The sequence below is a fragment of the Coffea arabica genome, chromosome 6c (assembly GCF_036785885.1).
Source record: "Coffea arabica cultivar ET-39 chromosome 6c, Coffea Arabica ET-39 HiFi, whole genome shotgun sequence".
NCBI lineage: Eukaryota > Viridiplantae > Streptophyta > Magnoliopsida > Gentianales > Rubiaceae > Coffea > Coffea arabica.
The window spans coordinates 11,061,391-11,199,751 of record NC_092320.1 but is presented as its reverse complement, the minus strand read 5'-3'; the positions used below and the strand labels follow the sequence as shown (position 1 = coordinate 11,199,751).

The window sequence follows — 138,361 nt, the reverse complement described above, 5'->3', positions numbered from 1 at the left end:
ACAAATTGGAGTGGAATTAATTATAATAGACGCGAAAATCCTGCATCCATTACTGCTTGAGCATCTTCCATAATTAGGATAATGTGACTTTGAAAAAAATCGAGTCAGTCAACTTTGGTTGTGTACTGATCAAGTTTAACTCCACATATTTTGTCAAACATCGAGAATATTAGATATTCAACTAGTCTGGGTTGGAACTTAACTCTAATTCTTTTTTAGATATTACAGTCAAATTCGAGCTCAAACTTGATCCAGCTTGAATTTGAGCTTAATTCAACTCTGCAACATAAATTAACATACTTATATCTCTGTGCAAGAGATACAATACATACCTGATCAACAATTAAGCTCCTATGAGTTTTCAAATCTCACTCATATATGCTCCAACTTGAGTTTGAAAGTTATTTGAGCGTCTCAAAATTGAGAAACTAGGGGTTTCAGGGCATGCAAGGTGGAGATTTTCGTTCGATTGTATAATTATTGTAGTAAATTTTGGTTAACAATAACATTACTTTTATTACATATGTGAATTTTTTTACATACACCAATTCGATCAATATGTGCTCTAATTTTTTGAAAGAAGTACAATAATCGCAGCAATTATGCCTATTCCAATCCTAGAAACTAGACAACAAAACCTGTCTAGAGTACACCACGAGATGCTAGATTTGTGTACAACCCTCGCTGCCAATGAATGGGAGTTAATCCTCCGATCATTGGTGTTTGGACTCTTTGAGAAGAACATCAAATAGTGCTCACGTGGTGAAGGGACAAAATGACATTTAGAACAATCACAAAATATAAGAGCGAGTCTGAATCATTATGAGAAATACAACAATTATCATTTATGAATTTAAAAATTTTGAATTCAAATTGTCATTCTTCCATTATCTTTCTCCTGCTGGAGAGAGAGATTCTTGAACCTTTGCACGTGGAGAATGACATCTAGAAAGGCTCTTTTTTTTTTTTTTTTGGGAAGGAGACAACTAGAAAGACTGAAACTAAGAAGCGATTGTTAACGATAACGCGCGCGACACCGCTACTCAAAGGCTAGTGTTTTGCTTACCTCACCCGGATATGAAGAGAGTTCCCGACAAAAGGTCAGTGGGTAGATTTCGGACGAGCAATCCTAATGAGTGAAAATGGCTGGCGGGGCCCATGTGAAGTTGGACTGAAGCACTTGGGATTTTCCCAAAATGGACCTTAAATGGATTACCGTCCCTTCCTTATCTAACACCGGCTAAAAGACAACACTTAGCTGAAATTATGGCCGCCAGCTGGTTCTGGTTGTCCCTAATTTTAGATTAATATTTAGCGGCTTTCAAGTGTGGACAATTGGACCCAAAGAAAAAAAAATTACTATTAGCGGCTGGATTCGTCAAAAACAGGTTTTCTTAGAGAATATGGACATAAAAGGGTATCTAACACAGTAGTGAGTGTCGGTAATTTATGTTCATGATAGAGCAGCAGCAAATGCTGACAATGGTTTTGGAAATCTCGAGTTTGGTCAATTGTACCTGCAAAATAAATATCACAGTAATTAGGAATATAAAAAAAATGGATTGAAAAATGTGTTTATGATACAAGCGACAATTTTTTTAGAAAAATTTGCCATCCAAGCATAGCCATATGTACAGTTTCTGATTATTTTGCATTCTCAGAGAATAAAAGGCACAACATGAAACAATACTGTATGTATCCGTGAGTAAGTCGGAGGAGAACGATTTTGGTGTTAACTCTTTGTAGGTTTCTAACTTACCTTTTCACTCTTGCAACAAAATAAAGGTAAAGTGGTAGTTGTTTTCCATGACTATTGATAGGTAGCAAATAATTACTTTTGCAGAAAATGTTGGAGATTAGATGCATAAATTTTTGGGATAATTTTAGATACCTCCCCTGAGGTTTCTGACAGCCTCACTCTCCTCCCTTGTAGTTTCAAAAATATCACAAACCTTCCCTGTCAGAATTTAGGTCCCATTTTTTATATCATCATGGCCAAAAAGACTTAAATACCCTCACGAGTTAGCTAATATTTCGTGATTGTCATGACAAATACATTCCAACTCACGTAATTATTTTTTTCTACGCAATATCTAATTTCCTTTTAACATAATCAAATAACTAACACCTAACATGATGTACATTTTTTTTACACCTAACCATTCCAATTTTATGCGTACCATTACACTACCTTTTATAGGTATACACAGTCAAGTAACTAATATCTAACATAATGTATATATTTGTAAACTGGTTGTACCTCATAGATCACCCTGTGTAAGGTGTTTATAGGCAAATTAATATTAGTCATATAGATAAAATTATATACCCACTGCAGCTTGTAAGGAGATGCACAAGTGAATCAAAGCACCAATAACCATTCCAAATGTATACATATCATTGCGCTTTGCATATTGCTGTGACGACTAATTGCAATATGCATATAAACAAATAACTGTATGTTCAACAATTTCTATGCATGTCGATAACACAGTGTACATTATTTCAACCAGATTGTACATTCACTAAGTATTTATATACAAGCTACTTATTGAAGTAAACTACCTCTCTACTAAATATTTAATGCACTCTCATAAGCACTAATGGTTGATTTAATATGCAATTGGAACAAATAACTATCTAGTAAAAGCTTTTAATATAATATTATTGATGAATAACATATTGTATCTGAAATTATCCCTTTTTTCTAATTTATTTTTGGTTTTTATTAGTTTTCATTATTTCACTAATATAACTTGTACACATACCTTAGGGGCATTTATGGAAACAAAATTCTCTCTCTTTTCTGAAAATACTTTTTTATGTTCACTTTTGACATCATGGGCTGATTTTGTTACAAAATCCTAAATCTCAAGGGAGGTTTGTGATATTTTTGAAACCATAGGGGACGAGAGTGAGACTGTCAGAAACCTCAGGGTACGTTTCTAAAATTATCCCTAAATTTTTTGTAGTAACAATGATGTAACACTCTTGATGAGACAAAAAGGTAGCTAAAAAAAATAAAGAGGCAATTAAAAAAACGTGTTAACCATACAATCTTTTTTTTTTTTTTACTCTAGAGGAGGGACGAGTTGAGTGATACTAAGCGACGTCTCTGAATCCAAAACCTCCCACTTAAACAATTTTTTTTAAAATTTTTGGCAAATAATAGCTTAGCCAAACAAATCTAATTTTATTTCAACAAAAATTCTCTACAAATTAAATTATAGAGAGTAAAATTTTGTAAAAAAAATTTAATGCACGCTAAAACAGCAGTCAAGGCTGAAATAAGATATTTTATTTCATGAACCAGTGGAAATAGTTCTTTATTATAGCTGCAAGTTCTATTAGATGCATACACATAGAGTATGCTTTAATCACTTGTAATAGTAATAATAATTATAGGGAGCAGCTAAGTTGGAACCCTAACGTCCAAAATTAACACCTTCCTTTCAATAATGACTTGCAGTACTCGCGTCAACAGTTGCTGTAAGCCCGAATTCTTTCACGGTGAAAGAGTGTAGATTTAGCGTTTGTTGAAAAAAAAAAAAAGAAAGAGTGTAGATTTAGCATTTGAAATGGCAAATTCAGAAAAATAGAAAGAGGCCCGAACTAGGCCCATACCCCAATTGAAATGATGGGCCGAACTCCAAAACGGCTAAACGTGTCAAGTTTCCAACTGACATGGTAGCATACTCAACAGCCGAAAGGTGTCAAATTTTCTGACCCCCCAAAAAAAAAAAAGTGTCAAATTTTAATCAAAGCCTAAAATTTAAAAAACAGATGACTAAAAATGAAAAAACCTCGTAACTGGTTGCATTGTCCTGAACTTGGAGATACCAGACACGAGATTACATCACCTGATGAAGATTGTAATCTGATGACACATTCTCAAGCATAATTGCTGCAAGGAAAATTAACGGGAAAAGTTACAGAGGTCAGATTTTTGATAGATCGGTCAAATTGCATGCATTCATTTGTTGTACTGGCAATCTTTATTCTAGTAATGCCCTGTATGCTTATTTTTTATGATCTAGTTCTTCTCTTTTCTTTCTTTTTCCCTCCCCAATTTTGTGGTGTGTGTTGTTAACAATTTCTTTTCATTGACCACAGTGAATATGAGGAGTCCATCTGTGGGGAAAGTTGAATGAATGGATGATCATAAAACGTTTCTCATTTTCTGCAGTAGTTGGAAGTCGCCTAAAATCTTGATAGTAAAATTTTGAGAACCCGGATAGATGGCAGATGCATGCATAGCTTTGTTGTTGGATTAGGACCTAGTCAGTGGTCAGGGATGCTCATAGTCATTGGTACTTCTGATAATTTCATGTCATCATGCAATTAACATTTCTCACTGTGTTTTCCGTTTGTGGATTTTTTTTAAAATTCTACATGTATGGCGGATTTCAAAATGAATCCAGGCCTCAAAACAAGTTTTAGAAAGTTGACAGCAAAGAGATACATTTGGCAGAGTTGTAGTGTACATGTCACTCTCTCAAAGCTCATTCAGTTATCTCCACCATCCAGCCACCATGATGCTTTGGTTTGCTGGCTGTAGTGCTCTCCATTCTCTTGATTCTCCAACATCTTAGATCTTATACCAATCCAGCGGTTAGTTCTCCGAGAAGTTGGCTCATGCTTCTATAACAACTAGTACTACTACTTATGCAGCATTTTCCACGGAATGCTTTGATTCACATCCTGTTATTTGTCTGACTGTTTCTCTTCCACCTCTTATTATAGTCAAGAATATCCACAGGACTAATGCCTTGTTGGCTAAAGAGCAAAGAGAGTGCAATCTGAGTGAAGAAAAGACTAGAATTGATGTTCCGGAGTAGCCATTGTCCTCGTAAAATCTATATTTTCTTTTTCCTTGTAGGAGCAAAAGTGGATTGTAGCTGTTTTATTCATGGTTCCTGTTTATGCAACAGAGTCAGTAAGGATCTCTCTACCTTGGAGCGTTGCTTCTGTTCTGCACTTGTTACTTAGTCAGATCTTTGTTCAAATTTTAAGCCATATAGCCTTTTTAGTGACATTTTGCTGCTCTTGATCTATCCAAGTCCAAAGTTAAAGAATCACTTTACTACCTTCCATTTGCTTGGTGAAGTGTCACCTATTATAACTGAAAATCATGACATAACGGGGCTTATGTTGAGAAGTAAATTTCATTTTATTGTCCAGTTTATGAATTTATTCTCTCCTATCTTTTCTAGATTTTATCACTGTGGAATCCAAGTTTCTCCCTGGCATGTGACATCCTAAGAAACTGCTATGAAGCATTTGCACTTTATTCTTTTGGGAGTTACTTGATTGCATGCCTTGGTAAGAGAAATTTTTAGCTTTTTCAAAATTAAGCATGAAGAATGGTGCAGATGATTGCATTCTGTCTTTCTAGCTTCCTGATCTAGACATCAAGAATTTAGTCTTATGGTATGAAGACTTTCTTTTTTTTTTTTTTTTTATCTATTTTGGAATTGCCAAGATAAAATCCCACATTAATTTTCTGTGCAGTCAAGAAATATGTCAACATATTAAGTTTCTCTAATACTCAGCTTTCTATATTATGCACCTTTTGTGAAGTTTTTGACAATGTACGCACTAAAAAGATTCATCTTCTCTAAAGTTTATCTCTGAAAAGCCACTCTGACAAATTACTTTCTCTATAACCTCTGGCAGGTGGTGAACGGAAAGTCATAGAACTGCTGGAAGATGAATCAAGACAAATGAAAGAGCCATTACTAGAAGGCGAGGAGAATCCTGAGTCAAAAGGAAGAAGAATTTGCAATATCATCTTCCAGCCTTGTGTGCTTGGGAAGGACCTTCTTATAACAGAAAAATTTGGTCTAGTGGTCTAGTACAATATGTAAGTCAAAAAGAATAAATCTCCTGACTGTGTTGATTCTTGTCATTGTAAATCTAACATCCTCGCATAGTTTGCAGATGATTTTGAAGACTGTTTGTGCATTTTTAGCTCTTATCCTTGAGCTCTTTGGAGTGTACGGTGACGGGGAGTTTAAGTGGTACTATGGGTACGTATCGTTTAATGGTGAGAATTTTCATTTGCATAACAGAAAGTTCGCCCATCTCTATTTTATATTGTTTTATTAAGTTCTAGAGCACAAAAAAATGTGATTCCTGGACCTGAAACATCATTACTTGCTATATTGTCAGAATCTTCAAAAACTTCTGCTGACAGTATCCTTAATATCAGTATTTTTAGTGCTTTCTTCAAGTTTAGGTTGCTTAAGAGAATGGTGATTCATTAGCTCAATAGTTTATGCAGTGAGTTCAGATAGTCACTTCAATGCAGTGGTTTTGGGATAGTCACTCAATGCTTCTGCAGGTACCCATATTTTGCAGTGGTTTTTAACTTCAGTCAGATGTGGGCATTGTATTGCCTTGTTCAGTTCTATAATGTAACTCATCAAGGACTTTAGGCAATAAAACCCCTTGCAAAATTCATTAGCTTCAAGGCAATTGTTTTTGCTACATGGTGGCAAGGAGTAGGTATTGCATTGTTGTGCTCTTTCGGTTTTCTGCCAAGGGAGGGAAAGTTTCAGACTGGGCTGCAAGATTTTTTGATCTGCATAGAAGTAAGTAAGTCGTCGCTTCACTTTGTATAAAAGCAATTTTCTTCTAGGAACCAATTGCAATTGCAACTGTATAAAAGCAAGTTAAGCAATTGCAACTTCTCTTTTGATATTTGTTATTTCTGAACGTTTGGGAAAACACCTAAAATGTCTGAAGACCTATAGCAGACTCCAGAAAGCGATATTTGTGTATGGATGCTATGGAATGAGATAGCAGATTGGTAGAAAACATACCATTCATATGTTGTGTCGAAATGATGTTTGGCCACACTGCATGCTCAATAATGTCAGGTGCATACGCTATTAAAGAAGAAAGGGTGAAGTTTGTGGTACTAAGCATTGCTGCACCTGCTCTGTCACATAGATATGGCCATTGTCTTCTAAGTACTCCTGGAATATTTGTCAGGGAAAGCGAATTTATATCTTTGATCCGACTTTTAATTTAGTTTTATGATATTTTCCTAAATATAGGTATTGATTGGACTTTCTAGTGTTTCTAACTATAAGTGTTTGAAAGCAAGTGGAGTCAACATTTATTATTTATTTGGCCATTTTTGTAACATATACCTAGAGAAACCTCATTGTCTTGGGTTACAGAAGATTGGCATATTTTTAGCTGTCAGATTTTTTAAACTTCTTCCTTTTATTCGTTTTTCCCATCTGGGTTTTTTTTTTTTTCATTTATTAACATGCTAAGTGAAAGTTTATCAATCATATAAAACTTGTCAGCTCTTTTTCATTCTGTCCCTGTATAAATACGCAAAAAGACTTTCTCTGTTGCTTTCTTTATTGACATTCTTGATTTCTCATTTTAGCAGATGGCAATTGCAGCTGTCTCTCACATGTTCGTTTTCTCAGCCAAGCCTTATCATTTTATTCCGGCTTCTGAGCACGGGAAAATTACCTCCCAGAAAACAGAAGCAGTGGTGAAGATAGAAGAAGACAGTGAAGTAAAACCAACTATTCTTGAAAAGACAGAAACCGAGGTAGAGGCTACTGGAAGAAGTGTAAAAGAAGGTGTCCAGGATATTGTTGTTGAAGGAGGTCAAAAGGCGAGAATCTTTACACTTGTCCATTTCCAATTCTAAACAAATCATGCAACAACCATTTCTTTCTCTGTTAAAATCTTGATTCTATTTTCACTCTACAAGCAGGTTGTCAAGGATGTCGTCTTGACCATAAACCAGGCAATCGAACCTGTAGAAAGGGGTGTGATTAAAATTCAGGAAACCTTCCAGGCTTCCACCACACATCAGTTTCATCCAATGACAACAAAGAAGAGCGAAAGTAAAGGTTGAAGAACATGAGCAGAATGGCATAAGAGGCGGATAAGTATAAATTTATAGTTCAGAACTGCACTAACTAGGTATCCACCTTTTTATTTGTAAGTATTCGACGTTCCAAAGTTCTTTTGTACAAAGCAGGGTGCCGAACGCTATTTTAAAAAAAATATTCAGGAAATCTGTAAGATCAAAATTGTTGAAGTTTGCCTTTCTTTCTTCAGAGGGTTCCCATTTTTCCCACAGACTGCGGAATTCAAAGATGTTTGTGTGCTGCAAAAACTCTCCAACGACTCTCCCTTGATTTTAAGCCTGCTTTCTGGAAAAATGCAACTAATTTGCCTTCCTGTTCAATGAACAAACCTTACCTGGCCGTGCGTGAGCGAAAGATGCTTAATGAAAATAGGAGTGGCAGTTCAATTCAAGGTATATGCTTGCTCGGGTTGTATCTGCATTTGCATTTTATGATGACAGTTCTGCTGCCCCTTTAGTACTGTCATTCCCTATTTATGATACTACATTTTACAAAGACTGTAGCCGCCTGGGAGTGATGACGGAGGATATGGTGCAGGTGCCATCAAGTGCCTCCCGTGCTTTTCAGATAAAGTGCTGGTCCTGGAAGATGTCAGGCAGGTTGACATCATCAGTGTGCGGCCGAGGTGGATGTGCCGAGGTCACCTACACGGTGGACTAGGGATGAAGCCGGGCTCTGGGGTTGTGCTCAAGACAGGGATGGGCTCCGATGAGGGACGAGGTGACTTCACCTCGGACACGCGGGGTGGCCGAGGTGAGCACCCTCAATAAGCCCCCCAAGCCTCGGGGCTTCGGGCCAGGGAGGTACCGAGGCTTCTTTGTGCCGAAGTCGTGAAGAGTCGGGGTCCCAAAACTACTCCGGGAGATGCGGGGACGTGACACGTGGGCGAATCAGTTGATAGGACGTGGTCACTGATAACCGTCGCGTCGTGAAGTAGTGGGACGTTTCGTGCAGAAGGTGTCAGTCGAAAGGACGGGGCATTAATGAGGAGAGAGAGAGGCGTGGCGTTTCGAATTCGATCGTGGTCGTCTTTTCGTATTCTTGCCGCCTCTTCGGATTCTGGCCATCCCCTATAAATAGGTGGTCCCTTTCACCGCATGGCCCATCACTTTCTTTCTTCGCTTGTGACTTGCAAAATTTGCGAGTGTTGCCGAGGTCAGTTTTTCCAGCCGAGATCATAGCCGAAGTCATCCACTTCGTCCAGTTCCGTAAACGATAGTAAGTATCCCTTTTCTTTCTTATCTCGTCTTTCACTCATGGCCAAGACGGCTAAAACCCATAAATAAACCGTGACCCCGAGCTACCAGACCGAGGTGAGGGCGGATCCTGAGGAAGAAGCAACGACGTCCAGCTCGGAGGGGTCGGCACAGAGTTCTGAGGAAGGATCGACCGAGGTGAGAGCCGGAGAGATAGCCTCGGAACTGGAATCGTCCGAGATCAGCGAGGGCGGCTCCGAGGTGGAGTATAATACCGAGCTCGGGACCGAGATACCCCATGACGAGGGTGTACCGGAGCCAGTTGCTCCAGTGGACGTAGCCGACATCGACTTCGGCCAGATGCCGAAGTTTAGGAGTCGCGTAGGAAGAGATAGGGCTATGAGGGTGGTAGACAAGTACCCCTTCCGGCCGTGGTACGAAGTATTGCCGCCCGAGGCGGATGACACAGCCGCGGAGCCCCCCTTTGGCATGGTGGCCGTCTACGTTCAACAGCTGGAGGCCGGGCTGAGGATGCCTACGTCGAGGTTCCTCCGAGATTTACTTCGTCACTTCCGGGTGAGAATCACCCATCTCACCCCGAATGCGATCCGCATCATTGTGGGGTTCGAGATGCTGTGCCGACATCAGGAGGTGACTCCCTCCGTCGATCTCTTCCGCCGATGCTACACCCTCAAGGCGCACGCGTCGGACAAGGGATGGTTTTATGTTGGCAACAGGAACAATGCCATCCCGAAGTTGGTGATCGGTGCTCCCAGCTCGATCAAGAACTGGAAGCGCGACTACTTCTTCGTGTCCGGAGTGGACTTCCCGAGGGGCTTTTGGTGGAGGCCAATTAAGGCGAAGGCCGACCCCTCTGCCGGGGATGCCGAAGAGGAGTCCTTCCAGAAGCTGATGAAGTCGGGACTTCGGCTGTTCAGCCATGACTACCCCGAGGCCGTGCTCGTAGATGGAGGGATAAGTCGAGCCGTGATCAACACTACCAAGACTCCCTTCTTTTCCATTAAACTTGAGAAACCTTGTAATTTTCTTTCATGGCTTTTCTTTTCATTTCGGCTAAGGCATATGATAATATTTATTCCTTGTGCAGTGACTAAACTGTCTGACCTCGTCGTCTCCGGCTCGTCCGAAGTGGCCAAGAGGCAGAAGAGGAAAAGTTCGGACGAGACGTCGGCGCCTCCGCCAAAGAAGAAGTCACAAGGACCAGCCGCTAAGACTTCAGCGCCCAAAGGCACTTCCACCAAGGCTGGCCAGAGCAGCTCGGCCACTACGGCTACTGGGTCCACCTCGTCTGCGCCAGAGGGAGTTCCCCTTGGAGTTGTTAAAATAGTCACACCTCCTTCTGGCCGAGGCAAGCAGCTGAAGCCTCCGGTTAATCCGGTGTCGGGGACCTCGCTATGGAATCGTTTCCATAGCCCCCCAGTGTTTTCCGGAGACGAGAAGACGCACTCCGGCAATCATTGGTGTCCGAACTGGAAGATTTCGGTCAACGACAGGTGCCAACACCCTCGGGTCGCTCAAGAGCTAATAATGCACTCCATTCTGCCAAGGGATTTGGAGTTCATGAAGAAGCTGAGCCCGGCCGAGCTGGTTCAAAGTCTGATGGTGACCACGGCTTCCACCTCAGCCTTCGCGGCCGAGATGGCACACCGATATTGTGCTCTGGTCGATGAGCAGGACACCGGCAAGCTACAGAATCAGATCTCCAAGTTGGAGAAACAACTGGCGGTGTCCGAGTCTGAGAAGGCCGAGCTTGAAAGGCGGCTTAAGGAGGCCGAGGTGAAGGATGAGGAGGCCGTGGCTACTGTCAACAGTCTCAGATCGGCTCTCGAAGAAGAGCAGAAGAGGGGGGACGAGGCGAAGAAGTCCCACCAGCAAGCCCTTGACAGTGCTGGAGCCTCGGCGGTGGACGAATTCCGGAGGTCTGAGGCCTTCACCAGGGATCTCGGCCAACTGCTCACGCCGAACTTCATGTTTGGCTTCACATCAGCCATAGACGAGGCTGCAGCTCATCTCGCTCCCGAAGCCTTGGAGTCTCTGAAAAATCATACCAGTTACAACGAGGACTCCAAGGAGTTGTGCGACCGGATGGCTGAGGGCCTCCAGGCTGGAAGGGACCTGGCCGAGGTCCAGGCCGAGTTCAACAAATGGCTGTCCGAAATCGACGAAGTGTTCGAGGGGGTTGAAGAGGAAGAAACTGGAGAGGATGCCGGGGGAGACGAAGCCGGAGGGGACGTCGGCAAAGAGCCTGGAGATGAAGTTCACCCCGGCGGAAAGGAGGCCGAAGAGATGGATGCCCAGGAGGGAGCCAAGACCGGGGATGCAGCCGATACGGGGGTTTAGGCTTGTAGGCTTCAAGGGGGTGGCCGAGGTGAAGTGTTTAGTAGCACTCCGACCTCGGCCTTGTAATTTTTGTAATACTTCTGTTAAATGAAAGTCTGTTTCCTCTTATCTCAGCGCTTTTTGTTTCTTGCTTTGACTTCATCCCTTGTTTGTCCCCCTTATTTTTTAATAAAAGATGCTGGGCATCATATCGTTGAAAAATAACTAAATAGCTGAAGTCATAACTTGACAAGATAATTGGATGAAACAACTGAATGAAGTCACAACTTCAAGCATAATACAACCTAAGGTTCTCGGCGTGCCAAGACCTCGGCACTAATGAGCCATCTCGGTAACTCAGTTTACAATACCCCTTAGGGTCAGATTCCACAACTCGGTAGGGGCCTTCCCATTTTGGGCACAGTTTTCCTTGAGGCTCAGCTCGGCTGACTGAGTTTTTCCTGAGAACCAAGTCTCCAGGGCGGAATCTACGATGTCTGACCCGGGCATTGTAATAGTGTGCCAGTGTGTTCTTATAAGAAGCTATCCGGGCGGAGGCGAGGTCCCTTCGTTCTTCGACGAGGTCGAGGTCCAGCAGCCTCTCTTCGTCGTTCACCTCGGCGGCATAGGCTGCCAGCCGAGGGCTGGGGGTAAGGATCTCAGCCGGGATGACAGCCTCGGCTCCGTAGGTCAGGGAGAATGGGGTCTCTTGAGTCGCTGACCTCGGCGTGGTCCGATACGACCACAAGACACTGGGGAGTTCCTCCACCCAAGATGACCCAACTCGGTGTAGTCGGGTCTTGAGGCCATGCAGGAGAGTCCGGTTGAAGTTTTCTGCTTGACCATTGGCCTGGGGGTGGCCTACCGAAGTGAAGTGTTGTTTGATGCCGAGGTTCTCGCACCAGGTCTTGAATGGGTTCTCGGCAAATTGTCTCCCATTGTCCGAGATGATGATCTGAGGTATGCCGAAGCGGCAGACAATGCATTTCCAAAAGAATTTCTGAATGGCCAGCCCCGAGATGGTGCGAAGTGGCTCGGCCTCGACCCACTTAGTGAAGTAGTCCACAGCCGTCACCAGGAAGGTATAGCCCCCGACCGCTTTAGGGAAAGGACCTATGATATCTGTCCCCCATTGCTCGAATGGCCAAGGTGAAGTGATGGGGACCATGAAATTTGAGGGCTGGTGATGCTCGGGTGCGTGGACTTGGCAGGAAGGACAGCCGAGAACGAGGTCCTGGGCGTCTTGCCGAAGTGATGGCCAGAAGTATCCAAGGAGCATAGTCTTCTTGGCTAACATCCTGTGGCCGACATGAGCTCCGCACAGGCCTTCGTGGATCTCGTGGAGGATATGACGTCCGGCCTCGGGAGTGACACACCTCAGCCAGGGGCCGAGGTAAGAGCGTTTGTACAATTCTCCATCGCGGAGAGCGTGTCGAGCAGCCTTGCGTTGTATCTTCCTTGCCTCGGCTCGGTCTTCGGGAAGGGTTCCCTGACTCAGGAAGAGGATGATCGGGGTCATCCAATTATCTTCGGAGTGGACGGGGCAGGCCACCTCTTCCACATATCCTGGTTCATTCAGAACTTCCACTAAGACCGTCTTGTTGAGGTCCGAGAATGAAGTGGAGGCCAGCCGGGATAGGGCGTCGGCTCGCTTATTCTGGGACCGGGGGATTCTTTGGATTTCGAATGACTTGAAGTATGCGGTGAGTTGGTGAACTTTGGAGAGGTACCTTTGCATGGTCTCATCCTTAGCCTCGTATTCACCAAGAACTTGGCGCACAACAAGTTGGGAGTCACTGCGGACGTGGACTTGCTGGGCGCCGAGCCTTCGGGCCAACTGGAGTCCAGCAATTAAGGCCTCGTACTCGGCTTCATTATTGGTGGCTGGGAAGCCAAAGCGGAGGGCGTAGGAGCACACCTCTCCCTGAGGTCCTTCCAGGAGAAGTCCGGCTCCGCTGCCTTCTCCGTTGGAGGATCCATCGACATACAATGTCCACTGGGGTGAGGAGGACACCTCGGCTAAGGCTGAGGTGGACTCCGGACCTTCCGTGAAGGTGAGCTCGGCAAGGAAGTCAGCCAAAGCTTGAGCTTTTATGGCGGTGCGTGGCTCGTAGGACAAGTCATATTCTCCCAATTCGACAGCCCACTTGGTGAGGCGACCAGAAGCTTCGGGTCGCACCAATATTTGCCGAACGGGCTGGTCAGTCCTGACCGAGATAGGATGGGCTAAGAAATAGGGCTTCAACCGCCGAGCGGCATGGACTAGTCCCAGCACCAGTTTCTCCACCTGAGTGTATCGAGTCTCCGGCCCGCGAAGAGCGCGGCTGACGTAGTAGATCGGCACTTGGGTGCCCTCATCTCGGATGAGCACAGCGCTGACAGCCTCGTCGGCTGCAGAGAGGTAGAGGTAGAGCTTCTCCTCGGGCCGAGGTGAAGCGAGAGTGGGCAGGTGGTGCAAGTACTGCTTCAGCTGGTCGAAGGCAGACTGACACTCCTCAGTCCAGGCGAACTGATCAGACTTCTTCAGCACTTTAAAGAAGGGCAGGGCCTTCTCAGCAGATTGAGACAAAAAGCGGTTCAGTGCGGCCAGGCGTCCATTCAGTCTTTGGACTTCTCGGAGGTTCCGAGGTGGGGACATATCTTGGATGGCCTTGACTTTGTCGGGGTTGGCCTCGATCCCCCGATGGGAAACCAGATACCCCAAGAATTTTCCCGAGGTGACGCCGAAGACGCACTTCTTGGGATTCAGCTTCATCCTCGAGTCTCGCAGGACCCCGAAGACTTCCCTCAAGTCTAACAGGAAGGATGAAGTGGCGAGACTTTTGACGAGGATGTCATCCACGTAAGCCTCCACATTACGGCCGATCTGATTCTTGAAGAGCCGGTTGATCAGCCTTTGGTAGGTCGCCCCGGCGTTCTTCAGCCCAAACGGCATGGTGGTGTAGCAATAAACACCTCGATCGGTGTAGAACGCCGTCTTCTCTTGGTCCTCTTCACTCATTCCTATTTGATGATACCCTTTGAAGGCATCTAGGAAGCACAGGATCTCGTACCCCATCGCCGAGTCGACGAGGGTGTCTATCCTCGGGAGGGGATAGCAGTCTTTGGGACAGGCCTTGTTGAGGTCGGTGTAGTCTACACACATTCTCCATCCGCCGGTGTCCTTTCTGACCATGACTGGGTTGGACAACCAAGTCGGATATTGGACTTCGTGGATCATCTTGGCCGGCAAGAGCTTGTCGACCTCGTCCGATATGGCCTTGCTGCGTTCGGGGCCGAAGTGTCTTCGCTTCTGCCGCACAGGTCGGGCCTGTGGGTTAACGTTAAGTTGGTGAGTCATAAGCTCGGGTGGCACTCCGACCACTTCATCTGCGGACCACGCAAAGATGTCTCGGTGGTCCTTGATCAGGGAGATCACTTCTTCTTTCAGGGGTGAAGGGAGTCCGGCCCCTACTTGGACCACTCGGTCAGGCTTGGCTTCATCCAAGACCACTTGTTCCACTTCATCCCCTGGCTCAAGCCTGCTGGGCTCTCCTGCCTTGTGAGGGTCGATGCAGTCTATGGAGAGGACAGCCGGCCTCTTTTCTTCTGACCTCGGCGGGGGCTGAGGTCCGACTGCGGCTTGGATGGTGGCGAGGTAGCATTCTCGGGCGGCGCCCACGTCACTGCTCACCTCAGCCACCCCCTCTGGTGTTGGAAATTTGAAGCTTAGGTGGTAGGTAGAATATACGGCTCTCAAGGCATTGAGCGTGGGCCGGCCTATCAGCATGTTGTAAGGAGAGTCCGCTTTGACCACCGCAAAGCTGACAGGCACAGTTCGGCAACGGGGATGACGCCCGATAGTCACCATTAAATTCACCATGCCTTCCGGGTGGACGACGTGTCCCCCGAAGCCGACAAGGGGAGTTCTGACCGGAGTGAGTTGTTCCCGGGTTAGCTTCAAACTCTCGAAAGTTCGGTAGTACAGGACGTCTACCGAGCTTCCGGGGTCAACGTAGACCTTCTTGACTATATAATTGTTTGTGAGGACCTCAATCACGAGGGCCTCGTGATTGCTGGAGGCAGCGGGGACAGGGTCGCGGGGACCATAAGTTATGACCTCGGACAGCCTCGAGCTCGGCTCGGCCACATCCATGCCGGCTTGGCGGTAGGTCCGCTTTCGGGAGCTCTGGCTGTCTCCTCCCGTGGGACCACCTGAGATGGTGTTGATCACCCCGGCAATGTTTGGACCATAGCCTGGTGACCCGTCGCGTGGAGGCCTTTGGTCCCCTTTCTGGTCCTCAGGACCTCGGCAGTTGAACTTGGTGTCCCGCCTGTCTTCTCGGCGAGGACCTCGGCTCTCCCGGTGGGAGGCACTTCGTCCGAAGCTTCCATCTTTGCGGACAAATTGTTTCAAGTGTCCTTGCCGAATTAGATTTTCGATCTCTCGTTTCAGATCGTTGCAGTCTTCGGTCTCGTGCCCAACATCTCGATGGTAGGCACAGTAGAGGCTGGAGTTCCTCCTATCTCTTCTTCCAGGGATCTCAGGAGGTGTTCGGCCGAGGTGGTTCTGCCTCATCACAGCCAAGACATGAGATCGGCTGGAATTGAGCGGTGTTAGCTCAGCGTCCGAGGTGGAAGATCTTCCTTTCACGATCCGGTCAAAGACACTCCGGCGGTCCCGTGGTGGGTTTGAAGTGCCACTTGGGCCGGGTTCACCTCGGCCGATGTCTTTCCTTCTCCGGGCATCTTGTCCCGTACGAGAGGCTTGGGCTTCTCGCTTCATGCGATTCACATCTTCACTTCGGATTCCCTGGTCCACTCTTTCCCAGAGTTCGTGAAGTGTACGAGGGTAATCCCGATGGATTTCGGTGTTGAAGAGTCCGGCCACCAACCCGTTGGTAAAGGCCGCGAGAGTTACCTGCTCGTTCTGATCAGGTATTTGCACATTCTCCTCGTTGAACCTCTGAGCATACGAGCGAAGAGACTCGCCCTGACCCTGTTGAAGGTTCAAGAGATAAGCTGAAGTCTTCGTGATTGGTCGAGACGACACGAAGCGGTGGATGAACCGGTCTATCAGCTCATCCAGGGAGGAAATGCTCCCTGGTTCCAAACTCCAGAACCACTTCCGGGCAGTCCCATGTAGGAAAATGGGGAAAGCCCGACAAATCACGGCGTCGGGGACGCAGTAGAGTCGGAATGCGGAGATGAAGGCGCGGAGGTGATCCTCGGGGTCACCTCGGCCGTCATAGGTGTGCAAGTTTGGAAGCTTGAAGTTCGGGGGCACCCTTTCCCCATTGATGTCATCCGTAAAGGGCGGGGCCCTCATGTAGTCCGAAGCTAGGCCCCCGGGGCGCCGAGGTGGGTCCTCGGCCCGTTTCCCTAGGAGTCCTCGAGAAAACGCTCGGGAGATGGAGGCAATTTTAGAGGTCGCCTTGGAGGAGGCACGCCTGGAGGTACTCCGAGAGAGACGCCCCTCATCGGAGTCTTCATCTGAAGGTGCCTCAGGGGACTTCGTCGGCCTCCTCTTGGAAGATTCGGCCTTTTCTTTCCCCTGTCTTTTGAGGTACCTTCCTAGCTCCTCAAAAATGGTAGGGTTGTGTGGGCGATGGCCTCCTCGTTGTCAGGCTGGGTCCTCGGGGACCCTTGCTCTTCAGAGATGCGATCTTGCTGGGCTCCCGAGGTCTGCCCAGCCCCAGTTGAGGGAACTCGACCACTTCTGGAGCGCGTGGATCTCATTTTAGTAACAGTAGTCTCGTTCCCACAGACGGCGCCAATTGAGGAGGTGATTTTTGGTTGGTAACTAGACCGACCTGGATCAGTCCTCTCTGAGATGAAGTGAGGTGAACTCCTGTGTCCGAAGTGAACCTCCTCGTCCGAAGTGAGTGGCGGGGCTTCTCCCCTGGTATCACTCCGACGATCAAGTTAGTATGAGAACGAGAATAATGAGAATGAGTTAATGAACAGTGTCCGCTTACTTGGTGGAAGTGTGAGGGAGGTATTTATAGAAGAGTAGAGGCGAGACTCTGGACTTATGTTAGTGGGACCCACTCTGACATTACGGCTCTGTCTCCTGTCGGGGAGTCTGACTCTGACACTGTAGCCGCCTGGGAGTGATGACGGAGGATATGGTGCAGGTGCCATCAAGTGCCTCCCGTGCTTTTCAGATAAAGTGCTGGTCCTGGAAGATGTCAGGCAGGTTGACATCATCAGTGTGCGGCCGAGGTGGATGTGCCGAGGTCACCTACACGGTGGATTAGGGATGAAGCCGGGCTCTGGGGTTGTGCTCAAGACAGGGATGGGCTCCGATGAGGGACGAGGTGACTTCACCTCGGACACGCGGGGTGGCCGAGGTGAGCACCCTCAGTGCCCTCCATTTCTGTGCCTTTTGTGCCTCGGTTGCTTGCAAATCTATTTTTTTTGCTTGAAGCTTTTTTGGGGTTATTTAAAAATATGGGATGTTCAGTCAGAAATTATTTCTCATTTTTCAACCAACCTTACAGAAAAAATGTATTGTTACTGGATTCAAAAGGGTCGGTTCATTACCACAAAACTCTTCCTTCTCCATTTTTATTTTACTACTGTTTGTTATTACTCGTAGCAAGACAACAAGAATTCCCTCCCATTTAAGGGAATGAAGGAAAGTGTGAGAGAATGTAAAAGTTAATCTGGCCTTTATCAAGTTGAATGCTATAAGCCTTAATAATATGGGAACTTTTTAATAAAATGTCAGAGAAAGTGTGGTTGCTGCTTAAATCGTTGGAATTTATGTCACTAAACCATTCGCATAGTAAGTAGATTGTCTGTCTCGTTGAGCTCACAAATTCAAACTATTGGCTTCTTATTCCTAGTATGAAGAGATGATCTTGAAGGGTTAAAGTTAAGATGAAAGTTAAGGTGAAATGAAACACAGCATTTGAAAACAAACTTTAAGTAAAAGAGCTTTCTCAATTGAGAGTAGGTTATACTTAATGCGCATCGTAAACAACACGATGATGATTGAAAATATGCACAGTAAACAACACGATGATGATTTAAAATATACATGATGTAAGGTGTGAATTAAAAATCCTAACCCCCTAACTTCAACTCATTAAATAATATAATGAAATATCCTAATGAAATAAAAAGAAAAAAAAATCATTCTCAACCATCAGCTAGACTATAGTCTACTTTAGGCTAATCTACGTTTAAAAAAAAAAAAAAGTTTAGGCTAATGTACCATATAGTAGTTTTATCAAACTCTAATACTTGATTATTCCACTCACGAGAATAAGCTCAAAATCAAGCTAATTTTTTTAATGGTACTACAGGATATGTTTTTAATATCATCTAATAAAGTTAGAGTATTATTGTGTGGTGTAAACACACAGAGTTACCTTTTAAATATTCAAATTTATCCTAAATGACAAGGGTAAATAAATTCATCCCAATTCAATGAAAAAAACTTCCCCACAATTACCAGCGAACTATTAATTGCACAGACATTAGGGTGTGCCTCAAGTGCTAGTATCTGATTAAGCAAAGCTGAAATTTCAAGGTCAAACTCAAATCAAGCAGAAAAGAGTTCCATATAGCAGAGCCAAGTTTAGGCTGAAATTGGGAGGCAAAACTCAAATCAAGAAGAAAAGAGTTTAATGATGTAGAACTGGATTTACAACTTTGCCCCCAGCGTCGTCCCCATCGAGCTGGAGCTTCCCAGTCCCCTCCGCCGTTTCAAGAAGCCGCTTTCTACAATGTGGCCGCCACTATTTTCAAAACCAAATCCATAATCGTGGCCAGGCCCCGCCACCCCTTCCTCCTTCCGCCACCATGATTACTGCTATCGTAAATCCAATCCCTCCATTATTTCTCTCCAACTCATAAGAAAGTAAAGGATGTGGTTGCCGATCAAATCAGACTTCGTGGATATGTGAATGGTATCACGCATTCCATATTGGTGAAGAGCTTTTGCAAGCAGAAGGATTTGGATAGGGCCGAGAAGTATTTAAGGCAGTTGATGACGGAGGATGTGAATGGGAAGGTAGCGTTAAATGGGATTCTTGTGGCCACATTTGTGGATGCTTTGTGTAAGAATAAAGAGTTTGAGAGGGCTGGTATGTTGGTGGAGGAGCTGAAAAAATTGGGTAGTGTTCCATTGCAGCCTGCCTATGGTGTGTGGATTAGGGACCTTGTTCAAGCTGGGAAGTTAGATGGGGCATTGGAGTTGAAGGCTAAGATGGAAACTCATGAGTATGTCCCGGATATATTTCGGTACAACAGTTTGGTGTCTAGACTGTTGAGGCAGAATAGACTGGAGGAGGTGTTTGACTTATTGATAGAGATGAAAGAGCAGAACATAATACCTGACGGGTTTACTATGAATGCTACATTGTGTTTTTTTTGTAAGGCAGGGATGTTGGATGTTGCAATGGGGTTGTATGATTCGAGGGCAGAGTTTGGTCTTTCCGTGAATAGCATGGCTTACAACTATCTTGTCAACAGTCTCTTTGAGGATGTGACTATTGATGAGGCCTATCAGGTACTAAAAGATGCAATTGAACAAGGTTATTTCCCTGGTAAAAAGACTTTTTCTATCATTACTGATGCTCTCTGCAGAGAGAAGAAGCTTAATAAGATGATGGAGTTGGTTCTTGTTGCTCTTGAGAAGAATTTTGTGCTTAGCGAATCGATCTATGACAAGTTCATATCCGCTTTGTGTAGGTCCAACAAATTGGAGGATGGTTACTTGTTACATGGGCAGCTCAACAGATTAAACAGGGTACCTAGCAGGATCACTTATTTTAACTTGATTAGAGGCTTTTACCAGTCTGGTAGGGGGGATATTGCTGCTAATCTACTAATAGAGATGCAAGAAAAGGGTCACATGCCAAACAGGAAATTATTTAGAGCCGTTATTTGCCATTTATGTCAGATGGATGATCCAGAGAAGCAGTTCTTCAGATTGTTCGAAATGCAACTCTCTCGCTATGAACCTACCTGCAATTTTTACAATTCCTTCATTGATGGAGCTGGGCATGCTGGAAAATATCATTTGGCTAGACATGTTTATAAAATGATGGAGAGAAGTGGTATTACACCAAATATGAGGTCTGACTTATTAATGTTGCAAAGTTATCTAAAAAGTGACAAGATCTCTGATGCTTTAAATTTCTTCCGAGATTTGTTGAAGAGAAGGAAGATTGGGAAAAAGTTATGGCACACGATGATTGTTGGTCTTTGCAGAGCCTGTAGGCCAGACTATGCCCTGGAGATCTTCTGGGAGATGAGGGGAAACCAATTGAGACCAAGTATTGAATGCTATGAAGAACTTGTAAAGTTGCTTTGTGCTCGTAAAGAGTATTATGCGGCTTTAGAAGTTATTGATGATTTGCCAAAAATTGGTCGCCCAATGTCATCATTTATAGGGAATGTACTACTTTTACATTCTTGTAGCTCTCGTGAACTCTTCAATGCTTGGTATAATTCACGAAATCTGCAAAATTTGACAACTCATAGTATGGCAATTGGCAAGCTAATTGATGCCTGTTCTGATTCTATTGGAGGGGACCAAGACATTAATGCTATGGAAGAACTGATCCGACAATGCTTTCCTCTTGACTTGTATACATACAATATGTTGTTGAGAAGGATAAGCTTAAGCCAGATAAATCTTGCCTATGAATACCTTAACCAGTTACGCAAAAAGGGGCATGAGCCAAATCGATGGAGTTACGATATAGTAGTGCGTGGTCTTCTGAAATTTGGTCAGATTGCAGAGGCTAGAAAAATTATGGAAGTGATGTATCGTAAAGGATTTGATCTCACTGAGCGAACAAGGCTATGTGTGTAGCACATACTAAGAAGCTCTCCATGGAGGACAGCAAAGTATTGATAAGTTGTAGAACCATTTTTGAGCTTGTGAGTTCTTATTTACTTCCTTGGAACAAATATTTCATTTGTTGTACGCTACCCTTCAAAATTTTTCTGCTATCAGGAAATGAGGAAAAGCCTGATAGTTTAAATTTTTCAAAACCGCTGGAAAATCGTGTTAAAATTCACTTCTTGTTGTATTCCATCTCACAAGTTAAGGACAATTAACTGCAAATTTGAATTCAATTTCTGCAGTTGATATTCTTCGGTAATGATACAAATCGCTCTTTTCCATCTTTTCTGCTAAGATCTGATTTGAGTTGTAGGTTGTAGACATGTGAGAGAGAGAGACTCAGAAAAGTGGTAAAACAAAATTAGTGGTACCTTTAATTGAAAGTTTTTCCTTTTGTGAAAAGGAATAAGAAGCCTTATCAAGTTGTGGTTATCAATGTGAATGGTGCCTTCTATGGCAAACTGTGTAAATACTAGATACCAGCATACTGGAAAGAAGAAAAAGCTCATATCAGGACACAGCCTATATTTGGAGGAAAAAAACTTCTAGTAAACAACAGAAATTGCACATGGGTTTATCAATTTTGGCTTCAGAAAAATTGAACTAATCCTGCAGTTTAAGAAGAACTAATCGAGATCTTATTTTCTGGAGCAGAACAGTTCAGTGAAAATTAATCTACAATTGTGGAGTGATATTTAATAGCTGCTTTAAGACTTTAGAAGCAAGGTGGGCACGTGGGACTGAGAATGAAGGTACAAATGTTGGCATACACAGAATAGTTGATTACCTAGTATCACAATGTGTCTAAAATAGTTTATTTAATGAGAATCATACTTGAAATCTAAATGTGATTGCCATTCAAACCATACCTAATTCTTGGAACTTCAGGCTTCAATATTTTTGAATTATAGTTTCTCCTTTCAGCTCTATATATATTTTTACTGTTTTGAACTGAATTTCATGTTCTTCATGTACTTACTCTGAACTCCATTAGAAATACAAGGACAAGAATTGTCCTCATGATCAGTGCATTTTACTGTTGCTAGTTGGGGTAAGGCTTTCTTGAGTTTCGTCCTTAATATCATGTTAGGTTTCAGTTATAAATGAGTGGTTCACTTATTTTTGTCGCTCGTTCTGATGTATCATGTAATTTATCTTTCTTTTCCTGATTTTCTGCAGGGAGACATTTCTTTTCCTGCTCAGGATTTGCTTTTTGTTACAGAGGCCTGAGGTAACTTGTCAAAAGAACTTCAGTTAAAGAAAACTTGTAAATTTTATTAGGTTATGACATTGAGAGACATTGTGAAGCTGTTCATTTAGAGGTCTAACATGGGGGCACATTGGAAAGGACAGTGCACTGGGATTAGAACCTCTGAGCACCATGTCTAGTTAGAATTCTCCTTTCTAACTACTTTTAAACTTCTCAAGTGTTTCTGAATCTTGCAGTGCATAAGGAGGTTGCTGATTGTAGGTGGCCTTAGATAAGATAATTGAGTAACAAGCGTATCTGTGGTTTATAGAGGGGAGGAAGGAAGGTTTTGTTTTCTTTTTTTTTTTGTGTGTTTTTGTTTTTTTTGGGGGGGGGTGGTGTGTTTTGTGTGTTTGACATTACTACTGCATTGTCCTGTTTGCTACAAAAGCCTCGAGCAAAACTTCATGATGGTTTAGCAGCTCCTGCCTGGTCTCAAATCAAACTTAGTACTTCATGTGCTACTTGTTATCTGAAGTCCTTTGGATTTGATAAAGTACTTTGTATTAATTTTGATAAAGTAAAATTGATAAATGTCCCAAGTGACTGAGGCATCAAAATAAATGGAACTATGACACTGTATCTTGCTCTTCAAATTTGTGCGTTCAATAAGACTATGATCAATATGTTTTTCTTGTTTTAACAGGGTGTTATTGCTGCTAATGGGCACATTTTTCTTTGTCCTCACCAAAATCATCCCATTTCCAGCTGATGGAAAATTAAAGTAAATGCTGCTGACCTTGAATAGATGAAAGGAGATTTGCCTCTGAAGCTCGGTAAAAATTCTTGAAGCAGGTCAGAAAGTAAGAACTGATCTCTTTATCTATCGGTATATGTATGTATATATGTACATGTAACCTGGGTGTGATACTTCTAGGAAAGGGCAACAATGTCGTCTCGTCATAAAGTAGACAGTGAATCCTGGAAGAAGGAAAGACGCGGGGAACTTCTAGGAATTTTCTGTGTTTTGATCATGTCACAAGAAGTGGGATTTTACATCTTCAATTTTTTAAGTAGATGAGCAGAAGGCTTGGAACTGGTGCATGATCTTGGAGATTCAAAGCCTTGCTAGGAGCTGAAACTAAGACAAGGTCAGAATTGAATTAGCTACTCTGACATTCATCTTTTTGAGAGAAGATTATAGAGTGGGGGCAAATATATGGACCTGTTTACTGCTCTGATAACCCTCTTTAACTCATCTGAAGTACGGCATTTTCTGTTCCTGATCTCAGATAGCGGTTTGCTAATCCTTAGAATCTTCGTTAGATGGAGCTATTTAAGTGAAGAATTTGAGGATCAAAGTGCCGGTGCTTATTCAGGATAGTCTTTGATACGGTAATGATCTGCAGCCAATGAGATGTTGCTGATATTGAAGGCCTGGTTTGACCATATAAAGAGGGATGAGGTGAGAAGAAACAAGGAATAAAAAGATGTAAGAGAGGACTAGCATTGTGATTGAACCTAATATTTTAATGAAATATGGAAGATTAGTTAAATTTGTTGATGAAATGACACATAGTGGTTACTTTATAATCGATATAACATCTGTTTTTATTAAAGCTTTCTTTTGATAGTAATTGTTAAGTAGTTGAAGTATACTGATCTTGTTATCTTAAGGGCATTTGCCCTTTGTGTTCTTGAAGGCCATGCTATTGCTGCTTCCCAAGTTATTTGTCATGATTTGAATCTCATTCCTGATAGTTTCAGCACCCAATCCTCCTTTTCCTCTGTATTCAGAAAAGAAATAGTGAATTATACTTTTTTTTTCCCCAATCTTATCCTTTCTTTTAAATTTTTTTTTCAGCATGAAAAAAGTGGGATTTAAGAAGCGAGAAATATGAAGGGAGATTTGAACATAGAACCTCTAGGTCGTGAGACCTCAACTTTGCGTTAAATTATGGCCTCTTTTGTAATAAATTTTACTATTCAACAACAACGTTCTAAAAAAAGTATTTTATAATATAAAGTACTTTTTTTTATCACTTAGGGGTATTCCAACCTTTCCATCAATATGGACAAGTTGAAACAGTGAATTATTCAGAGAACACAAGTAGCAGTTGTTTGAAAAGAGTTAAGATGAGTGGCAGCTATATTGTTATTACTTGAACCTAAGATTTCTTACACAGAAAAAGACAAATGGTTGGGGGAAGGGAAGATGGAGAGGGATGGGATAATGAATAGATGATGCACTAAATTTTTTGAGGGAAATATGACTCTGTACTGTTGCAAAGCAAACCACTGAATTTACAGGGAAGGAAACCTTTGCAAATATCAAATTTCGAGAATAAATTCAGCCCTTTTAAGTTTTGTAATTTGTTATCCACAATTAGCAGCTTAGTGATTTGGTGTATTTATAAATCTTTAGATCTCTTATTCTGTTGCATGATTTGTGCCTGTTTTTTGCCATTAATGCATATTTAATAACATGAAATTTTGAAGTTAAAAAAAAAAAGTGATTGATGTGCACTCAAACGTGCTAATAAATTGAGGGAATTTTTTTTAAAAAAATGATAATGAATTAGTGACTAATACACATTTAGCGCACAGTTTAGAACTGCGGTATAATAAACGGCTGAATTGGGAACGCATCAAGTTGGAGGTGTCTACTAAAACTTTTAAAAGAAAAATATTCTGATCAATTTAAATTGGGCAGAGATCACATCGGGTCCAAGCTGGTATAGCTCCATCCAAACCCTCGACGTGTTGGTGTCGTTACACCGGCAACCAAGCAAATATACATGCAAATATACATTTTTCACTCCTATCATCCTCCATAATCTGAACGAGTTCTTAGGGGTAACTGCTTTGCAAAAATACGCTGCCAACATCCTCTAAATGTTCAGCTCGAAAGTCAGCCGCTTTGTTATTATATTCACGGAATACATAACTACTCTAAACATTGTCAAAAGAAAGGCAAAAGCATTTGTATCTTTGATTGCAAGTGAAGGCTCCTATAACAGTCAGTAACGGGTTGAGTGAGGTCTCTTTAAGTTTTAGCAGCAACTCGCCTGCTTAAGTTGCTATCCCACATCAAAAGTTTTAGGGGGGCTTTGGGTAGTTTATAAGTCTTCTCAGGAACCACAAGAGTTGCCGGCTTTTGTGATTTTCTGTGGAATTAAGTTTGTAAAATGTGTGACGCCCGAAAAAAATGAGTTTGAGAACCCTGAAATTTTCTAATTTTTTAGGGTTTATTTTTTTAACGCCCGCCTTTTCTACATTTTCTTGATTAGAAAAATTCCCCAGATAAAGTTTATGGGCAAAAATAGTTTTAAAATGATTTTTCTAGTATCGGTTAGTTTTTGAGAAATTAAGAACGTATTTTGGACGTGGGACCCGCTAGTGCGGTAAATGCATTATATTTTTGACAACTTGTAGGAATTTTGTATTGAGTGATATTATTTTACAATGTGTTAAGATATTTGTCTTGGAGAGACAAGAAGATAATCTCAAGCTTAAAGGGTGACAGGTGTCATCTTGTTATTGAAGGTTGGACTTTGACATTTGACCATCTTACTACCTTTACCAAATAAGTACCAAATTGATCCAAAATTACCTTCATTCTTCATCACCTTGGCTGAGCTTCACAAGGAGAAAAGAAAGGAAAGCTTTCATCTTACTTCTTCATTTCTTGCTCCAATCAAACAATTTAACCGATTAAACTTGGATTTCCTCCATAAAACCTCTTAATTTAGTGGTATTAAGGTTGGTTGTGAAGTGGTTTGGAAGACCAAGGTGCTAAATTGCTTCCTTTCTTGAGTTGGTAAGGTGAGTAGCTAAGGAACCTCTCTTTTCTTCTCAATCATGTTTAATTAGTGACTTGTGATGGTTAAAGAGATGGTTTGATGGATTATATCTTGAGTTGTGGTGGACTTGATGAAGTTTTATAATTTTTGGGGATTTTTTCTGTTTTAATATGAACATGGTTGTGTGGTTATATATGATGATTGGAAATGATATTTAATGACTCTAGGAGGTGGAAAAAGTGATTAATTGCAACCAATTTCTGTTTTGGACCAAAAATTGAAAAGTGAGGGTTTTGTGATGAACATTCTGTCCGAATTTTTAGGTCCTAGATAGAGGCCGAATTGGCCTTTACTTAAAACATGAAAGTTGTAGGGAATGACATTTTAGAGGTGCCTACAAAATTTCAGGTCAATCGGAGTAGCGTAGAGTGAGAAAAGTCGAAATTACTATTGCTGTTCTGGTTTACCCGAAATTGGGATTTGCGACTGTAATTGGTTGTTTTGGCTGGAATTGCTTCCAAATTGGATGTTGAGGCCTTCTGATGAAATTTAGCCCTATTTCTTAGCTTTCAGCTGGTTTTGGAATTTCTGGATTTGGACTTGGAGAGCCTGAGTTATGATGTTTCCGCTAGAATGCGTTCTGTGAAGCTGTTTTTGTGATTCTGGTGTAGTATCTTGCATTTTTGACCTGGTTACACTCGAAACTGGATTGAGTGACCTTCTTCAATATTGTAGCCCTATCTCTTAGCTTCGAAACGGTGTATCTTGTACCTTCATCCGACAATCGTAGTGCCTTTGGTACCATTACCGCAAAATGACGTCAAAACTGTTTTTCTGGTTTTGAACTTAACTTTCATTTCCAAACTTTTCCCTAGTTTGACTGGTACTAGTACTACTTGGAGTTTGCTGAATGGCTATTGGATGAACTTGTTATTATGTGTGTACCTTTGGAACTGGCTGAGGAAATAATGAAGCCTTGACGGCTGGAAAAGTAAGCAAATTTAGTGGAAGTGCTGTCCGCACTTTGAAAGGATTTGATTGCTTTGAGTTTGTGATCTAAGACTTGGATTTGAGCAAGGCAATGATATATGATGAATGGTTTCTGAGCCATGGAGGTGAGTGATCTCAAACTATTTCTGAAGTTATTTATGAACCGTTTCCTGCATTATTTACTTTTGAGCTGTTTCCAAAGTTACTTTTGTACCGTTTTCTTGCATTATTTACCTTTAAACTGTTTCCAAAATTACTTTTGAACTGTTTTCTTGCATATCATGCGTGCTTGCATGTGAGTGTTCCTTATTTGCTATATTTTCTTGACTTCATGACTTGTATTATTGATTGATAACGTGTTAAGTGCTTTGAATGATTTCCAAAACGAGCTTTCTAGGCGAGTGTGTACTTTATCGCACTCGACCTAAATAACTGTGCAATTTTCAAGGATTTAATTATTGAAATGTTAGTTGCGCATGAATGTAAGCCGTTTGGCTGAATTGGACCCTGCCCTTCGTTACCGATCGATTCGAGCCAGAAGCGGATTCGGTCGTACGATATGGTGACCCTGGGTGAATTTGGTATACTCGAGTATTACCTTGTAGTCCGGCTACGTCCGGATGGGTGGAGTCCGGCTACGTCCGGATGGGTGGAGACCGGCCAACGTCCGGGGAAAAAAAAAGATGAACGAATAAAAAAGATGAACGATGGATTATTTATAAAAAAATGAACGTATCCTTTCATGAATGTTACTATCGCTTTCCATTGTACATGTTTCTTGAATTATTGATACTCCATATTTAATGTTTTGTAAATGCTGTAATCGTTTCTGGACTTATCATTTGATCTATGACATCATTGATTTATGACATCATTGAAAAGAAATATTGTTAAACCGATTTGATTACTGATTTTCTGGTTACTCACTGAGTTTCTAACTCACCCCAAAAATATTTTATTCCCCTCCACAGGGCTCAAGGCGAAGGCAGGACTTGTTGTGCTTATTCACGTGAATGGATGGCCTATATCTTGTACAGTTTTGGTTTTGGAATCATTTGATGTATAGTTGGGAATTAGTTTCCGCTGCATTTGTGACATGTAATTATTGCAGATTTGGATGTATATTTGTGGATCATGTGATGTATATTTGAGGTTTATTCTTGTAATTCATTTGAAGACTTTAGTGAACGACTGAGTCCCGGCGAGAGCCGGACAGGCGGCCCGCCGAACCCTCTGGTTCGCCTTAGGGGAAGGTGGGGCCGTCACAAAATGCCAAAAAGTCAATTCTGGTTTTGGAAGAAAAGACAACAGTCTATACCGGGTTGAGTGAAGTCTCTTTAGGTCTTAGCAGCAACTCGCCTGCTTAGGTTGTTATCCCACATCGAAGGTTTGGGAGGGGTTTTAGGTAATTTATAAGTATTCTCAAGAACCACAAGAGTTGCTGGCTTTTGTAGTTTCCTGTGGAATTAGGTTTATAAAATGCTAAAAACTCAATTCTGGCTTTGGAAGAAAAAACAACAGCTTGTACGGGGTTGAGTGAGGTCTCTTTAGGTCTTAGCAGCAGCTCGCCTACTTCGGTTGTTATCCTACATCGAAGGTTTGGGGGGGGTTTTGGGTAGTTTATAAGTCTTCTCATGAACCACAAGAGTTGCCGGTTTTTGTGGTTTCCCGTGGAATTAGGTTTGTAAAATGGCAAAAAGTCAATTCTGGTTTTGGAAGAAAAGACAACAGCTTGTACCGCGTTGAGTGAGGTCTCTTTAGGTCTTAGCAGCAGCTCGTCTGCTTAGGTTGTTATCCCATATCGAAGGTTTGGGGGGGGGAGGTTTTGGGTAATTTATAAGTCTCCTCAGGAATCACAAGAGTTGTCGGCTTTTGTAATTTTCTGTGGAATTAGGTTTGTAAAATGCCAAAAAATCAATTCTGGCTTTGGAAGAAAAGAAGGCGCCTCCTCTAGGGACATATGTACTCGTTCTTGACATTGCAATAGCTGCACTGGAATCTGATCTCATATCAGTATTGCACCAACAGTTATTCTTCGCCATATGAAGGCCATCTCTAATTGCTGCAAGCTTATGGAACAAAATATCTTGACTTTGTACTGCCACCATTACCAATGATGCTCCTCGGAAGTTTTTCATCCCACCGTCATTAGCAGGGACTGCGCAGGAGATAATCAGGCTTTTTATCTGGTATTCCAATGCCTCCGTAACTTCTATTCTTTAATTTTATTTCTTACCTTCCAATTCCTTTCCAAACCCGTTGTCAGACCAAAGATTTGAATCCTGAACCTACTGATATATCATATATGAATATTGCATTTTGCCAAAAAGTAGAAAAATATAGATAATCGAAAAAATACATTTTTTTTTAGATATACAAATTGACAGATTTGAGTAACTAAATTGGTTGCTCCCATTTTTGTCATTCGAAAGATAACTCCAAAAAGATTACATGCAGGTGTCTCTGGCATTGTCACAACAAAGTCAGTAAGTTTGAAAGATACAGTGGGCTAACACAGGCCACAAGAGGGCGCCTCAACACAAACGAAAAACATACAACTGTATTACCAACAGTACGAGGTGCCATGGCTGGGTTGGTATAATTTTGTACATTGAAAAGGATAAATACAGTATGCCGTATCGAGCACAAACATACAAGATGGTTAATTGCAAGACGCGATAGGTTCTCATCCATCCTGCCCGGGGCAGCATGCACCACAACAAGTGTAGCAGCCTAGGCATGCCAAGGAACCGCAGAGTTGCGTTAGGACAACCGCACACTGGTCATTCAACCGTGAGCATACTTTAATACAGCACATGCAGCAGCAGTAATCGCAGAGTTTCCCACAACAGTTAGATGCTGCCTTTACTATAATCTCAGCTGCTTCTAGATGTTTAGTTTCATCAGATCCTGGCGGAATATTGTCAGCTGTAGCCGTTAAGTTGCCAAAACCAACTCCAAGGTTCCGTTTCACTATTATTTTCTGAGCCTTTGGATCTTCAGCTCTTTGAGGATCAACTTTCTTTGGAACCTGCTAGAATCAGCTCCAATTAAACAGGTGATAACTTACCATCATTGGAAAGTATAAAGCAATGAAAAAAAGAAGTCGAGCAATTAAAAAACTTGTAATTTAAAGCTTTTCTGGGAGTAACATAAACCTGTTTTTTGTTCACCATGTCAGTCTCAAGCAAGAGTAAATGAGTGAACTCAGAAATTACAGAATTCTGAAGGCTCAATTTTGCAATCTGCGAATAGGAAAAGCAACTCCGTGATGACTTAGTACTCAAAAGTAACTGGAAGATCACGATAATAATAGTGAACTGCTGAGCAAACTCAAATGCTGAGGTTCTTTTTGGGCAAGCAAATATAAGCAAGAAGGCCAAATCCCCGAAATTTTTGCAGAAGAATCCAGATGAATGATAAAACATATATATATATATATCTTCCAAAACCTTTTCTACATCAATTCTTGATAAGCCAAAATTTCATCGCACTTTCCTTGCAACAATTTGCTAATTACACCTCTCTCATAATATATTATAAACAGAACCAGTAATTAGCCCATATGCAATTAGTTTATAGTCCAATTCAAATCAACTATAAGTAACACAAATTAACACACCCATTATTCAACTATTATGAATTTTCAATTCTTAATTCTAGTTCTTGCAAACTTAGGATATTTAACTGACTTAATTTTCTGCCTAATAGATATATGATTCATGGATAAATTACACTTTACCCTCCTATGGTTTAGCATACATAGTGTTAATTAAGTTGGGTAAATATGTACACCAACAGGCACACAAACTACAAATGCAGGTTCAACTCTCAGAATTTAGTCAGCAAACGTGGAAATCCTTTTCAGCACTTATCAAGCATGCACCCAACATTTTATAAGCCGATCAATGCTAATTCATTGGACCTATTTGAAGGTCATGCAATCCTAATGTCAGAACTGAAATGACCTTTGTCTCAAGCTCCTTATTTTCTGCAAACCAGGCTTCTGCTGTGAGTAGTTCAATCTCTTGCTTTGCTTGTACCTGCTAGACATAAAACAATTTGTCAGAGGGTAGCAGAGAACTTTTGGACATATCACTCCCTTCATACTTCAGTTCTAACATACTGTGGAGAATTACTTCATAACTCTTGGGATCAACTATAGTAGGAAACTAAAAGCATTATCTACATGAAACATCCAGGTGGTACTTCTTGAAGAGTTGGCACCTTTCAATTTAATAGGCACTTGCTATCATAATAATAACCCAAGTATCGTATCTTCTCTTTTGTTTATGTCGCATTTGTTTTGAAAGTACTATCCATCTTTGATATTGTTTTCCATAAAGCACATAGCAGTATTGGGTGCTTGATTAATCAATTCAGAAGTTAGCATCCCATCAAACAACAACACGGTGAGCTTTAACATAGATATCACTAGAACAAAACAAATCTCAGAATGAGACCTTCAACATTCTTTGTTACCATATTTTTTCACAGAATGAGCAAAGCAAATCTAGACTATGATGATCCCCCTGCACATTCCCTCAGAATTTCAGCCGCTATGGGTCTGCTTTTTCCTCAGAACTTCAGCTGCTTGTCCAACTTATGACACTATAAGATAAAAGGTTCTTAGCCCTAATAGGACAAGGACTACCATTTTCCCTTCTCTTCTTTTTGTATTTTCAAGTATCTCTTTCTATTTCCATTGGCCTCTTTGGCTGGACAGGCTGTTAAAAGAAATACATGCAAACATGTTAATGCTTGCCAATGTCATGGACATATATCAAGCTTGACCTTCAGTTGAAGACCTTCCAGTCTAAATTAAGAAAAACTGAACAATTTCATAGAAGAAAAGTAAAGAAATTTTGTAAAATTTTATAACTACTGATCTTTTGCTTTTGATAGCCGAGGATTTCTTTTTGTTGGACAGTTCTGAAGTAACAAGGCCAGTAAAAATAAGATGTTAAATTTAAAATAAAAACACAAATTTCAAGAACAGGATAAAATAGAAAGAGAATCTAAGCTACAATCTCTAGGTGACTAAGGGTACATTTATATACAGTAGCACACCAGATGTCTGTCTCACCTTGTGAAGAGGTATGTCCTTTGCATGGTGTACTTTCAGGTCTGCAGAAAAATTGCTTATATCTGCAAAGATTCCTGAAACTGCAAGGGCATCAGGGAATGTCCCCTGATACCTCCCTGATACTATCAACGGGCTTACAGATGAAAGATCTGGAATTCGAGAAGGATACACCTATGATGTTTATAAACAAACTTATTAAACAACATGGTTGAACTCCAATTGATAGGACAACCTGTCTTGAAATTGAAGTGAACTAATGGATGACAGATATATGCAGACACAGGATATCCTATCAATTTGATGTCAGGTAGTCCTATCAATTGATTAAGCAATAGGTGCCAGATGTATTCAGACATGGGAGATGCAATCATACCTCAAATTCATCAAGATCACCCACATTCTCCAAGGCAATATTTGCCAGAATGATGGATGAAGCTCTAGTAAATAAGCCTTCTATTCGAACGTCGATGGAATCTAACAAAACACCAAGGTGTATTACTAAAAAACAGAGGCGTGAAATTTATTTAGGTTTGTCTAATGAGTGACCTCAAGACACTAGTTAACTGCACCACAAAGTGTTAAGTCTTTTGGACAAGTAAAGTTAAACCTGGCAACTGTCTAAACCCAGGGGGCCAATAAATGCGAGTCCCTGGATTATAGATGGAAAAGTATGTGTGTGTGTGTGTGTTTTTTTTTTTAATTTAAGAAAAGTCTATTTTGTGAAAAGGGTATATCTTCCTGAAACAAAATCATTAGTATGATAATTCGACCTGTCCAAACCTACAAAACCCAATTCTCAGTCACTGCTCACAAAGTACAGTGATTCCCCTTTCCATTTTAAAGCACAAATTCTACTACAACTAGTTTATTCCATCAACATAATTTTCATAGGTTCTGCTGTCAAAGCTTTCTAAGACAATATCAAAACACAAAGCATACCTGCATCATAAGAAGCATCATGGTGGCCACGGCCAATCATCGCAAGCATCCGAAGGAAATAATGGTTACAGAATGAACCTGAAAAGTGTCTGGAATTAGAAGGCAACAAACGAATAAAAGCTCCTCTGTTAGAATAATTGGTTGTAGTTCATCCACCAGAGAAACACTGATGGATTACATGTATATTCAATCATTGGACTCCAAAGTGTCTTGCAGAAACATGTACTTTGCCCTCTTAAAAAGCAATCTCGATATGGTGCTTTTCTTTTCTGAACAATCTAGAGGCATCAATTAGGACAACTTTGAGCTCTCTATTGAATAGCAGTCCAGAGCAGGCATTAAAGGAAGATAGAACTCTCCACCATAAGGCAATGAATACAGAGAGAAGCCACATTACATAGAAGGAAAAGGAATCACTTAAGTATTAACCGAAGAGGTTACTCCTTAAAATTTGTAACAAACCATTAGATGATAGAATGTAAATAATGCAACAACAAAGGATTACAGTTTCTTCTTTTGGTTAACTTATATGCACAACAGCATAAGTGTTGACAAACAATTTACATTTTACTACCATGGGGGAAATGTTGAAATTAATTTGATCACTCAGGACATAACACGCTGATCTGGAACTCTTGTATGGTAGGCATGTTAGGGGTTACCACCTTGTTCATCTCATTTATTTCAACTGCAATTGAACTTTGACATGGTTAATGCCCATTCTCTTCAGTCTTTAAAATTGAACAGCAAAAGAAAATGAATAAAAAAAGAAGCAAGCAGCATAAGAATTATGCACTTCCTAAATGACTCAATGACAAATAATTCTGGAGAAATCAATTTAACTTGTCAATATCTAATAATAAGCCATATCTGTTTTCCTCTTTTCATTGCTATAAGTAGGTATGCTGCTGGAACAATGCTTGTATGAATACAATGGCCGTGCAACATTTTGGCTACTGGAACCCAATTTCTAGTGTATTCTAGACAAGGATTTCTCAAGGAAAAAAATAAATCAGTATTGGACCAAGTTTTAAGAAACACATTTACAGGAGGAGGAATTGAGCAGTTAGGATAAGAAAAAGCAAGTGTTTTTCTCCTTGATATTGTATTAAAGCTGATAGACTACAAGTGATAAGCAAATAATCGAAGATAAACATACCTATCCCAAATGTATAAATTCGTGGGAACATTTTTCTCTTATCCATCAAGCGATGTTTCATAACATCACAAATGCGTCTCTCATCTTCAACGGCGCCATCGGTGATGAGAAAGATAATAGGAACAGAGCTTTTGGTATCAGATAACATCTCCATTGCCTGAGCAGAGAAATTTGATATAAGAGGAACTTCTCATAAGCACGGGAACACAGTAGACACAAACATTCAGATTTCTACAAACTTAAGGTAAAACTAGCCCAATAGGCACATTTGTGTACCAAACCCATGAGTCAGCATGCAACCATACCACACACATCTAAGCTTTAAGTTTTTGTACCATACAAACTCTAAAAAGAATGTCAGGGATAGAAGATTGTCATTAAGAAATATATATACATATATATAAATATTTTCATGTCAAGATTACTCAGTGAAGCTTTGTCACCAGATGATATTCTCAAAGATAAAGGACGTAGTACTCCTTCTAAACCTATTTCTATACAAATGGGAAGGTCATTTGTCATCTGTTTATATATTGTGCCTTGACGCAACAGGTTTGAAGACATTTTGAACACATTCTTCAAGTTGCAATGACTGCTGAATATGTACAGGAATACCTGAATCTCTTGGTGGTTGCATTACTCATCCAGTCTTAGTTGAAAGCTTTTTCATTAAAGTGTCTTTATTGAAAGTGTCTTTATTTATGATGCTTATTTTGTCAAATCATGGCCATTGCTTCATCACTCTTAACCTCTCACATCTCAGGATAAGAGGTACTTAAGGTGCTACAGGGATCATTCTATGTTGAAAGCTTTTTCAAAATAAGGTTATTGAAAGCTATCCTTCATACATGTATGTATGATGCTTATTGTGTTGAAGGAAGTCATGGCCATTACTTCACCACCGTCAACCTCTCACCATCTCTACGTGGTTTTGTTAGGGGAAAAAAGTCAAGGAAAAACTGTCCATTGTAATCTCTATAAAGGGTAAAAATCTGTCAAAACCATGTATACAATACTGAAAGAGATAGAACCAAAATTGACTCAAATACTGAATTAACCAAATGAAGCAAGCTTTACTGACTTATCATATGATTAAAGGTTCCTCTAACAATTTCTTATATAACATCTCTAACTAGCATAGGTTAAGAAAGCGTGGCAATTCTTCTATGGATCTGGCACAGCAACTTTAAAATGTCAGCGTTTCAGCAAAGAATTGTCCTAAAAAAGACCAATCCTTTTTCGAACGTTAAGACAAACACTGTTTTTTGGAGGTCTAGATAACTAGTTTATGTACTCTGTTTTAGAAACAAAAAATCTCGCCATGTATTTTGGTTATGCCAAATGTTAATGTTGACTGAAACATTAAACTTACATGCACAACATATGCTCTTCCATTGAATTATATTCTAGAACCCATTTAGATATGTTGAATACCCGGCATTCAAATGGATAAATAGTAATCAAATAAAGCCTAATTCTCCAGAGAAACACCCAAAGAGAGAGAGAGAGAGAGAGAGAGAGAGAGAGAGCTAGAGGGATGGAATATGTATACATTGCCAGAATATGTGAAGGTATACTTGTGCCAGAAAAGAATTAAGACCTGAGTCAAAGGAAGTAAAATATTTGTACTGCCGCCTGCAATAAGATTCATGTTAATCCACTCAGTGACTTTCTCAATAGCTTCTGTGGTAGCTGGCACCAGTGTTGATGAGAATATATAAGTTTCACCATTGAATGCTATTACATTAAATAGGTCCTCAGAGTCAAGCTTTGACAGAGATGAAAGAATAGCATTCTTGGTATCATCAAGAGGCTTTCCCCTCATGCTTCCACTTATGTCTATGATGAATATCAATGTTTTCTTGAAGACCTATGAGATATAAGTAGAAGATCACATCAATCCAATTTTTAAATGAAAACTTCATTAAGCATTCTCAAAAAGTAAAAGAAACTTAACAAGCAGAGGATGTAATGGAGCTCACATATCTCACTCTCTCTCTAGAGCAGATCAGTCCAGCAAAGTGTGGGAAACTCTTTAACCTATTGATTCTTTTGTTGAACATATATCTATGCAACTATATATGTCTATGATATTACAGTTTAACAGTAGATAAGACCATGTTTACGGATTAACCATCTAGTACTCCAAAAACCTTTTGGCCTACACAAGTCTCCACAGCTCTATATGTGTATAATTTTACAGATTGCAAGCAGATAAGACCATGTATATAGGATTGAATAACCTTCTAGTGGTTTGACAAAACATCCTGGTATTTGCTTCTTTAAGTACCAATATGGCTACATTGCAACCAACAGTAATTTTCAAAAGACAGAAGAGAACCAGTGCTAGTAAAAAACAGAAGAGGGATTAAATTTTTAATCCAGGTCAAAATGTCAAAGCTGACCAAATACGTTCTTAACTGGTGTCTAAAGTAAAAGCCCACAGTAAGAGTGAATCAACAAACTTTGCAGCTTCAAGTACGTTATTATGCTCAGTAGTTTCACATACAACTTGTTTCACTTCATACACAATCAGCGTATTGCTTTGTAATAAACAAAGAAGCACACTGAGGGTACATAATGCCAGATGACCCCATAAAAGAGGATATAGAAATAAAAGCTGAGCTTTAGATTTTACATTTTGACTCGATTCATGACCTAACCATTTGGATTTCAAGAATGCATTGCTTCTGTAAACAACTCTGACAACTCAAGCACATCCTCATAATGACAAGAGCCAAGTGGAAGCCAGTCAGATCGTAAGTAGTGCTACTCACAAACATTTTATATTCTAAAGAAAGTATCTTAGACTGTATCCGTGCAATATTGATGACACGTTAACTTTTGAATCCCTTTTCTCAGGTTCTTCAGTTCTTTGTCAGGCATTTAACGTCTATTGACAACATCAAGAGAAAGTGAAAGTTAAATTCAGAAAGAAAAGAAAATTCAGTATTCCTGCTCGTGATTGGTCACTTCCGATGCATCCTGAAGCATGTTTAAAGTTGCATCAAAATTTTTATCTCTTATAAAGTAAATCATTTATATCTTGGCATGAACATTTATGTACATATGTAGCCATAAAGACCACATGACCAAATTAGAAAGCAACCATGAGACAAAGGTAACACTTTGATACGAGAAGAAAAGAATAAGCTAAGTGGGACAGAAAATTATCAAATTATTTGCCTAATTTGAAATTTACAGTACAGGGCTGAAGGTGCTCTTGGTATCCAGAATAAACTACCATGAGCATGATCATGTACCAACTGTCTAAGGAAGGCACACCGAAAATAGTTAAAAGAAATTCTTTTGTTCTCTTCTTGCTTTCAGAAGTTAATTGCAAAAGAAAATTCCTTTCAATGTCAAAAAGCCAAAAGGAAAGGTGCTCAACCAACCTTTCTAGACTGGTTTCCGGGAAAAAGATAGAAGCAGAAAGCTTCTCGTCGATCAACGTCAAACAGTGATGGAGATTGCAAAAGCGCACCACCATACATTTGACTGGTAGAAATCTGCAATGACAGATAAGAGATTTGCAAGAGATGAGTTATCTAGAGCTGCATTCGTGTTGTATAATTTTGCTCTGTGCTTTCATTTTGTTTTCCATTTTTCTTCTTCTTCCCAAACAAAAACACCATAATGTCTGATTTTAGAAGAATGAAGTACTATGCAACTTACATAAACAAAAGCGGGGAGGGCCTTACATTATACGTAAAGATGAAGTCACAACTTGACCATGTAAGAACTTCTGATTCATATGAGAAACCCAACTGTCCTGCTTGGCGCCTTAGCTCCTAGAGATGCCACAGTTCATTTTGTCAGTTAAAAGTTTGCTCAAAACTACATCAAATAACAAATTAACCTACGTAATTCTGTACCTTGAGAGGATGGCTGGTTGTCTTGCACAAAACCTCTGTTTCTGGACCACAATTCACATTTAGGTGTATCTTTTCCTTTTTAGAAATTTTCTTTCCAGCAGGTGTGACATAGTCAGGGAAACTAAAGGGAATATTCAAGGTGAACTGGCCATCATGATATGATAATTTCTGAGACCATTTAACCTTAACAGAAAGATTTGATCCCCCATCAACCTGAAAAAATAAAATAAAATAAAATAAAGATTGTGCATAACAGGTAACAGGTAAAAATTAAACAATAAAAAACACAAAATGCGCATAGGTTCACCTGTGGTATGGTAAGAGTGAAGATATGCGGCTTTAGAAAGCACACATCTTCAGCTTTGGCTCCCTTCTCTGCATTTCTTTCGTCGTCCATAGAAATTAATTGAGTAGAATATGATTTTTTGGGCACCTCAACCTCGACACCTAGAATTGAACCCTGTTAGCCAAATAATTTATTACTTGAGAACAAACAACCATCATTGTTTCACTTATTGTGAAACAGCAAAACATTCTGAGAGTACAACACCTAAAATCTGAAAAAGCATGGAGATTATATGCATGTCAAACCAAACAACTAACTGGGTTGCAACTCGTCAAGCCAGAAGGCAATATTCTTAAATTGTGATGTCCTTCTAAATGCTCACGTAAGTTAAAAAGGAGCAATTTAAGGCAGTATCCATTAGCCGTATGTATCAAAACAAGGAAAGCTTTCTGCAATGAAACTTAACAGAAAGCACCAGGATTGCAATTTTTGCATGGTCATAGGAGACTAAAAGCTTGGCGCACATTTCCTGAAGTCGTTGAACTATGTTTGTTTGACATTAGCATGTTACCGTCCTGTAAGCTCTATGAGATTACGACGTTGAACTTGAAAGAGACTTGGTTTGATTACGTATACAATTCTCAGACCGGCCGTTTTTTGTTTTTTTTTTTTTTTTGAGCTGAGCTCGAGCAGCTTGATTCGTCCCTCCCATGAAAACAAGTAACACGTGATCAAGGGTAAAAAAACACATGTTCAAAAACTTCTATCAAACAGGAGTTCATCTTTTTTCCTTCTGTGAAAGGGGGGTTGTGTTCACCTGTTCACCCATAGGAATTACAATACGACAATCACAGGCGCGGCTACCCATGACGCAATGCACTCGCCAGGAGCCGCTAACGGTAACGAAAGCCGTGTCCAAAAAGCAATCAACTTCCAGCGAAACGCCGTTCATCTGGAGCGGAATGAGCGCGGGAGGATCGCACCTGCCGTGCACGTGAGGCTGATAGCTGGGAACGTCAGGGTTATCGACGATAGCCGGGTCGCCGATGACGGCATAAATCATGACGGCCGTGGGCAAATACATCTGCTGGGGCGTCTTGTCCATGGGCGTGATCGGCTTGGGAGGCGCAACAGCCCTATCTTTCCCAAAGTAGATTCGCTTAGAAAGCCTTAAGCCGTCCTCCACGGCCCTCGCAAACTCCTCCGCCATTTGAACAAAATCGTTAAGCCGCCCCACCCGATAAACCTGAGATTTTGGAGTGGAAGCAAAACTATAAACAGGGAGAAAAGGAAAAGGAAGAGAACGGAAATGTGAAGAGACGATGGAAATGAAAAAGATGTTTTGCTCAAATGGGATCTCGGAGAAAGCGATGCAGCGTTAACGGCTATGTTGGTGGGGTTTGATTTGATTTGATTTCTTTTATTCTTTGGTTGGCTTTGTCTGTTTGTTTTTAGAGTTAACTCTTCTTTTTTTTTTTTTATTTAATATATTAGCATGTAAATGTACCTCTGGTTAACGCGAATGAAAGCCAGCATCTGGATCGTTTAATAGTTGTACGTAACTTAATAAGTGAGTAATTAATATCCCGACCAAGTCCGCAAAACGATGAATTTGCTTATGAAAATAGGCTAAGTGGAGTTTATGCCGGCGTGGAAGGCCAGCGGTCCGAGTTTATCCAGACTGATTTGTATTCTTGGACATTTGCCGAGTGTCCGATTGGACATTTGCCGAGTGCCGGGGCTAGACAACTAATACCCTGATCAAAGATGAGAAAAATATAAGAAAACATTTATTAATGGTCGATGCACCAAGGCCCCTTTCTCCATTATTACGAGGAAACATATTACTCCCTCCGTCCCACTTTGATAATCCTGTTTCTTTTTTCACACAGTTTAAGAAAAAGTAGTTAACTTTGTTGGAAAAGTAAATTTAGATTGCTATTTTCCTAAAATACCCTCACATTAAATAGAGTATAACTTTATGGAAACTTGAATTGATGGTAAAAAAAGAATCAACTCTCATTAAATGGAGTAGGTTTATAGCAACAACAACTTGTATTGAATAAGGGTATTTTAGAAAAATGAAAATACAACTACATTCTTCAATTGAAAAGTAGACTGCAATTTGGGACAGATAAAAAAGGAAAACAGGACTATCAAAGTGGGACGGAGGGAGTATTATAATACAATAGCAGTTAATAATAATATATTATCATATCTTGGAAGATTGTGCTAGTATAGATAGCGTTGAAATAATATAATGATTTCTTTCAAGATTGTGCTGGTATCGATAGCGATTCCAACGCTATGATATGATAGTGAGACCTAAAATCCAACATCAGCCGAAACAATTTTTTAAGCATTTGTTACCCCACCTCTCACGTGGGACTCCTCCTTGTCTCTAAGCCGTAACAGTTCCCAATATCAGCTTCAACGATTTATGAAGGTCAGGAAAAGCACCGACAACAATGTCTTCGAGCGTCGCGACTACCCCCATCTAATCGTCCCCGTGTTACACTAACTCTCAGAAGTCAGAAGATCGTACAGAGAACACCTCTGACTTCAGGCAATTACATAGTAATACTTGCATCTTTGGCGTTAGCTCCAAGTGAACCAAAAGTTTGCGGTAAACAGAAGCAATTGAAAAGGAACTGTGATGCGCTTTTGTAGCTCTGCAAATCTTAAAAAATAGTAATAACCAGGAAATTGCCCCATTTATTAGGCCTGATCCTCAATACCGCACGATTCATTTATCTCTGCCATTTGCCTGCTTACTACATGATGGTACCTCTTTGTTATCTCAACTTTGAGCTCTGAATAAAGCATCTACCAATCCATCAAACGCAGATTACGGAAACAGCCAAACATTATCAAAGGCCATCGTGTCTGAATTGGCAGCAGCAGACTTCTTGAGTCCGGCTTTTGATTGCAGCTACCATATGGTATTGACCTACAAAGTTCGCCTGTCCGGCTGATTACAGAACCAATTTCAATTTAGGGGTCTACCTCTTACACTATATATGGCTTCCCCTCTTATCAGCAATCCAGATGCACTTCACTTCACTTGCATTCCGGAGTCTTGGACAAAACTACAAGGAATGACCTTTAAGAACGTGTATACACATCTGCTGCTAGCTGTAACGGGTATCCTACTAGTTAATTAGAATGGTGAACTATGATTACAAAATAAAATTATGGCGGTTTAGGCTAATTAAGCGAACAATAAACCTTCTGACTCTCGTGTGAAACTCTTCCCTTCAAAAATTTTTGCCCCCGATTGCAGGCTTCAAATGAGCCACTCGACTGAACAGCAAGCACTGTCCACTTACAGATTCCTCTTCAGGGTGTCTTGACTCTTTGAAACTTCCAAGTTACAAATAACAGACACAATTTCCAGCACTGAGAACAAAACTTTAACGGGTCAGATTTGTGCAAAAAGAATTTCATTCCATGTATCTGGAACACCAGGTAAGCACCAGTGCAAACAATCTTGCACTCCTGGTGTGGCTTTAATACTGTACCGAGATATATGACCCTCATCTCTCAGCTGAGACAAAGCTGTGATGTCTAAGAGCTTAACACCAGTTCCTTTAACTGCCCCAGCAGCAACGGGATCAATAGACTCATCTTCTACAACTTCCATTCCAGCAGACAGAGGAGTGGTATTGTCACAGGTTCCTCCAGTATTCCAATCTCCATTAAAGAAATGTCTTGGTGATATTGACCGATAGAATGCTCTCAAGCCTGGATACCTGGGAAGCTGTGAATTTACCCAGCCAACGATACTATACACAGTAAAATTCTTGGCACCTGCAATCTCAGCAATCTTCCTATTGGTGTTAGGCACACCACCAACATGCATGACCCATCGGTTGGCCTTAAGCTTCCCTCTGTTCCAATGGTGTCCTGTATTTAGGACAAGAACATCAAACTTATGAATAAAACGCTTCAGAAATGCTGGTGGCCGATCCAGATGCATTGCAAAATCAGTTGCCGGATTAGAGACATTAAGGGGCTCCAAGTCACAGAGACTTGCAGACCAATAGTAAAGGACGGTAGTGTTGGTACTCGGAAACCTATAAGCCCAACCATCAGGGCGTCTAGCACCACGAGCTTTGACAAGACCGTACTCCTTTCCCACATCAAGAACATCAGGCCTCTCTTCTCCTCCTGTGATCATGCACATCATAGATTGGAACTGCTGCCTACCCAATGAATCCCCAACAAAAGCCAGAGTTTTATTCACCATCCTGAGAAGATTCACCAAGAGCCAGACTCCAAAGTTAAGAGGAGAGAGAGAGAGAGAGAGAGAGAGTAAACTATTAAAAAGGCAAACAAGATATCATCCAGCTCATGGAATGGAGAAATTATATCACATGAAAGAACAATTAAAACATGCTTCAAATAAAAGTTTCCACGCTGCATGAGGTGCACGACAGCATGCAATGGAAGGTATCACACACAAAAGAATAAGTCAACAGATGAGCTCCGTCTTCAAAATGCTAAACCTTGAAACACACATAAACAATAGATCCACTTTTCCTTTATGAGGGGACTGAATTTAAATTGGATGTAACATTTGAGAGATGTAAAATCGGGCAGTCTTTGATTCAGTATACGATCAGATATGGGGAAAGAATTTGCATGGTAACTGAACCTAAAACAGAAGAAATGTTTTTATCTTGATTATGTTAAACACTTGCACTTCAATCTTAGCCAAGATGACAAATAATTGTTCTGACACACAAGATGACATGTCAAACTAGTTTTTTCAACATGCAATATTTCATTCACATGTTTTCTCTTTTTCATCATCTAGTCAGAATTTGCAATTTCCTTTCTATTTCATTAAGCTAAACAAGCTCGAGCTCAAGTTTGAATTTGGCTATTTCCAGATGATTCAATCTCCCAGACAGGCACTCAAGCTCAGCTCTCAATTCAATTAATTAGTAGGAAGGTTGAGGCTTGGTTGGCAGCACAAGCAAGCAAAATATGTAATGCTGAATTTCGACATATTCATGATGAACATAGAGGAGAAAATAAGATTTACCTTGTCAAAAATTTTGGACCTGTGAAATCTTCCATGTCACAATCTTTTGGCCGCCAACGTAATTTCTCGTACTCAAAATCAGTGCGCTGAGTCATGCGGCAAGCCCACATAGATGACAACCATTGCTTACAACCCAATCCAGAATACAGAGGTCGAGCATCATCAATAACCCATCTACCTTTTCCAAAGTTACAGTCTGGAAATAGAGAAAACAGTGACTCAGTACAGTAGTTTGTGTTTGATGAGATCCTTTTAGCTATACATCAAATTTAAAGTGAAAAAGATGAACTTAAATGTGTAACATCAGAAATATGATGTGCTTACATGCTGTCACCACTCAGTGCACCAGTAAAGCATATTTGTAAGTTCCTTTTCTTTTAATAAATAAAATATTTGAAATGGCTTGCACACATCAGGTGTCAGAGAACATTAGTTCCTCATGAAACAAAACCCATTTACTAAATGTAGTTATATTCCAAAGAAAAATGCCAAATTGATTTGGAATAATCACAAGCCAAAAATATATATTAGTGCCAAAGTTACTAATGAGTTTGTTGATTTTGATCTTGCTGGGATGACGAATTTTTTAAAGTACCATACTCCCAACAGTAGACATGACTATATTCCATGTCCCACCTTGCCTTTGTGTAGAATTCACATATTGATGATGTTCATTTTCAGCAGAAGACTGTATGGCAGAGAATTCCAGGTCCTTAGAACTCAGCGGTGAAACAAAGTCTTTTTCATCCACTCTTAGACTACTCGTATTTTGTGAAACATCTTTTGTACCAGCAGCTTCTCTGATGCTGAAAGGAATTTCTGCACCACAAATAGAAATGCCAGAATCTGATTACCTGAAGCCGATGACTTAATAATGGAGAGAATGGAACACCAATGAACAATTGTAGTGGATACGAGATAAACAGACATGATGTTATCTGGTGTGTGAAAGAAAATATGGTGCAGTAAAACATATAGAGTCGACAGATAGACATCTGTATAAGACAAGAAGTAAGCCATATTGACTACCAGAAAGACATATATACTTTTTGACATTTATATTCTACAATTTTAAAAGGCTAAGTCGAACAAAGGAGAATATATCGGTTCCAGACATTTCCACATCTAACACGGACTAAGCAAGTTCTACATGTCCCACAAAATTCTATTCCATTATTGAGAAGCAAAGCCAAGAAACAAGATACATCACAATGGCAAAAAGCATCCAAGGCAACAACACACTATTAACATTTTGGCCATATGTGAAAAGCGAAGTTAGAAGTCCATTTCATAGAACAATCCAGCCAGGATTCAACTAAATGGGAGGATTCTTTATGTTATTTTAGTTTGTCATCTTCAAAACCAAGAGAACAAGCTTTCTGGTATATTCTTCCTCGGTAAGAGAGGTTTTCTTATACCTCTGCCCCATCTTTCCTGTGGAAATGGTTGTATAACAGAGAGAAATGAGAGGCAACTTTCCACTTAGTTCTTTAGTGCTTCAATTTCCACAATTGTGATAAGGACTTGCAAACCGGAAAAGGAGAACATCACAAAAAGAGCAAACAAAAAAAAAATTAAATGTAGCAAATTGAATGTTGGATCACATTTAAAACCCAGACCTGGTGTCAAATATGACAAATCACTCTCAGGTGGATCTAAAGAGGTGAGCAACGTAGTTTTTGTCCATGCCAACATAAGAACAGCTAGGCATACGAAACCAATGAGGATGAGAGAGACCTGTGCAACCTTCAAGCCATAAAAGCCTCCTTTCATCCTTAATACTAGTTTATGCGAAGACTTCAATTCATCTCAATGTATTGCTGTCAGTTTCCTTCATATTAATACCTGTAGAAGCTTTAACACAACAATAGGTAAGAGGCAGGCAATGACTCTTGCTTTTGGGAGTTCAAATCAAACTTATTGGATACTAATAACTCAAGCATCTAAACAGCAAATAGACGCTAAAGAAAATAAACAGAAATCAATGGAAGCATGGTCAACAAACTTGAAAGCATGTAACAAATTCAAATTTACACAATCTCATGCTTCGACGGGGTTCAAAATTGACAAGTGGATATCAAAATGCACAAGTGATTACTAGCAAAATGCTATGACTACAATCTATAATATAATGACGAAAACATTCTACGGCCATGACCTATCATCATAGCTGCAACACAACATATCAATAGAGGCAGGAAAGAAAGAGCCGAAGTATATGTAGTCCAATGGCCCAAACCTTGACAAACATCATTAGGCACAGGGATTACTAGCAAATCTAAGTTGTTCATTATGAAATCTAACACCAAAGTGAGGTGCTTAAGAATCAAGCTAGGGCAGAAGCAAAATACCAAGAATGCTTGTTTAGTTCCTCTGCTGAAGGCATCTAATCAACATTCTACAATTTCTTCCATGAAAAGCTGATAATTTGGCAAGCATATTTGTCCCTGATAACCAGGACAACACAAGACAAAAGCAACGTTTTTTCAACCTGAATACACCTAAAAGTTCCAGCAAAGAAAAATAATAGTACTAGCACTTTAATATAATTAAAAAAAAAACTCAAGCTTACACTCATAATTCTCAACTACATACCAAGCAAAAATAACGAGCATTTACCATAACAAATTTTTGCACCCACACAAGCACAAGTAATTTTCCTCACAAAGATATCACATTCAGGGGGAGCAAAAACAATAAAACGAAAAAAATGAATGGCCCAACCTGTACTGCGGATTTGCATGTATTTCGCAAATATTAGAAAAATATTTTAGAACAAGGAGGGGGTAAGCAATATAACACCACATTAAGCTAACTGAAATATAAGCAAAGAAAATATATAAATCTCGGATCAATCAATTCGCAGATCCCGAGATAAATCAAGAATTCAATTACAACACCTACATCCAGCTCTTTGCTTAAATTTCACGAAACATTCAGCAGTCCTCTGCACAACCTCATCTCCAGCAAAGCAAAAATAAGAGACCACAAAGGGATGCCAAACGACGTTGCCTAATCACAAAAGAAATATCATTTCAGATTACTTACAGCATAAAATAAAATACAACATAAAAATAAATTGCACAAACGCTCACCTGAAATTAGCCACAGCTGAATCTCCAAAAGGTTCGGATCTTAATTACCAGAAACAGAAACCGCAGATCACTACAAGCTTCCTATCGAAAATAGTGACGAGAGAGACAGAGGGAGCAGCGGTGAAAATGACGGCGCCGTGTGAAGTTTAACGTATGAATACAGCTGGAGGAGAGAGAGGGGGTGGTGGTTGTGGGGAGGAGAAGGTGAAAATGACAAATTGAGAAAGATGGCGGGGCGGAGCGCAGACGAGGCGAAAATCACGGTGATGTCGTCCTATTCAACACAGATTTTATAGTTTGACGACTGACTGTGATGCCAGGATGGTCCTAAAGTCGGGACTAATATTATTAAAAGTGACCGTGTTTATAATTTTAAAATGTTTCAAAATATCTGTCAACTTATCAAACTCAAACTATATTTTCATTCTTTTACTAATATTTACATTTTTATTTATTTTTCATATTAAATTTAAATTTAAAATTTAATTTTTAAAGAGCAATTATGTAAGCAAATCTACTAACATTACCATTAAATCATTATTTTTTTAAAGTTAGAGATTTTAAAATGTGAGAAATAATTTAGTGTGAATGATGGAGGAGGGCCGTATTATATAATAAAAAGAGATAAATTATAAGTAAAAGATCTTGATTAAATTAAATTAAATTTTTAATTTTTAAAGAGCAATTATGTAAGCAAATCTACTAACATTACCATTAAATCATTATTTTTTTAAGGTTAGAGATTTTAAAATGTGAGAAATAATTTAGTGTGAATGATGGAGGAGGGCCGTATTATATAATAAAAAGAGATAAATTATAAGTAAAAGATCTTGATTAAATTAAATTTAAAATTTAATTTTTAAAGAGCAATTATGTAAGCAAATCTACTAACATTACCATTAAATCATTATTTTTTTAAAGTTAGAGATTTTAAAATGTGAGAAATAATTTAGTGTGAATGATGGAGGAGGGCCGTATTATATAATAAAAAGAGATAAATTATAAGTAAAAGATCTTGATTAAATTAAATTTAAAATTTAATTTTAAAAGAGCAATTATGTAAGCAAATCTACTAACATTACCATTAAATCATTATTTTTTTAAAGTTAGAGATTTTAAAATGTGAGAAATAATTTAGTGTGAATGATGGAGGAGGGCCGTATTATATAATAAAAAGAGATAAATTATAAGTAAAAGATCTTGATTAAATTAAATTTAAAATTTAATTTTAAAAGAGCAATTATGTAAGCAAATCTACTAACATTACCATTAAATCATTATTTTTTTAAAGTTAGAGATTTTAAAATGTGAGAAATAATTTAGTATGAAGGATAGAGGATGGCCGTATTAAATAATAAAAAGAGATAAGTTATAAGTAAGAGGTCTTGAACGATTAATAAAAAAATTTTAAAAAAATTGGGATTGAGCAAGTATTAGTACTATTAGTCAAATAGTAAGGATAGTAATTAATTATATTAATCATGGGAGAAGTGCATTGTGGGAAACGAATGAATCGTGTATTAATTAAGGGAAAAGTGCACTATAGGAAAGGAATGGATAGTCTGTCAAAGCCTTAGTTAGTTAATTAGCTAAACGGGGAACTTTCCTCGAGCTTTGATTGACTCTCAATTATTCTTCTTCTTAGGTGCAGCCGCGCTAGTGGGTGGGAGGAGTGTAGTGGATTTAGTAATTTATGCTTTTTTATTTGGTGTTATAGTCTCGTTGGTGGGGCGTAGGGTCGTAGTTTTTGTTGGATCCTTCCAGCACTTATTATCAAGGGGTAATTTCAGAAACATCAGGGAGGTTTCTTGCACTTTTACTGACATCTTTTGAAGTTCTCAAAATGTCACCTGACCTCCCTTACTTTTGAATTTTCCGTAACAATGCAGTCCAAATGATATTACTTATTTGCATGTGTGTGAAGATATTTTTATTCCGTGGATGCCGTTTTGCTCCTTGTATCAATAGAAGATTAAATTATTAGAATACTTGTAAAACTTAGCAGATTTGCCTTGCAACAGTTATTTGGCGCAGAAATTACAAAGGTCAATTTTTTGTTTCAAGTGGCAATAGTATATAAAACAGTTTAACTACCTCTACACCCTCAAACTATTATCATTCTTTGCTGTAAGTTTTTGAATGATAAACTTAGCAGCATGCTATACAACTTTCGTTAACATAAGAATTATTATGATCAACCAATCTTCACGGTATACATGTAGCACAAGATTTCAACATTGCGATCAATTCAAAATTTCAGTTAACACACATAATATGCAATATCTTGAGTTAAGTGCCAATGATCAACTCAAAAATCCACGTAACAAACAATTTGAATATTTAATATCAAGACTTCAACAACAATCGAAAGTGGTATGGTTGATCAAGCAACACTAGTACAGGAAAGTTAAAGTAACAAAGAAATTCGTACATGTATTGCTATAGTTGCAACTATTTCAAGACAAGAAGATTCTTCACTATGTTGTTGTTACTTCAACGCATATCAGGAGCACTAGTTTAATACAATTTTTTCCAAGTTTTTGTTCTTCTTTTTTCCTCTGTTTCTTCCTATATATTTCTTCCCTTGCACTTTATATGATTAGAATATCATGTAAGTGATCCCATCTCCTTATCAAATCATAGTAGGCACAAAAATGGCGCTATTATTGCAACTCAATTGCCACCTTACTCACTAATCCAGGTTTAATTCATGCATTAGCCATCAAAATTGTGTTATTGCTATTAAGTTTAATTAACTACTTTGGATGCCTTTTTTTCCAACTAAACAATAGTAATAAACCCCAAATTCATAGGACATACTAGTAATTTTGACCCTTATGATGTCAACAAAGAAGCCCAATTTTCTATCAAGGGAGATAAGTGAAATTTTGAGAACTTTAGAAGATGTCAGTGAAAGTGTTAGAAACTTTAGGGGAGGTTTCTGAAATCATCCATATTATCAATGAGCAGGTCACATTCTCAACCAGACAAGACGGGCTACCTGGATGTGAACGCATGTGTGATGTAGCGTACCAATCACTCCTTTCATCTAATTGAAAGGCGTTGTACTTTTCTTTTTTTGCTGTTTCAAAATATTTGTTGTGTTTGATATTTCTAACTATTTTATATATTAAAATGTTACTTATATTATTTATTAATGATGTATAAAGACAAATGTGATGTAATTATTTTCTATTTTTTACTTTGACCATCTCATAATTTAAGAGCAAAAGAAAACTTTTTTTTGTAGAGTGCACTATGTATAAAAGGCACATATTCCCAAATATGACTAAATATACGAGACGGAGGAAGTATAAATTTTGTTTTCCTAATTGGGATGGTGATAAATATATTTCTCTTCTCCTATTTCCAAATCTTTGATGGAGCGGTAATTTATACCGTTAATATTAAAATTTAGGGTAAAATACAATTTCCTTGTGATTTCGCGAAAAAATATCTTACCTCCTATTGTTTAAAAACCTCCACATAAATTCTCTCAACTTCATAACTAAAGTAAAAATTACTTTCTGAACCGACTGAGTTACCGGTATCAAGTTGAATACCCTTGTCTAACTTTATATTATTGATAGAGGTTATTATGCCGTTTTGGAAAATCAAAGGTAAAGAGCCTACTACACATTATTTCAACTGAATAGAGCAACCCAAACGGTGATAGGTAGACGTCAGTGTGCAACTATAGCATCGTTGATGCGGCTTTTAGCTTCGAGTGGTAAATAATAATCTTGGGCAGTGATCGATATTTAGCCACCAGAAGCCAGAAGAAACTCCACAAGCATTATTAACCCAGGGTATGCCCGTGCTCCTCTGCTGGGTTTTGTGCTACTATTTGTGTGATGGCTTGCAATTCGGCAACCTGCCAATCCGGCGGTTGCTACAGTGAAGACAACGGCGACAAAGTAGATGATCAATTTCCACAGCCGCCGTCGGTTGTGGCTACTGAGTCCACCCAGTAGCTCTTATCCAATGGCAAGAACTCGGATTCCGCCTTTTGCATCAAATGCAAGCTTAAAGAATCTATGGCAGCGGCCTTCTCCTCCTCCTCTGCCTCAGCTCAAGTTACCGGTGGAGGTGGTGGCGGTAGTGGTTCTAGCGATAGCAGCCGCTTCTGTGGAGATTGTTTCCGAAGCAACCTTTACGAGAAGTTTAGGTTCGCCGTCACTTCTAATGCTCTGATTTCGCCCTCTGACAACGTCCTCGTCACCTTCTACGGGGCCCTTCTTCGAGGGTGGCTCTTCAGTTTGTTCATGAGATGCAAATGAAAGCACAGGAGAATTTTGATGCAAGCAAAGATAGATCATTGCCTGTCTTTGGCGTTGGGTTTGCTTTTATTGATGAAAGTTCGAGTATTTCTATACTTGCTGACAAATTCAGCCAAGCTGTTGAAGAAATGAGATTGGTTGTCTCGAATTTGGCTCCCCAAGTTAAGGAGTTCCATGTTGTTTCTACTGAAAGTAATTATTTTTCAGATTCCAACAATGGAAGTAATTATTTTTTGCTTTTGCTGATGTCACTGGAAACGAAGATCTATTGGCGCATTTGCGAATGTTAGCCTTACGAAAGAGCGTTGTGATGCTGTGGAGCTGCTGTTTCTGCTGATGCTTTGTCTCGAAAGAGTTCGATCAGATATCACAGAAAATGAAAGAAAACCAAAGGCAAAAAAGTGTTTTTCCGAAATTTTTTTTACATTTTTCACGAATAAATTTTTTATTTCAAATATATAAAATTACTGTAATACATTTTCTACAACAATGATAGAAAATAGCAATCCAAAATGGGCTAGAACTGACCACTTTTTAACATAAAATTATCATGTGATCCACATATAGTTATTTTTTATATTCAAAAATATCACATTCCACCTTTTTAATGGCAAAAAATGAATACATATTGTGATGTCAAATACCATTTTTTTAGGAGAAAAACTAAATATATTTCATATTAGATCCTATTTGTTTAGAGGTAAAAATGAATATTGATCACGCCATTTGTCTAACTACAAATGAGATCTAACATTTTACTCATAAAAAAATAATTATATATGGATCACGTAATAGATTCAAGATAAAATAAGGTCAGACATTTAGATTGGAACTAAATTTTATTGAATTGATCTTAAAAGTAATGTAAAAATTTTAGTTGGAACCAAATTTTATTGATTTGATTTAGCTTGTTGAGAATGAGAACGGGGCACAAGAAAAATCAGCAATGGAATCCAATGCCTTGCTGACATCTTTAACTAGCGCTTTAACTGATCCATGCCTGAACCTCGCAAACTACCTGCCCAAGTTTTTAGCATTTTTGGGTCTTCTTGAATCTTTGCTAGTTCAATCGCACCCGTCGATTACTTGCGGCCCTTTTACAGTCTTACCTTATATTGCTTGTACGGTAGTGGTTACGGCATTAATTGATCGTAGTATTAATCATCCAATAGATAAACTGAAACTGAATTGTCCAGCTAAGGATGTTGCTAGAAATTGATGACGCCGAAATTGGAGCAAGAAAACAAGTTAACAAAAAAAATCGGTATATCTCCCCTTCCTTTCCTATGGTAATGTTCTTGATTTGCCGATTACACCCCTTTACAGTTTTTCCTTTCCAGACATCATCTTCCCGTACTAAATATTATCATTGTCAAATCTAGTACCAACTTCGTGAAGGAGAATTTAATGCTATGTACGGCCGTATTTCCAGTCAAAAAGGCCTCTTTTTTCTAATTTTTTTTTTGTGTGAATAGACCATGCTGCATATCCAATTTTCCAGAAAGAAAGAAATTCACAGCAGAGGAATAGGAAAGACTGCACGAGTACTTCACATTGGAAACGAAGACCAAAATTCCGGGGTGACTGGCTTTGGACATTCAAGTTGATCCATTCCAAGCTAGATAATTTGGATAAACACCGACTTTGCTACCTTTGCACGTTATAATTTCTTCAGTTCTTCTCGTGTCCATGGCCTCTTCATCAACACAGTCAGCAGAGACGATCAGCAGTAGCAGCGTGGGTGGTAAGTTCAAGACTCTCTTCTTGTATGCTGCTCCACAGTCATCTTAATTCTGAATTTTAGCCTAACTAACAGATTTAGGTAATGGTAGTGGGCCTAGTGGCATTTGTATTATAGTACTAGTATTATTTTATGCTGATGAGAAGGGAAAATATGACAGAAAAAGACATGAATTTCTACCTTCCTCTATACAAAGCTGCAATAAGGGGTGATTGGGACGCTGCAAGAAAGTTCTTTGATATTAATCCAGAAGCTGTCACAGCCATAATCGCGAAGAATCATGAGACGGCACTTCACATAGCTGTTGGGAGAAATGAAGCATATCGGTTTGTGGATGAGCTAGTGAGGCTGATGCCTCCAAATGCTCTCTCTGTGACAAACAAATTCAATGAGACAGCCCTTCACTTGGCCGCCAGATGCGGCAATACTGAGGCAGCTAAATTGTTGGTGAACCGAGATCCTGATTTGCCTTACGTTTGGAGTGATACAAAATTATTACCTCTCCATTTGGCTGCTTTGTTCAGCCACAAGGAGACGCTAATCTACTTGTTAACGGTGACACGCAATGATGCTGAACCTAGCCCTTTTGTTGGTCAATCTGGGATCACTCTCCTGAATGTTGTTGTAACATCAGGATTCTATGGTGAGTACTGAACATTCCCTACTTCAAGTGGTTGGAGTATGAATTAGCCTTTCAATCTCATTGGTTTACGTGTAGAGCAAAGTTGCCATTCTCACTGGATCATGGAGTTGGGTCATGTTTTATCTGTTTTTATCAATGTCTGTGAACTCTTGCAGATGTGGCTCTGGATCTGCTTCGAAGCTATCCTAAGCTGGCTACAACTATATCTCCTGGAGGGAATACACCATTGAGTATCATAGCTGGAAAACCTTCAGCATTTCCAAGTGGAACAAGCTTAAGTTTTTTCCAGCAAGTAATCTATTTTTGTTAGTCTCTAACTCCTGTTTCATCCATCTATAATTTGCCGCCTCTTGATATCCCTAGTTAAAAGTTGGAACTTAGTTCAGTGAGTTCTTTTTTTTTTTTTTCAGTGAGTTCAGTGAGTTCTTAATTAAGAGATTATGCCACATTTACTGAACTCCAATTTATCACTTGGTCCATGTCTTTTAGCTCCCAAACTTGCTTGGTCATCTTGTGCTGCTAGGAACACAATCATCTGTTGTGCTGTACTTACAAAGAATTATTCATTGTGGTCTCAGATCTCACAGTTTTCAAAGTACCTTGCTGGTTGCAGTTTCACTAGCTTGTTTTTGTTTTTCTAAATTCTATAATAATACTGACAGATTATCTTTAAGATTTCAACTACTTCATGTAGATTGCATTATCATTGTCTTTCATTAACAGCTATAGTTATAGACCACTAGGCTCCCATGTCTGCACAGATACAGATGCCACTAGAAGTGATGTTCTTTTTCCCATCTCAGATGAACTATATATCTTATAGATATTCTGTGTTTCCAAAGGTAGGCTTCGAAATACATAAATGTACACTTTTTTCTTATAGATATTTTGCGTCTAGGAAGTTCATCTTCCTCACACATTGCACAAATATGTAATACATAAATGTACACTTTTTTCTTAAAGTTTACTTGCAAGCATGATACTGGATTAGAAGTTATATGAGTGGGGTGGTTCCCTAAAAATTGGTAAAAAAGCAGGCCTCTAGGGAATATGTGTTAAAGATAAGGTTGTATCTCAATATCCTCCACGAGGAATGGAATTTGGAGAGTTGTCAATTTTTATTTTTCTTGGTTGGTCAGCTTTAGTGTTGGGAATTGTTGTTTGCTGTTTTAATAGAGAAAAACAATGGAGCAAGTTAGAAGTGGGAGATTTAAGCTTATGCTAATATGTAAAAGAAGGCATTTTACCACATTAAGTGGATTGGATGTCTGAAAATACGGTATACATTGGAGAGATTCAGAAAATAATATCCAACTTACTGACCAACATGCAATATCATTACAAAATAACGATTTCTTGTTACTCAACCATAAGAACCGTGGTTGAGTAATCCAGAAGCTGCTTCATGCTAGATAAAAGGAAACTTAGGCACCAAACACATATTTTCTCCCTTCTGGTTTTTAATGCTCTGAAAGGCCAGAATATGATTGTGGTTTGATTTGTATGCTAAAGGAAGCACGTTTTACCTTATTCATTGTGAAGGTGCTCCAGAAAAGTTAGAGAAGCCCTTTGATCAGAACGAAAGACAAGATATTGAAAACCAATCTAAGAAGTCAAGCAACCTACTCTTATATGGTATGTCAAAGTTTCCTGTTCAATGTATGCCATTAATTCATGGATATTTATGCTCTGATCAAGCAATTTGGATATTGATATACGTTACAAAATCTCATTCACCATCCATGTATTACATGCCATTTAATCATACATGGATGCCTTCTGGTTAACAGGAATAACATATGGTTTTGACATTTCTAGTTTTGTTGTGCAGGGTGCCAAAAGTTTCATTCAAAATTTTGGGAAGTCATCAGAAGGATAGGTATCGTGCATAAGCTGTTGCATATAGTAAACCGTGAGAACTTCTTTTTTACATAAAACCGTTGCTCATGCAATTGTTCTTTCTTATTTTGTACTTTTTTGGGCAGTGCCATATGTTAAACATATACAAAACATAAAGTTGATGCATCATCAAGCGGTTGAACTGGTAAAATGCTTATGCATGGAAGATGTGCAAGTTGACAACTCAATATCTGCCAGAATATTTAAACCAGCAATCATTCTGGGGGCAAGACTGGGAGTTTACGAGGTTGTAGCAGAAACATTGAAGTCATTTCCTAGTGCAATTTGGTCTTTAGACCAAGACGGCCATGATTTATTCCAACTGGCCGTTATGAACCGGCATGAATCTATTTTTAACATTCTATATGAAAAGGATGAGCATTCACATTTGGTGACACAGAATATTGATAAGTACAAAAACAATATCTTGCATTTAGCTGGAAAGTTGGCACCTCCTGATCAACTTAATCTTGTCAGTGGTGCAGCTTTGCAGATGCAGCGAGAATTACAGTGGTACAAGGTGACTGATGTTTTAGGTCACTGCACACCACATTGTCGTTAGATGCACTTGAGTTAGATATTTGGAAGTGCATTAGATCTTAAAATAGGTCACAGTATGCCTTGTCTGAAGCTTGAGGTTTCCATGCAGGAAGTCGAAAAGTTTGTCCAGCCCAGCTATAAAGTGAAGGAAAATGTTGATGGTAAAACCCCCGGGATGGTATTTACTGAGGAACACAAGGACTTGATTTCAGAAGGACAAAATTGGCTGAAAGACACAGCAAAATCATGTACATTTGTTGCAGTGCTGATTGCTACAGTTGTATGCACCTCAGCCATAACTGTACCAGGTGGCAGCATTCCTGACAACGGACATCCAATATTCGCTAAAAATGGTGCTTTTATCTGCTTTGCCATTTCAAACGCGCTCTCTTTATTTTCATCTTCAACTTCAGTAATCATGTTTTTGTTCATTCTGAATTCGCGCTGTGCTGAAGCTGATTTTCTATACTTCCTACCGAATAAGTTGATTATTGGACTTGTCACATTGTTCCTTTCCCTAGCAACGCTCATGATAGCATTTGGTGCTGCAATATACATTGTCTTTGCGCGTCAAAAGTCCTTGACCATAATCCCGCTTTCTGTATTAGTCTGTTTCCCATTGACCTTGTTTATGTCCTTGCAATATCCTGTTATGAAGGATATGATCAAGTCAACATATGGCCCAAGCATATTTGGTAAGAAAAGCAGAGCTCAGTTTCTGCAATAATTTGTGAATATTAAGTTTTATTCTTTTGTTGGCACTTCAAAATCATGTAGCACATCAGTTATCATATACCTTTATTTTGTTTTTGTTTTAAAATGCTTATTGTATAAAATCAACTCGCACCTGGCTCTAGCATTTATGTATGGTTACTGCAACATATATATTACCAAACGTGCAGGAGTGTAGTTCTGCAACCTAGAACTCTACCGCTGCTTTTTTTTTTTTTTCCTTCTTCTTAAGCCAAAATCCATGGAGGAATTATATTTTGAGCAGGATATCATGGTGGGGATGGAAATGGTTCATGCTACATTTGCCATCCGTGCAGAAGTTATCACATTCTTTTTGGCGAGATAAACTAGTGAAGGATGTCCAAGCGAGTTGATGAAGTCTCCACTGAGGATGCCTCCAATACATCTACTCTTCAAATTAATATGTTTTTGTAAACTAATTTGACATGATAACTTTTTTCATGAAAGTAAGAGAAGCACTGATAGGAACAATCAAACTATGATAGGTGGAGCACTTCATAGTGGTCATGCAGAAACTAGCAGGTGCCCAACCATGGAATATAGAATTTGACCTGAATAGGACATTTTCACTGGAATGCAATTGTTTAACATGACGATCATTGTACACAATTGCTGGTAAAAGGAGTAGATCCGACAAACAAGTGCTAAATATTGCAGAGTTTGACAACTTTCGGGGTAAAACAATTTGACAACTTTCGAGGTAAAACAATCATAAAATTCGCTCATTACCATTACCATTGTCATGGCACATGTGGTTCCTGTCATCTCATTTTGTACCATGATCATCCCCTCTGTATATCGGAAGACCTGGAAGACAACTGAAAATTCTCACATCATTGAGAACTTCTCAGATAAAATAGTAATATGGCATACGGCCTTGGCCCGGATCATCTGACGGATAGCTGATAATCAATCTATTGTATGCTGCATACAAGCTGTTCATTTTGGTCCTATGTTCTTACAGACTCCCAACAAGAGGAAAGGAAACTCAATGTTCCCCTAAATCGATGAAGGCTCATAATATCTTGGGACGAAAGCGGTGATGATCCTTGACAGAAGGAAGGCTTCATGATCGCAGGCAACATGCACATGCTCTTCCTTGATGTGTTATAATTCAGTCAAACAGATATACGTGCAACTTTAAGCAAATGACAATCGCCTTGAGAAAAATATACATTCTTGGGTAATGGGTAATTAGCTAATCAACGAATCTCCGTGCCTCGTAGTCAGTCTTGACGTACAGAACAAAGTATTAAACAGGATGCCACCTTATCGATTTAAAAGAGAAGATCTTCACTTCGCTTACCAAAACATCCAGGGCAGTAAGTGGATCGAATCATGTCCATCAGGAGTGGAAATTGCAAAGTTGCAAACAAGGTCACAGGAAGACAAGCAATTGCAGCTATTGGGACAATTGTCCATGCCCTTTTATCACCAAAAACAAGGTAGATGGTGGCACTAAAGGCTATCATCATGGTTGTTATAGAGATGAATAGGGTGACAAGACCTATTATTAACCTCCTAGGAAGGGAGTAGAGAAAATCAACTTCTGCATATCGTGCTGTGAGGATGGACAGAAACATTAGGAGGGAAGCAGTGGAAGAGAACAGTGAGAGAGCATCAGCAGCAGCGAAGATATTAAATGCTAGATCATTGGAAAAAATGGGGCTGCCAGTGTCTCCATTGTTGCCCCCAGGCACAGTAATGGATGCTGCAAAAGCTATTGTAGCAATAAGAGTTGCTGAAACCGTACAAGAGTTTGCTGCATCTTTCATCCATTTCTCTCCTTCTTTAACCAAGTCTTTGTGTTCCACGGAAAATTCCACTGCTGGAGTTCTTCCACTGGAGTTTTTGTGAGCCTTCGATTCTGGGAGCACATGTTTTTCCACTTCCTATGCAGGAAAATAAAGAAATCAGTTGAAAATAGGCTCAATTTTAACTGCCCACCGTGTGAAAATTTGATTCATGGCTTCCCCACTCCTAAAAATAACTTATGTTGGTTCTGTAGAAACCAGTCCAATTTACAGTGTGCTTGAGATAAATAACACCTATGACGTTTAGTGTGCAGAGAAACTGTTTACCTTGTACCACTGTAGCTCACGCTGCATCTGTAGCGCTGCACCAGATACAAGATTAAGTTGAGCAGTAGGTGCTAACTTACCAGCCAAATGCAAGATGTTGTTCATCTTGTTATCTACAAGACGCAGAGCCAACCGTTTATGCCCACTCATCTGATACAAGAGGTTAAAGATGCCCTCCCTACGGTTGGCAACAGCCGTCATGAATATATTGTGCCCCTCATGGTTCCTTGACCAAATTGCTGGCGGAAACGAATGCAAAATCTCTTCAACAATCACATTATTCCCAAAACTTGCCCCAACAATGATTGGCTGTTGAAAAAATGATGCAGCTGTTGCATAATCCAACTTTGATACTTCGGTGCACAGGCATCTAACAAGTTGAAGTGCCTGCAGATGCATAAATTTTGTCTCTCGTGCATCTCTGACATGTGGCACTGCAGTAAAAGTCCTCAGCTCTTGGCTACTGTAATCTGTAATCTGAAGTAGTTTCTGTCCTAGCATAGTTAATTATTCACTCATACCTAAATTCACAATGATTTTCCAGAATGCTGCCTGCAACTTTTGGCACCCTGTCATTTGATAGGTAAACCAGTTGCAGTGAGAGGAGGAAATTTTGCAACAGAAAATGAAGACAACTATAACATGTCCATCAAACCAACTTCTGGAGAAAGACACCAAAGGTCAAGAGACCACAACAATGAAATACCTTGGAGATGATTACGGATTTAGTTTTAATATTGTTCAATCGACTAAACAGAATGGGGGTGGGGGGCCACCTCATATAAAGTTGATACTTCAAGCAGAATTGTTTACTAATATTTTCAATTCTAATTTCCAAATTTTCTTTTCCATCCATGATCTTTCCTTTTTCTTATTTCATTAATTTGACTCCAAAGTATAGGCAATGGTGTCTTAATCAACCTGAGAAATTCTCAGAATCCACTTTATTCCAGTTAATGTTAAATCGGATGCTCTTGTCCTTATTGCAAGAAATCTTCACTCGTTATAATGCATTCTTCCTAAAAATCTCTACCTTCTATGAACTTCTGACCATAAGAAGGGACTACAGACAAACCACAAAAGTTGAGCTTTCGAATGCAGCAGCAGATTCTTGCACATGATTGGCAGCCAATATCTGGATTATCTGGATACTTTCTTTTTGGGTGCTCGTAGAGATTCCAAAAGTATGCTGGCATACCTTCAAGAAAGAAACAATGAATAAAACTGTAGTATTTACTAAACATGTAGACCATTTTTCAATTGATCACTTATGTAGTGTTTCTGCCTTGACTATTGATTATACAGATACAACTAATATGGTTGTAGACCAATGATATCAGCAGTGCCTTAGCCACTTCTTCCTGCTATAGATTCTTAAATGATCCGAAAATGGAGAACCTCACATTCTTACAATGAAGGAAGTAACTCACGTGAGTAGAGAAATGTTTCCCAAATTTTGACTGAACTTCCACCTGAAACTGACAAATCCTTTCTAGCAATTATGCTCAATGCAGAGTTACCTGCAGGTGATTTTGCTGTAGCCAACCCCGGATAGAGTTGAATCATATAGAGGGCTAAGTCTGTAGAGAACATAAAATGGTTTATGTTGAAAGGGGGCAGAAACTTACTTATTCTTCAATCAGGCGAAACTGAGAAAAAAGCAATTCAAAGAGATTGAAATAGCGCTTAAAATTACCATAGAACTCTGCAATTATCATTAGATTCAGAAGCTCGGCACCAGATTCATCTCTGAAAGGATTGGGCTGAATGTCGTCTCTTGTGACAGTTAATAAATATGAAACTGCATCCTTGTTGGCATAACCAGCAGCAAGGTGGATAGGCAGAAAACCAGTATTGCTTGGAGCATTAGTCATGGCAGGACTTCTGTTCACTAGTAGCTTTGCAGCCTCAACATTGCCAAATATGGCAGCATAGTGCAGGGGTGTCTGACCGGCTTGATCTCGCAAACTCGGCAAAATCTCAGGTTGGATCAATTCCAACAACTCTTTGACAAAATTTATTGCCATCACTGTCCCAACTGCAATGTGCAGTACTGTCTCCAAAGAATGAGTAATTTTAGCAGTAACTGCATCGGGATCTCGATTAAAGAATTCTCTGGCACTTTCCCAGTCACCTTGTAGTGATGCTTTATACAAGGGGAGGTACCAGTTGAGATCCTTCTCAGGTTCCTTCTTTTCCAATGGTGTTGGTTGGCTGGGACTTTGATCTTTAGCATTAAGAAGGAGTCTCATTAGTGGTCCAGGCTCAGGACTGGTGCTGCTGTTATTTATCTCAGATGCTGAGGAAGAGCTAGCCATTTTCTTCTAAAATGATCACTTATCAATTTCTTGAGGTACTGCTTGATTAAGTAATGTATTATGATATCCAATCCACAGTCTGCAAGCCAAAACGAACCTCAGAAAATGACTCAAGTTTTTCCAACATTTCAAAGTTAATCAATGCTCAATCAAGCCAAATTGCATATGAAGAGCAGAACTTAAAGAATGAGTCAATTCGGGGAACAAGTACATCTATTTCTGCTGCTGTTATGCTCAAGTGAACCACACAAGTAGTAAAAAATCAGAATGCAACATATTCCTACAAGGCCATCAAGCACTCTTGCAGAGAGCAGTTATTTTCAGGGAGACATCATGCTTGTTACTGCCAAAGTTTCTTCCAGACCAAATGATTGTGTTTGTCAGAAAGACAGTCACCAGCACATATATATCCAGATAATACCTAGCTAACTCACTTAACTGAAGGAAAACCTGAACTTAAAATACTATCCCCCATTTTTGGTAGTAAAAGGGTGTGCATCCAACAGCTCCAATACACAGTTCTAGTACATAAGATTCCATCACTGATGCATAACTTCACATTTGAGAAAGTAAAGGAAGAAAAGGAAAAACATGATGATTATAAACATTCCCATTTTCACACGCACAGAGAGAGAGAGAGAGAAGTAAACTACTTGAGAGAAATTTCTCCTGATGGCAACAAAAAAGTTAAAAACTCGCTTGACTAGATGGATTAATCGTCCATTGTCCTCTATATACCATTTTGATGTTGCTTCATCGCCTTACACAAGAATATGGTAGTACTACCAAATAAAGTAGAAATCCATGATTAAAAGTGCAGAACAGGAGAAAAGGAACTCTTGAATTCTTAACTACTTATATAATACTTCATACTGCAGCTAAAAACGAGAAGACCCAGTTAAGTAAAATCACTTACCATGCAGGGCCAAATCAATGTACCTGAATTATATCTTACCAAGATATTTCTGACCAGCTACTAGAGGGAAGAATGAACTGTATGCATACTTGCTCTGCTTCTTCTGCTAGCCCGTTGAGTCTCCATTTTCAAAGCCTCGAGGAAGCCTAGCATCACCTGTACAAATGATCTATTACTACTGTTGATATTAATTTGCTTCATAACTACCTCGGCCCCTAGGCTATCTACATCCAACATAAGGTAACAACTGATTTTTCTGACAGTTTGTTCGAGCTACGTATATGACACGAAACGAGTTAGATTTGACAACTGGGCTAACTCACCTTAAATTCTCCAAGCACCACCCCAAAGCCCAACAAACAACCCCTGAGCCCAAAACAAAAACAAAATTGACCCAAACGAAAAGAAATATTCTCGGATGTTTGCTTAGTTGACTACTTTACTTATTATTCTGCTGCTTTTCTTGCTCTTGCTGTTTGTCCACGCGAGAGTCGATGTCCGCTTGGGTGGAGCACCAGCATTGTAAAGCTAGAATTCAACTGTAGCCCGTCTAAATTAGCTCTATAATCAGGGATTTGATTACCTATTTGCCTGTTCCGGGCAGTAATTATCGAGAATTTGAGTTGAGTTGAAGGTTAACCCGATGGAAAATAGAGTAGAAAAGCAAAATTCTCTGCAGGCCATCCTTTACAAGCGTGGTTCGCTTCAATTGCTTGATCAGGTACGAACGTGTATATATCCAAGTCTATAACTAAGAAAGATTTTTTGTGTTTTTTTTTGTTTTTTTGGTGTCTGTTTCTGTTTTGGTAGTTAATTGGTTCGTTAAATGTTGGTGGTTGAACAGAGGAAACTTCCACTTGAGACAATCTATTTGGATATTCAAGACACAAATGATGGATGGTAACTTTTTTTTTTTTTTTTTTTTTTTGGGGTTTTAGCTTTCTGAATTTGAAAATTTTTTTCTTGAAGAAATTCGATGCTATGGTCAACCTGGGCTTTTCTATCCTTGCCGTTATTGTCGATTGAATGTTTTGGAGCGTCAAAATTTTAGTGCATTTATGGTTTACTATTTGATAGGAGAAAATGAAATCAATGGAAGTCATGTGAATCAGCATAACGGGGACAGTAGGAAATAGCAGTTTGCTTCATGTTATTCCTGATAAAGCAGGTTAAATAATCATACATGATAGGATTCTTGCGAATTTTACTACATCGCTGGAAAGCATCTTCATCTAGTTTTTTCAGGAGTCTCATGTGCAACTGAAGTTTTGCATCATTTTTTCCCCACAATTACAGAGAGCTTTGTATTCAAGTAAACATCTTAATATTTAGTTTCCTTTGATCCTCCCTTCATAGGAAGTCTCGAGGTTTTTCCTTGGTTGTCAGGAAGTATTGGCTGTCTACTGATGCATGATAGTTACACACTTATTTGCACGAAAGGAATGGTAGATATTACAAATTTTGGGGTTTACTTGCATTCTTTATGCATTGACATCTAATTCAAATGAAAATGAATAAACAGGAAATCTTCGACACTGTTGAATATGAGATGCACCTCCATTGCTGGCTGGATTGGCTATTTCCAAATTCCATTGCCTTGTAGTGACTTTAAAACAAGATGTTTTGCTGCATTATCCATCTTGCTTGTTCTGATATCTCATTCAATTTTCTGCTGACCCTAGTAGTATCTTTTTTTTTCATGAATTATACTGTGGTTAGGCCCTTTGATATGCTTCAAAAATGTTTATTTCTTGTGCACGTGCATGCTTGTCAAGAAAACAATTGAGCGCTCGGTTATAATCTTCCTTTTCTTCATATTTTGTATCAGGGTTGCTATAAGGGATATGGTTGTTCGTGGTGCACCTGCTATTGCTATTGCTGCTGCTCTTTCCTTGGCAGTAGAAGTATCTAACCTAAAAGATTTTAGTGGGACATCTGATGATGCAGCATCTTTCCTTGGAAAGAAACTGGAATATCTTGTCTCCAGGTACAGTTATTCTAATACAATTAAAATACTTCATGGTCTGTTTCCTTTTCTGGGATTAAAACTAGTTTGTATTGCAGTCGTCCAACGGCTGTAAACCTTTCAGATGCTGCATCCAAACTCAAGGAAGTTGTATCAAAGGCTGCTTCCACTGCTAAAGACACTATGGGTGTCTTTCAGGTAATTACATTGCTTTGTCTCACTTGAGCAGCCATTGCTTCTTATTTTTTGTCCTTTATTGAACTAGAAAAGCTGCAAAGGACTGTAGTACACCCTTGTATGGCTTCTCTGGCCTCTCTTCTCATTTTGCACTGTTGTTGATTGTCTATTTTAAACTACACACGGAGAGAATGGTGAGGGTGTCCACTACTTTTTTGGCAAGCAATTTATTATGTGTAAAATAATTTGTCCACACCAAAACTATGTGTATCATGATTATGTTTAGTTGTTGCCTTGTACTTCATTACATGACTTCCATAAATCTTCTGACTCATGGAGATGCTTTTGGAATATACATATGCATAGAAGCTCTGAAGTTTTTGGTTCATAGATCTAAATTGAAGTCAGACCACATTATGAAAGATTAATGTTTTTGTGTTAGGCTTACATAGAAGCCGCTGAGATAATGCTTCAAGATGATGTTGCCTCAAATAAAGCAATTGGCTCCTATGGAGCTGGATTTCTTCTGCACCAACTGAAAGACTTTGACAGGATATCGGTTTTGACCCATTGCAATACTGGCAGGTAATTTCTATGAACGCTGCCATAATCATATGGGAACTCAATTGGATCATGGCAACTGATCTTCTCATCTAGAGGCTTTCTAATTGTTGTTTTTCATGTTTCTAATAGTCTCGCAACAGCTGGATATGGGACTGCTTTAGGTGTGATTCGTGCACTTCATGCTGAAGGAGTGTTAGAAAGGGCATACTGTACTGAAACACGTCCATTCAATCAAGTGAGTTATAGGTTTTTGTTCCCTTTATCACTGTCTAAATTTAGTGTACCAGTGAGGGTTCTGCAAAAAAAAAAAAAAAAAAAAGGATGTCTGACATATGTAGAAGTGAAATTCTTCTTCTTCTCCTCCTTTACTTCTCTGATTGCATGCATGGGTTGGAAATACTCGAATCATGAACTCCTTGTAAGTCAACATGGTTTAAAAACCATTTACACATTTATAAAAGGCTAAATGTATACCCATTTATCTTTGCTTCTGCCTATGTTGGACATGGATAAGCGTATTAAGCCCTGTTGAACTCTCCCTGTCTAACCTGGTGAGAGCGCCAAAAGAGAATAGACATTGAATGAAAAAAATAGGACCATGATGGAGTTATATTCCTACTTCAGCAGAGTCAATTTTGCTGGAGAAATGCAGGATAGCAAATTCATAAAAATACTCTCGTTGTCATGGTCTGTGGAGCTCATGATTTTGGTATATATCAGTCAGATGGGTGTCTATAATTTCTTCAATTTTTTTGTGTTTGTTAGGGATCCAGACTGACAGCATTCGAGTTGGTTTACGAGAAAATTCCTGCCACTCTATTAGTAGATTCTGCTGCTGCAGCACTAATGAAGGATGGTCGAGTCAATGCTGTTGTTGTAGGAGCCGACCGTGTGGCCGCTAATGGTATTTTTGACATTTATCTTGTATTCAGTTGGTAATCTCAAACTTACATGTACTTTTTTTAACTCCGTTTCTGGAATAATAGGTGACACAGCCAACAAGATTGGTACTTACAGCCTTGCTCTTTGTGCAAAGCACCACAATATTCCATTTCTAGTAGCTGCACCACTTACTTCCATTGACTTATCCATTACCTCTGGAGAAGAAATTGTCATAGAAGAAAGATCTCCTAAAGAAGTGTTGCATGCACGCGGTGGACTTGGGGAACAGGTCGCTGCTTCTGGAATTGCTGTTTGGAATCCAGCTTTTGATGTTACCCCTGCTGATATAATTAGCGGAATCATCACAGAAAAGGTAACTCTCTCTCTTATTCATATGCACAGGCACACCCGCATTTGTACTGCTTTCTTTGGCATTTGAAACTGAAGAACCTGTAATCCTCAGGGTGTTATAACAAAGAATGGGACTGAGGATTTTGATATTAAAGGCTTCGTGCGGAAGGCAACAAGCAATTCTTAATGGCGGAAGCAACTTTCGTGGCAAATGGCAAAACATCTTTGAAAAGGAGACGTCTCTTCAGCCAACAATTGAGCATTTCAAAAGCTCGGCAACTTAAACTGGGGCACGCCCGTTACAGTATTACCCTAACTAAATTGGAGCAAACCATGTGTTTGACCTGGCTTGTGCAAAGTTTAGCAAATGCAAAAATTTTGCTGCTCGACTAGTGCTTGTCACAGTCTTGTTAATGCATGATGCCCGCCATGCTTGGGTGTTTTACGAATTTTTCAGAATTATGTCATCTGGGCAGCGAAAGTTGTCGAAATAATATCAGAAGACGTGTATTCTTGACGAGTACTCATGCATGATGCCCGTCATTGTGTTTAATGCTCACCATGCCTGTGTACCCTATTTCGTCTAATGTGCTGATTTCAGTCTTTTGTCCGCATATTCACTTCATGGCATGCCACTGGGCACTTTTGAGGCGCTGAAATCACCGTGCCTCGCCGCCTTTTTTAGTCTATCGACTACTTCCTTGCCTCTGTGAAAATTGATGTGGAACATGCTCTCTTAGACTGATGCTGCAAGGCATATGGTTGCCTAGAATGTTCAACTCAGTAATAGCCTTATCACCCACGAATTCAATTCAATTGTTGGCTTACAGTTCAGGGTCGTCACTCGTAAATGTGGTGTCCCTTCGCCTGCCAAGCTTTGTTCTGATGTGATGAAGTCCATCAAGATAAATGCTGATGTTCTAATCTTGGCCATCTTTTGTTGCTACCTTCATCCGTTGAGCAAGTAATTTTGTGCACTAAAGATGTCCGTCCCATGTACTTGCAAGCTTCCATTTGGTAGCAGTTTCTAAAATCTAGAATGATGCGTGGTTTCATTACATGAAGGACCATACTTGGTAATATGTCCAATTAAGCAAAGTTGAGGATTCTAAGATCCCGTTTAGATTGCTATTTTTTTGAAATTTTTATAAAAATGATATATTATAATGTGAAGTAAAAAAAATAATTGAAAAATATATTCATAAAAAATATAAAATTTTTTTGACAGAAACTTAATAATCCAAATACCACTTTTGAAAGAAAAAAAAAATTCCCCCATATAATATGTTCAGAATTAGCTACTAAACTTCAATATTTACTCGCACCAAATTTCAATAGAAAACTAACAATCCAAACACCACCCAAAATTCCCCGGTCCGTGTAACGTGTCCAAGACTACGCTACTAACCTTCAATATTTCCTCGCACCAAATTGCCTTCCACTCTCACGAGCCAGAATCTGTCTCATTTTTCGCGGCAAAACCCCCCCCCCCTTTGGCGTCTCCACTGCGATTCTCCCAGTTTCAGGTTCTCCCCCTCCCCCCGACCGACTATAATCTTACATTCTGATGCATTTGTTGTTAAATTTGTCAATTAATCCTGGATTGTTTAGTTCTTCATATTTTAATTCATTTGTTCTTTTTTCTTTTTTTTTTTGTTTCTTTCACTTATGCAGTCCAAATTTTATGAGAATCAAGCTTTTCTTAATTTCTTTCTTTCGTTGCGCATCCCGTCTTTCTGGTTGATGGGAAAATGCTGATGATTTTGTGTGCGTGAATGGATATTCAGACTAAGGAATTTTTATGTTGGGTGGGTTTCTGTTATGCTATAGGTTGGGGGCTGGTGAAAGATAATGAAGAAATCACCGTTACCAGTGCAAAATATATGTGGGCCTGAGAAACAAAAAATTGGCAAGGAAGCTTTAGTAAAGCTCCTCAGGTGGCATTTTGGGCATTCCGAGTTTCGTGGAAAGCAACTGGAAGCTATTGAAGCGGTACTTTCAGGTTCGTCTAGCTATTCACTTTTAGTAGTATGGTCTGCCCATTCAAAACTTCTTGAACTCCCTTCTTTTGTTTTTCTTTCTACAGGCTTATTAAAAGTCTCGTGTGATTTGAAATATAGTAACTTGATTATCCCACTATTCTGAATGTTTGTGTTGGTTTGAATTTAGGAAGGGATTGCTTTTGTCTTATGCCAACTGGTGGAGGGAAATCGCTGTGTTATCAAATTCCCGCCCTGGCAAAAACCGGCATTGTGCTTGTTGTCAGCCCTTTGATAGGTCCATATTTGTTACCTTAAACGTGTTTTCCATAGAGAAAGTTTAAACTACGAAATACCTTTTTTCTTTTATTTTCAAATGCTAGGAGATCTCATTGCTTTTGTTTCGTTCTCCTTCTCCATTTTCATGCAGCCCTAATGGTAAGTGTATTCAGAATTTGTTGCTGTTGTTATATTGTGTGCTTATATATAAGATGCTGTATGTAGGTAGATTCTAGTTAATATATCTATTTTAAACAGGAAAATCAAGTAATGGCATTGAAAGCGAAAGGAATAGCTGCAGAATATCTTTCTTCAACCCAAACTGCACAAGTTAAAAGCAAGGTACTTTTCTTGTGTATATGGTCATCTTTAATTCTCAATAGCAGCCTGAATACATGATTCTTTAAATGTCAAAAGCCCATTGGTAAGTCTTTATAAGTTGATAATCACGCATAATTGAGACATTGTGCTCATGACGACATCTTTGTTTTGAATTTACAGATTTATGAAGACATTGAGTCTGGAAAGCCATCCTTAAGGTTGTTGTATGTGACACCAGAACTGATTGCGACATCAGGATTTATGTCAAAATTGACCAAGATCCATGCTAGAGCATTGCTGAATCTTATTGCCATTGATGAGGTTTGACAAACTGCTATAGTTGGGTTTGTAGCTCTTTTTTAAGATGCTTCTGAAGTTAATTTATAACCATCAGTGCTGTTCGAACTTTTAGGCACATTGCATTTCGACATGGGGCCATGACTTCAGGTAATGCCTCTGAGGCCATGACAATTATTCAGATATCTCTTTTTACTGTTTTCTGGTTTCAAACTCCAATACTTATTAACACGGAAGATGAACTTGAGAAGTATCTTCCTTTTCAGATGGCCCACCTAGATGGCCATTATTATATGTATTTTCTTTCTACTTTGCAGAAGATTTCGGTCTTTGAAGTAGATATATACACAGGAACTTTAGTGAAGTCACACACAAAATGAAACACTATAAGTTCACAAAGTTATCATCCATTAAAGCAAAGGTAGAACAACTTTTGGTGGAATTTGGTGTCAAAACTCCAATCTCCTTTCCCTTCTCCCCCCAAAAAATAAAATGAAATATAATAAAAATAAATTTAAAGTAAAATATAAAATATAAAAAGGAGTCCCATGTATGTGCTCTTTGATGCTCAATTATGTTCTTCCTCGAAAAAGTTGAATCTAATGTGTCTTGTGATTTTTAGGTCATCTTATTTCCTTCAATTTAAGGAGCTTACTTTTTATCAACTTCCCACCTTTTTTAGATATGTATGTTTCTGGAACCTTCAAATCGATTGTAAAAGAGGAGACAGGAGATATCCTAACGTTGGCATACTGACTTTTAGTGATGATGCCTTGTTTTAGGGCATCTATATTTTGTTCACATAAATAGGCTCTTATAAATTTTACTTAATATCCCAACCATAAAAGTGTTGCATGAAAACCATGACAATTTAACCAAATGGTATTGGGGTATATGCTGCTTGCTGATGTGTAAATAGTTTAAGCTTTTTGTGGACAATGTACTTCCTTATCCTGTTATTAATTTTTGTTTTTGCTTGTAACTTCTCACTGGTGTGTAATAGGCCCAGCTACAGGAAGCTTTCTTCTTTAAGGAACCGACTGCCTGGCATACCCTTGTTGGCTTTGACAGCAACTGCTGTCCCAAAGTAAGTTTCATTTTTTCAACTTAAAGTTGAATTTCTAGTTCAAATTTAGTTGTTCAAAGCAATGGATCCAGATGCTTCTTGTACTCCTTCCACTAATTCTGTTAAAATGTTAAATTAAATCATCTTCAAGCTCAATTCCCCTTTGTATGCTTTAGTTCCTTGTAGTTTTGAGTGTGTTCATGGAATTATGAAATATCATTTTTAAATTTGCTTATTGTTACTAATCTTAGACGGCAATTGTTCAGTGAGTATACTTCTTTTGACTCAAGAATGAAAGTTGTTATATGAAATAGTTGTTGCTTTTTTCTCTTAACCTTTTTTCAATTATCTTCTTTTTGATGGAAGTTGGAGAAAGTATTTCTTTACTGCATACTCCTTTCAGAGTTCAGAAGGATGTCATAGAGTCGTTGTCCTTGCATAACCCATTGGTGCTGAAATCATCCTTCAACCGTCCAAATATTTATTATGAAGGTCAGCACAATGTGGTTTGCTTTACTGTAATTTTGGAATTCTTTTCGATTGCATCCATTAACTATTTGTGTTTGCTGAGCTGCATGAGTATCCGTTTATGTTTTAATGGTCTACGTGGATCACTCATCCACATTGTCTTAACCTAGCATGGTCAGTGAATCTCTATGGCTTTTCTGTTGTCATGACAATGCGGCACATTAAGGAAAAGACTCGAGTACAATCTGACACTTATACATTAATTTATTCAAATACGTCTTTTGGAAAGGTGTAGGATGGTAGGTTCTGATATGATTTTCTTAAGGACAAAACTAGAAAATTTCCTTTATAGAGAATTGGTTTGCTGAGAAGATTCAGGCATTTTGCTTGATCTCTTTATTATAACTTAAAATTCTATAGACAAGGTCTTCATCCTGTGAGAATATTTATATCAGATGATCTTTTGGCCTAATAAAAGCATTCCTTAAATGTTCATAGAGTTAGTTTCTTTTTTCCCCCTTTTTGGTTTAAATTTGCTGATGGCTTTTGTAATTTTGTACCTTGAAAAACAATTAACGTGGCTTCTTAAAATGAAAAATAATGTAAGTGTGTTTGGATAAGAGATTATTTCGAATAATTTTTTGAAAAATTTACTGTAGCATTCTTTTGATGTTATGCATGTGAGATAAAAAAGGTGATTGGAAAATGTGTTTATGATGCAATCAAATAAATTTGCACAAGTAATTGTCTATCCAAACAGAATGAATTTTCAAGTGTTTTGGTCATGGCTAATGTTTTGGTCATGGCAATTGGCATCTTAAACCTTCAGGGAGAGTTTCTCAAAGACATGTATATGATATGTAGCCTTCTTACTGGAGGTTTCCAAAGGTGAGATGCTATAAGCTGAAGTAACTTTATAAAGAAGTTTAGCACCACCTGAAAATATTGTCTACTTACTGATTTGAAGTTTGACAGATGGGAATGTTAAGATAGTGCGGTCAATTTCAGGTGTGGTCACTGATAACAGCCTTAATGTATAAACCAATGTTCTTTCTTTAAAGTATAGAGCTGGTGTGGGTCATCCCTATCAAATTCTAGTGTGAAAAGCAGAAACAGAAATACAGACTAAAAGGAGCCCGGTGGATTCAGAGATTAGCGAAATGAGGAGACTGAACAATATGTCATACTGATTTCATGTCATTTAGTTTATGTTAGAATTTCTTTTCACTGTGTGTCTCTGTTGGAAAGTGTGTATTCAATTTACAGGGTATGTCTATGAAATTTCAATCTGCCTGTCTTATTAGCTTTCTTCATGATGCAGTTCGATACAAGGACCTTATGGATGACCCATATGCTGACTTATGTAATTTCCTTAAATCACATGGAGATATCTGTGGAATTGTTTACTGTCTTGAACGTACAACTTGTGATGACCTGGCTTCTCATCTATCAAAACATGGAGTTACCTGTGCTGGTAACACAGCTTGTTGTTTTACCATCTTTAGTTTTTGGGCTTCCTGTAATCCGTACTGATGTTGCTGTGCTTTCAGCGTATCATGCTGGACTGAACAGTAAATTGAGGAGCTCTATATTGGATGATTGGATTTCAGCAAAAACACAGGTTGTCGTGGCAACTGTGGCCTTTGGGTATGGTCATTCTAAGTGTAAAGTTGATCTTTTCATTTTCCAGAATTAATTTTTTTGTGAATTTGTACTTGCCACTGAAGCTCTTTATTTTAAACACTGTGGACCAGGACTTAGACATTAATCTAAGTAATTGATGCAATCTTTTGAAACTCTTCTCAATTACAATATTGCCATTGTTGTTCGTGGACAAGTTATCAATACCTTAAACAGATTACATCTTTCATGACAAATTGTAATTCAAGGATAAGGGGAAAAAAAGGAAAAAATAAAAGAAGGAAAGGGCTCCTCATATGGAAGTTCTAAAATTATAGCAATAATTTGTGTTGTTCTAGCACTCTTTTTTTTTCCTTTTTCTTTTCCTGTATGCTCTGATGTTATGCTCCAATTTTTCTGATTAATCTTGGTTGTTCAATCTTGTCTGCTTTGTTCTCTATCAATTTCCATTCGAGCAACTTCGGTTGATCCTTGAGTTGGTGACTTCATTGCAGGATGGTATGCAACTTGTACGTCTTCTTTTTTGTTAGAAAATCTAGCAAGCTCCAGTAGGTTTTGTTGCTGACTTGGTTCCTGGACAATAATTTTAGGGTATAGATCGAAAGGATGTCAGAATTGTCTGCCATTTCAATATTCCCAAGTCCATGGAGGCCTTTTATCAGGAGTCAGGTAGAGCAGGGCGTGATCAGTTGCCATCAAGAAGTCTTTTGTATTATGGAGTGGATGACAGGAAGAGAATGGTTAATATTATGCTTTGCCAACACAAATTTCATATTTCCCATTTTGACTATCAAGCTCTGGAAATTTACTCTGATTCTTTTCAACCATATTCAAGGAATTTATTCTGGGTACTGCTAAGAACAATAGGTCACGGTCCTCAAGCTTGCAGGATGATACCTCAAAGAAATCCTTGGCAGACTTTAGACAGGTAGTTTTTGAGGCCTCTATAATTCTAGATGTGATGTTTTGTGTCTGATTCATATGGATCTTGACTTCATAATTCGTGAAGATGGTTGAATATTGCGAAAACTCTGGTTGCCGTAGGAAGAAGATCCTTGAGAGTTTTGGAGAACAGGTGATAACTGCTGGTGTCTACTAGTCTTTCCATTCCTATTTGTATTTTGGACCATTATTAGATGCTTGAGTGATACCTCTCGTGTTATCTTTGAAAAGTAGGTACCTGCGTCATTATGTGGAAAAACCTGTGATGCATGCAAGGATCCTCATTTGGTTTCCAAGTATTTGGGGGAGCTTACAAGTGCTTGCACTTTTAGAAATCATTCCTCCAGAATATTCATCAGCAGGTAGCTCAAATTCTAATTGTATCAGATGTACGTGTATGCATCAACTTTAGTGTAAATGAGATTACTTTTACTTGAATACAAGTTGTAGTTTCTTTTTGATAGTTGAAAACTCTTCTGCATGATTGGTCTAGCTGGTCTAGATCAGATGTTTCTAATGAGATAGTTGGTAAGTCCTTTGCTTTGTTTTTTCAAGGTAGACTAAATTTAAGATGACAAAACTATGATGATTATACCAAAACTTTTCTTTCTGTCTTGTTTGATTAACCAATTCCTTGATGACCTTTTAGCTTTTCCAGTCTATCTATAGCTAGTAAACTTGTCATGTCTGTAAGTCGTTGAACTTGGCCATTGTTTATAAAATAATCTATGAAAGCTATTTCTTCTGCATAATTGAGGAGGGAGGAGAGGAGGAGGGAGGGGTTGGTGGCGGTTTTGGTTGGTTCAATTTTCAAAAAATACCCTAAACAAATTTTAAATTCTAAAAATACCCCAAAATGCATCCCAAAAACACCACCAAAAATATCTACAGTAAAAGTTTTTCAAATACCACAGTAAATTATTTCAAAAACACCCCCCAAAAACAGCTAATCCATAGTTTTTGGAATGAAGCAAATACTCGGTAGCTACATAAGCAATAACCCAAGACTTCAGAGTTCCTTTGGAGCATTAGAATGAGTAAAACTGTGTTACAGTCTGTTGATTAAAAAGTCTCTCCTTTCTGAGTGATGCTATTCCAGCTGCAAGAAGGATCATAGTCTGCACATGGGCCAAAGTGCTCTGTGGAATATTTTCCAAGTCGACCAATTAATTTCCTAGCCTTGTTATTCCATTTTTACCATCCATTGAGGCTTGTGTGCTTTTTATAATATGCTTTAATGCAGTCTTCTCACATATGTTTAACGTGATTTATGGTGACCCATACTATTTACAGATGTGTTTTGGCTAGTACACTTTGCATCTGTAGCTTTGAAGGATAGTATTTTTGAAAGAGCAGAGTACATTTTGTTCAAGACTACTTAAACAGTAGTTAGGCTTAGTTTGCTGTTGATGAGGACATGTTGCTAAATCATTTTATTAAATAAATTGGCAGAAACTATGAAATGAATTATATGATTTGATCATTGTTACATGTTATGCTCTTTAGACTTATGGCTATCTGCAGCCAAATCTGATAAGTAACTCCATTTCCATATACTGTATTGCTGAACTTGTTAAAAGATTTACAGATTTTGCTGAAAGTTAGACAGTTTTTTGACTGCATGAGGTGCTCCGGGTTCTTGTATATCTGCTCTCCTTATTTTTCTTTTTCTGATTTCGGATAGTTGTTTTAGCTTTTATCCCAGCTCTTTTGACAAAAGCTTATGGCCGGTTGCTTGCCTTCTTCCCTTTTAGCTGGTTGACATGTGTGGATGTATGTTGCCTTGCAGCTCTGCAAATCTCCATGATGAAGAACAGATTTCTGAGTTCTGGAGTCGTGATGAAGAAGCAAGTGGATCAGAAGAAGATATATCTGATGCTGATGGTATACCTCAAATTTAACTAAAATTTTCTGGAAGAGCAGTTCTTGTGTGTTCATCTGCATGTAGTGATGTGTTGATATAGAACCCTGAAAGCTTTTTGTTGTTGATACGAGAAAATTCAGATGTTGACAGTCCAAAGAACATGTTCAAATCAAGATCAGTTACAAATTCAAGCCTGCATGATAGGATTGAATTGTTGCAACGTGCAGAAGAGAGTTATTATCGAAATGACTTGCCCGACAAACAGGTAGATATTCTGTTCTTTCCAAGTCAATCTCTATGCGTGGACTCAATTTTATAGGCTCTTCGACATTGCCTGTCAATAGCCTGATACATGGTAAAATATTGCTTCTCCTACTAATCACAATCACCTTGATAAATTTGCTTGTCTTGCTACGCTGTACATTGTCCCTGAGGGCTAACAATTAAACTATGAAACTGATACTGCATACTGGTATTGAGCTTTACTTAATGAAGCTGATGGACAATGTATAATGCACCTGCAATCTTACATACTAATACTGTTAAGCTTCAGATGGGAATATTTTAGGCTTATGAATTGGTTTGATGTCATCTATTTTTTCAGTAGCATGATAACTTGGTTAATCTCTTCTTTAGCTTGCATTTCGCTAATGTTTCCTACGAACAGGTACACAAGATGGATAAGAACAACATAACAGAAGCATTAAGAGAGGCTGGCAAGCAAAGATTATTAAATACAATGAAGCAAAAGCAGCAAAAGCTCGATGTTTTACGGTATGCCTCTTTCCCACTCTGCCCAACCTTCCCCCGCCTCCCCTCCACTTTTTATTTGGACACCTAGGTGAAGAGTTGAATGCTTAGAACGGTACCCACCGCTAGGCTGGTATAGCTTTTGATTTCCTGTCGTCTCAATTTTTCCTTGTTGCTTTGCAGGATTGATTATGAAGCATCTGCCAGGACACTTGAAAATGAGTGTCACAAGAAGTATGGGAAGAGTGGCAAATCTTTTTATTTATCTCAATTAGCAAGTACCGTGAGATGGATCTCTACAGCAAACTCGGAAGAATTAGTGAATAGGCTCAACAGCAGCCAAAGTCCTGGATGCAGTGCTATGATTGCAAAGTCAGATTGCTCTTTGCCTTCAGTATCTCCATCAGGTGGCAAGTCCATAGTTACAGATGAAAATTTGCATGACAGCAGCGGATCAGAAACCCCTTTAAGAGCATTGCAACATGCTTCTGAAGACAAGAAGTTGCCACCAATTCCATCTTTCTCTGATTTCATCAATAGCCGAAATCCAAATGATAACAAAAATTTGAAATCAAGAAAGCAACCTCCTAGTAGAGATCACAAGAATCCTGATAAGAGGGTGAGAAACCAATAGGTTGAATTTGATAATTCTTCACCTCATTTTGCCTATTTTCCTCTTCATCTCTTTAGTCCTTCAGCCAGGCGAAGGTGGCTGGCATTTGCTCATTGTATGTCCGCTTTCAGCAAAGATGATGTGTGGTTCACGGTTAACTTAGGAGAGAGGTCGTTTTTCTTTTTCTTGACCCATTATGTTTAGGGATGGCAATGGGACAGGTTTGGGAAGAGAGATCCCTCCCCTGTCCCCTACCCTGTTGTCAAAAAACTCCTCCTACCTCTGCCATGTACCCCGCCTCCGTTCTCCCTGCCCTGCTTCTTTGTAGGTACTTGCAGGTGATAATTTGGTTTTTTTTTTTTTCAAAAGCTTTTATTCGATAAATCAAACTAAATTCAAAAAATAAAATAAAATATGAAGCCGAAAAAAATGAAACAAGAAAAGTGTTAAATAAAATACCAAGAAAATTAAGCAACTCGATTAGATTGTATAGATAACATTTGAAAATACTCATAAAATGCGTAACATATTTGTGTCAAATATCAATTAGGAATTTGGATAAAAATGAGATAAAGGTTTTGTTTAGTTGTCAAATATTTTAAATTTATTATTATTAGATTGCATATTATATTACACTTATTTATATTAATAAAATGGAGCGGTGGACAAGGAGGAGGTATTATTTATATTAATAAAATGGAGCAGTGGACAAGGAGGAGGTATCATTCCTCGCCCCTTGTCCCATTTAAAACGAGGGGAGAAAATTCTCTCCGTTCCCGTCCCGTCTTGCCTCGTTCCATTTCTCCCTCCACGGGACGGACAATCGTGGGCATCCACTTTCATTGTCATCCTTCATTATGTTTTCTTTTTTTTCTTCTATAAAAGAAAAATCACATAATATTCTGTGTCTATAGTCCAAAAAAAAAAAAGTAACAGTTACCGTTTTATCAAGTATATTTTATCCGAGAATCTCAACTCAAGTATGCAGACCTCACTGGGGATTGTACGTTTCAGTACCTCAAACCCAAAACATGTGGGTCTAACAAAGTCATCCGCCTGAGGTCGAATGGCCCAATACTGCTTTCGGGACAAGCCCACGTGAGGGAAGCTCGGCTACTTGTCTTGGAGCCGAAGCTTCTTCCTTGCTTATCAGTGTCTGCAGTCTCTTTTTCTTCCAATTCTCATCGAAAACTGCAATTTTCGTTGCCACCATTGAAGTTCCACTCATCCATTAAAGCAAAACAATTTGAAGAAAAAAAAAAAGAGGAAGGAGAAGAAATCGAGTAGAAAAATGAGTAGTCGTGGAAGCGGAGGTGGTTACGATCGTCACATCACGATCTTCTCTCCCGAAGGTCGTCTCTACCAAGTCGGTAAGCTCCTTAAATTTCTTTTAAACCCTATTCACTATCTATTCCGCAGCTTTCTTTAGAATTTGCGTCCAAATTTATTAATTTGGAGCTAATTTTAGTTTCAAATATTTATATTTTGGACGCGGTGGGTGGGAGGAATGGGTTTATTGATCTTTTTAGGGTTTTTAATTTTACATATGTACAGAGTACGCATTTAAGGCCGTTAAAGCCGCCGGAATAACCTCCATTGGCGTGCGGGGGAAGGATTCCGTCTGTGTTGTTACCCAGAAGAAAGTTCCGGTTAGTGCAATTATTAGCTCCTTCTTTTTCTTTTTCCCTTTTTTTTTAAATTATTTTTCTTTATTGCCGAATAGTGATATAGAGACTTGAATATTGCAATATGTTTTATGGATTTTGGAGGATTCATGTAAAATTGAAATGCCTGTGAGCAGGACAAGTTATTGGATCAGACTAGCGTCACCCATTTGTTCCCCATTACTAAGTATCTTGGACTTTTAGCTACTGGGATGACAGGTTTGTTTATTTTTATCCTTATTATTGTTTAATCTTTTTTTACTTCTGTGGTCCGATTGAGGTTCTTATGAACATTGCTTAGTTAAATGAGAGTTTTTATATAGGTACATTATAAGTAATTTTCAGTCTTTGAGTTCAATTATAGCCCTGGATTGTTAGAGGAATGGTGTTTTCAGTGGTAGCTGTGGGTAAACCTCTTAGAATTATTAATTTCAGGCAGCAAGATTGAAAATTGACAAAGTTACAGCTGAGATGATTTTTATTCTTTCCTTGAAGACGCTTATATACATAATGTCGTGCAGTTCATGTACTGTGTAACAGTTGTGCATTTACTTAGATCTTTTAGTACTTGTTTCTAATATGGCTTAGCAGGGAACTGTCTTTTTACATTTATATGTTGCTAGGTTGTAGAAAATTTTGCTATAGTCGTTTAAATGGGTATTGCATATGAATATGTTAGGGTAGGATGGCGAGTGTTCATTGCCTCTGTCAAAACAATTTTGAGCTTGCCTTCAAAGTTTAGATTCACCTTGAACTGTATCAGAGCTGAAGTTTTTGTATATTGTACATATTAGGAATTTAAAATATCTTTTCTTATCAAGAGTAACATTTATCTAAGGTTTAGAGAAGTATGAGGGGAAATTGTGTTGTAATCTCCTGTTTTGACATAAATTGTAGTCATTTTGCTCCCCGAATAAGTGCCCATTGTTTGTTATCATGTGCTGATCACATACTTATTTTCACTGTTTAGCTGATGCAAGGACCTTGGTTCAACAAGCTAGAAATGAGGCTGCTGAATTTCGTTTCAAATTTGGTTATGAGATGCCTGTGGATACATTGGCAAAATGGTAAGTGAATTTTTTTTATCGCTGTAAATCCTGTTTCTCAGGAACTCCTTCTGTATTGAGCCCATTTCTCTTTATGCAACCTCGATATCAACGTGTAACCCTGTTGAATCTTGCAATCTAAACTGGCTATAGTGGAAAAATGTTGAAATTGTATGATTTTCAAGCATCTTTGGAAGTTTTGCATTTTGTACCTGATAACTACTCTGCCATTATGCCACCTATTCTTATATTTTTGGTGGCTTAAAAAGCAAAACTTGACTAGAAAACTTGACTTTTGAGAGCTTTTTCCCCCATGTGTGTGAAAGGTTTTTTTTCTTTTGTGCTAACAATATCTTTGTATATGCTTCTGTGCCTATACGTCAGGATTGCTGACAAATCTCAAGTTTATACTCAACATGCTTATATGAGGCCACTTGGAGTAGGTTTGTCTCGAACCAGTTGTATTAAATTTTGGAAATTAATTGTCTTTCTCATTGTTAAAGTGTTAACATATACATTTTTACTGCATAGTTGCTATGATATTGGGTATTGATGAGGAGGCAGGACCTCAGCTATTCAAGTGCGATCCAGCTGGCCATTTTTTCGGACACAAGGTACTTGGAAATTTTTCTTTTTTCCAATATATCAGTAAAGTAGCAGCTTTTACTATGTTTGATGATTAAGCATGAGCAACTAGTGTGACTGAGGAAAGGGGCCTCTTAAGCTAAATCACTCATTGCATGCTCGTCTCCAGTTACAAGGATGCCACTAGCTAACATTTACTGATCAACTTCATTAAGCTTTCTCCGTTGAACTTGTTTCGAATCAACCATTTTTAGTGCTTGTCTGATTTATATTTTGAGTCTAAATAAATCTAAAATGAATTTTGTGAGAATTGTATAATTGATTATTGAAACCTGAAGATGTTTTATTGTGGTACTTCATTTGTATATTCCCCTTGGCATGGGTTTAATTCTGGATTCTGATTACCACTTGAGATGGCAATGTCATGTTTTTCTTTTGGCTTTAGGAAGCCTAAAGAATTGGTGAACTACTATAAGTAGTAGATGTTTGATTTGTTGTTCCCATTCTCAGGCCACCAGTGCTGGAGCTAAAGATCAAGAGGCAATTAATTTCTTGGAGAAGAAAATGAAAAATGACCCTGCTTTCTCTTATGAGGAAACTGTACAGGTAAAACGAATAAAGGACGAGAGTGTTCCTTGCATTTTCGTTTGGTGCCAGATTTTCCTTTGTATTGTTTACAAGGCTTAGAAGGTGATTAAGTTGGAACCTTGCCATTGTTGCATTCACTGTTATAGTAAAATCTGGAAGTACAGGTGACGCTTAAAAGATACAAGTAAACTAAAATTTGCATATTTAGGCAAAATACTCTGTGGGAAATGAGATGTTGAAGGTGATGTAGAAATCATGAAAGACATAGCAGATGCTGTAAAGAGAATTGTAAATGATGGATAGGGTAGTGTGGTCCAGTATTCAATTTTGGGCAAACTAAGATAGGTTTAGGCAGCATTAGTTCACTGGAGGAATAAGATCTTCGACATATGACAATAGAACTTACTCTACTTCTGCATTTTTGTGTAATATGTGAAAAAGTAGGAGACATCGAGGTTTGTATTTATCGAAGATTATTTCATCATGTTATAGGTGATTTACACGTGCTGGTGACAAGAAAGCATCATGAATAGTTCCCCCCCCCTTGTGTGTGTGTGTGTATGTTCTGCTCTTTTTGTCTTATTTATTTACTTATCGTTGGACGTGAAAATATAATATGTTTAGTGGGGAAAAAGTACACTGAAGTATACAGCAGATAGCAACCTGCAGTCAGCCTCATCTATCCATTTACACTTCAAATGAAAGTTGAGATGGATTTCATGCTTAGGGAAAGCCTTGTGTGTGTGTGTGTGTGTGTTCTGCTTTTTCTGTCTTATTTATTTACTTATCGTTGGACGTGAAAATATAATATGTTTAGTGGGGAAAAAGTACGCTGAAGTATACAGCAGATAGCAACCTGCAGTAAGCATCATCTAGCCATTTACACTACAAATGAAAGTTGAGATGGATTTCATGCTTAGGGAAAGCCTATGAATATCACAGTTAGATTGTTGTAATTTGTAGAACTGTTGACAGTATTCCCAAATCCTTCAAATGTCTGTGCACATCCCCTTCTGTTGCTTGGGTTCTGTGTTCAAGTAAAGCTTCCATTCCTTGTCAGTAAAACTCCAGATTCTTGCAATCATTGACAGTTTCAGATTGCAGGATTTATTGAGAGACTGAAAATCAACATGGAGGGTAATAAAAGGCAGGCATACCAGTTATTGAATTACTACTAGAGTACATTGAGATAAACACCAAAAATAGCTCTAAGGATAGAGACACACGTGTCGTGTAAATATATCTAGAATGGGCATCTTCTAATTAGCCTAACTAAGATTATTGTCAATGAAGCCTGTAATGGAGTTGTTTCTAAACCAAGGTTACTCCTAGTCTTGTCTTGAGGTACCTTCCCCATTCCAAAGTTGCAGTCTAATATGTTTGTTCTTGTAGACTGCCATTTCTGCGTTGCAATCTGTTCTGCAAGAAGATTTCAAGGCTAATGAGATCGAGGTATATTTTTCTTTCTTTCTTGTGCTTTTATTGATTGTTGCATGAGAAATTGTGCAACAGTTAGTGCGGAACTGTTTCTCCTGATTTATTTCTGTAACAGTTTTTGTCATTTGCATTGTGCCTCAATTCAGATTTTAGATTTCATCTTTACATATCAGATCTGCATCACTCATCTGAGTAATGATCTGTAAGAGGTTTAGTGAGAAGTGTTTTCTTTTTTTCCTTTCAATCTTATTATTATTATTGTTGTTGTTGTTGTTGTTATTGTTGTTGTTGTTTCTGCTGCTGCTGCTGTTGTTATTATTATTATTATTGTTATTATTGTTGTTGTTGTTATTTTGTTTGGTGGGAAGGGTGGTGTCGGTTAACTGATGAGTTGATTGCACATTTACAGTTTAATTTTAGTGAAAAACGTAAAAAAGATGGATATGGGTACTTAGCAGTCTGTTTTGTTCTTTGCTTCAGTTGGGAAGGGCAGTGGGTTTTTCTGGTTGGATTCATAACATGACAAGGATGATCTAGTTTTCACATAGTATTTTGTTCCACATTTGTACATATGTTGAAGTCAAATGCTCTGCTCGACTTCCTTTGCAACATTGGCTCTACTTGTTTACTTTGCCATATGTGTTACAGCTGCTGCATTAAAGTAGTCGGGTTCTTGCAGGTTGGTGTTGTGAGGAAAGAGAACCCAATCTTCAGGGTGTTGTCAACCGAGGAAATCGATGAGCACTTGACTGCCATCAGTGAGCGTGACTGATCGGTCGTGGAAGTACCTGAAGCCTTTTCTCATGTGGTGTGAAAATCAACTTCATATGATACGCGTGACTTGTTATGGATGTTTGGAAAGGCATTAGGAGGGTTCTCATGCATGTATTGGACAATCAAAAGATAGTCAGTCACTCAGTCATGTTTCGATGTTGTCATTATTGGGATTGTCGCTGATGGTGATTCTTAGAATTCATTCTGGACTCTTTTCCTTCGTACCGGAAATTCACCTAGAAAAAGAATTCTTCACAATGCTGAGACGTGTTTGACATTTTTTCGCTTTGCATGCTGGATGAGCATCTTTCAAATGTCTCAAGCTCGTGTCCTTGCTTTTGGTCTGATTAAACCTTTCTTCTAGCTTGATTTGGTGTCTATTGTCTTGAGGGATAATTTGAAAAAGAAAAATAAATCATAAGTTACAATATCCCAATGATTGTATGGGGATGGCTATCATTTGGTTGGGCGTGGGTTTTTTGTGAGTCCCGCCTAGGTTTAATAGGCGTTAACTTCCGAGTGTTTCTAATATAATTGTATGGATATGTTTCTACCGTTTCCGAGAAAAAGTATGGGGACGGCCATTAAATGTTGAAGAAAATTTTTCATTTTCTTCACCCTCCTGGCCAAAAAAAAAAAATCCAAAAAAAAATGAAGACTCTCTTTTCACTAGTTTCTGTAACTCTTGAGCACTTGAATGTAATTGTGTAAGAGGCACAATCTGTGTTACTATTATTGGTTGTAGTACTGCATTTAAGATAAAAGTAAGGGATAATATCAGAAGCCTCCCTCCCCTGAGGTTTCTCTTCATATCACTAGTATTTCTAAAGTTTTAAAAATATTACGTACCCCTCCTACTTTTGTTATTTATGTAACAAAATTTTTAAAAATCCTAAATTATCCTTATACTTGCTAAATAAAAATATTTTTAAATTACTTTGTTCACTTCAAAAAAATCATCATTCAAAAAAAAAAATCTCTTGTAGCACTACTACATCATAATACTATATCTCATAAAACTATAAATTTGAAAAGTAAAAAAGATATTTGAAAATAAATATACTTGCACCAATTTAACTCTATATGCTTAAAACTATTTCGTATAAACTTTATATTTTTTCCAACATCTTCTTAACCCTTATCCAAATCATTAAATTGTACCAATCATTATAAAAAATAATTCAAAATAAGTAAATAAATCATACCTCACTTTATCACAATTACAAAAAGTAAAAGAAAAATAAAATTCAATTTATTATAATTTATAAATAAAATATTGTATAGTCATTCAAAAAATGAGTAAGAGAGAGTGATGGAGAAAATAAAAAGAGAAGAAAGTAACTTTCATTTCTTTTTTTTTTAAAAATTTTTGAGCTCCATTTATTTGAAATGTGAATTATGCATCAAGTAAGGGTTAATATAGTCTTTTCATAATTACTAAGGGAAAGTAAGTAATAATTCTAAAACCTCATCGGTGTCAAGTGATATTAAGAGAAACCTCAAGGGAGGTTTCTGATATTATCCTTAAAAATAAGAATAGAAAATTGGGGCACTGTATGTTGCAGAAAGTATTGGAGATTGAGACCTGACAAGACCGTGGAAATTGAAGGTTGCAATAAACCACTATGTGTAGGGAGTTGAGTTTTTCTCAGGTAAAAATGGTACTGTATTTTTGTATCTGGGGCATGGCCACTTTTTTTTTTTTTTTTTTTTTTGTAAGAATGACTTTGTAGCTGAAGGTACATTACATTTATATATACACTAGTGTAAATACCTGTGCTACGCACGGTACTGACATTATTGAAAAAAATAAAAATAAAAGGGTGAATTAAAAAAGATTAAAAAATTGTACCAATACAATTAAAATATAATATCTATCTAACAATAGTTTGAAATATGATAGAATGTGTATATTATTCAAAAATTACCTTTTTTCGGAAGATATATTATGAAAAAATAATAGAAATTTATATTAGAAAATGAATGATATATGAATAAAAATGAATGTAATTAAATGTTGTTAAAATGAAATACTTACAAATATTATGTATTCGATTTGATAATCTTGAATGAAAGTGTGAACACTCTTCACACCAATCAACATTTAGTATGAAAGCCAAAATTGGTGATTTAATTAATTGTGTTAAATTTTGTGAAATGCGTACTACAAATGAAAATGCACGATTTTTGCATGAATTGATTCGTTGGTTGAACAACCTATCATCATTGTCCTGAGAATTAAGTACGTGCGAAATTCAAAATTAGTGTATTGTTTTTACATAGTTTATAAATAGCATTATAAAAAATAAACATATATCAAAAAATTCTATCTTCCTTTGTAATTCTCAAAATAAAAAGCATCACAACCAAATACAAATCGTGCATGTCTGTCCTGTAGATTAAGATGCATGTTACCACTGGAATCTTTGATTTGTATGTTAATATTGTACCTGTTTGACAAATAAAATGTTATATACAATACAGAAAATTTGTTGAAATTAAATGTATATGAAATTAATTACCTAACAATAATGTCGACCACGTCATTACAATGCATACACATTATTTTTTAAAAATGACCTTCACATAGTTGTCCACAATTTTTGCATAGCTCATAGAACATGTTTTCTATGTTAATGCTCTGAATGTAAGCAAGTATTCGAAAATATTTAATCTAGTAAGAATGAAAGAAGGTATATGTTATGATTATAAATTTAAAAAATTTGTGCAATAATTAAATTAAATAGAGCAAGTTTATCATATGCATGATTGTATATTCGGATATCTATATTCTCTTTGAATTTGCTATCAACAATGGTTGTGATATTGTAAAATTACTTGATCTCAACCACGTAATTAACTTTCGAGCACATGTATCATTTTCAAACCTACAATTTTTTTAAATACATGTTGATAAGAGTATGAAATAACATTAAAAGTTTGATGTAGTATTACTGATAGAACTCACCAACTGCGCAAGTATCGAGCAAAATCTAAATTGTGATTGATATACAATTTGCTAGTTTCAATTATACAAAATGATGATCATGCATAGTATGGTTATATTCGTTAAAAAACTATTCAAATTATATAGAGTATAAGTAAAAGTATTTGGTTTACCTCTAAAATTTCGTATGCAAATATCACATGCTAGTAAAATATTATTTTTTATAGTAGACTGATATTATAGGATTTGTAGTATATTCAATAAGTTGATACTCAAATCACCGATGAGTCAAAATTTACTTAAATAAACTTTACAGTGTCCTAACTACTTACAAAAAAAAACGCTAAACAGTCCTAATTGGCGTTGCAAGTTACGGCAACGTGTGAGTGGCATATAAGCCTATTTTTTTTTTTTTTGGATTCAAAATCTAGTTCTAATTGGTTCTATTATTTCTTGATCATGTTGTATGTTTCCGAATTAAAATTGTATTAAAATAATATGTAAATAAGCATTTGTCTTTAATTAAGGAGTAAAAAGAACTTAAAATATAAAAAATAAATTATAAACGGTTTATGAAATAGATTATGGGAAAGTTTTAAATTTTAAATTTGACTGATGATAGGGTTGGTTATAACCCACTACTTTTTATGTATTAAAATAAGGAAAAATCGTTCAAAACATCCATCACATTTTACAAAATAATTTTTGCGTCCCTCACTTTTAAAAGTATACTTTTACGTCCCTTACAAATTCACATTGGTTAAATTTGGTCCCTATCTAGGTTTCTAACTAGTTTTTAATCAGAATCCACCATGTGCCTTGCTTGTAATCAATTTTGAAGGGTAAAATTGTCAAATCAAAGTTTACATAATCCGATCCATAGTCTCTCACATTTCACAAAATGAATTATTTCGTCCATCACATTTCACAAAATAAATTTTTTTCATCCCTCATATTTTAAAAAATAAAATTTTTCATTCCTCATTGATCATGTGTACGAATAACTAACTTTTTTTTACATTTAATATATAGTTATTTGATTTCACTTGAACAATATGAATAACATATAATATATCTCTATTTTATTTCACCTGAACGTACTGTTCAAGTGAAATTAAAATAGATATATATAGGGGTTTAAAAAAATTATTAGTTTTTTACTCATGTTCATTCCTTTTACTCAAAAATTGAAAACAAAAAAAGATATTTAATTCTAAACATTATCAAGGATTTATATCGAATTAAATTTGGATAGAAAAATAAACAAAGGAAAAGTATGACAAAATAAAGTAAGTGATTGACACTTTTAAATTTTAAGATAATCATAAGGTAAGAAATTCAACTATTGGTCTTAAAGATGGCGAATAAAAATTTCAGATTTAAATTTTAATTTATTAGCATGACTATAAAATTCGAATTAATATTGATTAATTAGATGGTCTTATTATACAACTTAATAAATGAATTATTACCAAAATAGAAAAGGTTGCATATATTAAATAAATTTACATGGTGAAATCAAATATAAATATATATGGGTTTTAAAAAAATTATTAGATTTACACTCATGTATATATCTATTGAATAGCATATACACAACTACAATTAGTCTATTTAAGTGAAATAAAATAGAGATATATTACATACTATTCATATTGTTCAGGTGAAATCAAATATATATATACATGAATTTAAAAAAAATATTTGTATACATGGTCAATGAGAGATGAAAAAATTCACTTTGTGAAATATGAGGGATGAAAAATTTATTTTGTGAATATGAGGGACGAAACAATTTATTTTGTGAAATGTAAGAGATTATAGATTGATTATGTGAATTTTGATTTGACAATTTTACCCCTAAAAATAATCACCTGCAAGGCACGTGATGAATTCCAACTAAAATTAGTCGGAAATCTAGGTAGGGACCAAATTTGACCAATATGAATTTGTAAGGGACGTAAAATTACACTTTTAAAAGTGAAGAACGAAAAAAGTCATTTTACAAAATGTAAGAGACGTTTTGAACGATTTTTCCTTACAATAAATACAAAAATCTAGAAAAAAAAATGAAAAGTTTGGAAGTCATTGAGAGGGTCTCTGCTAAAAACCCCTTCTGCAATACATATAGATATAGATGTTCTGATGGTACGTTATGGCTCAGTTTAAGAAGTCTCATTAAATTGCTGGCCTAAGAAGAGAAAAACAGCTTGGTACGCTAGGCAATGGCAAGTTTATTGGGGTTAATTCTCTAAAATTATGTTTAATTTTCTAATCTAGCAATTTTCTTTTAACAGAGCGTTAATCAGCATTTTGTTGTTTTCTTCTTCACACGATTATCTTTTCTCTTTATGAATTAATTAAACTTTGTGTAGATTTTTCTACTCTTTAAAGATGTACATGAGAATGGATGGAGAACTTAAAAAGTGTTTTGAAGTTTAGTTTATGAGATTGGGGAGGTTTTTATTGGACCTGAACCGCGTTTGAAACCCGGAAGCGTAGGGTAGCAGTATTTACGGGAATGAGGCTAATTTATCCTTTGCCTCACTTTCTTAGAGAGACTAATGTATCCTTTAATTCACTTTCGTTCAAAAGAAACTACATCAAAAATTGAATTTTATTCTGCATTGTGTTGTTTTTTCCAACATCTGTACTAGCCGAATTGTAATCTCCGTTTGCTAATCGAAATATCATTTGACTTTCTTCCCACAGGTATTCATAAACAAAGGCATTTAGGCAGAAACTAAAAGTCAGTTTGGGGGGTGCTCTGTTTTTGTTAAATAAAAAATAAACACTTTTAAATGATAAAAGTAATTTTGAGGTGTTTCGTGACGGACCACGGGCAGGAACGGTTGCTAGCAGTTATGTACATTTTGCACACGGCGTAACTTTGTTTGCACATGGTGTAAATTACTCTCAACAACGTGTAACTTTAGAACAAAATTTTATGGGTCTCACAAATGTTTTTAAAATCGAGATACAAGATGAAATTTGGACCGTATAATTTTTTTTGGTCAAATCTTAACCGTGAACTGTCTAGATACAGTCCTTCTAATGACCGTCCCTGCCCCATATCCGTTTGGTGACCATCATTAGGGATAGCAACGGGGGCGGACACCCGCGAGGGGTCATTGGGGCGGGGGTTGGGGCGGGGACGAGGGGAATATTTTCCCCCCGTTTAGAAACGGGACGGGGGGCGGGGGTATACTCCCCAGCCTCAACCCCCGTCCCGCCACCCGTTTGAAAAACTATATATATATATATATGTATATAATTATATATATAATGATATTTTTAATTATATTACTAATTATACATGCCTATTAATAAAAATTATTAATTATTTATACTAAATTTATTAATACATTTATGTTAAATTCCTAACTACACTTAATACAATAACACTTTTTTCTAAAAAAAATACAATAATAATTTATTGATTGTATTTGTATCAAAAGTGAAAACTTGATTATTTTAGTTATATTTGTTTTATCATATTAGATTGCATTCAAATAACCTTGTTTAATTATTTTTATGAGTTTCAATAGTGAAGTTATCATGAATAATAATTTGGTGATGTGTTAATATTTTAGTACTTGATTATTTGCTCAAATTTAATTATAATGAAATTATATAATAAAATTTAATGTAATTTAATTTTAGTACTTCTCCCGCCGGTGGGAAACGGGGCGGGGCGGGGGAAGCCGAGGGCGGGGGCGGGGGGAATTAAAATGCAACGGGCGGGGGTTGGGGGAGGTGTCCCTCGCCCCACCCCCGCCCCATTGCCATCCCTAACCATCATCCCATAATTTTAAGAGCAGAGTTTTTGGCGTTAAGAGCACTTTTAGTAAAAGTTAAAATTTTATGGTTTTAGACTGTCCTTTATTTTTTAAAAAATATACAGAAAAAATCGTTTAAAACGTCTCTCACATTTTATAAAATGACTTTTTCATCCATCACTTTTAAAAGTATACTTTTACGTCCTTTACAAATTCACATTGATCAAATTTAGTCCCTATCTAAATTTCTGACTAGTTTTTTGTTGGAATCCACCACGTACCTTGTACGTGATCATTTTTTAAGGGTAAAATTGTCAAATCAAAATTTACATAATTCGATCAATTATCCCTTACATTTCATAAAATAACCTTTTTTGTCCCTCACATTTCACAAAATGAATTTTTTCATTCTTCGTATTTTACAAAATAAATTTTTTCATCCCTTATTGATCATGTGTACGAACAACTTTTTTTTTAAACTCATATATATATATATATATCTATTTGATTTCACCTGAATAATACGAATAGCATGTAATATATTTCTAATTGATTTTATCAGAATATACTGTTTAGGTGAAATTAAATAGATATATATAAGAGTTTAAAAAAATTATTAGTTTATCACTCATGTTCATTTTCCTTTACTCGAAAATTGAAAATAAAGAAGACAGTTAATGCTAAACATGATCAAGTGTTTATATCGAATTAAATTTGGACAGAAAAAATAAACAAAAGAAAAGTATGACAAAAAGAAGTAAGTGATTGACACTTTCAAATTTTAAACCAATTATAAGGTAAGAAATTCAACTGTTGTGGCGAGTAAAACTTTCGGATATAAACTGTAATTTGTTAACATGACTATAGAATTCAAAATAAGATCAATTAATTAGATGACCTTATTACACAACTCAATAAATGAATTATTACAAAAAGAGAAATGTTACAAATATTGAAGAGATTCACATGGTATAATCAAATATATGTGTGTGTGTGGTTTTAAAACACAATTGTTAGATTTATAGCCATGAATATATCTATTGAATAGTATGTATATAATTACAATTAGTCTGTTTAGGTGAAATCACATAGAGATATATTATATGCTATTCGTATTGTTCAGGTGAAATCAAATAGATACATACATGGGTTTAAAAAAAAAACTATTTATATACATGGTCAATGAGGGGTGAAAAAATTCATTTTTGTCAAATGTGAGAGATTAAAAATTTATTTTGTAAAATGTGAGGGACGAAACAATTCATTTTGTGAAATGTAAGGAATTATAGATCGAATTATTTAAATTTTAATTTGATAATTTTATTCCTAAAAATGATCACATGCAAGGCACGTGATGAATTCAAATAAAAAACTAGTCAAAAATCTAGGTAGGGACCAAATTTGACTAATGTGAATTTGTAAGGGACGTAAAAATACACTTTTAAAAGTGAGGATCGAAAAAAGTTATTTTGCAAAATGTGAGGGATGTTTTGAAAGATTTTCTCAATTTGACTTTCTTCCCACAGGTATTCATAAACAAAGGCATTTAGGCAGAAACTAAAAGTCAGTTTGGGGGGGGGGGGGGGGGTGCTCTGCTTTTGTTTAAAAAAAAACACTTTTAAATGATAAAAGTAATTTTGAGGTGTTTCGTGACGGACCACGGGCAGGAACAGTTGTTGGCAGTTATGTACATTTTGCACACGGTGTAACTTTGTTTGCACATGGTGTAACTTACTCTCAACAACGTGTAACTTTAGAACAAAATTTTATGAGTCCCACATATATTTTTAAAATCGAGATACAAGATAAAATTTGGACCGTACATTTTTTTTGGCCAAATCTTGACCATGAACTGTCCAGAGACAGTCCTTCTGATGACCGTCCCTGCCCCATATCCGTTTGGTGACCATCATCCCATAATTTTAGGAGCAGAGTTTTTGGCGTTAAGAGCACTTTTAGTAAAAGTTAAAATTTTATGGTTTTAGACTGTCCTTTATTTTTTAAAAAATATATATATAAAATTCAATCATTTTATCGTATATTATAAACTCAACAATGAGGTAACTATATTTCAAAAATTTAAAATCACACATAACACAGAAGCACTTACCGAAACAAACACACATAAGCACTTATTAGCACTAAGTAAGTGCTTTAGTTGAAAACTCTGGTAAGTGAAGGGCTTTTTAAAATTTTAATAAGCATCATAATTCCAAAGGACCCCTAAAAATGACGATTGCTAGTGTCATACAATTTCAAGATTTTTTTAGTGTAGATGTGATATTGATGGAAAATTTGGGGATGGACGTAGAGAAGTCCTTGAACTTATCAAATCTGGACTTCCGTCTGTTTATAAATCTCTGATATGCAGAAGGTATGGATAATGTGAACATGTGCAGTCAAAGCATTGAAGCAATGAAGACTGAAGTTCTGAGATTAGAGAGGCTTAAAAATATGGCGAAGAACTTTGAAATTGGCACGTTATAATATAAATCTGCAAAAGCTTCCTTTTCTAGAAGTATAGCTTGCTAACATGTTACACCTGCAGCAACAACGGAGATTGGCAATTGCAAGTTGGTGATCTGAGAAAAGGGTGTCTAATTGCAATCTTTAGATTGTTTTGATGAGCATATTTACGAGCTCTAAACTACCACCCCATCATTGAGTGTGACCTGTCGAATACCTCAAATATTTTCAATTGTGTTGCGAGATTAATCAACGTTTATGCCCTGTCTTACCTCTGGAGGTTTGGAGGAAGAGTGGAAGGATTTTTATGCATGAACTTTGATAGTTGAAGCATCACAAATCGCAATAGTGAAGTTGCTGCCATGAATTTGTCCTTTTTAACCATAAAAATTGAACCATTTCACGCTCCCGGATGAAGTACCATACACAGAAGAACTGCTTACTCTATTACAACACAACAGGAATTACCTTGGGTATGTATACTATATGCCATATTCATAAAGGCAATTTTCCTATGAAGTCGGAATTTAGACTTCCCAAGTATAGATGACCCTCAAATTCAAGTGCAGATGTCACAAAAGACATAGTCTTTCCAGTCGGGTCGTCTAAAATCTTGATTATCTTGCCATCACTGCCCACATTAGCTACCATTGCTTTCTCGTATACGCCATGGACTTGGATCATCGACCTTGGAAAAGTCGCTAGCAACTTTTTTAACAGTTTGGAACCGTGCAGATATTGCAGCCTGCTCGGCACTAACTGCAGCAGATATAAATCTTTAATGAATGGTAGAAAGCCGAAAACAGATGAGCTTCACCATTAACAATTATTATGTCCAGCCAAGAACAAGCAAAAAAAAATTTTTTTTTTTGGGTTGATAAGTGAGTAGAGGTGTTTAATTGATTAGTTGTGTTAGATACCTCAAGAAGTGCAATCCAGAACGTGCCATCTGGAGCCAGATTAATGTTGTCTGGTCCTCCAGGAAGATTGTCAATGAAAACCTCTTTTACTCCTCTCTTTTCCTCAGTCAGCCAGTACTTGAGGCACCTAAATCTGGTACAGAAGACAAATAAACAGGGACGTCATCTGATGCTTGTGACGTGTTATCACATTGTTTAGCCAAAAAATCAAAGTAATTGTAATTTGAATTGAATTGGTTTAGTCTAATCATGATCACTTGCAGAGTTCGTGCTCCAAATAATTCTTAAGACACTTTATTAATCATACCAGCCACTTAGTGATTGTCTGGCTGAAACATGTCGCTTAGTCAGAGTGTTTTGGTTGTTATCAAGACTTGAATATACTCTTTCTTACTAAATCCATCAAACGCATGTACAGGTTTAAAGGGCATAGGACTGATCACAATTTATTTCCTCTTATTCTTGTTCAAATTTTTCTTTTTTATTCAATAGTTGGCAAGGGGGAGGGAGTGCCAAGACGAGCTCCAACCTCTTGCAAACCTGCACTCTGCTGCAAGAATTCAGCCACCGGGCTATTAGCAAAATGGCAAGTTTTTTTTTTTAAAAAAAAAAAAACAGCAAAATGGCTAGTATATTAAAACTAAACTTGATTTTCATTCTTGCATTCAAGTCGATGATGTTCTAAGCCCACACCCCACCTCCCAGGTGGGTTTTTTGGTGGGGGGCGGGGGAGGAATGGGACATTGAACAAAAAACACTTACTTCCACGTTTCACAGACGATCAGATAATCTTGGTTGGGGGAGAGCGCAACACCGTTTGCAAAGTATAGGTCACCTAGCAAAACTGATGTTTCATTCAATGCAGGGTCGTATCTCAGAAGTTGGCCATGAGGTTTTGCCTCCATCAAGTCAAGGTACCAATCATGGAACCCAAATTTAGTGCTTGCCACACTGAAGTATACGCTTCCATCTGATGCTTCGATCACATCATCTGCAAACCTGATCCACCATGTTCCAATATAATTGTCGGCAAGAAAGAAAGAGAAAATCCAAAGAAAAGAAAGAAAACCAAGAATATCGCAGATTAATAGAATACACAACTACTTTTGTTAGTATTGGTGAAACTGTTCCTCTCATGGTTTTACCACATTTAACATTTAGCAGTCAGTCATAAGGATCAGAAGGCACAAGTGATGAAAGAATGCGTAACTACTTGCAAAGTTGTATAAGACAAACGGATTTACATCTGTACAAGCCCCATGATCACTTAATTTTGCTCAACACGACGGAGCTTATATTTTAGTTGTAAGAGGAAATTCTGGACTTACAAGTAATGGCCTGTAATCATACCTTATTTTGACACCATTAACATGGGACGCAAGATTTGTTACTCCATCTTCCGTAAACCACAGCAGGCCCTGAACATAAAAAGAATGTGATGCAGTTATCCATGTAGTTGTAGAGGGGCAAAGTTTCCAGTTTCAAATGCACTGATGAGTGTTGTACCTTCTCACAGTCGCATACAATGATTCCGCCAGCTGCTGCTGTTGTGATTCCGAGTAATTGGTCGCTGTTAATCCACTGCCAATTTTCCCAGGATCCATTTTTGTGCAATCTTTTTATCCAACCATCTCTTGTGGCTGTATACAGAACTCCCATTTCGTCTATGGTAACATCTTCTGGTTTCACCAGAAGTCCTTCTCCAAGTTTCTCTGCATCCTGCCAGTTACAATTTTTTTTTTTTTTGGCCCAGGGGAGGAAGTGGGGAGGGGAAGAGAAAGTTGTAAGCATAATTTTCACTAGCCAAGTGGGAAATATATATATATTATATAAACAGATGAGATGAAGGTTTCTACCTGTAATTTGCTGTTAGATAGAACAAGACTTGAAGAAATTGCAGGAAATTCTAGCATGTCCGGTGAGATTGGTGAGAAGAAGGAAAGTTGGAGTCCTATAGCTAGTATACAAGCTATGAGGAAGCTTGAAATTGTGGTGAAGCCACTGATAAAATCCATAACTGTATGAAAGTTTCGCTCTGCAAAATCTTTCCCAGAAGCTTAGACGGCTTGTCAAAAGTTTGAAGGGTCAAAGAGTGATGATTGAATGAAGGGATAATTTCAGAAACCTCGCCTGAGGTTTCATGAAATATCACCTAGCTCCCTTGAACTTTTTAAAATCTCACTTAGCACCCTTAAAGTGATAGTAGGGCCATATGCTAATATCAAAGGTGATGAATTGTCAATAATACCCTCATATTTAAATTTTCTAAACTTATTTTTCTTTCTCTAAATGTCAATGAAATATAGGATTTAATCAATGAAATATTCAGCGCATTTGGAGAAAAATAACTGCAGGTTCTTTTTTTCCCCTTTTTTTGTGTTTCACAGCTTTATTTATTTATTTAGTTATTTGTTCCTATTCATGTAGAGCGCAAGAGAAATAAAGTAACTAAAACTCCGAACTGCAGTTTTTCAAATTCTGAGTTTTTTATAATAAAATTTTCATATTTCATACCCATAAAAAAGTCTGTCTATTTTTAGTATATTCTCTGTATGATATTGAAGTTGAATTTCATCTATTGCTGAGTTTTTTTGGCTCAAATGTATGCTTTTTACATGTTAATTGCCTTCAATGCTATGGAGGGTTTTATTTATAGAAATGGTTTAAAAAAATATTTGCTTTTACTGTCTCTCTCTACTATAGAAATGACTATTGGCTGTAACATAAAATCTTATTAATTTTCATCTCCTCATTTTTAAGACGGTTCCAATTTAGTACTTTTTTTCCTTGGTTTATAAAATGTTCATTTTTCTATAGGCTAAGGGTATTAAAGGCACTAAAATAATCTCTCTCCTCAAACATGAATTTTTTAATATTACTTTTGGTTAGAAGGGTGACAATGTTACCAAAATATCAATTTGAGGGGTGCTAAGTGAGATTTTGAAAACCTCAAGGAAGCTAGGTGATATTTCATGAAATCTCAGGGGGGGCTTCTGAAATTATCCCTTGAATGAATGCTAGAATTGGTCTGTTTTAGGCTTTTAGCGCCGTTGTCTTGTTGAGCGTCTGCTGATACGATGTAAAAAATATCGATTAAATCGTCATCATATTTTATTAAATAAAATTTTTCATTCCTTACTTTTGAGATGTTAATTTTATGCCTCTTATAAATTTAATTAATAAAATTTAGTGATACCAAACTTTTCAACCATTTTTTAGTTTAAAATAATCACATGACCCAAATACAATTATATTTTATATACAAAAAGATCATATCTTTATTTTTTTTAGTGGCAAAAATGAATCTAGATTAGTTCATATCCCACTTTTTTTAGGAGAAAAATTAATATACTTTAGATCAAAGCCTACTTTTTGTAGAGGCAAAAATAAACATGAATTAAATCATTTGACTACAAATGAAATCTAGCCTTTATGCTTCTAAAAAAATAATCATGTGTGGGTTACATGATGGATTCAAAGTAAAAAATGATCGAAAATCTGAATAAGGATCAAATTTATCAATTTGATTTTGTAAGAGACGTAAATTTACTATTTTAAAAGTGAAAGATAGAAAAAATTATTTAATGAATCTGGGAGGAATATTTTGGACGATCTTACTTAAGATGTTCTAAAGCCAGTTATCCTAGTGAATTATCCTTTTACTTTGTTCCATTTTTGATGCAGCGGTGCAACAATTTTGAAGGTTCCTATCGGTTTTTAGTTAGAAACAACAAATGTTGGATGTTCTCCGCCTGAAAACTCAATTTGATGTGATCTAATCGTTCTCTTCTGCGGATGGACAGATGTTTTATCAGAACCTTGCCACAAAAACATCCTAGTTACGTGTGGTACAAAGGCATCCTGAGCTTCGTGAATATTATGGTACGAAGAAATTCAGGTGTACAAGCCACACAAATAAAAAATGTCCAATCTCACTTATCTTCACATCAAGATGCATCACAAGGCATGGTCCAATCGTTTCTCTAGAATTAGAAGTGCCACATTGACCTCATATTCCAAAATCATCTGCATATTCCTAGTAGTTGCATCAAAATGTGGTTCTGCATTAGGTTTGGTTTTAAAGGCAAAGTTGATCAAACAGGAAATTTCAAATTTCTTGGATAGTCCCATATATAAAGGAGTTTCGCCATCCCTTCTTGCTTTTGTACACGTTAGATGACCGGTAGCTATTCCGATCCTTCATTTCATGGTTCCATAATTTCAACAATTTATGGTGTTATTATTTCTTTTTGTCGACTGAGAACTTATAGGTCTTCCTCCTAAAATCTTAACCCAAAAAAAAAGGTAATTCATGTTCATGGGAAGTACTATCTCGTATAATTAATCAGCTCAAAATCATTGGATCTTTTGGACACTAAATCCACGGGAAACCGTTTTTCTGTTTGTTGAAAATATGAATTATTTATCAAATTTTATTTACTTGTATCGTCAACGCACGCACACGCATAATCTACCATCCAAGCACACGTATTTATTTTAGATGATGCAGAAGAGCTATTCCCACCTACGATCAAAAGAAGGGGTTAATACTACTTTATCCTCCCAAACTTTGGACGATTATTCACTTCAATCCCTAAACTTCAAAATGGGACACTTAAGTCCCTAAACTTATAAATACCTCCCACTTAAGTTCCTGAACCTATAAAATGTGACACTTAAATCCCTAAACCCTTATAAAATAAGATACTTTGACCACCAACGGCATTCATGATTTGTTAACACTTAAGAAAAATTGTTAACAAATCATGAATGCCGTTGGTGGTCAAAGTGTCTTATTTTATAAGGGTTTAGGGATTTAAGTGTCACATTTTATAGGTTCAGGAACTTAAGTGGAAGGTATTTATAAGTTTAGGGACTTAAGTGTCCCATTTTAAAGTTGAGGGACTGAAGTGAGTAATCGTTCAAAGTTTGGGGGGACAAAGTGGAATTAATCCCAAAAGAAGATATGAAGTCCTAGCACTTTCCATAAATGTACCATTAGTTTATTAAACTATATGATTTGGTACGGTGAAAACGTAACAGAGGGGAAGCAGAAAAATTTAATGATGTACAACTGGAGATTGACTTGGATAAAAGCGTGGGCAATGGACAACCAAGAATGAAAACAAAATGTCATGTTAACACATGACATGACATGATTGCTGATGAGTGATGATAACGTGTTGCCTTGTCGAGTTTCATTAGCCATATAAATGATAAAACCATCACGTTTGCATTTCTTTTTTTAATCTTTACCTCACGGTTCGAGTGTGTACGTATTCATACGCGGTAAGGCAGACAATTACCTGCACAATGTATACTCAAACCTGTGGCTAAATCATTTGGTCCCAAGTAACATAAAAGCCACTGGAAAGTTCCAATCTTATAAGTAGCAGCACGTCCAAGGATTGTTTCACGTTTCATTGACTTCAGGGCCTTCTGAGAGTTAAAAGGGTACGCGTGTTTTCTTGTCTCTTGGGAGATTCAGATTAATGGAAATATCTTCGAGTGCTGAAGAAGAGGTTGAGTTCATCAACTGTGAGTCCTGTGGATTCACAGAGGAGTGTACTGTAGCCTACATATCTCGAATCCGCCAAAGGTATTGTGGAATGTGGCTTTGTGGTCTTTGCATTGAAGCAGTGAAAGTTGAAGTCTTGAAATCAGAAAGACTGATCAGTACCGAAGAAGCTTTGAATAGGCACATCAGCTTCTGCAGAAACTTCCAGTCTACCAGTCCTCCTTCGAGTTCTGAGCATCCCATGTTCGCCATGGGAAAGCTTCTAAGGAAAAGTTTGGATGCTCCCAGAAGTTTGAGATCCTCTTCAAGCTGCCCCGTTCGGGAAGTCAATCAATCATCACTTGTTCGTTCAGCGAGCTGTTTCTCTTCTCTTCCTTCATGATGGAAATATGCAAACTTCCAATTCAAGCGGATTTTTGACGCTGGTAATAGATGATCTTTTTGGTTAACCATACAAGCTTCTGTGGAGCATAAGATCAGATATTTAGCTTTACAGCAAGATAGTAGCACTCCTAGTTTGTTTCTTGATCCCTTAACAGTGTGCATCACTGCATCCGTTATACGTATGTCAATATTCCAGCATAAGAAAGGTCATAGCACTTAGTCGCTGATTTTACATATTAAAAAGCAATCTGCTTCTTGGCATTGAAGGTTTTTCTTCTCATACTTCTTTTGATGCTAAATCTAAAAGTAATCAAAGGTCAAAATATATGTTTTGCTTTATCCAAATTTTTAACATACAAGTCCTGCAGAGCTGTGGAAAAAAAAAAAAAAAGTTGTATGATAGGAAAATGTGAAAAAGACATGATTTAAGAATTCAAATGTGAAGAAAAAAACAGTTGTGTGCTTTCTCTGTCCATCTGGTATTTTGGTTCTGTTTTGATGGTAGAGAGTTAACCAGTTAAGAGGTTCCCCCTTTCCTTTGAGCTTGAGAAATGACAGGATGAGCCCTGACAAATTTGACTTTTGGGGTTCTTTCCTGACAAAGTTTTTAAGCATCTAACAACCAACTTAGCTTGGAGGTGGAGAGGCATTTAGTATACTGTCATTTCATACCAGTGATGTTGAAGATCTTATCCTTAGGCACACCCTGCATGAATTGAATCCAGTGAATAATACTAGAAGATGTCTCATATCAAGCTGGGATGGTTGTTTTTGCTTATCTCATGTTAGTGACCATTCTTGGATGAATTAAAGGCTCAGTACGTACTTGCGCCAACTCAGATGGTAAGGCTTGAACACCTAGAAACCTTTATCATTAGGCAATATATAAGAATCACAAGAAGCACTGTTGAGACCTGCAACTTGTCCTGACCACATATCATAATCTATTTCCACCCTTCTTTAAAAACTTCTAACAATCCAAAGAAAGGAAAAGATACAAGATGAAATTTATTTTATGCACATGGAAAATTGAGTTTCTTGTCCCAAGATAGTAGTATCTAGATATTCGACAGCAACTTCCCTTTGTTTTTCATTTTTTGTGTTCTAAAGGTTTGACGGCAACTTCTTGCAATTGAGGCCACTTGGCTATTGCAAAGCTACGATTCCAGGAATCCACCTTGATTCCTGATGTTCGAACCAATTAGCTGTGGTACGCTAGATCAATTTGAAAATCCATAGAAAATCTCCAAATAAAAGATTGTCCCCTGCCTTCAACCAGCCAAAGTAATAAAACTTTGACCATTCCCCCCCACCCCCCCCAAAAAAAATAATTTGAACGCCATCGAACAATGAACCTGTACCATACATTGTGACGGTCACATTTATGCAAGCTGCAATAGCAAGTCCATAAATTTTTTTTTTTTTTTTTTGACGAAATGCAACAGCAAGTCCATCATGTTTTAGTTAGAAAAGGTTGAGCCATGTGCAAATTAGCAATCCCTGGGATTCGTTGTCCTTGACATAGGGCAAGTAATACATAACAAGGTGATTTTGAGGAAAGAACAGAAAAAGTAAAAAAAAAAGTTGTAAGTTCAAGTCTTGCAAATTTAGAAGTTTTCTTCAGTCATATATAGTTTATACATATGTCACTAGATATTGATTTTGTTTCATTTATCTTGCAATTTAAAAATTTCCTAAAACTAAAGTTTGTTGGTTATATATATATGTCGGACACAGTTATAAAATTTTCTATTTGAAAATGTCTATAGCTAAATATATATAGAAGTTGACCTTTGACAAAAATAAATAATTAGGTATTCTTACTTAGTTTGATCGCATTACTTTGGTTGATCGTATTGTTTCGAAGGAGTTTACCTAACCCGATATTTCGTGATTCATGCCTACCAGTACTGGCCAATAATATCAAAGCTTTACAAGGACTGGACATCTCTTGATTTTTCTAATTACATGCATCAGCATTATTGCAGTAGCACTTGCTGTGGGATATGGGAGTAACGCGAGAGATGATTTGGTATCCTTACATTCAATAATATGTATAATGTTGGGGAATGATATTGACACCCCTACATTCCAAATTCATATGCCTTTCAATTAGATGATATAAAAAAGTTTTATGCACAAAGATGGCGTCAATTAAATATAAAGATATGTGAATCCGGTTCTCCCTAGTCATACAGTGTGAGACTCTTACAATTGCTTTCGCACGTATGCTTATCTTAATCTTACAAGCCACTCACCTCAAGAGTGAAAATTGATACTCAAATTCTCATGAGAACAAAAAATAATAATTGCCAATTTACCACCTTCAACTTGCCACAACTATTACAAGCAATAATTAAGGGTGTAAATAAGTCTAATCAATCTGAATATCTTAATACTCAAGTTTGTTTGTTTTATATTATCAAGTTTGAAATTGTTTAATCTTAGAATGTTTAAGTTATCAGACTGAACAACTTGAAAGTTTTCCTTTTAGAGTTATGTTGAGGGAGAGTTATGTTAAGTGAGTCAAACTCAAGTTGAACTTAAACTTTGATGAGCATATACATGGGAAAATTTTCCAATGGTCCTTAAACTTTTATCCGGGTGAACTCTTAGCTCTCCAACAATTAGAAGTAAACTTTTGGTCCCCGATCTATCAAAAGTGCAAAATATTGGTCCTTGTGTCAATTCTAGCAGTTGAGAATGACAGAAAGCAACATCACATGCGATGCACGAGGAATTAACAGGGGCATTCTTGTCTGTCCACGAGATTCTGCCAATAATTTCAACAAGAAGAACAAGAAAAAGAAGCAGAATCATCACCATCATCGTCAAACTAAGAAGATGATATTCTTCCACAGAAGATGTGCACCATTTGCCTAGACCACATAGCTTTGAAGCTCAAGGTGAGGTATCTTTCCAGGTCCACTCATGTCTTCCACAGAGATTGCCTAGATAAGCGGTCGATTCCAATCAAGTTACTTACCCACTCAGTAGATCTTTGTTGTTGTCATCATGTGTTCTTGCCGCTGCCACCGGAGATCTACCTCTAGCCTCGTTCCAGCACAATGCTTCCTTAATTACCAATTGATTGTCTTTATTTCCTTTTTATTTTTTTGGAAAATTTTAAACCTATGTTTCTTAGACATCATCCACGCATGGAAACATGAGGTAGTTTTAGATCTGCAACTAATTGTTACTTTAGATCTATAATTGTTACTGATACGATTTAGTACTAACATCTCTCCCCCCATTTTCTCCCTAATTCAAATATCTTCATTTTTTTTGGTTTCTCATCTTCACTATATTTTTAGGGAAAAAGAGGAATTTGTCTTCAATAATCCCCTAAAAATAATCCTCTCATCAGTGAATCCATTACTGAGAAATCATTCAAGGGGATTACTGAAGAAAAAGAGGAACCAAAAACCTTGATCTGGTTTTTCACCTAAAAATTGTCGTATGTCTAATGGAACTGACAATGATATGATGAAAGCAAGACCTTGGTTCTTCATAAAATTGAAGTCTATTTCATTGCTGCTGGTACTCATGATTGCTTTGTGTATCAATTTGGTGTATTGATTCTCCTTTCATGGAGTCATCATCCATCAATCTTTAACATCTTGAAATCCTTAAAGCTTCCTGAACCCTCACAACTTGCTATTTCGGCAAAAGCCAACTTAAATGGGTTTGAGAGATTGAAGCAGCTTTCATTTGACTCAATTTCTCATCTGTTCCTGCTGATTAACAATATTGGCAGAGGAGATAATATTCATGAATCTGACTCATTTGCAAAGCGACGTGTTGGTTTCCAGCTTTCTGGGTGGACTACAATGCCCTTCATATTTTTTCATGCGTCACACGTAATAATGGTTTCCGTCACTCATAACTACTGAACTTGACAGAAGGACTAATAATTTGTTTTTTTTGATAGATTGGAGGCCAAAAGTTTACTTAAAATTAGAAGTAGGTCTTGAGGTACTTTTCGGTACTTTTGAAAACCTGATTTTAGATTTTTTTTTTTCCTTACTTCCTCTTTCATGCAAACAAAAATGCCCTTTAAATTTCAACATAATTACTAAACTACCTAAAGATTAGGAAAAAAATTTATGGTCACCCTATTTTTATCCTATTCTGATCCCAATTCTAGATTCATTTGTGCCTCTTTTTTCTCATCCAACATTTAATATTTACAAGAAAAATAATTAATTCCATAAAAAATTATTTAATTAGCACAAAAATTCATTTATGTAGCGTATAAGTATATCCTGATCATTTTTTTGTCAAAATTATCTTTTTAACTTTTTTTTTGAGAACGCATATGCATTTATTAAAATAGTTTTTTAACAATAAATGAGAACACATGAGTTATTTTGAAAAACCCAATTTTCAAGAATCAGTTTTTAAAAAATCAGCTTTTTATAAAATTAGAATCGTTTTAAAAACAAGCCCTTAATTCAAGTAATTTGATTCTTCTTTCAGCCCTTCATTAAACAAACGTTTAGTATTTAAGCAGCAAATTTAAATATTGGTGGCTTATCTTAGCTACTTAACTTAAGGATTACTATTTAATTGCACTTCATAAAAGGCACACATTTTTTTTTCCTTTAACAGTAGAACCTGTAAATGGAAGGACCATAGACAGTAGACGAGTAGAGCAGTACAGTAACTTTTCAACTATAGATCGTAGGTTCTCTAATGAGACATGCAGACTAAGGATGGCAACGGGGGCGGGTGCCCGCGGGGGGCTCTTGGGGCGGGGGTTGGGCGGGGCTTAGAAACGGGGCGGGGGACGGGGGAGTATACCCCCGCCCCATCCCCCGGCCCCGCCACCCGCAAAAAAAAAATATAATTATATATAATATGTAAGTTAATTAGTTATAAACTTATGATAATGATATTATTAGTTAGATGTATTATATAATGTATAGTAGTTTATGTAATATAATTGATATTATCAATTATATGAATAATTATACATGTCTACTAATAAAATTTATTAATTAGTTATACTAAATTTACTAATACATTTATACTAAATTTCTAATTACACTTAATAGAATAACACTTTTTTCTCAAAAAAAAAGTACAAACACAATAATGAATTAGTGATTGCATTTGTACTAAAAGTGAAAACTTGACTATTTTAGTTATATTTATTTCATCATATTGGATTGTATTCAAATAACTTCTGTTTGATTGTTTTTATGAGTTTCAATTGTAAAATTACAATGAATAATAATTTGATGATGTGTTGATATTTTAGTACTTGATTATTTATTAAAATTTAATTATAATAAAATTTTATTAACTCCGCGGAAGAAGCGAGGTGGGGCGGGGGGAGCGGGAGGCGGGGGACGAGACGGGAGACGGGGGAACTAATAGGCAACGGGGCGGGGACGGGGGAGGGGTCCCGTTGCCATCTCTAATGCAGACCTTTCTCCGTCGTATTATTAATCAATAACCATCTCATTCGTGCATTTAATTTGAGGGCCCAAATCGTACGGCCCATTCCACGTCGATTCCATTATTGTGGGGGCGGACTGAGAGGGAATTTTTTGGGAGCTTGTGGTCTTGCTGACATTTTATTGTAGCTTAGAAAGGTTTTATCAAATAATCACCACGAAAATAAATTTGTTATATGAGGAATTATTTTTGATGTCCCATTTTTTTCTTTCAGGCTTATGAACTTTTTTATCGTGACATACTGTTGAACGCTTTTTGAGAATCTATGAAATTGTTGTATTGGTAGGTATAACGGAATTATTAATGCACAAAATAACTCTCTACGAGTAAATTAACGCATTTTTTTTTTTATGGTGGTCCATCTCCTTTTCAAGTCTCAACCATCAAAACATCTACTCAAGCAAAATTATTGCCCTACTTTTAGGCGTTCAGTTTTGTCTATTTTTTTTTTTCAACCTATCTGATAACGAAATATCCTTTATTTAATCGACTTTAAGTACTAGTAAATAACAAAATTTCCTTTGGCTTGTACACAAGCTGGCGACCCAACACCAGAAAGGAAACAAAACCTTTGGTATAGGCATCACAGCTGTGAATGGCGCAAACCAGGGAGTTGCAGCTTGGTCGCTAAAGGAAAGGCAAGCAGGAAACAAAGCTCAGGACACTGCAGAGGCAGTGAGGCTCTGTATGATCAAAGCAGCAAAGAAGGGATGGAGCGACATCAAGATACGAATTGAAGACAGAAAGCTGCTAGACCAATTAGGAGCTGGAAAAGCCAGGACATACAAAAAATGACCTCATGATTTCGAATGTGCCTTTTTACGAGTTGAGCGAGGATATTGATAGCTTATGCTATAGTTTGAACAAAATTGTTCTTTTAAACTTTTGTGACATGGAGTGGAATTACTTTACCCCTGAGTGCTAAATGTATCGGTGTAAAAATAGGAGCCCTTGCTCCAACATTGTAATATTTTGTTGAAATTTTTGTAAAAAAAAAAAGGTATAGTAATAATTTGATATATGTAAAATAAAAAGATAGTTAAAAAATAGGGAAAATTGTCCAAAATGTCCCTCACATTTTGTAAAATGACTTTTTTCATCCCTCACTTTTAAAAGTGTAATTTTATGTCCCTTACATATTCATATCGATCAAATTTAGTCCCTAACTAGGTTTCCGATCATTTTTTGGCCGGAATCCATCATGTGCAAGGCACGTGATCATTTTTGAAGGGTAAATTTGCCAAATTATATTTTACATAATATAATCTATAGTCCTTCACATTTTATAAAATAAATTTTTTCGTCCATCACATTTTATAGAATGATTTTTTTCATCCCTCACATTTCACAAAATGAATTTCTCCATCCCTCACATTTCAAAAAATAAAATTTTCATTTCTCACTAATTATGTGTGTGAATACATTTTTTTTAAACACATGTATATATCTATTTGATTTTGTTTAATAATAATAGCATAAATACATGTATGTAATTGAGCCCAACTTGTGGGCAATCTTTTCTTTTTGTATGATTATGACTAATATTTACGAATAAAACCTTAATTTGCATATTCTTATTGTATTTTGACCGAAAATAGCTTTATTGGCCAATTTGATAATGAACGCAAGATTTTTTACTAGCCAATACCAGATGAAATCAAATGATTACGTATAATATATGGTATTCATATTGTTAAGTGAAATCAAATAGACACATACATATATTTATGCTATTCGTATTATTAAGCAAAATCAAATAGACATATACATGTGTTTAAACAAAATGTATTCACACACATTTTTTTTTTTAGGGTTTCCCTCACAGACATAATTAGTGAGGGATGGAAATATTCATTTTTTGAAATGTGAAAGATGGAGAAATTCATTTTGTGAAATGTAAGGGATGAAAAAATTATTTTATAAAATGTGAGGGACGAAAAAATTTGTTTTATAAAATATGGAGGACTATAAATTAGATTATGTAAACTATAATTTGACAAATTTATCCTTAAAAAATGATCACGTGCCTTGCACGTGATAGCTTCCGGCCAAAAAATGATCGGAAACCTAGTTAGGGACTAAATTTGACCGATATGAATATGTAAGGGACATAAAATTACACTTTTAAAAGTGAGGGACAAAAAAAGTCATTTTACAAAATGTGAGGGACGTTTTGGACGATTTTCCCTAAAAAATATATTCACAAAAAAAAGTAAAAATTTGAACTGATTATGAGCTTAGAGCTTTTTATGTGCACAGAAAGTTTGGACAGATCCTCTATTTGGAAAACGAAAACCAACAAAAACCAATAAAGCCGTGATGAATTTATTAGTACTCGTGACTTGACGATTTGTTTTGACAAAAAAAAAAAAAAAATTGACGATTTGACTTTTAGTTTGGAACCCATTAGTTAGTAGGGCTATCCCGATCTGTGTAATTAGCACCCTTAGCTAGTTTCCTTAACGCATAAGCGGAAATGGTACCACAATTCTCGTCGGTTTAAGACATTTATTATTATTATTGCCAGTTTGTCTTTTTGTCCCTTTCATAAATATCTTCGAACTTCGAACAAAAGACGTGCCCTTTGTCCGAGTAATGTAGGACAAATGTGTTTTACCACGTGGTTGATCCCACAACCCAACTAGTATTATGCTATTGCTCTCCAAAAAAGTAAAAATAAATAATAAAGAAGCAAATGCCCAAGCCCGCTTCCTTTTCCTTTTCCTTTTGCGGCACGAATGATCTCCGTCCTCGCTCAATTTGATCTTGAATATACCCGCCTCACCTTCCAACCCTGTTTGGCACTTAAGTTTTTTATTATTAAGTTTATCTGTTATAATTTTTTAAAAATTTTAGTTACAATAATTTCAAAAAAATTTTAAATTTTTTAAACTATACACTTCAAAATATTAAAAAATTTACATACTTCAAAATTTTTTAAAAAAAATTCTCATACTTCAAAATTTTTTAAAAAAAATTCTACAATAAGTTACAGTAAAGTTTTAGATAAATACCAAAAAAACTTACTTGCCAAACGTCTGTTTCTCCTTTATTCTTTTGTATTTAACACCATGTCACATGTCATTTAGGAACTTAAAATTTAGTTTTTTTTTTAAATAATAAAGTTGAAGTTAAAAGTCAGTCGAAAAGAACAACTTTGAAGAAGTCATTTTCTTCTATTTGAACGTTATTTTTTTTTAAAAAAAATTAAGTTCTTCTACTTGAACTTTGAGGAATAATTTTTGAATGTAAATAATTATGAACAAGTACTTATTATGAATAAGTCATCTTACTTTTAAACCACAACTAAAAGCTTTGGTGTGCGAGAAAAGGTGGCAACGAATATTTCCTTCACACAATTAGAGTAAAGATGTAGGATATTATGCTTATTGCGCTCCCATGAATGGTACTCCTTTGCCCTGCTCTCTAAAACCGTATAGTACTTATGAAGACAAACTTTTGGCTGTTGTTAGATTCTCGAGGAGTTCTTGTTTGAGTATTTCACATTTAATTAGGAGTGTTTGGATAGCACAAATATGTCAAATAATATTTTGCTTGCATCATAAACACATTTTTCAACTCACCTTTTTATATTCCTAATTATCCTTTTATCTCACATACATCACATCATAAAAAATGCTACAGTAATTATTCCAAATAATATTCCAAATAATACTCTATCCAAACAAATTATAAATCACTAGTTTTCTTTTTATGTTACAGTGCTTTTTTTTTCTTTTCATCTAAATTTAATATTTTTTTGGATAGTTAAAAGGCTTAAAGATATGGCCTACCCAAGAACAAATTTATGTTGCCTTTAGATTAAGTGATTTAACAAAGAATTTGAAATCCTTCTACGTACCTTGAATTAGTTGGGAGATTGTATTTGTAATCCATCTAAAATAACAACGAAAAATTCAGCGAGTACGGTGCAAAAGGAGCAAATGATTTTTGTTCAGATGAAAATGTTGAGAGTAAAAATTCAATCACATTTTTGTACACATTGAATTGACTGTTGTGGATTTAACCAAACTACCAAAGGTAAATGTGGAGCATAGATAATCATGCCCGGATTCTTAGGCCATGCTTGGATTGCTTGTTTTCGTCGGAAAATATTGTCGTTTTCGTGATCACATTTTCCTATCACCTTTTTCCCTCACATATATCAAATCACTACAGTAATTTTTTCATGAAAAATGACGGAAAATGCAATCCAAATACAACCTTAATCTATTTCAAATTAATAAAATTTTGTTTGGGTTACTTGGAATTATTGATAGCATATATTGGCTATTAAGAATTCGAGGCATGGCTAGTTTGGGAGTTTAGGGGGGAAAATGAAAAAAAGAAGGCATATCTTTGCGATTACGAATTGAATTATGCCAAGTTTGTGGACCTTAGAAAAACAAAAAGAGAAGACATATCTTCACGATTACGAATTGATAGCATATCTTAGCGATTAAGATGTGACAAAAAGGCGGCTAAAAGAATTGCCTAGTTGAAAGAATTTAGGAGAAAAAAAAAAAGATGTTTAAGTTAGAGAAGCAAAAGGCAGTTAAAATAGATTGTCAGGATGTGCACGATACATATAATAATTCGTCCTAATCTTACAAATGGGAAAACATAAATGCATGAAAATCATATATTTTTACTCAAGTAATTCCGGTGTCCTTGATTTGACTATTCCTCTTTGCCGTCGAAAAGCTTTACAGTTTTACTCGCTCAATTTTTTCACGTCACACTCACACCTGAAGTAGTAGCCTGTAGGTATGTTGAAAGTGGGTCGATTAATGAGTCAACCAAATCAGAAGGGTAAAAAACAAAATGAGAAAAACGAAAGTCTAACCAAATATGGAGCGGCAGTAGATTAGCAAGTCAAGCAAATTAGAAGGGTAAGAAATACGCTAAACAGCAAAACAAATTCGAAAGAAAAGTAGTTCACTTTCACTCTCAGCGTCCAATTATTTCATCGACAATATTCGCCCAGGATTGGGCAGCAGCTTCCTCCAAGTCAAGTGTGAAGTGTGAAGTGTGAACTGAAAACTCATCTCAATCTCTAGTTGTGACGGCTGACCAGTGACAGGGAGGTCCCCAGAAAGCAACCAAAGATCAGTGCCCTCCAAATTTGCCGTCCTTTTGCCGACGCGTCAGCCAGACAGCCACTACCGCCAACACCGAGTCTCCCGCGTCTCTACGCGCTGCCCCCACTCGCCCCTCATCTTCTTTCCCATATTCTACTAATCATATGCAGATCAATCCACGCATGCATTCGTTCAGTCAATATACAATTAATAGTAGCGAAAAACCCTCTTCAATTTCTTCATCTCCATTCCCATTTCATCCAAGAAAAAGGGAAAAAAAAAAAAAAAACTACCCAGATACTTCCACTTCTTCACCTTCACCTCTCCCAGGTACAAACTCTTCATTTAATAGTATTTTTTTTTTTGGGTACAGTTGAATTGTTCAGCTCAATCCCTCAATTTGTGAGTTGTAGATTTCTATACTGTTTGATTGCATTACAGCGACGCTTGGCTTGTATGCTTGTAAATATTCAATTGTTGAGTTTTAACCCTTTTCTTTTGTCTTTTTGTGATCTTTTTTTTTTTTTTTGGGTGGTGGATCAGAGTTGAAGACTATGAACATTTTGACGTGTTTTAGTTTTTGTAAACCCACAAAATTTCGTGGAAGTTTCAATGTGATGAGTTTCTTGGTCTTGCTTTTCTTATTAGCCCATCATCGAGAAATTCTTCAAAGTCCATTCTCTGATAAGTCTAGTCCCATACTTTCCCATATTTGGATTTCCAAAAGTCGGGATTTTGAAGATAAGGCTAGTGGGATTGAGGTCATCCGACGGAAAACTCAAGAGAATAGTGTTGAGAACGGCGTTCTTACTACAAACAAGAGTCCTTCTCTTATATGCTCAGGATTGTATAACCACACCGGTTACGGGACCAAATGCGAATACTTGAGAGCCAACCCACAATGCAATTCAGGGGGATTTTTCAATTATATCCTGTTCTTTTACTGTGTCTGTCAGAAGTTTAGCGCTTTGGGGTCCGTCATTTTGGGAATTTGGTTGGTAGTTTTGTTCTATTTATTGGGAAATACTGCCGCAGATTACTTCTGTTGTAGTCTTGAAAAGCTCTCAAACTTGTTGAAGTTGCCGCCCACGGTTGCAGGGGTGACTCTGCTTCCATTGGGTAATGGGGCTCCTGATGTATTTTCTAGTATTGCTGCTTTTGTAGGCCGTGATTCTGGCGAGGTGGGATTGAATAGTGTGCTTGGCGGGGCTGTTTTTGTGGTCTGTGTTGTTGCGGGAACTGTCTCCTTATGCGTTTCAGAGCGAAACGTGAGGATTGATAAGAAATGTTTTATACGGGACGTGTGTTTCTTTCTTGTTGCCCTTGGTGCTTTACTCGTTATTCTGATCGTTGGTGATGTCACTGTAGGAGGGGCAATTGGATTTGTCTCAATCTATGTTGTTTATGCTCTTTTTGTTGCTGCAAGTGAGGTAATTAAGAAGCATCCGTGGAGCTGCAAGCCGAATTCAGCGGATTCATTATTGTTACCTGTTAGCGGAAATAGGCTAGCTAATGAAGCTGTAGAAAGTGAGTCCGTACAGACTCCTCTCCTTCAGTCAGATTCTGCTGAAGCATCGACTAGTCTTCAAGATAAGCTGCCCCATTGGATGTGGGCTTCAAATGTAGCCATTTATTCAAATGAAGTAATAAAGGTTAGTGGTACAGGTAGTCCAAAATTCTTATGGGGTTGGAATGAAGAGGACACGGTTAGTGATCAATCGGTTAGTGATCAATCACCTTTCTCCTGTTCTAAACTTTGCTCGTGGCTGGAATTACCCTTGACAATCCCAAGACGGTCAACAATTCCCATAGTTGATGAGGAGAGATGGTCAAAGGGTTATGCTGTTGCCAGTGCCTTTTTGGCACCGCTGCTCTTGGCCTTCCTTTGGAATACTCGAGATGATGTCAGTTTTCTTGCCAAAGCTACTGTGTATCTCGCTGGTGCTGTAGTTGGTGGTACGCTTGGAGTGCTTGCATTTGTATACACCAAAGCAGATCATCCACCTCAAAGGTTTGTCCTTCCATGGGTTTTGGGAGGCTTTCTTATGAGCATCGTCTGGTTTTACATTGTTGCGAATGAGCTTGTTGCCCTACTAGTAGCTTTCGGAGTCATATTTGGAATCCAACCGTCTTTGCTTGCATTAACCGTAATGGCATGGGGTAATTCGATGGGTGATTTAATGTCGAATGTTGCGATGGCGATGAATGGTGGTGATGGGGTGCAGATTGCCATGTCAGGATGTTTTGCAGGACCTATGTTCAATACTCTTGCTGGCTTGGGTATCTCTTTGCTCCTTGGAGCCTGGTCCGACAGACCTTCATCATACGTTGTTCCCAGGGATTCTAGCTTGTATTTTACATTGGGTTTTGTTGTCTTAGGACTTGTTTGGTCTCTAGCTGTGTTGCCATGGAACAATATGCGTCCGACCAAACTGTTAGGAATGGGCCTCATGGTCATCTACTTGCTCTTTCTATCATTCAGAGCCAGTTTAGCGCTGAATGATGAATCGATGAGTGGATGAGCAGAATGAGGTGTGACCTGGTAATGGTGACTCGTGAATCTTGACCAGGCCAATAGGTGATAGTTTAGGCGATGTCCCTGATTGTGGACTGTTATTAGTGTAAATGCTCCCTTTGCTTGGGCAATGTACATTCTCCTCACAGCCGCCTACAAACAGTTGGAAATATAATGACTAATTATTAGTTATTTCGTGACAACATCAAGACTGAACCTTGATTGATTGGATGTTGATTTTTTGCATTGTCTCTTAGTTATCTCTAGTTTTTTTTTTCTTCCCTTCCTGAATATCAGCAAGAGATTGGGTTCGTGCCTTTTGTTTGCACTTTTATCACGCGCAAGTTGCGACTCAATTATGTGCCGATTTGGTCCAGGTTTTGATATTTGAATATGATCAAGTTTTGATTGTATATTTGGCTTATTGGAGGAATATTTTAACTTTGGGAGTATGTAAAAATGAACCAAACTGAAAATATGGTGGATTATATCAGGTTTCTTGTTAACCAGTCACACCTTCTGGTTCTGGCTGGAGTATTTGTTTTCGTCATCTTGGCATTAGTGAACCCGGCCGCTTCCTCCATGACTGACTTTTATTTCAAAGTAAAACTTTGATGTAACCACCTCTAGCATGCATTATAGACGATAAATTGTTGGCTTTTGATGTTTTTCATCGTCTTTCCGATCAATTCTTCAAGGAAATGTAAATCCCGGAAAACCCCAGAGAACCCATTGGATCAAGACTCTCGTATATGGTTCTCGTTTTAGCAACCATACTAGCCGTTTCTGGAGGTCACTACTTGATATGCATTCTATCAAATTCCAAGAAAAAAGGTCCCTCCAGGGAGACTTGGTTTCCCTCTCATCGGAGAGACCGTCGGCTATCTCAGAGCACTAAAGAAAGACAAGGTCCATGATTGGGTTCAGGAGCGTGAAGACGAGTACGGGCCAGTAGTATTCAAGACCTCAGAGCACTCGTATACATTTACAGTTGAAAGGCAATTTTATAACTTCTAATTCTCTACGAGGGATGAATGATGCTACTTTTAGAATACAAATAAGACAATTAACTCTGTCAATAAATTAGAGAATTCTCAAACCGTTGGAGGCAGGCAGATGCCTCCATCTAACTGGTACGTTCAACCCTGAAAATGGGGTTATAATCAGAATGTCAGATCACATCGGAAGCATTGGTGCTGGCATTTGAACCTGAGCTCTATATAACTTGCCCCTGGCTATGGCTTCGGGGCTTATTTTCTTGCAGTTCTACATTCTAATTTGTTGGTTTCCATTAACTAAAGATGCAATCGCTGCAGGAGCTAAGTGATAAAGACTCCATATGCGTGGTTCCTTTAATGAAGAAAATTGCTTTTCAAGGTTACTTGTACTCAGCTTTTTGGGCTTCCGGGAGGTAATGAACTAGACCAGTGATCATGCCTTACCCTGCAATGGGCCTCCCAATCAAGCTTCAACCCAGGAAATTATCAACAGCCGATGCCCATGATCATCACCCGATCCATTAATTCGTATGCATCCTTCTAGTTTTTACTACAATGGATGCATTCCCAGTTTTTTAAGTATTTAGTTGAAACGATTCATAGCTTCATATAGCAGTGTTAATTCATCATTCTGGACCATTGAAGCCTATCAATCAAGTGTTAACCTTTTCTTATTTTGTGCATGTTGAAACGACCAATGATGTAGCAGAACCAGCATTAATTAGTCATATAGACTGTGGAGGATCTAAATTAGGAACACAAATTATAAGCGTGAAAAATCAAATATATCGAGGCAAAAACATATTGAAGGCCTACGTACTATTAGTATTGGATGACAACATTTTTGTGTAATTAGGCTAAATCCCTACTACACCATAATAATAAATTCACACCTAATTATACGAAGTACAGATTTATAACATCCCTCTTCTTTATTAGGACATGCATGGATTTGTTACACGTACTGCGGGACAACAAATCCGAAAGCACGGAGGTGCATGCATACTGCATCATATCCCTCCTCATTATTCGTTCATTCATCTTCTAACGTAAATATAAAGCGATCAATTTGGCCATTTATTTTCATGGTGGAGTGGTGATACCTGCGTATATAGAGAAGGAATCATATAAGTTCATAGAATCAAGTACGTAGCAGCAACAAGGCAACAAGAAGAGAGAATTAAGCTTTGTAAGGAATGATATGGATGGAGAGAGAGAGAGAGAGAGAGCTTACTGCCACATCTGAAGTTTGGAGGGACAGGCCTCCCACAACCTCGGACCAGCTTGATCATACGTTGTGCCCCAACTAAGGCTGCCAATTTGGGAGTCACATAAGGACACACGCATTCGACGTGAGCCGCCCTAACCAGCTGACAGCAACCGGCCGAGGGCTGTGCACCAAAAGCAACCGGCCTGCATGAATTTTCAATAAGCCTTCTTTCTTGGTTGCATTCACTGGGACTCAACTGAGCATTGGCGCCTCCTATGCCACAACTACTACGCCAATTTCCTAGCACGAGTACCACCAGTAGGATTAATCCCATTGTTCTCTCCCTCATTGATGCCATCGTCAGTTGCTGTCAAGTGATCGATATGCTGCCTGTATTACTTGTAATTTATGCTTCTTGTTGCTCGTGTGATTAATTATGTCCAATGTGTATATTTATAGGCTCATGAAGGAGACAGAGAACAAGTGCACACCGCAGAAAGCATGCTGATTGGGTCTTCCATTTTAATTCCATGGCGCTAATTTTCCACATTCACATCCAAGGTCCAAAAGACCAAAAAAAAAAAAAAAAACAAACGACAGGTTGACATGGTCTTGGTCTTTAGATGTAACGAACCTTTAATTCTGTGGAATTCCCACTAGCAACTATCTAGAACTTCCTGAGGTTGGATCTGTGGAATTCACACCAGGCTAGACCAATCATTTTGCTTGACTTATGGGTTATGGTCTATCATCTATGGCTGGTGCGGCAGGCGAAACATGCATGTCAAGAAATTATTTGCTTCTGGTGTGCAAGAAATCTGAGCCAGACAAATTATCAAATATTCTATAATGTTAAGTTGTTTTCAGTTCAGTAGTAATTTTTTTTCCTTTTCGTTGGGAGGAAACTCAATACATGAGTTTGTAAAATTTGGTTGTTTAGCGCTTGACAGAGGATCCAAATCACTCCTTACATCCTATTCTCATGGATTCCAGAGCTCCGGCAAGTTAAGCTCCGGCATGTATTTCGCGAAGCCAACAGATGTGCCGATGCACTAGTGAAGTTAGGATGCAAATTGGAAAGGTCTTTCGTGATTTTTGCATCATGTTCTATCTTTCTTCACTTCCATCTCCCATGTCCAGTCTTCACTTCCTAGCCACTATCAACTACCAGCTTTACCTCAAATTCCATGCAATTCCACTAATTCAGGCAATCCAAAATTCCCAACCACGAGGAATTCCTATAGTCCTGAATTTCTGATCCCATCAAACCCCCAACTCGGGAATTTAATTGATACTTTGCTCGAAGCCAAATTCCCATCGAGCACCAATGTATGCATTCCAAAATTGTCATTATTTTTTACAACATCCCAATTTGCAACCTTCTTCTATGCCAAAACCTATATCTCTTAATTCTTCACCTCCAATAATACCTAATCTTGTCACCAACCATCAATTTGAGAACACTGAAAACCAAAAAACCAAAAAAAACGGGGGGAAAAATAAGAAATTACCAAACCACATTTGGAGAGATGAAGAGGGAGGACAAGAGGGGAAGAGAGCAATAAAGGTAGCAAAAATTACTCACGACGAAAGCAAACATAGGCAAAAACAAAGGGCGAGAGGTTGTTTATACTAATTTATATCAATTCCATTATTGTTGTGCTTTTTTTTTCATTTTTTGTGCCGCACTTGTTGGACCATTCCAGGGGTGAATTTCTTTAACCTCTATAAGTATTTTATCTGGTTTGCTTGAATATCACTAATAGAAAAAATTCCTAAAGCTGAGAGCACTCGCTAATTATTATTCATTACCCCAAGATTCCAATTTTTTTTACTAACTGAAAGGAAAGAAAACCCAATTTTCGGAAGGGGAAAACAAACAACAAATAGAACTATAATTTACGTACAAGGCACGGTACAGGAGAAAATGATTGTTACGCCACCGTTCATTGTCGTGGATTTAATTGAAAAAAAAAAAACTCATAGTATTGGTCAAAATTTGTTCGAACCGAATAATACTTCCATGCATGAATGCTTAATGGCGTAAGGTCAGAGGATTCTTTTTGCTTTTTCTGGTTCATAATCTTTGACTGAAGAAAGGATTTACTTTTGGTGGTTCTTGCTAATAATAATCTCTGGATTCAGGAGCAATGTATGGTGGGAATTGAAAGAGAATCTGGAAGGTGAAAAAAGTTATATTCGCAACCAAGTAAAAGGTATGAAGTGCCAATCTAATCGCCCAACCGGCAGTTGCGTAGCAAGAAGATTCAAGTACAAAAAACTGATAAAGTAGAACGTGTTTTTCTGTATGAATAATAATTCAAATTTAACATATAGTAACACCAATTAGCAATAAAATAAGAACCAAACAATTATATGTAGGACTCCTTCGCAACTGCAAATGTAATTTTGTCATGTCTGATGACATTGACAAATGAAGCAAGACATATTTTTCTTGGTTTGATCTGCTTCGGGCTTCAGCATCTGGTGGAGCCATCGTATATGTAGTCCAGAATAGCAATGACTCCGAAAACAAAGGCCTGATCAATTCCAGGCTTCACCACCACATTATACAGTTCCCTGCTTGCCATTACTACCTCCACTTCCTTACACATTCCTACCTGCTCATACACAAGAACCAAAAAAAGAGCGCTATAATTTGTAACGTTTAGGTTGAATCAGATTCAGATATGATATACAACAGGTTCATCTCAAAAATAAAGTAGCCGGTATGAAAAACCTGTGCTGCGATCCTGCCGCTGGAGTCAACTATGCTGCAATTCCTGTTGGTAAAGTCACCTCTGATCTCAAAATCCCTGAAACCTCTATACTCGTTTGATGTAACGGATATTGTTATGGGATTTTTCATCCACAGACATGAATTGGAGGGTTCTCTCAAGCAGAAAATTGGCTTCTGAGATCCTTCCAAGTCGTGTGCATATCCCCTCCATCTTCTGCAAAGGCTTAGTGCTTCCATAACTCCTCCCTGGAAAAAGATCAGTAATTACGCTACATTGCAAGTGAGAGTAAAATACTTGGAAAGGGACTTAGCATTTGTGGTTTTAGCCACAATCGCCTGGGACGATTGATTGTCGGACGTGACCACACAGAGTTATGAAGCTAAAGCTTCAATCCTCCACGGTCCTCGAGTTCAGAAACTATTCATCTTGGTATAATTCTATATGACCACGAAAGCTTTTTGATAGATAAACTGTAAAGCTCAAGCAAGAGATAGAGATGAGTACCTTTCTCCTTACGAGCAGCAATTCACTACCATCGCCAGCCCTTACAACCAGCTCCTCCTTCCTTCCAAGAATCCCACAACCATCAACCCTGAAAACAATCTTTTGATTACCATCTACGACCACAAAGCCGCCTCCATTCACCACATGTGGCCTCCTTCGTACATAAAGAACTATCTCAGAACCTGAACAGTATTGCTTACTCACTACAGGCACTTTGCTGATCGAATTACCAGTCATCATTTCCTGTATCCAAGTAACAGTAAGCGCAATGTTTTAGCGAAATTGCTTCCAATGAATCAAGACAGCGATCATCATTTATAACCCGCAATAAAGGCGTATAGGCTGGTATTTCAAAGATCAAAAGTTTGGCAGCAGGTATTGATTGACCAATTATAGTGTTATACATGCACAAAGCATAGTAGCATATATAATGCAAGAATCTTGTTTGAGTGTAAGATACATCCGGAAATGAGTATGGCTTATCTTGTACGTCCCCGGTGGCCAATATAAAAAAGCACATGAGTAATTACGTCGCCTAAACTATACACGGCTTACTAATAGGTTTTTGAAACTTGTTTCTTCTTTTCTTTTCTTTTCTTTTCTTTTTTTTTCTAAGGTCCAGAATTCAAATCTTAAATTCTTTTGGCTTCAATGGTATCATATTACAAAGTCTATGTTAACTTTTTTGAAGTTTGGCTGCCCTAGACTTTTCGAGAATATTTGTGGCAACGAAGTCTCCTATTGGTATAACTTTACAGGCATTTCTTAACATAGGGTTGGACTTATTGTCATCTTGCTTCCAGCTAGCGCTTCTTCAATTGATGTTTAGGACTACCGGTCCGCTCTCACTATTAATTATTTCTTACCTTGGGAAAAGTTAAATTATTTGGGAATAATTCGAGATTCCCTTAAAAATGCATTAGAAGTTAAAATGCTTAAAAGTTATAGTGCCCTGATCATACTTGTATGCTAATGATTTCAAGACCACGTTTGTGCTATCAACAATTACGGTTTAGATGGTTACCTAGCCTCGTGCTAGCATGTTGCTGAAGATTTTGATGATTCAGGAGATCGAAGAAGAATGTGATTGTAAAATGACAAGCTTGTGTATTGGAGGTTAAGTTTGGTCCTCTCCAGAGCTGTTAAACGAACCGAGCTGTTCGTTAGCTCGGTTCGTTTCGGCTCGTTCGTATTCGTTAAAGGCTCGTTCGAAAGCCTTAAACGAACGAACACGAACGAATTTTTTTGTTCGTTTAATAATCGAGCGAACACGAACATGTTCGCGAATTTTAACGAGCGTTCGCGAACAAGGACATAATTATCATTTAACAAATTTTAGGGTTACTCATAAGAAATTCTAAAACTTTTCCCTTCCCTTTCCAACCTTACTTTTGTTTTCCTTCCCCATTGGCCGCTGCTGAAAATTTGTACTTGTCTTATGGCTGAATTTTTATATTTGAAGGACAAATTACTTTGTTTTATTTGTTGTTTTTATGTTAATGTTGGTTATGCAGTTATAAGTTATTGAATAATGGAATTTAGTCATTTAGTATTTTAATTATTTTTTAGGATGATTAATGATTTGTGTGGCATATTTAAGGCCTAAAATAATCTGGATTCGAACTTTTCGAGCGTGTTCGCGAACAGCTCGTTTATGTTAAATGAGTCGAACACGAACACGAACACGAACTTTACTTTACAAGCCAAACACGAACACAGGTTTAGAGTTCGAAAGTTAACGAACGAACACGAACGGAGTTCGAATCGCTTAACGAACAGAGCTCAAACATGAGATACTCGGTTCGTTTCGGTTCGTTTACAGCTCTAGTCCTCTCCTAGTTTTTATTTTCTTTTTCATATCAATAAAATAAAATAAATTTTTTTAAAAAAATAATAAGTCGAAGGTGTTTAATCCAAAATCTCTTACTTACAATCCCTCGTACCTTGCCACCCACAACTCCCTCCAATGCTTGTGATTCTCTGTCAATTTTCTGTTGTGAGAAGAATATTTTGGAGCTGATTAACTTCACAAAGTTCATAGTGTTAGGTAAATCTTGCTTCCCAGTTGCTGTAAATGATTCCCCTCCAGTAAACATAAACCCGAGCGAATTAATCACTTTCAGGTTTCGTCTTCTTCTTTTTTCTTTTTTTTTTTGGCAATAATTTGTACAAAAAGTTTTGGTAAACAAAGAAAGAGATCTTTTCTTTCCTTTGTCGCATCTTTGCTTGTAGAACAGGTAATTCCAGAAGAAAAAGACGGCATTCTTTATTCTTTTTTCTACAAAACGGAATATAGTCAAATAGAGAATGAAAAAGAGAGAGAGTTAAAGTGGTCATCCAAGGCATCAATAATTGTACGGTGCAATGTAGATACTAGGATAACAATACGAAAAATATAAGAAAATGTTATCTGCACTCTCGCTATCATTTTTATCATATGATTTTTATTTATTAAATTACATGATTAAATAAATGGTGCGAGAGCAAATAATAATATTTTTCAAAAAAATATAACAAATGGGGAGATTTTGCAACGAGTTTAGATCCACAAATGGGCAAAATAGGCAGTGAAGTTGTTGAGAATGAAGAATCATTAGCACTGGGATCAACCGTAAAAGCCCAACCCAAAATGAACGGACGGAAGAAGAGGGGTAGCCAGCCCATTTAGTGATCCAAATCAGCATTCGAGTACCAACTCCCCCATTAAATACTCAGATCCAGGTGATTGGGAGATCGGGCGATGGGGACGGGAATGGTGGTGAATGGTGACTGGTGGGGATGGGGATGGACTAATCAGGAATTTTATTTTTTTCAGATACTTAAATACATAGGTACTATTATGATTTATGACCAGTGTGCTGTTGCTTCACGTGACATTCATCAAACTGGGCACGTACAACAAGTTACTGGTGCTTCTACTGTTTGTTCATAACCTCAAACACGTCCGATCCCACCACCGAAGGAAAATGTCACTCTGATCTTAATGGCTACGTTGAATTTCCCGTAAAGCCGGACAAAGTTGTCGCAGTTTTTTTTAGAGTTTTTGCAGAAAAATAATTACTGTAGCACTTTTTGTTTGGATAGAGTATTATTTGAAATATTATTTGGAATAATTACTGTAGCACTTTTTGTGATGTGATGTATGTGAGATAAAAAGTTGATTGGGAATATAAAAAGGTGAGTTGGGAAATGTATTTATGATGCAAGCGAAATATTATTTGGAATAATATGTGTATCCAAACACTCATAAATTTGTAAGAATTTGATGCATATAAAATAAAAAATTGATTAAAATATGTGTTTATGAAAAATTTAAATTTTTGTTTGTTAGAAAACTGCAATTCAAAAGAAATGTATGATATATTGAAGTTGAAAGAAAAAAATTTACAATATATTGAACTTGATTCTCACGAGCGCTCTAAAGATGGTTGGTTTGGTTCTTATTGTTGTTAATGTAACAAAACTAGCATAACCGCCCCCCCCCCCTCCCAAAAAAAAAAAACAAAAGAAAGAAATGAATGGGAGGGGCTTAACTTGGATGGGTATCAACAAAATAATTTTAGATTGGAGAGAGTAACCCGTTTGAATTACTACTTTTAAAAAATTTGTTGTAAAAAAATATCATACTGTAACAATTTGATATATAGAAAGTAGAAAATTAATCGAAAGAAAACAAGCTGTCTAATCATTGCTAATTGGAACCGTCTAATTAATAATGCCTCTAACAAAGCAAGCAGACAAACTCTTTTTGAACTTCGTTGATTTTAAGAAATTATTATAAACTCGGACGTTTTTTATGAACATATTTTTAAAATTTTTTTTATCTCATATACGTTAAATCGTTATAATGTATTTTTTATAAAAGAAACTCTTAAAAATAGCAATCCGAGAACACGGGAGCGACGCTTATCGTTAGCCAAAAATGGGTGTAACCCTCAATGATTTGCTCATGCAAAGCAACTTTCGTACGCATGAACTGTGAAACCAATCCGCTTGAAAAGCACTTTGCTGTCTGGTCTACTCAAGGCCCCAAAGGTTCCAACAAACTTCGAGGATCAAATAATTTCCTTTTGTGTTCGTGAAGTTTGGACGTTTTTCACAGCACTATTCAAGTTTATTAAGAACCAGAATCTATTTCAATTTCTATGAAATGTAATTAAAATTAATTTTATATGATCATACATAACAAACATTGCATTAAACTTAGCAAATACAAACTTATGGAGGTTTCTAGGACTAAAAGCAAAAAAATAATAGTAGTCTTCTAGGTATTATTAGCGTAGAAGAATTTTTATTCCAATCTGTATAAAATTAATGCTAAACACATCAATACATTTTGAACTCTTAAATTGCCTATGCAATATTCTCAATGAAAGGACTGAATGCAGGAAGGTTCCGCTTCACTTTAAACACATCAATACCTTTTTTTTTTTTTTTTTTATCTGCGTACGCTTCACATTTTGAAAAAGTAATAAGTGTTAAAGTTTCTTAAAAAATGCCCCCAAAAACTCTCAAGAAATGCAATCCGAATATCTTCTATGGCTCCAGTAGGAGGGTAGGATAATTGCCAATACACACTTGAACGTTAACTAATTATTAAGGAGGATGTGCCTTGATTATGTACTCGTTTAGACATCTAAATTATGTGGAACTTACCATATAAATAAATGTGTGCATTCGCATTTATTGTGCCCTCCATGTTTAGCTATTTTTTCAAATTAATTTCATTCCGGCACCATTAGCCAAACAAATTGTTAAAGAGTAAATCTTATATACACTATCATGGTTAGATATGTGACACACGAATAAAATTTAAATTCAATGAGTTTTCATGCATTCAATGATGACGGTGTATACGCTATCAGTGTGCGAAAGATTAATTCATTATTAAATGATAAAATATGTACAATTGCAATTACTGCTTTTTAATATATATATATATATATACATACATCAAAAGTCAAATAAAGAGGGGTGAGTTAGTAGTTTTACAAAGAATTAAACGAAAAAACTAAACGGACCTAAAGAAGTTTGCTGTTTTCTTTTGTTGATAATTGTATCAGGTAAAAAGATAGATGACCCGATTTTAAATTTCCCAATGCAAGAGACAAGAGCAAGAAGGAATATGTGTGTGTGTGTGTGTGTGTGTGTGTATATATATATATATATATATATCACATGCAGCTGCTTCAATGAACCTGCATTTTTTTGTTAGTACAGCAATACGAAAGAATGAAGTTTTTTTTATCATCTCCAACTAGTACCATTTAGACACCTACCAAAAAATTGTGATACCGCCTCCCGTAATTCGGACCGAGTGTCAGTGATGAATTAACCTCTCTTGTTAATGGCCGCAGATCCTGTTTTCATACATAATATTGCGCCTCCCCTTTCTTTGCGGCGATGCGCTGTCCAGTGTCCAAATGCCATTTGGAAAAAAAAATTTATAAATTTTATTTATAAACATGATTTTCAATCAAATTTTTATTTTATATAAATTACTTTGGCAAATGTATTACAATTTCAAAGCAAGGACCATAGAGCTGACCCTTTTCTTTTTCTTCTTTTTTTTTTTTTTTACCGCTCCATCTGCACTGCACTGTAACAATTAGAATTCGAAAATGGCAACTGGGATTTTCTTAAATAGAAAAATGTTTCTTTAAATGATGGGCACTGACTGGGAGCAGTAAAATATTCTAAGAGGCTGCCGTTTTACTGTAAAAACGAGGATGAAGGTGCAGTGATGGTAACAGTCAATTTAACCCCAGCTTTCCGTTACAAAGGGCTACCTTTTTTTTTGCCCTTTTTTTTTTCTCTCTATCATACAGTGTGCACTGGCAGTCACGTGCGATCTGAGGTACGGCGTCGACCTTTTCGCTCGCACACTCTTCTCAGGCACCCCGCCCCACCACCCACTGCTTCGTCTGCAAAACCACCGTGCACCAACTCCAACACCCACCACACCACACCACACCACACCACACCACCGCTGCTGTTACTATTCCTTAATTTACACACACAACACACACTTCAGAGGAAAAAAAAAAAGAAGAAAAGAAAAGAAAATCAACGGCAAACTCTTTCTTACCTCCAACAATGTCCACAGGCCCCGTTGCACGCCAGCTCCTTGCAGTTGCACCCTTTTTCTTTGGTACTGGATAGTTCTCCTACTCTTTTTCTGAAGGAATAGTAGTATCAACATCTCTCTATTACATCCGATAAGTGAGATAAGGCCCGTGTATATGGGACTCGATGCTAGACGCTCCAATTCTTTGGTCTTAATCTTGATCATTGCCTTCGTTGGCTTAAAACCTACCCAACTTGAAAGTCGCCAAATCTTGTACTTAATTAAGTAATTAATGGAACCGATATCGACTTATATAAAGGTTGATCAGTACTAGTGCTTACTTGAACTTGATTTTAAGCATACTCTTTCATTATATCAACCAAGTCTGGATTATATTTACACATGAGACAAAAATTATATCTCAAAAAAAAAAATTCTTGCTTGAACCTACTTGGATTGTAATTTTTTTGAAAAAAATTACGTCTTCAATAATCATATTGTTCAATCACTTTTTTACTTTATAATTGAAGAATATAATTATCTTTTAATTTCTCTAAAATATTTTTATTCAATGTAGGTTGTTATTCGCATAAACTATCTTATTTAATATAGATTGTTAACTTATCACATTTAATACATTTAGATTTAATATGAGGACTGATTCTTTCTTGACCACCAATTTAAGTTCCCATAAACCATAAATTCAAGTTTTCATGAATAATTAATATAAAGTTGTAGTATATTTAATATAAGCGTATTTTTTAAAAATAGCAACCTAAATTTGTTTTTTTCAAGGAAGTTAACTATTTTTTCTTAAACTGTGTGAAAGAAAAACTAAAACTATCAAAATGGGATGGAGAGTGCATAATATATTTTTCTATAAAAACTCGAGGGAATAACGATTCAAACGGATTATAACATATGACTGCTGTCCACCTTAGAACAAACATATACAATTCAAGCTCGACTTCAAACAAAAATCAAGTCAATCCATATAGAAGCCCCGTCCATTTAGTTAGATGGTTAACTAATTATACATTTAATCAGAGTCGATCACAAAACACATCCGATCCACGTAGAGGGATAACTTTGTACAACTGCAAAATGGTGCAGCAGCATAAATGAATCATTGATGTCACTTTAAAATCTCATGCATGCATCAATAAATATTCTACTGTGTTAACAGGATAGTTAGTAGTGTGTGTGCCCGCGAGTAGGTGTAGTAGTAGTGTAGTGTGTACGCATATTATTAGCAGTCGTTGTACTAATACTTCTGTGGTTGCTGTTGGTGCAGCTGCAGAGGCTGCTGCTGCTGCTGCTGATGCTGATGCTGCTGCTGCTGCTGCTGCTGGCTGGCTGGCTTGAGAGAGTGTGAGGTGAGAGTGCTGTCATTGTTGTTATGTGGCAGAGCTTTTTGGGGTCTGGGCTATTGTGGTCTCTGGGGTCTAGTCTCTGGAGGCTGGACCCCTTAATTTTCCCCAAATCGAGTCAGTCAGTGCAGTAGTAACTATAGTCAAGTCGGTTCATTATTTTTCTCCATTCCATTTCCTTTCCTGCCAATATGCATTTTGCATATTTCATATTTGCATTCTTTTCCGTCATCTTGTTTGCTTCGTTTCCCCATAGGCCATACCTACGATCTCTCGTCTTCTCCCTCCATTTCTCTGTGCCCCCTGCGTCCCTTCAGCTCTCCTTCTTTCTATAGTGGCAGGTGGCAACTACTTTACTATTCTTTCAGTGCTACTTGTATACCTATTAGGTTTGTGGGCTGTGCGCCATTATTTAAGTTTTTAACCGCTACCGGTACCAAGTTTTTACTTTAATTTTGATTGCAAGAACCTGTAATGTAGAAGCTAGAGAGCAGGAACGGAGGGCTTGTGGGATTTCACCGTTGTTCTTTGCTGCATATTCCGCAAGAAATGGCTGGTCTGGGTAGCACCGCCAAAGCGCCTTCACTTCCACCCCCACGCCCAAAGTCACCGCCTGAGTATCCAGATTTATATGGAAAGCGGCGAGAATTAGCCAAGGTTCAAATGCTGGAAAGAGAAATTCGCTTTCTTGAGGTAAGTTCAAATGTTATTATGGTTCCCTCCCTCATCTCTCTTTCTCTCTCTCTTTTAATTTAATTAAAAAAAAATTTTTTTGGTATGCTGTGTTTCGAAAGGGCAAGAAGAGAGGACAGAGATAGGGGCCAGAATCGAACCCGAGACAACAATAATGACTTGACCACTTAGCCAAATGACCACGAGGATTGTTAAAACATAGTTCAACATTTTCTAACTGTTGGCCCCTCACAGAAATGTCAGAGATTAATCATATAGTAGGACATTAGCTTGAAAGATTGAACGGGACATGGATTAGAAGCGAAGTGTTCGACTTTTTCTCATTTGTTTCTTTTCATTAGGAAGCTTTTCCTTTTAGTTTACCACTGGAAAATCACAATCTTCTTTGCTGGCTGCAATTAGTTAAGTAGGACCATGTGCCTTTAATTGGACTATTATAAGTTCTATTTGAGTTAACTAATGAAGAAATAAGTTGGACGACTGAGTAAAATACTACTACTGTTTCCAGTAAAGAAATTGAGTTAATAACTTGCTGCTGATTATAGAAATTTTAGTATCTTGATACGCCAATAATTTGTCCAGGATCTTTGTTTTTTTTATGTAGCTCAGATCCCACATTCTTGCTGTTCCATCCTTTTTGGTTCAGTAGTATTTCTGCTCTGCCTTGTTATTTGTTTTTCTGTTTTGAGGTTGATCATCTCGAAGAAGAATCCAGGACACCAATTATTATAAGCTGCCAGAACAAAAAGTAGTCAGTTCGGACAAAATTCAAGCTTGTATACAGTATACCTGCTTAAGTTTTTTTAACGAGTTACTGTTTCTGTGACTGATATTGACTTGAAAGGTGCCAGCTTCCTTTACTTGTTTCATTCAACTTGCATCACGCACTTAACAGAATCCTTGCTTCTAAATGAGGAAGTTGTTGGGCTCTAGCCTCAATAATGCATCTCATCTCAGTTCTGAAGGGTGAATGCCCAGATCTCTGTTGCCCCCTTAACTAGGCCTGTATAACAGTGACATGAATGACAAGACGAGAGCTTGCTGAATTACTACCATTGTAGATATTTGTCATACGGTCAGTGGAATAGTTTTCCAACTAGTATGCATTATCACATTGGAGTGGCAAATTTAAAAATTTGGACTTTTATTCCTTTTTCTTCTTTTTCTTCAAGCATCCAGGCCATTTATGGAGAAGAGGCTAGTAATGTAACGAAAAGCACGAACCATTCATGCTGTTTGGAACTGAAATTTCAATTGGAAAATTCTCCTTATGAGTGATTTCGGGTTCATGTTCAAATTCTAGTTTCATCATTCCTTTAAAAAAAAATTTTTAATTTTAATATGACCATGGTTTATCCTCTGAATCCTTTGTCTAGCATTTGGCAGCCCAGAAAACAATCGAACTCGGGAATGAAGTTTCGTTTATTTCTTCGTATCTCAAATTAGACTAATTAAACTGGCAGTCACTCTTTACATTTCATTCTCTATGAACTGTCGTTGGCATATTATTGACATCTTCATTGTAAGCAGGACGAATTAAAATTCGTTGAAGGCCTTCAACCTGCTTCCAGATCCTGCAAGGAGTATGTGTAAATTTTTGTAAATGCACCTTTAAAGTAGTTCATTAGCAAGGCTCGTCAATTACATGCTCTTTCCATAGTTGGGAATTACCTAATAAATAGCTTCTGATTCCCGTCTTACTCAATGAATTTGACAACTTCACAGCGTTGCGGATTACGTAACAGCAAATTCAGATCCTCTCATGCCAGCGTAATAAGCTTTCAACAGTCCTTTTTAATTACCTTGAGAAGTAACTACTGTTGTCTTACACGAGATAATTCTTTGTGGCAGAAGTAAGAGAGTTCATAGATCTTGTTGCTTCTGGAAATGGCTCTGGTATGTTCTGCTCATTGAGTAATAAGGGTTACTTTTCTCGCGTTAGATATTCAAGGAATAAGGCAATTATTTTGTTTTGCTCAATAATATGAAGCATGGTTTGTTTTGGCTATGTTTATGCTACATGTTAGTCAGTGACTACAGAACATCTTCAAACGTTTTTTTTTTTTTTTTCAAATTTTAATTTTATAAATTCCCCTGCATTTTCTTGATCTGTTTTTGTTGATGCCTTCCATCAACATTTTGATGCATGCAAGGCCGAATATGTGTATTAAGGTACATTTTCCTTTGTGTACAGTGGATCGTCATGCTTCAGCTTTTCATGGATTTGCTGTCAAGGCTGTGTCCCTCATCTTGAGATGCCGCGCTGCTGTGGCTGTAGTAACTTGTGTGATTGTAGTATATCATCGTCGTGCCCATCCATCAGATGTTCAAAACCCAAGTGCCACTGTTGCTCCTGCTCCTGCTTCAGTTCCCAGTGCTTTAGAAAGCCCGCATGCGGCCTAAGCTGCCGCCGCATTCCCAAATGTCCTTCTTGCTCTAACTGCTGCTTCTGCAATGGATGTACATCCTGTTACCCTAAATGTCTAAAGGTAAACCTTTGCAACGGATGTTGTACAAAAGGCTGCTGCTACAACTGCTATATATGTTATTAGCATATCATCAATTAATAAATACACTAAAAGAAGCTCAATCTACAATACCCTCTTCTCCCAATTTTTTATTTAGGTTCTTCTGCGTTTATTCCTTTTGATGTACTGAACTAGAATAGTTACACCACTTCTCTGCATTTTTATTACCATCGGGTACCAAGACAACTTCTTCACAAGCAGCGCCCGATTTCCGGGCTTTGAATCAAGTGCAATTGGCACCATTACACTCCAAGTTGTCGATGGAAGTGTGGTCGCACCTTTTTTTTTTTTCCTTGCTCTCTGGTTATGGTACAATCGTGTGCTTGTATTCTTATTGCATTCCCAAAATGACTTGTTGGTTTTTGGTCCCTAGATCAGCTAGCTACCTTGCAAAGCAAATTTGTAAATCAGATTTACCTTGAACACATGTTTACAAGAAGCCCTCTTTTTCCATGACATATTTGGCCCTCACCCAAACTTGTTTGATTGCATCAAAAAGAAGCTTTGGGAGAGTTCTCAATCACTAATGTTCAGCAGTAGCTGGATGTGGATCAAACTAGCAATGGGACGGGTGAGGCTGCGGCAGGGATCCTTCCCCCGTAATCTACAGCCCTGCCCCTTGCTTTTTCCATGTTCCCATAGGAGCACCGCGGTTGTGTAATTATATTTTTATTTTGCCATTATTTTATGCGCACACCCCATCAATAACAACATTGTAAATCACTTGTTTAGATTTTTAACTAAATATTTAATGTCAAATCAAAGGTTAAAAATCACTTTAATCTTTTTTAATCCATTTCTCTATTTTTAATAGCAAATCTAAACTTATAATTATCATATTTGTTTATATAACTTGCACTATGTAAAGAAAAATTGGAGTAAAAATAACCAAATAATCATTTTTAAAAATTACGGGCTTGGGGGATGCGGGAAGGATCCCTGCCTCAGCCTATATAATCATTTGTTTATATAACTTACACTATAAAAAAAAACTCTCTCTATTGATATGTAGTTATAATGTGCATATGTATATATATGCAAAAAATTATATATAGATTTTTTTTAAAAAAATTTACATTTATAACGAGGGACGGGACAGGGGTATCCTCCCACGTCCTTTTAAACCCCGCCTCTGTTGCTTCCCGTACATCAAATTGTTTCGTGGCCACGATTACGATCGTTAATTTTCTTCTTTTTCCTCGGGGATATATAGTCGATAGCTTTTGGTATTGTTCTTTGTTGAGCCTGCTCAACATCTACCCACAAGATTAACAAATTTGACTCCTTGCTATATTGGATTAAAAAAAAAATTAGAAATTTTGGGTTTAGACTCCTCTTTTCCCTTCTCAACTTCTTAAATTTTATTCCTTCCCTGTTAGGAAAAAAAATTTAAATATTTGAAAAAAAAAAAAGAAGAAAGGAATTCATCAGGTTACATCAAACCAAAACAGTGAAAATGCAGATGGTTGACACTGAAACAGCAAAAAGATGAATTCGTCAGGCTCAGGCATGACCGCCGAATGACATGTTATATTATTTGTGTAGTTATGGGCCGATGAGAGAAAGCATCAAACTTGCATACCAGGGCTACATATATATATCTCTCATTTCAAGATCCAACTAACTTGTAAGTACAAACTTTCAGCGCTGCTTTGTTTTTTTTTTCTCTACTAAAAATTCTCCGGAGCCCCGATGATCTTCTGAGCATCAGAAGGCATATATTGTAGCTTCTGTCCTTAAGCTTGCGAGGGCAATATTACAAATTTAACCCTTTTGGGGCTGAGTTAAAATCATAAAAGACGATCGATCATTCACTGCAACCCTCCTGACTGTGTCCAGGAGAAGGCAACCGGACTCCTGACTTGGTGTTCAGCGTTGGTCCAAGCGATTGAACCAAATGCATCCTTAGTCATTGGACTTACGCCCTTCTTCGAAACAAATGTGACCGTGTATCGCTGCTTTTCTCCTACACTCTTGAAAACAAGCTTAGATGGCTTCACCGTCACCGCCACAGTTGAAGGTGCTTCAATGGTGGATTGGTAGATGGATGCTGCAGCTCCCACGTTCGTCAGCTCGCGGGTATATCGCACGACTCTCGTGCTGTCGAATAGGATAGAGAATGATGGATAGTTGAGGTGGCCAGGGTCTTTAAATTTCCTGGAACAGGTGACGTTCGGGCGCTTGACTATGCTCTGTATTTGCTCAGGGGCATAATTCAAGGAGCAAAGGAAGGCAACGTAGTCATCAGGAGTAGCGTCATAGACAAGGCCGGGAGAAATGGCCTTGTGGGGGTCGACATGACCAGCCCCATGAGCCAATGGGGTGGAAATTGTAGCATCCGCAGCATCGCGCAGAGGGGAGTTGGTGTTGTCCTTATTATAGGCAGTAGTCATAAGCGCAGATTTGATTGCACTTGGACTCCAGTCTGGATGTGCTGCTTTCAGCAGCGCTGCCAATCCGCTAATATGTGGGCATGACATTGATGTACCTATGCAATTCATTCATGAAAACAACAACTTAATCAATGATTATATATATATATATGTGTGTGTGTGTGTGTGTGTGTGTACACAAAAAAAAGGACCATTATAAAAAGTGCCGCAAATTCCCATGCGAAATTCTTCCTTTGGAAAGCATACACTATGCGGGTCCACTAATTGTATTCATTTCGATCCATAATAGTGCTCGCAACTAGTAATGCACGCCTAAAACTTTTTGGGACCATCCCCTTTCAGTTTCAGTACCCCCCCCCCCCCGCCACTTAGACCTGAGAATCGATGTTCACTGTGCAGCATTCTCAATAAAACATTTTCATATGTTTCCCTCGTCACTGTTTTACTTTATATGCATCAAATCAAATCGGTACATAATATATTTTTTTTATAAAAAAAATTCAGAAAATAGCAACAAAACAAACGGACCTAAAACTCAAGGTAGGAAGGAGAGAATCCATTACCCTATAATGAATGTCGTTGTCTCCTTAGAAAATCCACGCCATGGTTCTCTCTCTTGGTATGGCTGGCTTTAATCATATATTTTGGCATGATCAAAAAAAGGACTGATGATTTGTTTTTTAACCCATGATTTCAGCATGTGCTAACTTTACTTTTGTCAGCTAATTCAGTGTCATTAGCCTAAAACAAAACCACTCTTTCACACTAACAAAATATCCAATTAATTAGAGTATCACATAAGACTTCACCATCTTTCTAGCAGAAAAAAGTAACGATAACAGATCAAGCTGCAACAAAGAGCGAGCACCCTTTGACGCCTGCCTGCCCTAGAAAACTCCCACCTCTAAGAAAAAATTTTTTTTTTTTTGTTTTTTTTGAAAATCAGGTGAATATGTTCTTGAGATCCACGATTAACATATAATTTAATCGAATTGAGCAACTTATAAAAAGAGATTTTTTTTTTTAAAAAAAAAAAATTGAGCCGTTGCTTGAGCTCACCAGACATGATGTTGAACAGAGTTTTCCTCGTATCCTTCTGAAGCCCAGTCGGCCCAACAGCCTCAGACCAAGCAGCTAGGATGTTGACTCCAGGTCCAATCACATCTGGCTTCAGGATTTGTGGGGTCACCATATTGGGCCCTCTGGAGGTAAATGCTGCCACCACCGGCGACGGCTTGACATTCACCACCGTCCCACCGAAGCTGAGCGCCGCCGTGGGGTTACTATTACTCTTCACATACTCCCTTATAACATCACCAACCTTCCTCCCCACCGCCACAGCCGGCAACAGATGACTATCCGCCACCAGCTCCTCCCCACTAGCCTCCGTATTAGCTAATATCATCCCGATCCCACCAGCATCCCTCACCACCCCACCCTTCTCCACCCTTGCGTTAACACCTCTATCACACAAGACAACTTTTCCAGTCACTTGGCTGGGATCGAGTGAACCCGGCATGCATAAATTACTCGAGACATTGTTACCCCTGTTGTAGACCAAACCCACAGATTTTCTCCCCATCCCTTTCCCGCTGTACAACGAAACGCCTGCAAATTTCTGGCCACTCCCGAGTACAGCATAAGCTGGGAAATCTCTGTCTATGGTTCCGGCTCCAACCGTCATTATCCAAGGAGCCAAATTAGCCAACGAGGCCTTAGCTGGGCCGCTATTGCCTGCTGAGCAAGACACAAGTATGCCCTTCTCCATAGCTGAAAATGCTCCTATTGCAATCGTATCCCGATAGTAAGGCCCAGAGCCGCCACCTAGTGATAGCGAGAGCACATCAACCCCATCCAAAATCGCACGCTCCATTCCTGCAAGAATATCAGAACCAAAACATCCAGATGTCCAGCAAACCTTGTAAGTGGCCACCCGGGCGTGTACGGCCATGCCTCGGGCAGTTCCGCTGGCGTAGCCGAGAAGGCTAGCATTACCTACAGCAGACCCAGCAGCAGTGGACGATGTATGAGTACCGTGACCGTCGTGGTCGCGAGGGGATTCGGTTTCTCTCGACGGTTTTTCCCCAGCGGCCATGTGGTAACCTCTGGAGAAGAACCTTGCACCTATTAGCTTCTTGTTGCAGTGTACTTTTGGATTGAAATCCACGGCACTCTCACACTGGCCTCGCCATCTGGATGGGACATCCGGCAGGCCCGCGTCAGAAAAGCTCTTGGACTCGGGCCATACGCCAGTGTCCAGGACGCCAATGATGACGTCCTGGGAGGCCTGGTTGAGTTCTTGCGGGGTGTGGCCAGCCCACAAGCCGAGTTCAGAACCCAAGCCGAGGAATTCTGGGCTGCGGGTGGTGTGGAGTTGGTAAACTGCATCCTCGTAGACCCCGAGGACCTCATCGGATTGACGGAGAGACTCGGCCTCCTCGGGGTCCAATGAGGCAGCAAAACCATGGTAAGCGGTGGTGTAGGAATATACTATAGAGTCAGGACGGGAGGAGGCTGTGAGGGACTGAAGGCGGTCGCTGTACCAGTCGGTATGAGTAGAGTAAGACGGAGGCTTTTGGTGGTGTTTCATTTGGACTAAGTAAGTCTTTTTGGCAGAAGTGGGAGTGATGAGTAGACATGATTGGAGAAGAAGGGCAGCGATACAGGAGGACCAGATCGCAGAACCCCCCATTGGTGCGTTGTAAAGTAAAAAATTAAAAATCAGAGAGGAAATGAAGGGTGAAATTAATGGGCTGAATGAAGTTGGTTAAAGATCACTCTTAAGTAATTAGTAAGTCGGGTTGTTGGCGGGTTGTGTGAGTTGTAAAGGGAGGGGCGGGGGTAGGGTTGGTCTGAGGGGAGTGGGATTTTTGTTGGCGGCTTGTGTGAGTTGTAGAAGAAGAAGAAGGACGAAGGAGCGTTGAAATGGAAGAGGAAACAGTCGCCGTGAAGTACGACTGTCAGAAAGGAGGGGATGGATGGAGGTGGAATGAACGGAGGACTCTTGTCGGGTTTATAAGCACGAAATGCTAATTTACGAGGCTTGGAGTTTGTGTTTCTTACCGTAATGCCACTACCGCACAGCGGTTTTCCCTACGATTGGGGGGGGTTTTAAATTTTGAGGGTCGTGCTTTACTGCTCATTAACCCGGTGAGTGCTGACTGCTGAGTAAGTTGTGGTGTGGTTTTATTTAATAAAAAGGAAAAAATTTTCTAGCACCTGCGGTACCAAAAAGGCAGTTTCTTTTTTTCCTTTTTTTTTTAACCAAAGGACCTTTTCGTCAACACATTAGTAATTTGTCAATTGCGCTCCTATAATATTTCAATTTAACCCCAATTATTGGGGACATACACTCATCATTGGTTTGATGTGCTCTCCAGTTTGGTATTTAATTAATTGAATTCTGGCTTGGAAACAGTAATCAAGCTAAAAGGGAAAAATAAACATGTATGTGGTATTTGCCCCCCGGGGCTAGAGGGGGTGGCTGTAGTCCAGTTGGGTGAGAGCCTCCGCACACGTTCAAATCGCGGGTAAATATTGGTGGGATGATGCTGGGCAGCCTCTCTCTCCATCCGCAGTGGAATTAGTTGGGGTCATATAGTATTACCAGTTTATGGATCCCAGATACCCACTGTGAAGACAAAAAAAAAAAAAAAAAAAAAAAAACATGTATGTGGTATTTAGAAATTAGAGGGCCAAAGTCAATACACCAGCGTTGCGTGATTGAAAATAGCCAAGCAGACATGGGTCATGCATGCTTCATATGCATTGCCCTCTAATCAAAGTGAAATTGCATGTCATCTTTTTTTTTTTTTCGACACAGGGGGTGTCCGGATCAATTCTTACGGGGCCCGACTAATCGTCTGCGGCTCGGACCCGACGCCCCAACCCGATCCGAACGCGTTAAGTTGCATGTCATCGACAATGCTTCCATTGAATACAATCCATCATTATCTTTGTTTTTTCTAATTTTGTGAATTAAAAAAGAGCACTCAGGGACGATGAATTCGAAAAGTTACTAAACATGGTAAATATTTCTTCTTCCACGAGCAAAATAAAGATATGATAGAGCCATTCAATACTCTTATGTGGTTATGATCTTAATGACAAAATTTGAAAAATTGGTTTATTTTGATTTGAAAAACCATCCTCGAGTACATTATTGTTAGCTTTTCTTGCATGACTAATGAGGGAGGAATTTCATGCAGCCATTTTAAATAGAATTAAGCAGCTCTTTGATCACCTCTTACTTTCTCGCTTTACTTGCACGCCTTTAAACAGAAACATGTGTTTTCTTTGAAAAAAAAGCAAAAACCTATCTTAATGTTGGATGCAAGCATAAAGTCTTATTTTTCTTTCAAACTCTTCTACGTAGAACTGCTGCAACCATGCACCATAGAATTCAAAATCATGTTCTTTGCCATGTTTTGAGAATTTAATGACAGTCATGTATCACCAATTGTGTGACATGCATCTTCTCTCTCGCATTAATTATAATCCACAAAATGTGTGTTGTTATTTGTTTTAATGAAATAAGACAATAACCACCACAATATATATTAAAGTTAATTGATTAGAAACATGCATGTCAATCTGGTGACTTGTCTGCCTATCTTTAATTTGGTTTGAAGACATGTAGCAAGTAAATAGCAATCCAATTCTCCGGTGAGGTGTACTATTATTACCTTTATAAATCAGGACCTAACCTACGTTTAGTATGGTAAGCATCGGTCCCAAAATATTCATAATCCACCGGCAATTACTCCTAATTTTTTCAACTCGCAACTACAAGTGAGAGCGAGCAGCACTCATGCGTGACATTTTAGATGCAGTCCAAATAAATGACCGTCAAAATAAGTTAAGAGTGCAGGAGTATCATGCATGCGTAGACCTCCTATATATAGCCTTCTTGATCCCGGGAGCCCTACTTAATATTGCATCTTAGTAGTAAAAAGAAATCACCTCCTGATTGTGAATTGGGTAATGATTCCCACTTGGTCTGCATGAAATAGTGGAAAAAAACATTGGAGCAAAATCAAGATACAAATCCATTACAAGGAACTTCCGAGGCAACTCAAAAAAGAGCAGAGAATGCCAACACTTCTCTTGAGGACATCTCAAGTTTAAAGACGTCATTTTCGAATGGGTTCCTTTAACTTAGTTAGTAATGATAACAAAATATGACATTAGTGCAACTATTAACTCATATGTTTTAGACATTCTTTTGGACGAAAAAGGTATAATTCCTCCTTGTCATTGAATACACTAATATGTACAACTTATTATCCCGGCTTTGCTCGAATTGTAAAGTCCCATTTAAAGTTCAATGAAAATATTCTAACATTTGGGAGGGGGGGGGGGGAGGGAAAAAGTCTTCATGAAACCAGACAAAAAGGTAAATTGGATCAAATCACTCGAAACATTTTACGGATTTGCAATACAAGGAAACCATTTTAGCACGGAGGAGGAATTTGGGTGAGTCAGAGTCTCAACTCGTCCAGTGGCATGAGTCAGTATTAATACATCACCCCGGGGGGCAATTCGGGAAGAGGAAAATGGCACTAAAAACAAGGCGGGAGTCGTGCAAATAAATAAGCAGCTACATACATCCTGTGTTGGGCAGACCATGGTGCGGGGAAAGTTGCCCCTCGTCCGTTGAATAAAAGGTCAATTCATTTATGATTTTGTAACGGCTACAATTTTTAGGCACACTCCCTCGCGCGCTTGTTGTTTTTTGACCGACACCATCTCGATATTAACGATACATACATATTGCCCTCTGCCTACTACCCAACTTTATACTGTACCTGTACTTTTCTTCTTTTTTTTTTTTTTCATTTTGTTTTTGTTTTGGATTTTACTACATATACAGGTACGATAGAGGGTATTATGTTCTTTATTACACTCAACAATTATATTCTCTCTTCAGTGGAAGGTGTGATACATATCACGGGCATTACACACATGACAGTCATGTCTGTGAGTTCCATTTGACAGTCTTAAAAGTTTAAAATTCAATGAGACATGTATTATGAATTATTAAAATAAATATATAATTTAATTATGAGTTCATACTAATATATTCTATTGAGGGTAATCTATAATACTTAATGAGAGAGACTTAAAAATAAAAGAGGAGATAGTAAAATGAAAATGCGGCAATAACGGTCTTGTTACAACCAAGAAGCCGCACCAACCAACCAATGTACAGCTCTGACACCTGTCAAATTGACGAGCCATACGAGGAATTTTCACTCGCACTTTGATTTCTAGTTCGCAACGCGCCACCTCATTCAAATTTACGTCCGGCCACCATGGAATACAGCGCTTTTGTGTATATTCCCCCTCCCCCCCCCAGCTTGCTGCGTAGAGATTTTATTTGAAGAAAACAAAAATGTGTGGATTTTAGGATGTAATATCTTTATGTACCGGTAATGTATATACGTCGCATGTATAAAATTTAAAATTTTGATTCAATTTAAGAATGAATTACATGTATCTAGACTCGTCAACGATAAACTGTCGATGCAAGAAAGATTGATTAACCCTATGTCGTCACACTAATTTCTAAAATGTGATCCTCATTCGTGCAAGTAAATTACAGTTGAGAAAAACCCTAGCGTAGTCTGCTCATTTTTCTTTTTCTGGTCCAAATTAAACGTGGTGATGATCTTGCACATACAACACTATCTCAATTAACCATTTAGTTACTTGATTGCGCCAAAAATGGGAAAAAAAAAAATTAATGAGTGGGTATCCAAACTTCCAAGTGACTAAAGAAGCATAACAAAATTCCAACATGCTGATGAAATTAAAACCAATCAAAATTATAGGACGCCAATCAACCAATTGAAGTGATATCTTAATTACGAGATAAAAATGAAAAATCAACCAATTTATTATTAGAAACATCACAGCTTTTCGCGAATACTAAGACGTCAAAAGTTAGGCACTTCAACCGTCTCCTTCACAAGGAATAACATACAGGGCATGCATCATGCATGCTAGCTAAGCTAGCCCGGCCGGGACACTATTAGAAGGTGGGAACTGGGAAAGATATTATTGCAGAGCTGCATGTGATGGTGGGGTGGGGTGCCGATTGGGGGTTGGGCCATTCGTAATTCCGGAGAATGTGGCGGAATTATAGCGAACAAACTGCCGCTTGGCTTTATCTTATTAGGCGCTTTTCTCTCTCCAGTCTCCCCCGCCACCACACAAAATCCCTTATCAGAGCCTCAGAGATTGAGAAGAAAGAGATGTAACAACTGCAGCTGGCTGGCATGGATGGATATCGTATGCAGCAGGAGGAGGTGGAAGCCAGTCAGTGGGTGGCAGGATTCTGGAATATTTATGTAAATTTCATATTTGCATGCATGCAGACTCACTCGGCACTCCGCATTCGGTACTCAGTGCTGCTTTTTAACCTATTCTCTTTGTATGGTTGGTTGCACTCTAGAAGCACAAGATGAACGGTTATATCATATATGACCAACGGTTGTCTTTTTTTTCTTTTTCTTTTTCACCCTTCTTCTTTGGCCCTTGTTCTTTTCCTGGGAAAGGAAAAATTGAAGGGAGGAGATTCAGGACAATTTGTACCCCTCGTCTTGCAGTTTGGTGGAGTGGTCGGTGGACAAATTTTGCAATTTATTCTCGACAAAACTTCAAACTGATTCACCTTCACAACTCAACATGTTCAAGTAAGGAAATGAATCACCTTTTGGGGTTGGCTCGGATGGTTTCGGGGTAGGCTAGTTAGGTCCCGAAATCGTGAGTTTGAATCACCTCTCTACGGTTTGTATATCTTTGGAGGCGTGGGGTGCACAGGTACAGGGAGATTAGTGTGGCAAAATTGAAATATTCCCTGTGTTAAAAAAAAAGAGTAAGGAAATGAATAAGCGAGCGAGCAGAAACAAAATTTGAATAGGAGAGGTTAATTTGCACATTTTATACATTGATGGCTTGTACTATTAATATTAGAACATACGCAATGTTTTAACTTGTGAGATATTTGAGGTATTTTTTAATATTTAGTGCAGATTTATTGTAATGAAATTGTGCCTCTTATAAAAAAAAATATTTTCTATTTGATTCGAACTGTGTTCAATTTTTTCTTAAAAAAGATTAGCCCTGATCAATACATCTTTATTTTTGTCCATAAACAAGTGAAATTTGACCTTTTGTATCTAAAAAATGATCGCATACAAGTCACATAGTAATTTCAGGCTAAAAAATGGTCGAAAATTTAGGTTGCGGTTTCTGCCTAACAACTTTCCTTTTACTATAATGATATTTCACCGGTTTATGCTTCCGGAACTTGATAGTTTTGCTGCTATTCCTATCTTTATCAATAATAATAATAAAAAAAAAGGGTGAAATGAACAACCAAAGAAAGTTCCCTTCTCTGTTCCGTTGTTATACAACAAACTACAGATCTTTTCTTCCAACGTTTAACTTTGATTTTTAAAAAAAAAAAAAAAAAAAAAAGAAGTAGATATTTTCATGCAAAGGGCATATTATATCACATCTCTTCTCAGATTTATATTCCTTATCCTAGTCTTTCTTTGTTCCTGTTATGTAGCTTACTATGGGACAGGAAATCAAAA

General features: G+C 37.8%; 15 protein-coding genes and 1 long non-coding RNA gene across 35 annotated transcripts; 9 read left to right on the top strand and 7 right to left on the bottom strand.

Moving 5' to 3' along the window:
- The first annotated feature begins 3,682 nt into the window (after positions 1-3,682).
- LOC113692912 (protein LAZ1 homolog 2) lies at positions 3,683-10,274 on the top strand. The gene is given in 12 exon segments (XM_027211519.2): positions 3,683-3,937; positions 4,114-4,537; positions 4,539-4,611; positions 4,880-4,936; positions 5,214-5,322; positions 5,677-5,854; positions 5,934-6,029; positions 6,344-6,593; positions 7,409-7,642; positions 7,745-7,956; positions 8,095-8,296; positions 10,209-10,274. Coding segments are annotated over 9 exon segments (1,194 nt in total). The 5' UTR covers positions 3,683-3,937; positions 4,114-4,484; the 3' UTR covers positions 7,889-7,956; positions 8,095-8,296; positions 10,209-10,274.
- Positions 10,275-17,027: 6,753 nt separating this feature from the next.
- Positions 17,028-24,092, top strand: LOC140008620 (pentatricopeptide repeat-containing protein At1g71210, mitochondrial-like). Its single transcript, XM_072053446.1, has 6 exons — positions 17,028-17,204; positions 17,523-17,772; positions 19,291-21,319; positions 22,464-22,515; positions 23,180-23,328; positions 23,411-24,092. Exons 1-3 carry the CDS (start codon positions 17,028-17,030, stop codon positions 21,249-21,251), a joined length of 2,388 nt encoding a protein of 795 aa, XP_071909547.1. The 3' UTR covers positions 21,252-21,319; positions 22,464-22,515; positions 23,180-23,328; positions 23,411-24,092.
- A 5,568-nt stretch (positions 24,093-29,660) lies between these two features.
- LOC113692789 (uncharacterized) lies at positions 29,661-40,006 on the bottom strand. Of its 2 annotated transcripts, none has more exons than XM_027211354.2 (13): positions 39,429-40,006; positions 38,633-38,785; positions 38,326-38,538; positions 38,152-38,241; positions 37,846-37,959; positions 36,051-36,320; positions 34,451-34,607; positions 33,292-33,369; positions 32,726-32,826; positions 32,353-32,523; positions 31,235-31,309; positions 30,425-30,511; positions 29,661-30,297 (listed from the first exon to the last, which is right to left on the bottom strand). In XM_027211354.2, the coding sequence occupies exons 1-13, from the start codon at positions 39,819-39,821 to the stop codon at positions 29,953-29,955; spliced, it is 2,247 nt and encodes a 748-aa protein (XP_027067155.1). In that variant the 5' UTR covers positions 39,822-40,006; the 3' UTR covers positions 29,661-29,952. The 2 variants fall into 2 exon arrangements, with proteins under 2 accessions (XP_027067155.1, XP_027067154.1); XM_027211353.2 differs by having other exon boundaries at positions 29,801-30,300.
- Positions 40,007-41,494: 1,488 nt separating this feature from the next.
- On the bottom strand, positions 41,495-47,077 carry LOC140003965 (protein trichome birefringence-like 16). Of its 3 annotated transcripts, XM_072052867.1 has the most exons (7): positions 46,757-47,077; positions 46,566-46,673; positions 46,013-46,108; positions 45,281-45,515; positions 44,298-44,480; positions 43,662-43,857; positions 41,495-42,861 (listed from the first exon to the last, which is right to left on the bottom strand). In XM_072052867.1, the coding sequence occupies exons 4-7, from the start codon at positions 45,432-45,434 to the stop codon at positions 42,033-42,035; spliced, it is 1,362 nt and encodes a 453-aa protein (XP_071908968.1). In that variant the 5' UTR covers positions 45,435-45,515; positions 46,013-46,108; positions 46,566-46,673; positions 46,757-47,077; the 3' UTR covers positions 41,495-42,032. The 3 variants fall into 3 exon arrangements, with proteins under 3 accessions (XP_071908968.1, XP_071908966.1, XP_071908967.1); XM_072052865.1 differs by lacking the exon at positions 46,013-46,108; XM_072052866.1 differs by lacking the exon at positions 46,013-46,108 and having other exon boundaries at positions 45,281-45,506.
- A 4,970-nt stretch (positions 47,078-52,047) lies between these two features.
- On the top strand, positions 52,048-56,631 carry LOC140003963 (uncharacterized). Of its 7 annotated transcripts, none has more exons than XM_072052862.1 (8): positions 52,048-52,300; positions 52,512-52,780; positions 52,938-53,420; positions 53,576-53,725; positions 54,963-55,055; positions 55,252-55,299; positions 55,406-55,832; positions 55,969-56,371. In XM_072052862.1, exons 2-8 carry the CDS (start codon positions 52,726-52,728, stop codon positions 56,003-56,005), a joined length of 1,293 nt encoding a protein of 430 aa, XP_071908963.1. In that variant the 5' UTR covers positions 52,048-52,300; positions 52,512-52,725; the 3' UTR covers positions 56,006-56,371. The 7 variants fall into 7 exon arrangements, with proteins under 7 accessions (XP_071908963.1, XP_071908958.1, XP_071908959.1 ...); XM_072052857.1 differs by having other exon boundaries at positions 52,049-52,300; positions 55,406-55,839; positions 55,969-56,631; XM_072052858.1 differs by having other exon boundaries at positions 52,049-52,325; positions 55,406-55,839; positions 55,969-56,631.
- An 871-nt stretch (positions 56,632-57,502) lies between these two features.
- On the bottom strand, positions 57,503-62,262 carry LOC113691558 (uncharacterized). Of its 7 annotated transcripts, none has more exons than XM_027209735.2 (7): positions 61,951-62,262; positions 60,390-61,090; positions 60,124-60,273; positions 59,727-59,891; positions 59,215-59,262; positions 58,694-59,127; positions 57,503-58,504 (listed from the first exon to the last, which is right to left on the bottom strand). In XM_027209735.2, exons 2-7 carry the CDS (start codon positions 61,009-61,011, stop codon positions 57,890-57,892), a joined length of 2,034 nt encoding a protein of 677 aa, XP_027065536.1. In that variant the 5' UTR covers positions 61,012-61,090; positions 61,951-62,262; the 3' UTR covers positions 57,503-57,889. The 7 variants fall into 7 exon arrangements, with proteins under 7 accessions (XP_027065536.1, XP_027065535.1, XP_027065538.1 ...); XM_027209734.2 differs by having other exon boundaries at positions 61,967-62,262; XM_027209737.2 differs by having other exon boundaries at positions 59,769-59,891; positions 61,967-62,262.
- Positions 62,263-62,396: 134 nt separating this feature from the next.
- LOC140008455 (methylthioribose-1-phosphate isomerase-like) lies at positions 62,397-66,426 on the top strand. Of its 2 annotated transcripts, XM_072052863.1 has the most exons (9): positions 62,397-62,648; positions 62,772-62,827; positions 63,756-63,914; positions 63,992-64,091; positions 64,513-64,655; positions 64,764-64,869; positions 65,400-65,538; positions 65,621-65,889; positions 65,980-66,426. In XM_072052863.1, the coding sequence occupies exons 1-9, from the start codon at positions 62,571-62,573 to the stop codon at positions 66,052-66,054; spliced, it is 1,125 nt and encodes a 374-aa protein (XP_071908964.1). In that variant the 5' UTR covers positions 62,397-62,570; the 3' UTR covers positions 66,055-66,426. The 2 variants fall into 2 exon arrangements, with proteins under 2 accessions (XP_071908964.1, XP_071908965.1); XM_072052864.1 differs by lacking the exon at positions 62,772-62,827.
- A 768-nt stretch (positions 66,427-67,194) lies between these two features.
- LOC113693783 (ATP-dependent DNA helicase Q-like 3) lies at positions 67,195-76,455 on the top strand. 3 transcript variants are annotated; one of them, XM_027212472.2, is made up of 20 exons: positions 67,195-67,393; positions 67,698-67,869; positions 68,037-68,144; positions 68,277-68,284; positions 68,384-68,467; positions 68,627-68,767; positions 68,859-68,893; positions 69,747-69,830; positions 70,213-70,301; positions 71,599-71,751; positions 71,828-71,924; positions 72,413-72,416; positions 72,509-72,658; positions 72,754-72,846; positions 72,928-72,993; positions 73,095-73,222; positions 74,650-74,744; positions 74,865-74,989; positions 75,392-75,498; positions 75,658-76,455. In XM_027212472.2, exons 2-20 carry the CDS (start codon positions 67,719-67,721, stop codon positions 76,106-76,108), a joined length of 2,169 nt encoding a protein of 722 aa, XP_027068273.1. In that variant the 5' UTR covers positions 67,195-67,393; positions 67,698-67,718; the 3' UTR covers positions 76,109-76,455. The 3 variants fall into 3 exon arrangements, with proteins under 3 accessions (XP_027068273.1, XP_071908955.1, XP_027068275.1); XM_072052854.1 differs by lacking the exons at positions 67,195-67,393; positions 68,277-68,284 and having other exon boundaries at positions 67,842-67,869; positions 74,856-74,989; XM_027212474.2 differs by lacking the exons at positions 67,195-67,393; positions 67,698-67,869; positions 68,037-68,144 and having other exon boundaries at positions 68,165-68,284; positions 74,856-74,989.
- A 772-nt stretch (positions 76,456-77,227) lies between these two features.
- LOC113692988 (proteasome subunit alpha type-6) lies at positions 77,228-82,495 on the top strand. The gene is made up of 9 exons (XM_027211580.2): positions 77,228-77,457; positions 77,642-77,736; positions 77,889-77,970; positions 78,722-78,818; positions 79,182-79,240; positions 79,329-79,411; positions 79,893-79,988; positions 81,363-81,422; positions 82,087-82,495. The coding sequence occupies exons 1-9, from the start codon at positions 77,379-77,381 to the stop codon at positions 82,177-82,179; spliced, it is 744 nt and encodes a 247-aa protein (XP_027067381.1). The 5' UTR covers positions 77,228-77,378; the 3' UTR covers positions 82,180-82,495.
- A 9,232-nt stretch (positions 82,496-91,727) lies between these two features.
- On the bottom strand, positions 91,728-94,391 carry LOC113693967 (protein STRICTOSIDINE SYNTHASE-LIKE 4). Its single transcript, XM_027212776.2, has 6 exons — positions 94,150-94,391; positions 93,800-94,012; positions 93,644-93,711; positions 93,056-93,292; positions 92,294-92,426; positions 91,728-92,132 (listed from the first exon to the last, which is right to left on the bottom strand). Exons 1-6 carry the CDS (start codon positions 94,306-94,308, stop codon positions 91,869-91,871), a joined length of 1,074 nt encoding a protein of 357 aa, XP_027068577.1. The 5' UTR covers positions 94,309-94,391; the 3' UTR covers positions 91,728-91,868.
- Positions 94,392-97,785: 3,394 nt separating this feature from the next.
- On the top strand, positions 97,786-98,193 carry LOC140008618 (uncharacterized). The gene has a single exon (XM_072053445.1). It carries the CDS (start codon positions 97,786-97,788, stop codon positions 98,191-98,193), a length of 408 nt encoding a protein of 135 aa, XP_071909546.1.
- A 10,461-nt stretch (positions 98,194-108,654) lies between these two features.
- Positions 108,655-111,457, top strand: LOC140008454 (cation/calcium exchanger 4-like). The gene is made up of 2 exons (XM_072052853.1): positions 108,655-109,069; positions 109,283-111,457. Exons 1-2 carry the CDS (start codon positions 108,904-108,906, stop codon positions 111,259-111,261), a joined length of 2,145 nt encoding a protein of 714 aa, XP_071908954.1. The 5' UTR covers positions 108,655-108,903; the 3' UTR covers positions 111,262-111,457.
- Positions 111,458-113,015: 1,558 nt separating this feature from the next.
- LOC140008453 (uncharacterized) lies at positions 113,016-115,154 on the bottom strand. Its single transcript, XR_011815831.1, has 2 exons — positions 113,487-115,154; positions 113,016-113,355 (listed from the first exon to the last, which is right to left on the bottom strand). It is a non-coding gene; the product is annotated as an uncharacterized lncRNA (long non-coding RNA).
- Positions 115,155-115,744: 590 nt separating this feature from the next.
- On the bottom strand, positions 115,745-117,093 carry LOC140008452 (protein LURP-one-related 6-like). Its single transcript, XM_072052852.1, has 3 exons — positions 116,708-117,093; positions 116,203-116,448; positions 115,745-116,083 (listed from the first exon to the last, which is right to left on the bottom strand). The coding sequence occupies exons 1-3, from the start codon at positions 116,945-116,947 to the stop codon at positions 115,940-115,942; spliced, it is 630 nt and encodes a 209-aa protein (XP_071908953.1). The 5' UTR covers positions 116,948-117,093; the 3' UTR covers positions 115,745-115,939.
- Positions 117,094-124,032: 6,939 nt separating this feature from the next.
- Positions 124,033-127,751, top strand: LOC113692328 (guanine nucleotide-binding protein subunit gamma 3). 2 transcript variants are annotated; one of them, XM_027210721.2, is made up of 6 exons: positions 124,037-124,533; positions 124,625-124,837; positions 126,368-126,420; positions 126,563-126,607; positions 126,689-126,733; positions 127,032-127,748. In XM_027210721.2, exons 2-6 carry the CDS (start codon positions 124,694-124,696, stop codon positions 127,387-127,389), a joined length of 645 nt encoding a protein of 214 aa, XP_027066522.2. In that variant the 5' UTR covers positions 124,037-124,533; positions 124,625-124,693; the 3' UTR covers positions 127,390-127,748. The 2 variants fall into 2 exon arrangements, with proteins under 2 accessions (XP_071908952.1, XP_027066522.2); XM_072052851.1 differs by having other exon boundaries at positions 124,033-124,837; positions 126,692-126,733; positions 127,032-127,751.
- Positions 127,752-128,854: 1,103 nt separating this feature from the next.
- Positions 128,855-132,744, bottom strand: LOC113692063 (subtilisin-like protease SBT1.8). Its single transcript, XM_027210403.2, has 2 exons — positions 130,818-132,744; positions 128,855-129,853 (listed from the first exon to the last, which is right to left on the bottom strand). Exons 1-2 carry the CDS (start codon positions 132,448-132,450, stop codon positions 129,177-129,179), a joined length of 2,310 nt encoding a protein of 769 aa, XP_027066204.2. The 5' UTR covers positions 132,451-132,744; the 3' UTR covers positions 128,855-129,176.
- Between the last annotated feature and the right edge of the window lie 5,617 nt (positions 132,745-138,361).

Bases quoted from the DNA above. Each gene is read 5' to 3' on its own strand.
- LOC140008620 (XM_072053446.1), top strand. From the start codon at position 17,028: ATGGCCTCCTCGTTGTCAGGCTGGGTCCTCGGGGACCCTTGCTCTTCA. The intron at 17,205-17,522 runs GTGATTTTTGGT...CTGACACTGTAG, and splicing joins AGACGGCGCCAATTGAGGAG to CCGCCTGGGAGTGATGACGG. The intron at 17,773-19,290 runs GTGAGCACCCTC...CTCATAAGAAAG, and splicing joins GGACACGCGGGGTGGCCGAG to TAAAGGATGTGGTTGCCGAT.
- LOC113692789 (XM_027211353.2), bottom strand. From the start codon at position 39,821: ATGGCGGAGGAGTTTGCGAGGGCCGTGGAGGACGGCTTAAGGCTTTCT. The intron at 38,242-38,325 runs GTACAGAATTAC...TGGCATCTCTAG, and splicing joins CAACCAGCCATCCTCTCAAG to GAGCTAAGGCGCCAAGCAGG. The intron at 37,960-38,151 runs GTAAGGCCCTCC...CTGTCATTGCAG, and splicing joins ACTTCATCTTTACGTATAAT to ATTTCTACCAGTCAAATGTA.
- LOC140003965 (XM_072052867.1), bottom strand. From the start codon at position 45,434: ATGAAAGGAGGCTTTTATGGCTTGAAGGTTGCACAGGTCTCTCTCATC. The intron at 44,481-45,280 runs GTCTGGGTTTTA...TTTGTGGTGCAG, and splicing joins TTTGTCATATTTGACACCAG to AAATTCCTTTCAGCATCAGA. The intron at 42,862-43,661 runs GTAAATCTTATT...GAATCTTCTCAG, and splicing joins GGTCCAAAATTTTTGACAAG to GATGGTGAATAAAACTCTGG.
- LOC140003963 (XM_072052857.1), top strand. From the start codon at position 52,726: ATGGCCTCTTCATCAACACAGTCAGCAGAGACGATCAGCAGTAGCAGC. The intron at 52,781-52,937 runs GTAAGTTCAAGA...AAAATATGACAG, and splicing joins CAGCAGTAGCAGCGTGGGTG to AAAAAGACATGAATTTCTAC. The intron at 53,726-54,962 runs GTTAGTCTCTAA...TTCATTGTGAAG, and splicing joins CCAGCAAGTAATCTATTTTT to GTGCTCCAGAAAAGTTAGAG.
- LOC113691558 (XM_027209735.2), bottom strand. From the start codon at position 61,011: ATGGCTAGCTCTTCCTCAGCATCTGAGATAAATAACAGCAGCACCAGT. The intron at 60,274-60,389 runs GTAATTTTAAGC...TGTTCTCTACAG, and splicing joins GATAATTGCAGAGTTCTATG to ACTTAGCCCTCTATATGATT. The intron at 59,263-59,726 runs GTAGAGATTTTT...ATCAAATGACAG, and splicing joins TGGTCAGAAGTTCATAGAAG to GGTGCCAAAAGTTGCAGGCA.
- LOC140008455 (XM_072052863.1), top strand. From the start codon at position 62,571: ATGGAAAATAGAGTAGAAAAGCAAAATTCTCTGCAGGCCATCCTTTAC. The intron at 64,656-64,763 runs GTAATTTCTATG...TGTTTCTAATAG, and splicing joins ACCCATTGCAATACTGGCAG to TCTCGCAACAGCTGGATATG. The intron at 64,870-65,399 runs GTGAGTTATAGG...TGTGTTTGTTAG, and splicing joins AAACACGTCCATTCAATCAA to GGATCCAGACTGACAGCATT.
- LOC113693783 (XM_027212472.2), top strand. From the start codon at position 67,719: ATGAAGAAATCACCGTTACCAGTGCAAAATATATGTGGGCCTGAGAAA. The intron at 68,894-69,746 runs GTAATGCCTCTG...GGTGTGTAATAG, and splicing joins ACATGGGGCCATGACTTCAG to GCCCAGCTACAGGAAGCTTT. The intron at 72,659-72,753 runs GTTAATATTATG...ACCATATTCAAG, and splicing joins TGGATGACAGGAAGAGAATG to GAATTTATTCTGGGTACTGC.
- LOC113692988 (XM_027211580.2), top strand. From the start codon at position 77,379: ATGAGTAGTCGTGGAAGCGGAGGTGGTTACGATCGTCACATCACGATC. The intron at 77,458-77,641 runs GTAAGCTCCTTA...ACATATGTACAG, and splicing joins AGGTCGTCTCTACCAAGTCG to AGTACGCATTTAAGGCCGTT. The intron at 78,819-79,181 runs GTAAGTGAATTT...CCTATACGTCAG, and splicing joins GTGGATACATTGGCAAAATG to GATTGCTGACAAATCTCAAG.
- LOC113693967 (XM_027212776.2), bottom strand. From the start codon at position 94,308: ATGGATTTTATCAGTGGCTTCACCACAATTTCAAGCTTCCTCATAGCT. The intron at 93,712-93,799 runs GTACAACACTCA...TTTTATGTTCAG, and splicing joins TTGTATGCGACTGTGAGAAG to GGCCTGCTGTGGTTTACGGA. The intron at 92,427-93,055 runs GTAAGTGTTTTT...CTTCTGTACCAG, and splicing joins ATCGTCTGTGAAACGTGGAA to ATTTAGGTGCCTCAAGTACT.
- LOC140008618 (XM_072053445.1), top strand. From the start codon at position 97,786: ATGGAAATATCTTCGAGTGCTGAAGAAGAGGTTGAGTTCATCAACTGT.
- LOC140008454 (XM_072052853.1), top strand. From the start codon at position 108,904: ATGCAGATCAATCCACGCATGCATTCGTTCAGTCAATATACAATTAAT. The intron at 109,070-109,282 runs GTACAAACTCTT...GTGGTGGATCAG, and splicing joins TTCACCTTCACCTCTCCCAG to AGTTGAAGACTATGAACATT.
- LOC140008452 (XM_072052852.1), bottom strand. From the start codon at position 116,947: ATGATGACTGGTAATTCGATCAGCAAAGTGCCTGTAGTGAGTAAGCAA. The intron at 116,449-116,707 runs GTACTCATCTCT...ATCTTTTTCCAG, and splicing joins TGCTGCTCGTAAGGAGAAAG to GGAGGAGTTATGGAAGCACT. The intron at 116,084-116,202 runs GTTTTTCATACC...GTGTATGAGCAG, and splicing joins GCGGCAGGATCGCAGCACAG to GTAGGAATGTGTAAGGAAGT.
- LOC113692328 (XM_027210721.2), top strand. From the start codon at position 124,694: ATGGCTGGTCTGGGTAGCACCGCCAAAGCGCCTTCACTTCCACCCCCA. The intron at 126,421-126,562 runs GTATGTGTAAAT...ACAACTTCACAG, and splicing joins GCTTCCAGATCCTGCAAGGA to CGTTGCGGATTACGTAACAG. The intron at 126,608-126,688 runs GTAATAAGCTTT...TCTTTGTGGCAG, and splicing joins TCAGATCCTCTCATGCCAGC to AAGTAAGAGAGTTCATAGAT.
- LOC113692063 (XM_027210403.2), bottom strand. From the start codon at position 132,450: ATGGGGGGTTCTGCGATCTGGTCCTCCTGTATCGCTGCCCTTCTTCTC. The intron at 129,854-130,817 runs GTGAGCTCAAGC...TGAATTGCATAG, and splicing joins TCTGTTCAACATCATGTCTG to GTACATCAATGTCATGCCCA.